The following is a 144179-nucleotide window of genomic DNA, read 5'->3' on the forward strand; positions in this document are numbered from 1 at the left end:
CGTATTACTGGAGCTTCTCGTGCTGCTCCACACTATATTTTTTGAAGCTCCCTTCGAGCATGTTTTTCTTTTTATGTCAGACAGTCACTATTGCCTCTCAAGCTTGCAGATAGATTCTCCGGGAACAGTCTGTAATGGCACAAAGGCTTTGGGGAAGACTGGACGCTCTGGAGACTCTGCGGTAGCTGCCTGCTATAATTCCTCTGCTATTTCTACATTGGAGAGGACAGCCAACTCTTCTCTTCCAAACTCATGGTCAGCTGGAGCAGAGGCCCTGATCCTGCCCATTATGCCACTTGAAAGGGGCTCCTAGGTAGTAACTGGAACTTCAGTCAGGATTGGAGATGCAGCTAACTTTGGCTCGTGACTCTTTCTTGGGACCGGTTGTTACTGCTCGGAGTGGAGAGGGCACCTCTTCTCCTAGGAACAAGATCTTGCACTTCAGCACCTGGGCCATGTTTGGGAAACATGGCTTGATCACAGGTGTGCATCAGGGTGGTTACTGGTTTGCAAGAAATTAGGGACTGATAAGCCACCATTGTGCTGTAGAAGTTTATAAAAGGGTAATCGGTTTAAAGAAACTTTCCTACAGTATGGTTCACAGGAGACCTCAGTTCTTTTTAAGGTAAACAGTCCATAGAGAAAAAATGATATCGGCAAAGCCTTCCTGAATAATTATTTGCCAGAGTGCCTGCGGAGTGACCCCATACCCCCCTTTCTCCTCTGGTGACATACAGATAACATGGACTATATGGCCGTATTCATCCTGTGTATCCTTCCTACCTCTGAGCTGCAGCCTGTTACTGCTTAAAGTGAATTGTACCTGCATTACCTGTTATACAAGTTTTTTGCAAGTAAAAGTCATACTGGGCCCTAACTGTTTCTAGGGACCCGAGGTACTACACACAAGTCTCTGTGTTTATTACTTCGTTTATTACATAGAATATCGGTGTGTGGGAACGGTGGCGTCACGAGTGATTTTTACTACTACTCCACCCCATTCCATTTATTGGCGTTCCCTGCCATAGGAGTGTCGAAGCTGGCCTGGGATCCTGCTCTGTCCTTGGCTACGTGTCATCCCTCCGGGACCAGAGACTGGGAAGTGCGGCTGTGACAAGCCAACACTTATCCCTCCCAGCTCTTCAGTTAAACAGGTGCCCAGGGTCACCCCTCTGGGGTGTTGCACTGGCAGCTGTCAGGAAAACACAAGTGTTAGCAGCAGCCGCTAGCGCTTGTTTAGTATTAGTCTTACGCTGGCTTCACATGGGCTTAAGCGTATTTACGCATGCATTGCGCTGCTTATTTGCGTTTCTGCACGTGTGTGCGTATTTTACTGTGTTTTTTGCACACACATGCCCTGGGTGCAAAAAAACATGCAAGCATGTCCCCATTGATTTCAATGGGCAATTAAATTGAACTAGTTTAGGGCACACAAACACATTTGCACTGTGTATTACGGGTGCAAAATTAGTGCGCGCCATATGCAGTGAATAGAACCCATTGTTTTCAAAGGGTTCGTTCACATGAGTGTATTTTGCACGTGATTTCGTTCCCACAAAAAAAAAGGTATTGAGCAGAAGAATAGCACTAATTTAACTACTTTAACTTACTTGCCCATGGAAATCAATGGACGTATGCTTGTGGGTTTGTTGCCCACGCATGCCCTGTGAATTTGCACGCACAAAAATTCTGTAAAATACACAAAAACACAACACCCATTACATGAATAAATACACTCACTAGTGTGAGAGAGGCTCTTTGTAGTTACTATCTGCTTTGGTTTATAGAGTGTGCCTAGCTGACCTCTGCCCCCTGTTATCAGCCATTTCAGGCTGGGCTGAGACTGTTATAAACTCCTAGAAGGCAATGCCCCATGAACCCAACTTTATCTCACATTTGCCTCCAAGAACCTTAATAAGCACGTACCCATGGGCATACATTTAGCTATCTGTTTCACCTGAGCCAGGTACATATTTGCCTAGAAGCTCTTCCTGCACTTCATCAGGATATACACTTACCACTTAGGATAGCGAAGTACGGCTACATTGTATCACGGTCATAGTGAGCGTCAATATTTGTTCTTCATCGGCCAGTGGAGTTAATGACAACCATGAGAGGCCGATCATCCGGCTCGTTGGCAGCTAATACAACAGTATAGCGGTGTGTACACAGCCTAAAGGTCTTGTCTGATCTCACTGCTGCCAACGTAACTCTCGTCAAAGTGAATGGGAGTTATGCAAACAGCCTGAGGCCTCCTTCACACGACCGTATGCATCTTTACATTCAACCGTACGCTCCGTATAATCGCATGAATGAAGATTTGACCTGATCAACTCCTGATCTTTATCTGACTCTTTCAAGCCATTCACGACGGGCGCTGCTACGTAAATGTTAAAAAATACGCAGAAGCCATGGCAAGCAACAATCAGCAGAAAATCCTCAGAATGATCAATGCTTAACTAGGGCATGCTGTCTTCTTTTCCAGCGTTGTACGCAGGATAACTCCCTCCACCTCCTTTTTTTTCCTGCAGCCATAGAAGTCTATGGGAGCTTGATGTGTATCACGGCAAAAGATAGGGCAAGATCTATCTTATCTTGCAATGTATAAAGCAGGCGACTGAATGCGGTTGCATTGGTACTATTTTTCCATGCATGATTATTTTACTGAATTGTCTGAATGAACCCATGGAAATCCAATAGTTCGCATGGTCGCATTTTAATGGGCGATTTTTAAAACGCGGCAAAATACTTGCGTAATTACGGTGGTCTGAATAAGCCCTCAGGCTGACGGCACTGTCGTATGCGCAAATACACAGGGCAGTACGGAGCGTAGCTGCGTCTGAACGATTTTCTCTCCCTCACCAATCTTCCCCGCACCATGTGCTCACTACGTGCGGGTAGGTTGGGCAGGTCCTATATTTTCTCAGCCGTGGTATGCATGGCTGAGAAATCCCCACAGTGAAAACGAAACCACTGAATTCGCATAGAGATCAGCTCAGTTTTATTTTTAAGATGCCGAAAAAAACAATTGTGCTTTCAGTTATTTTTTCTGCAGATGGGAAAAACTCATGGCATACAGAGAAAAAACTCATAAAGGGACCCAATATGGAGACCACACGGAACTGCACACATATGAAAAACGTTTGTTTGGCAGACCTAGCCTAAGGGGCTTCCCTTCATCTCCCCAGGGGTTCCCTTCATCATAGGAGTGAAGGGATGCCCCAGGGCTTTCCTTCATCTCCCCAAAGGTTCCCGCCATGGGGCTTCCCTTCATCCCCGCCAGGATGCAGAGCTTCTGGGTTTAGTGGTGCGGCAGAAGTCGCTTAAGTTCCCATAGTTGTGGTCACCGTAATCCGCAGTACCCAGAAAATACGCATGTAGCATACATATTTGCCACGTATATTAAATCTTTGCCATAAAATGCTAAGATGTGGGAGGCTGGGCTCACATGAGCGGGTCGGATTCCGCATCCAGGAAGTCCGCAGCCGATTCTGGCTGTGAGCCCACCTGGTGACTGCGTATGGCACTTTACTATATTGTGCATTACCACGGAGGCCCTCCGGCGGTCATGCGCAGTACAGTTGTTTTTTTCTTGTTTGTTTGTATTTCCTGCGATGACGCGGGTACCCGCAGCCCATACGCAATGTTAACTGCGTATGGGCTGCGAATCAGACGCCTCAATTGTTATGACTTGAGGCTGTCCGTGCCGAATTCGTATCTGTGAGTGTGAAGGAAGTTCAAAAATGCACGCCGATCACAAAATCCGCAGTTCAAATCCAGTCGCGTGAGACTGGCCCTAAAGTGTATTTTGAAAACAAACACACTGCAGTTTCGGGTATGCAGTTCCCATGCAGACCTATGTATCATACAGGCAGTGGGTTTAGTATATGTAATACTCTATTTCCCTCTCCACCTTTTTTTGTGCTAACCTACAAACTATGGCAGAGGAGAGCGATGGAGGGTAGTATGCCTGAAGGATCAGACAACACAGGGTTTGTTTGTAGTCTGTTACCATGGAGACACATGTAAATCTCCATAGTAGCTGTATACACAAAATGATATTAAATTATTTAAAAAATACTATTATTGGTAAGGTTGTTTTGTTTTTTTTATTTTAGATTCATTTGAGCAATACTGTAAAAAATGAGAATTGAAGCACACCTGTGGGTAGTTGGGCATGCTGGGTTCTCTCATACCTTCATTATATCCATCTACAATAGTACAAAATACACAAGGCTCAGTTTGTGTGTTTAAGGGCTCATTCATTCACACAATAAAAAAAATAAGTATGTCCTATTTTCGTACATATTAGGCACCAATATAGGCTACGGGGATTTAATATACGCGGCAAATACATATGCTACTTGCATATTTTCTGGGTACTGCGGATTACGGTCACCACAGCCATGTGAACTTGAGCTACTTCTGCTGTGCCGCTAAGCCCAGAAGCTCTCTGTTCTGGCGGGGATGAAGGGAAGCCCCGCCGCGGGGCTTCCCTTCATATCCCCGGGAGTTCCCTTCATCTCCTTGGGGCATCCCTTCATCCCCTCAATAAAGGGAACCTTCGGGGAGATGAAGGGAAGCCCCGGGAATTACCTTCATCTCTCTCCCCAGCAACGCATCTTTTCGGTTGCTCTTGGCCTTGTGAATGGGTGATAACACGCGTCTGGCATCCGGAACACACAAATCGCCTGTCCATACAATTTTCTACAGCACTAGCTGTGAAAAGCGAACTTCTGCATGCTTCTGACTCCCATGTGAATGAGCCCTAAGGAGGTAAGGGCTTCTCCACATGGGCATGATTTAGCCCTGTTATGCGGCTGTGATAATCACGGACAAAACAAAGCCATTGATTTCAGTGGTTTCGTTTTCATTAGCGGTATTCTTGCCCATTAATAGTACGGGTGACAAAAGATAGGACTTGCCCTATATATGGTATTAATCACGTGATGGATAGATAGGGCAGAACCTTTCTTCCCGCTAAGTTCTTTCAAACTCGTGCCCACTAGCGCAGTTTGAAAAATCCGAGAAAAAAAAAGACCCCGTTCAATTGTAGTTATGCATGTGGCCGTCGGTTTTTGCCCTGAGGGTCCTTTTAGGCGAGCCGATATAGTTTGATATCGATATCGCCTGTATCTTCAGCATAGGTCATCAATAGGAAATGGACTGGAGTCTCTCGCCCTAAACCCCTACTGATCAAATGTTGGCACAAATGCATCAGTCTGGCGAACATCTGATTGTGGGAAGCAGATCCCCACTGATCCTTCTATTAATGGCCAATCTCGTGGCTAAGAAATCTGCACTTTACCACTAGACAACCCCTTTAAAAGACAATGTTTAACAAATCTACAGTAATTCTTCTGGCAAGCCAATAATGGTGTCACTTATATAATAGTTTTGCCACTTTTATACAGGGGTATATAAGATCAGAGAGAATGAAGAAAAGAAAAAACAACGATATATTTTTCAGCTTTCTTATTACATGGCTTGACAATGAAGATTTCAGAAAACACTAAGCTACATTGTTTGTGTTTATTAAAGACACAAATTTACGGCACATAGCCCAATACATATTTACTCAGGTAATAAACTTTAAAAATCCCATTGTCAACAGAATGCAATGAAGAATGATTATATGCAGAGAGACAGCACAGAGCTGCATAGTCTCCAATCCTAACAAATAGCCATCATTAACCCCTTAAGGACACGGCCTATTTTGGGCTTAAGGACTCAAGGATTTTTGGCGGATTTTCTTCTCTATTTATCAAAAGTCATAATTTTTTTATTTTTCCGTCGACACGGCCGTATAAGGGCTTGTTTTTTGCGTGGCGAACTGTAGTTTTTATCGGCGTCATTTTTGGGTACATTAACTATATTGTAAAACTGTTGTTTTTTTTTATTATAGCAGGGAGAGAAAACGCATCAATTCTGCCATAGATTTTTTTTTTTTTTACAGCGTTAATCATGCAACATAAATAAGACAATCCATTTTTTCTGTGGGTCGGTACGGTTACAACGATACCAAAATTCTTATATTTTTTTTTTAGGATTTCCACTTTTCTGCAATAAAAACCCTTTTTTTTGGAAATCTTTTTTTTTTCTAAATCGCTGCATTCAAAGTCCTGTAACTTTTTTATTCTTTGATGTACGGAGCTCTATGAGGGCTTATTTTTTTGCGAGACGAGCTGTAGTTTTTATTGGTACCATTTTGGGGTACATACGGCATTTTTGATCACTTTTATTGCGTTTTTAGTGAGGCAAAATGCTAAAAATTAACGTTTTTAGCGGGTTTTTTTACGCTTTTTTCCGTGCACAGTCAAAAGCATGTGCAACTTATTGCATGCGTCGTTACGAACGCGACAATACCAAATATGTGGGGGTTTTAATTTTTATACCTTTTTTATGCTAATCTGAGAAAAAGCATTAAAAAAAGGTTTTTTTTAAACTTTTTAAAACTTTTTTTTAAATTCATTTTTCTAATCTTTTTTTTTACACTATTTGAGCCCCTCTGGGGGACTTTCACCACAGCACTGCTGATCGCTGTCATAAGGCATGGCAGAGCTACTGCCCTGCCATGCCTTATCGCTTATACAGCGATCTGAGGCACTGGTAACACAGGACGCCAGTGTCTGGCGTCCTGTTGCCATGGCGACAGGCTGGGCTCTCGCTCTGTGAACTCTTTCCCTGCCGCGATCTACTTAGATTGCGGCATGGAAGGGGTTAGCAGCGGGGGGCGCATCTCTGATGCCCCTCCGCTATTGCAGCGGGACACCGGCTGTGACTGACGCCGGCTCCCGCTGCGGGATAGCGCGGGATCCAATGTGATCCCACGCTATCCCCAGGATGTAAGTTTGCGCCCTGTTGCGGGTAGTATCCCGCTCCAAGGATGTAAACTTATGCCCTGGAGCGGGAAGGGGTTAAAAAAGTCCTGCAAACTATCTTGTGTGGTGTAGTATATAGAGGAATTGTCGGCTCTCCTGTGTGGGGTGTAGTATATGGAGGAGCTGTCGGATCTCCTGTGTGGTGTAGTATATAGAGGAGCTGTCGGCTCTCCCGTGTGGGGTGTAGTATATGGAGGAGCTGTCGGCTCTCCTGTGTGTGGTGTAGTATATGGAGGAGCTGTCGGCTCTCCTGTGTTGTGTAGTATATAGAGGAGCTGTCGGCTCTCCCATGCAGGGTTATATGTGAGGGATTAGCGTTTAGGATCGGTAGCAACCTGGGCATAAGCAGTCAGAGACAGTGACACTTGCGATAAAGTCTTTAGTCCAGGCTTTGCCTGGGTTTATTTCCAAGCAAACAAAGCAAAATACAGGCCTTAACATCAGGCAAACATAAAGGAAATCCTGCTCGTCTGAGCACTTACTAAACATGTAGCGTTCCTGTCTACACACTGGTAATCAAAATGGCTCCTGCACACAGCCAGCCAGGACTCTCAGACCTGCAGAGGTCTCAGCTCTCCCTCCTGGCCCTGTAGGCCCAGGCTTTATAAGGCCTGGTACCAGCCCCACCTGGTACGTGGGAGTGACCATCCCACCCTTCGCTTTGGTCACTCCAGGAAAAGCCGGCCCGGATTATGTGGCTTGGAGCCACTTACACACTACAACGTGTTAGCAGCTTAATGCTACTAACACTATACTGCCGGCTTCCTCCACCGAGCCCAGGCTGCTCGGTGGCACGTATCTGCCCAAGTGCTCCCCAAGGCAGCATAGGAGAGCATCCTAGGTGACACATACCTGCCCTCCAGCACCTTGCCGGTCACCGTCTCACATACCCTCCCCCTCTGTTCGAGCCTGTGGGGTCGGACACCTTTCGCCGTCATGCAATGCGTCCTTGATAAGGCATCGGCATTGCCCTGTAGCTTTCCGGCCCTGTGCTCTACCGAAAAACTAAAGTTTTGCAGGGTCAGGAACCATCTAGTGACTCTGGCATTTCTTTCTTTTGCCTGTGACATCCAGGTTAAGGGGGAGTGGTCTGTGATCAGCCTGAAGTGCCGACCTAGCAGGTAGTATTTTAGGGATTCCAGGGCCCACTTGATGGCTAGGCACTCCCGCTCAACGATACTGTAATTTTTTTCCGGTGGCGTGAGCTTCCTGCTCAGATATATCATGGGATGTTCCTCTCCCTCTACTTCCTGGGATAGAACTGCTCCCAGTCCCACATCGGACGCGTCTGTTTGGACAATAAATTCTCTTTTGAAATTGGGTGTGACTAACACTGGACGTTTACAGAGGGCCCGTTTTAACTCTTGGAACGCCTTTTCTGCGTCAGTGTTCCACTTGACCATGACTGACTTGCTGTTCTTGGTCAAGTCTGTTAGGGGTGCTGCTATGCTAGCAAAGTTCTGCATGAACCGCCTATAGTACCCTACAATGCCTAAAAAAGCTCTCACCTGCTTTTTAGTAGTGGGTTGTGGCCAGGCCTGAACGGCTTCAACTTTATTGATCTGGGGTTTTATAATACCCCTGCCTATTACATACCCCAGGTATCGTGCTTCTTCGAGGCCTATGGCGCACTTCTTTGGGTTTGCTGTGAGCCCTGCTTTTCTAAGGGAGTTCAGTACTGCCTGTACCTTGGGTAGATGGCTGTCCCAGTCTTGGCTAAAGATGATGATATCATCTAAATATGCTGACGCATATTGACGATGGGGTTTGAGTATGATATCCATCAATCTTTGGAAGGTTGCTGGGGCTCCATGCAAACCGAAGGGTAGGCAGATGTACTGAAACAACCCTTCTGGTGTGGCAAACGCAGTCTTTTCTTTCGCGCTCTCTGTAAGGGGAACCTGCCAGTAGCCTTTAGTAAGGTCGAGAGTGGAAAAGTACCTGGCATGACCCAGTCTCTCAATTAACGCGTCCACTCTCGGCATTGGGTATGCGTCAAATTTTGACACGTCATTTAGCTTCCGGAAGTCGTTACAGAAGCGCAGAGAGCCATCAGGTTTTGGTATCAGCACGATAGGGCTGGACCATTCGCTTTTCGACTCCTCAATTACTCCGAGGTCCAGCATTTTCTCGACCTCCTCTGAGATGGCTCGTCTGCGGGCTTCTGGAACCCTGTACGGTTTCAACTGAACCTTTACCCCTGGTTCAGTAATAATGTCGTGTTTTATGACACCAGTACGCCCTGGTATATCAGAGAACACATCTGAGTTACGTTGTATAAATTCCCTCGACTCTTGTTGTTGGGATTTGGACAGGGACCCTGATACACACACCTCTGGGACCTCACCATGGGGGGTGCTCACTGCAGTCAGGGCTTCTCTGTCCTTCCATGGCTTAATTAGGTTTACATGGTACAACTGTTCTGGTTTCTGCCTACCTGGCTGGTATACCTTATAATTTACCTCTCCGACTTTCTCAATTATTTCATAGGGCCCTTGCCATTTTGCTAGGAATTTACTTTCTAGGGTGGGCACCAACACTAGTACCTGATCCCCGGGGTTGAAGGTTCTCACCTTGGCGGACCGGTTATATACCCGGCTTTGGGCTTCTTGAGCCTGCTGTAAATGTTCTCTAACAATGGGCATGACCGCCGCAATTCGATCTTGCATGAGGGAGATGTGTTCAATAACACTCCTGTAGGGGGTGGACTCGTGCTCCCAGGTCTCCTTAGCTACATCAAGGAGCCCTCGGGGATGTCTACCATAAACTAATTCAAAGGGAGAGAACCCAGTGGAGGATTGTGGGACTTCACGGATTGAGAACATTAAATATGGCAGCAGACAGTCCCAGTCCTTCCCATCCTTATTGATTACCTTTTTTAGCATGCTTTTTAGGGTCTTATTAAATCTCTCAACCAGACCGTCCGTCTGTGGGTGGTGCACAGACGTCCGTAAGTGCTTAATATTCAGCAGCTTACACAATTCCTTCATGACCTTTGACATAAAGGGGGTTCCTTGGTCCGTCAGGATCTCTTTTGGTATGCCCGTGCGGGAGAACATGTGAAGTAGTTCCTTTGCAATACCCTTGGATGACGTATTGCGTAAAGGAACGGCTTCGGGGTAACGGGTGGCGTAGTCTACAACCACCAATATATGTTGGTAACCCCGGGCAGACTTTACCAAGGGCCCAACTAGGTCCATAGCGATCCGCTCGAACAGCACCTCTATGATGGGCAAGGGCACTAAGGGGTTCCGGTAATGGGGCATAGGAGCTGTTATTTGACACTCCGGGCACGACTCACAGTACCGTTTTACATCACCATGTACCCCAGGCCAGAAAAAACGCCATGTGCGCCAGGTCTAAGACCATCCTACGATAGGACTGAGGTACCACCAGCTGTTCCACAACCTCCCCCCGGACCTTGTCAACCTGATACAACTATTCTTGGTTGACTGCAAGGTGTGGAAACACAGTATCAGCCCCTGGGAATTGAGGCTCCCCATTTATTACTTTAACATTTTCCCTAGCTTTTACTAAGGTGGGGTCTCGGAGCTGCTCAGTTCCGAAATTGGCACGTGAGACCTCTAAGTCAGGCATAGCAACCACTTCGTCCTGTACCTCCGTCTCACCCGCTAGTACTGTTAAGGGAAAGTTATCCCCATTCTCTTGGGTCACCCCTACTGCTGGAACCGTACCCTCAGGGTCAAACGGTTCTGGACACACATCATGCACATTTGCATTATCATGAACCTTATTTGCAGACGACCCTCGGTGTCGCCACAAGTCCCAAAATAGGGGAAAGTCTCTCCCGAGGATCACGGTGTGCATTAAGGATTTTACGACGCCCACCTCATGGGTGGCAAGTCCACACGGAGTATCCAGTCGTACAAGGGCAATAGGATACTCCTTGGTGTCCCCATGCACACAAACAACCCTCATGCGGCGGCAGGTGAAGGTTGTGGGATCGACCAGGCTGGAGTGCACCAACGTAACCAAGCTCCCTGAGTCCAGTAGAGCTGTCACCGCAAAGTCATTCACCTTTAGGTGACATAATGGTCGATCAGTCTCTGACGCAGTCTCTGCAGAACACACTGGCCGTGCGAACATCGACCTCCGCCGGGCAGAGTCACAGTCCATTGGTTCCACGGTAAGTGGACAGTTGGCAGCAAGATGCCCGGGCTCATGACAGCGCCAACATCGTATGGAGGCCCGGTCTCCTTGGGGTTCTACCCGGGACCCGAATGTCCATTTGGGGCTCCTCCTCTGCCCCAAACGATCCCCCTCTGAGCCGCCTCCCCTTGGGACACTTTTGACACCCCTTACATATGGAACAGTCTTACCAGGGGCTCCAGCCGACTTGCTGTTCCCGGGGTTGGAATGTCCAGGAGGCACGGCTTGCAGTAAGTCCTCCGTGGCTTTCTACCTCTCGACGAGGCTCACGAGTTGGTCCACGTCCTGGGGACCTCCTTGTCCCACCCTGCGCTGGATTGCGGGGGGCAACGAGCGTATAAACTTATCCAGAACCACTTTCTGTACGATCTCTGCCGGGGACGACTCCTCCGGCTGCAGCCACTTTCTCACCAGGTGGAACAGGTCGTACATCTGGGAGCGAGCTGGTAGGTCGTCCGTGAAAGTCCAGGCGTGTACGCGTCGGGCCCGCACATGGGTGTCCACGCCCAAGCGTGCCAGGATCTCACCTTTGAGCCTATTATAGTCCTTGGCATCCTGCTCACCGAGGTCAAAGTAGGCCTTTTGGGGTTCTCCCGTCAGGAAAGGCGCTACTACCTCAGCCCACTGAGGCGCCGGTAACTTCTCCCTCTCGGCCACTCTCTCAAAGACCGCGAGACAGGCCTTGATGTCATCGGTGGCCGTCATCTTTTGTAAGGCCGTCTGTACCGCGGTACGGGTGGTGGGGAGCGAACCAGACGACCTCTGCACACCTTGCGCCAGGAGAGCATTAGTCTCGGCCTGAGCTCTCATGGCCTCCTCATGGATCTTTTGCTGGGTCGCCGTCACTTGTTGCTGCTGGGCCAACGCTTGCTGTTGCTGCACGTTCATTTGTACCAGCTGCTTTATCAGTTCCTCCATCGTGGCAGTGTCTGGTTGCTGCGCTATTGCAGCTTTCACCCAGGACATGGAGGTTACAGCACTCTCCAGTCAATCTCTCTTGGGCGGTTGCCCTTAGCAACGGTTCACCAGCTGCTGCAGCAAAATGTCCATTAATTGGCGTATGTCTCTTTAAGACCGCTGCCCGCATCCAAACACCATATGTGAGGGATTAGCGTTTAGGATCGGTAGCAACCTGGGCATAAGCAGTCAGAGACAGTGACACTTGCGATAAAGTCTTTAGTCCAGGCTTTGCCTGGGTTTATTTCCAAGCAAACAAAGCAAAATACAGGCCTTAACATCAGGCAAACATAAAGGAAATCCTGCTCGTCTGAGCACTTACTAAACATGTAGCGTTCCTGTCTACACACTGGTAATCAAAATGGCTCCTGCACACAGCCAGCCAGGACTCTCAGACCTGCAGAGGTCTCAGCTCTCCCTCCTGGCCCTGTAGGCCCAGGATTTATAAGGCCTGGTACCAGCCCCACCTGGTACGTGGGAGTGACCATCCCACCCTTCGCTTTGGTCACTCCAGGAAAAGCCGGCCCGGATTATGTGGCTTGGAGCCACTTACACACTACAACGTGTTAGCAGCTTAATGCTACTAACACTATACTGCCGGCTTCCTCCACCGAGCCCAGGCTGCTCGGGGGCACGTATCTGCCCAAGCGCTCCCAAGGCAGCATAGGAGAGCATCCTAGGCGACACATACCTGCCCTCCAGCACCTTGCCGGTCACCGTCTCACAATGTAGAGGAGCTGTCGGCTCTCCCGTGCGGTGTAGTATATAGAGAAGCTATCGGCTCTCCCGTGTGGGGTAGTATATAGGCAAGCTATCGGATCTCCAGTGGGGTGTAGTATATAGAGGAGCTGTCGGCTCTCCAGTGTGGTGTAGTATATAGAGGAGCTTTCGGCTCTCCCGTGGGGTGTAGTATATAGAGGAGCTGTCGGCTCTCCTGTATGGTGTAGTATATAGGGGAGTTATCGACTCTCCCGTGTGGCGTAGTATATAGAGGAGCTGTCAGCTCTCCCGTGTAGTGTAGTATATAGAGGAGCTGTCGGCTCTCTTGTGTGGTGTAGTATATAGAGGAGTAGTCGTCTGTCCAGTGTGGTGTAGTATATGGAGGAGCTGTCGGCTCTCCCGTGTGGTGTAGTATATAGAGGAGCTGTCGGCTCTCCCGTGTGGTGTAGTATATAGAGGAGCTGTCGGCTCTCCCGTGTGGGGTGTAGTATATGGAGGAGCTGTCAGCTCTCCTGTGGGGTGCGCAATATAAACATGCGTATAATACGCGGTTAATGAAATTACTAAAAAGTCCATTGATTTTCATTGATCCATGCACACTTCCATATATTCATTGCGTATAATATGCATGTAAAAATAATGCCTCGTGTTTTGTTTTATTGCGTTATAGAGCTCCATTGTTCTCTATGGGTGTGCAATTAACAATGTACACACACAATTACATTGCGCCTGTGCGCTGTTTATACGCAATAACTCCAAGAGACAGAGCGGGAAATTTTTAAAAATGAAACAAGGATAACTGCGCATGACAGCGTGCGTGATATACACCGTTATGAGCAGTCAAAAGTCACTGCCATATGCGACGATACGCCGGCTCACACAGCAGTAAAGCCCTGCGTTATACAGGCAGCGTTTTACCACACGCTCGTGTGAGCCCGGCCTTAGGAAGATTCAACAGCCCAAACTTATAGCATATCCGTGTCATCCGGAACAAGAAAAGATTTACAAGTCTATTGTATCCACAGGGTTCCCAAACCGGTTTGTGCTATATCAATAGGAAAACTTAATAATTAACTAGATGACCTAGAAAAGTCAATGTGTCATCTCTATTACCCCACTCCCTTGTATAGGAGGAATGGAGAATGCGCTAATTAATGCTAAAGGATTATAATGTAGCCAGGAATTAAATATTATAGGTTCCACCCAAATACATTTGGATGCAAATTTGTAGCAGAATTTATAAGTATGAGGCCGCCTGCAGACGGCCGGGTCAGATCCCGCTGCGAATTCTCACAGCGGGACCAGACCCGAGCCCCAGCAGGGACCAGCGTGGCACTCACCTTTCCCGCGGCTCCGGCTCTTTGATGTGCCGGCTGCCAGCCAACCGACACATGCGCAGAGCGGAGCCTGCGGCCGGTGAGTGACATTTCTGTGCGGGGCCCGCAGAAATAGAAGATACCGCGATTTGTTTTCTGAGCATGATTTCGCGCAGACAAATCGCGGCCGTCTGCCTAGGATTGCGTTTTCTAATGCAATCCTATGGCAGCTTCCACAGGCGGAAATTTCCGCCCGTGTGCAGGGGGCCGTACATGCAGATTTTTCTTCAGATTTCCTTTAAAAAAAGAAAGCAGTAACCCTTTAGAGGGGCTGTCCAACTTCTAAAGAAATTCCCACAGTAATCCAGGCCCTTGTATACAAGCAGCCAAAATGTGCTGCTGCAACCAATGAGTGTCTGCAGCAGTCGTATGCTTTACTACTGGCATTATGGCAAAGTGCTGATGCCAAAGTGCCAGCATGTGCTCGCTGCAGCCACTGATTACTTGCAACGAGCACATACTGGTGGCTTCTAAACAAAGAGCAAGAGGATGACCAGAGCATCAGAGCAGGGTCACCAGGGAAGAGGTATAAAAGAGCCTTGTGTGGTGCAGTGTTAAAGCAGCAGAATGCAGTCCTAAGCTCTTGCTCATGGCCTGAAGGTTGCTGGCTCAATCCCCACTTGGTTCAGGTAGACAGCTCAATCTCCACTTGGTTCAGGTAGACAGCTCAATCTCCACTTGGTTCAGGTAGCCAGCTCAAGGTTGACTCAGCCTTCTGGTAAAATGAGTACCCAGCTTGCTGGGTGGTAAAGATGATTGGAGAAGGCAATGGCAAACCACCCCACAAAGACAGTTTGCCAAGAAATGTCACAATGTGATGTCACCTTAGGAGTCGGTGCTTGCACCAGGGGACTTTACTGTTTCTTTCTTCAATTTCTCACATTTGCAGCTGGTTTGTTTATTTTTTTAGAAGTTGGGTGACTCTTTCCTGACTCAGGACATATATCTACATCGTGGGTGGGAAGGAGTTTTCGTAGACTGACGTACAGTTATGCCATGATTTCAACTAGAGATGAGTGAGCATACTCGGTGAGGCGATATACCCGAGAAAGCATCGCATTTTTTGAGTACCTGCTGTCTCGTCCCTGAAGATTCGTGGGGGCCGTGGGGGGTTGCAGAGGGGATCGGGAGGGAGAGAGAGGTATCTCTCTCACTCTCCTCCCCGCTCCCCCAGGCCTGGCTGTTCCTTGACTCTAAAAATTCTTTCAGAGTCTGAGTTACCAGGCCTCCTTGAATGTTTTGACACGGACGCCATAGCTGGCTGTATGATTTGGGATGTCAGGGCTGAGCGTATTTCCTCCCTGATCAGCTGTCTAATGTCCTCCATAAACCTACTTGATTCTTCTTTTATAACCTTGGCTATACATAATTTGCATAGCGGTTTGTCATATGCGGAGGGTAATCTTTTTGCGCACTGAGCACATTTTTTTGGTTTTGGTGGGCCGTCTATTTTCTTGTCCCCCTAACAAACAACATGGAGAGGCAAGTAAAATGCACCGATATTTCATTTAACATTACATTCAATCAAGCGTCCTTATACCCAACAGGCTACTTACGACCCCCATGGTAGCAGCCGATTTGGGAATGTCCAGTGCTGGAGTAATAATTTTTGCTAGTCCTGCAGTCACCTATGGACAGAAAATCTTGTCACTGAGAGCTTTACTTCAGCACTTTTGTCTTCTCTCTGATTCCTTCTTTTCAAATTTGGCGCCTCTGCCGCCTGGACACGCACCCTGCTCTGCACCCCAACGCCTCTGCATCTCAGCCACCCTTACTTCCTCAACCACTCCCTCCCTGTTGGTAAGAATTAGGTCCAAGATAGCAGATCCCCTTGTTTTCTCTTCGACCTTTTGGAAGATAACGTTGTCAGCAAGAGCGAATAAGAATCTGTTGGATCCGTTACTTTTACCTGAGATTCCCAACAAATGTCTGGATAGGTACAATCTCCCATAATCACTATGTCATGCTTCTTTAAGAGCTTGGCCATCTGATGTAGAAAGAGTTCATCCATATCTTCTGCTTGTCCAGGCGGCCTGTAGTAAATGCCTACAATGGTGCCCTTTCTGTTGTTCTCTCCTTGTATTCTTACCCAGTTTCTACAGAACTCCCAGCTCTGAAGCTGGAATCTCTGTGGACATGAATGTTCTCCTAACATACACCGCAATACCACCTCCTATTTTATTAAGCATACTTATTTGGAATCGCTATTTTTGTACAGATCCATAAAATAAAGTTAACTTGTGATTTTGACCCACATAATATGGAACAAATAAGAAAAATTGCAGAATTTTCCACCCCCCAAAAATACTAAAAGCTAATTAATAAATGATATGTTCCTCAGAATGGAGCCATTGAAATAATACAATTCATACCCCAAATAAAACAAGCTCTCATACAACCACTAATTATAAAAAAAATGTAAAAAAAATTAAGCCACTTGGAAAGTACCGATGAAAATAGAAATAAAAAATTGCTTGGTTCTTAAAGGGGTTGTCCAGGGATATAAAAACATGGCTGCTTTCTTCCAAATACAGCGCCACCCTTGTTCATGTTGTTTCTGGTATTACAGCTCAGCTCCTAATCACTTCAATGAAGCTGAGCTGTAATACCACACACAAACCCTATAGATAAGGGTGGCATTGTGTTTGGAAGACAGCAGCCTTGTTTTCTATCCATGGACAACCCCTTTAAGGGCTTGGGGCTCATGGGTTAATCCTTTCTTGATCACCTCAGCATAGACCGCTAAATAGTGTTTGAGCTGCATATAAAACAGATGAATAAGGGTTATCTTTAACCTGGGTGTAGTACAAGATCAAAGGCAAATTATTTATGATGACTTAAATCTCGTATGACACAGATGACATGGCATACCGGGCACTGTGACTCAAGCTGGTGCCAATCACAGGTAGACAAAAATACACGGTAACAGGCACAACGAATTAATACAGAGCATAACAATATCCCACAGCCTCCTCCTCCTTCTATGCCTCCATCTGCATTGATTGTAGCACTGAAAGATTCGATTTTGTAAAAAGAAAAAAAAAGCGCCTCCTTTGTCCACAGGCCGTGTCTGGTATTGCAGCTCGGTCCCATTTAGTTGGAAATACATTCTACCAGGGGGTCAAATACGTGTTTGCAATCTTTTTCCAGTTCCCCAGTATTGGTGATTGCAGTCAGTTACATCTTGCACTTTCTTGTTATCTTCTTTATACATGAGCGCACCGCTGCTGCCCTAATCTGCGCTAGGGGGCATTTTAGCTGCCAGGAAGTTTGGGCACCAGAGTGAGGGTACGCCAGCCTCCTGTGCATGCTCTGTATTGTAACTACGCCCAAAAGTTACATACAGACAACATTTTGTCCCGTGACCAAAGGGGAGAGAGTATATTATCTGCAGTTGTTCTCTTTCGATGCCCCTTGGATCTGAAAGTCCTGTTTCCAGCTGTCTAAGACGGCCACAGCAATTTTCCAGCTGTATAATGCACACTGTGCACTGCTCTCCGATTGGCCAGTGCTAATCATGTGAGCAGTGCTGACCAATCAGACAGCAGGTATAGTACAATTGTAATCTAACACCATCAATGCACTTTGGTGATTAGGTAGTCTGACTAGTAATTATTAGGAAATTATGGCACCAGTGTTTCTGGTGGCGCAACATGCCACATAGCTCTGCTACATGCACGTCACAGACACACACAGCTCTGCTACATGCGCGTCACAGACACACACAGCTCTGCTAAATGCACGTCACAGACATGCACACAGGTCCTGTAAGCACACAGCTGCTGTCCGGCTCTGCAGGTTTTTAGTAAAGTGAAGGACCTGTGATGACATCACTGTCATGTGATCAGGGGTGGTGCTCAGACCCCCTGGTGACTGATCCCATGACGGTGGCATCTTCACATGTAACTCACACAGTCACTTACTTACAGACAGGTGGTCATTAGTGCTCCATAGCAATTGAGGCTGCGGTGGTTTGAAGAGATGTAGTCCGCCTGTAATCTGCACAGGGATGAAGGACCTGTGATGATGTCACCATCATGAGATCAGGGGTGGAGCATGTAACTCACTCAAGGAGCCCAGGTGACTGATCGCATGATAGGGACATCATCACAGGTCCTGTAAGGACACGGCTGCTGTCAGGCTCTCCATGTTTTAGGATAGAGGACCTTTGATGATGTCATCATCGTGTGATCAGGGGCGGACCCTGCACACGACCGTATTTGCATTGCAGAATCCAGAGTGGATGTCCGCCTCCGGGTTCCACAGCAAATATCTTCCATAGCATGCTATGGAAAAGCTTTTTTCCTGCCCATGAGCGGAAATCAATTGTGATTTTCCACTCGTGGAGGGAAAGAAAGTGGCAGCATACTCTATTTTTAAGCGGATGCCGCATGGAAGGCTTCCATTAAAGTCAATGGAAGCCGTCCAATCCCCTGCCTTTCTGCAGTTCAAACTTTGGTAAGGTCATGGATTCCACGTCATCCTAGGTGATGACGCAGGAAAAGCAGGGGTTTAAAATAAAAATCTGCACTGCGCATGTCCATTGGCGAGCCGTGCGGTCCATCCGCAGTACAGAAGAAATGAGAGCTATGCATGGATGCGGCCGGCACAGGGTTGGATTCCGCTGCGGGCTCCCGTACGCAGAATCCGAATCGGTTTTGTACAGACGGCCTAAACAGCAAGATTTACATGGCAGCTGAAACAGCAGTACATCCACTAGAACTCGATACAAAGTATCAGAACTCTGCAACACAGTAACATCCACTCTAGCAGCGCTGACTCTGCTGACTGTTCCAGTTTGCTGGGCGATGCAGGAACAAGTCTCGAGCACAAATATAGGGCCATCACAAAATATCAAGTTTCCCATATATCCGCAGTCACGTAGATACGGTGTTTAGTTATATAGTCAGTGGATATTCACCGGCCTCTTTGGTGACTCACAGTCTCTTACGGCGGCTCTGTTGGCACTCAACAACCTCACAGTGTCCGCAGGACAAAACTGTCCAATCACAAAGAAGCAGCAGGTACAACGCCAAGGTGCCCAGACATAAGAGCTTCAGAGTGATATAGGTAAGCATAAATGGAGGACCGTATATAATCCGTAAGGAAGTATAGTAAATCTGTAATCACCCCGACCTGAAGCATGCAGATCATGTATTTATAGAAGTGGGCAGGGCGCCATAGAATAAAACCAAATGCCAAGTGCTGAACCATAGCGCCACACCGCCAACAAAACAACAAAAGGGACTCAACTAAAAGAAAAAAGGGAAGGTAGACACACAAGGAAATATGAAGAAAGGGAGGGGAGGAGTGGTGATTCCGGCTGTAGGGTAGGTGGCCATGTAGGTTATACCTAGAGGCAATGCTGTGTAAGGTGTCCCACAGATCCCAGATCGCTTGAAGTGGATCAAAGTGTTGCTATACTGTTAAAGAGGTATTCCGGAACTTTTACCATTGATGAACTATCCTTAGGACAAGTCAGTCGTTGACCAGTGGGGATCCGCTGCTCGGGATCCCTGCTGATCAGCTTTGTCATCGATGGCCAGGGCTGGAAGTGTAATAGAATGCATCATCACAACAAAATCAAAAGGGAGCAATGACTACTATTCCACTTCCCACAATGAGGATCGGTCATGAATAGTAGATGTCCTGGAATACGCCTTTAAATATTCAAGCGAACGAACCTTTTTCTGCCAGGGGTATAAATCCACACGGGATGGTGGAGCCGTTTGCTTCCAGGATTGCGCCATAAGCTATGCTCCACCTTGTGGTGGTGAGCTCTCTCGCGTCCAGCAGAATATGACCGCAGCTACCACACCATCTGCACTTGAACTGTCCAGACATTCGTTCCTCTGGACAGAAGGTGCCACGGGACTCCCTCACAACGCAGCTGATCCCAAACTCTTCACATGGGCTACCAGGGTTATCTCAAGAAACTGGGCCCAACTACGCTAACCATGCACTGACTGCTCATTTTTGCTTGTGCTCCTCACCACCATGACTTGTGTACCGCACCCCACATTCTATGCCTCACTCAGCAACACCTCGCAGGGCCCAATAAGTCCTGTCATTTGTCCACAAATGCCGAAGTCTTGCCTGGATTGGTGACCTGGTGCTGAACACCCTCCTCCAATGGTCACCATGTCTGGGTTGAAGACCACACAAACAGGTCCACACAGGCCAAGACAAGGACTGTTACACATTTAACTGCATAGTTCAATGGGTTGTACCAGAATTTAAAGTTATCCCCCTGTCCACAGGACAGGGAAAAACCTGCTGATCAATGGGGGTTTCACAGCTGATCCTGGGGATCATGTGTCCCCCATCACTGCGGGATTACTGCACCCACTGCAGTGAGGAGGAGACTGAATGAAGCGCTGGTTGCCCAAGTGCACCAGCGCTCCATTCATTTTCAATGGGACTGCCAAGAGCAGAACCCAGTCCGATATTTCCGTCAGCACCATTGAAATGAATGGAGCGCTGACCGCACATATGCGTCCAATACTCCATTCAAGAGTGATGCCACTGCGGTGGAAGAAGCGGCCTGACAGAGGAGCAGGACACGGGGGTCCCATTCTGCAGATCGGCTAACGGAGCCTGTAGGTCACTGCATGGACACCGTGTGCATGGCTGCTAACAGCTAGAGCACATGGATTGCACACCGACGTGGGGCTAAAGGTACCTAAAAACACAGAGCAACTATTATCAGATAGTCACTCAGTAAAGTCGTTGAAGTCTACGAACAGCACTTGTCACACCGAGCGATGATTGCTCATTGGCCGTTTGCCAAGTCCAAAGTCATCCGCAAGTCGTTCCAATACAAATAACTGTGACTTTACGCCAGATGACTTTTTATGAAGCAGCGACTATTGGGGTCATCTGAAACGAAGCGATTAGAGAGCAAATTAACGCTCAGCGCCCCGTCGGTCAGCAGCCATGTTCACACCGAATGACTGCTGTGTGAATGTGCTCTTTGGAGTGACTATTCAGCCATTAGTCGTCGCAGGTAGAGCTGCCTTAATCCGCAGCGGTGCAAAGTGCAGATCCGCGTCAGCGAGGCTAGAAGGGTCTTTAGTGAGAACACCCTATTAGACCCCCCTGTGAAGCTTCTGATTGGTGAGGAGGGGCTGACGGGAGCAGCAGTGTTTGCGCTCAGAAAACTTTTATTACTTTTTAGTGTAGGTGAAACGTGACGAAATCCTGCTGGCAGCAAGTGCGGAGCGGCAGCTGATGTCACCGCACACTCGGAGGGTCTCCGCCCGGGACCTGCAGGCACCAGGGGTTGCCTCACGATCTCCGCCCGTGACCTGCAGGGGTTGCCTCTCGGGCTTACAGGGTGATGACCCGACAACAGCCAAAAAGAGGCAAAAAATCCAAATCTGCAAGAGTGCAGGGAGATCTGCAGACACGGCTGCACCCCTGCACGGGGATCTGGGACAAGGAAGGCTTCCTGCTCCCGTCGCCCTGTGGGAGGGCACCTGACGCCACCTCTTGTGTTACCTGTCATTATTGTCCAGGTGTGCAGAACGTAAAGCCACCAGACAGAGTGTGCAGACTGCGGTGTGACTGGAGGAGCAGCACTGCTGGGAGATGAGCCGTGGGGGGGCAGGTAGGAACCTCTCGGAGTTACTGAGAAGACTGGTCACCTTCTGAGAGCATCAGCAGCAGCGGGGCAGCCGGGAACTGTGCAAGTCCCCGCTAGAAACCAACCAAGAAGATAAAGCCCCGAGCGCAGGGCCGATACCTGGCTGCTCGCTTCCTCATGCTATTCCAATAAAGAAGAGGATTTTTAATGAACGCTGGTTCTTCTCCTTTTCTGTATTGAGAAACCAACCAAGAGACAGTCATTGCTGGAGAGCAACTGAGAGACAGCCATTACTGGAGAGCAACTGAGAGACAGCCATTACTGGAGAGCAACTGAGAGACAGTCATTACTGGAGAGCAACCGAGAGACAGTCATTGCTGGAGAGCAACTGAGAGACAGCCATTACTGGAGAGCAACTGAGAGACAGCCATTACTGGAGAGCAACTGAGAGACAGTCATTACTGGAGAGCAACCAAGAGACAGTCATTGCTGGAGAGCAACTGAGAGACAGCCATTACTGGAGAGCAACTGAGAGACAGCCATTACTGGAGAGCAACTGAGAGACAGTCATTACTGGAGAGCAACCGAGAGACAGTCATTGCTGGAGAGCAACTGAGAGACAGCCATTACTGGAGAGCAACTGAGAGACAGCCATTACTGGAGAGCAACCGAGAGACAGTCATTGCTGGAGAGCAACCGAGAGACAGTCATTGCTGGAGAGCAACCGAGAGACAGCCATTATTGGGGAGCAACTGAGAGACAGTCATTACTGGAGAGCAACTGAGAGACGGTCATTACTGGAGAGCAACCGAGAGACGGTCATTACTGGAGAGCAACCGAGAGACAGCCATTATTGGGGAGCAACCGAGAGACAGTCATTACTGGAGAGCAACTGAGAGACAGTCATTACTGGAGAGCAACTGAGAGACAGTCATTGCTGGAGAGCAACCGAGAGACAGTCATTACTGGAGAGCAACTGAGAGACAGTCATCACTGGGGAGCAACTGAGAGACAGTCATCACTGGGGAGCAACTGAGAGACAGCCATTACTGGAGAGCAACTGAGAGACAGCCATTACTGGAGGGCAACTGAGAGACAGCCATTACTGGAGATCAACTGAGAGACAGTCATTGCTGGAGAGCAACTGAGAGACAGTCATTGCTGGAGAGCAACTGAGAGACAGTCATTACTGGAGAGCAACTGAGAGACAGCCATTACTGGAGAGCAACTGAGAGACAGTCATCACTGGGGAGCAACTGAGTGACAGTCATTACTGGAGAGCAACTGAGAGACAGTCATTGCTGGAGAGCAACTGAGAGACAGTCATTGCTGGAGAGCAACTGAGAGACAGTCATCACTGGGGAGCAACTGAGTGACAGTCATTACTGGAGAGCAACTGAGAGACAGTCATTGCTGGAGAGCAACTGAGAGACAGTCATTGCTGGAGAGCAACTGAGAGACAGTCATTACTGGAGAGCAACTGAGAGACAGCCATTACTGGAGAGCAACTGAGAGACAGCCATTGCTGGAGAGCAACTGAGAGACAGTCATCACTGGGGAGCAACTGAGAGACAGTCATTACTGGAGAGCAACCAAGAGACAGTCACCACTGGGGAGCAACTGAGAGACAGTCATCACTGGGGAGCAACTGAGTGACAGTCTCCGTTAGAAGGCACTAGAGACAGCCGTCTTTTGGAGTATAATTAAGAGACAGCCCCCTGCATGTCCCAGTGAGACGGTCTCTTACGCCAGACTACAGACTGTCTCTTAGACCTCCGCTCCTCCCGCCATGTCTCTGATGGACGGGACCTCCGAGCTCTCCCCGCCGGGTCGCCGCAGCCCTGACGAGACCGAAACCCCCCGGAAAAAGCGGAATAACATCACGGAGAGCCCGGAGCAGCAGCGGCCGTTACTGCCGACTGCGGGAGACCCCGCCCCCTCTCCAACAGACCCCGCCCCCACAGTGTCCATCACTACAAAGCCCGCCCCCTGCTCCATCCTGCTGCGCTGCTGCCCCCCAGCGGCCGTCTGCCCCATTGTACACTGCTGTCATGGAGGAGCCAAGATGGCTGCCCTGGCCTACAACCTGGGCAAGCGGGAAATCAACCAGCACTTCAGTGTGAGGAATGCAAAGCTGCTGGCACTGGGGGCCGCGCTGCTGCTCTCCGCCTGCCATGCCGCCTTCTGGAGCTACTCGGCCCACGGTAAGTCCTCCAGCACCCCCTGCTGTGTCGTGACAGCTCAACCTGCTGCTATCGTGACTGCTCCTCCCCTTATTCTGACAGCTCGGCTGTGCTCATATCGCGACTGCAGTCACTGACCCCCTGCTGTCACGATCAGCAGCCCCTACCTGTAGGGGGTGTGATGCCCGCCTGGCACACTATGGGCACCTGCCTGGGGATCAGTACCCAAACACACCTCAGTTGCGCAAAAGTCATATTCCTGACACCATTAGCGATCGCCATTCACGATCCCGTTGTCGCCGGCTTTCCCTGCAGCTGCCTGACCCCATTATTGTAGCGCTGCGGTAACACGTTACTTCTCCCATTCCCTGCGATGAAAAATAGTCGCACGTTACCGGCCAACGGCGCCGAAATTTGGAAGAAATGTTTTTTTCTGCCGTTTTCCTAATCTTATTTTGCAATGATAATCGGATCTGAAAGATGAGAAGAAAGCGTTCTGACAGCGCCGGGTCACATGGGAGCAAGGGATGCTGGCCGCCATATTGTTCGCCACCCAACTTTGCAGGGATCAGATAGGCCTCCGATTCGGGTCAGAAGAATTCTGTTTTTTTTTTTTTTTGCAGATGCCTACATAGCCTTCCATGCGTTGTCACCCGGCTTTCCCGAGCTCCTGAACGGGCGATCTGCTTCACCCTCCCCGCGGGGCGTTGTGGATGACCCCCGTGTAAGAGACGGAGCGGTCGCCCTGCTTTCTCAGATTCGGATGTTTTAAAAACGTTCACACGCCGCAAATTATCACAGCCGGCTCCGCCTCTAAAAACCGCGACTACGACTGTGGCATTCCGGTGCGGGAACCAGTATCAACGCCAAGATGGAACACGTCCGCTCATGGGGGGGGGGGGGGGGAAACGTGTTTCCGCCGCAGCATTCGGCAGGCGGATTTCTGTGTCTGGTTCCTCGCCAAAAACCCCAGCAGAAAGTTGCGGATTTAACCGCTACTTTTAGAGGCGGAGTCTGCCGCTGAACCTCCTGTGGCGGTTTCACTGTGAAGGCCCCCGAGGGCCGGCTGCACGCAGGCGTATCTGTGCGGCACGAACAATGCTTTTGTGTGTGCGCAGCAGCGAATTTTACTGCACTTTTTGCGACCGCAGAGCATGTTCGTTTGCGTGCGACAAAGACGCACCGACCGAAATGGCTAATTAGTCTTAATGACTTCCAGGTGCGTTCTGCCTCCTGTGCGATTACGTCACGCGGCTCCTTGCGTATTCACAGAAATGTGAGCGAACCCGTTGAAATCCATGCGTTCTATTCCCTGCATGTTGCACGCACAAATACACCCGCATGAAGCCGGCGGGGGGCGGAGCCTCCACGACATTTGCATTAGCAGCAGCGGGAATGAGAGTTTATCAACCTAGTTGTCGTACCGCAGAATTCACGCCCGCGGCCTGTCAATCGTAGCAGTGAATCTTCGATTCGTATTTCACGCCTTCAGAAGAGGGGTTGGTTTTTGCACCAAATTTGTCGCAGAACCCGCACGGAGTTATATTTTGCGCTGCGATACGTCCGCCGCGGATATCCCACATCATATTCCTTCCTGTGTGCTCATGCTGTGAAGTCTCGTTCACATGGGTGCGCAATTTCGGTTGTGGAAAAGCGTAAAGATTTCTCTGCGTCAGTAAGGGTTGGATGCGTTTTTGTTCCGGATGCGATTTCTAAATGTCCGTGCGCCAAATCTGCGGAGAGGTCCCGCCGTGTGAAGGGGGAGAAGTCCGCACTCCTACGTTGTTCCCCCGATGTAAAAGCTGAGTTGATTGGACCAATCCCGTCTGCGCGGCGCTGGAACGATCCGCGCCTTAAATTAAACATTGTAATTGCTTGCTGCGGCTTTTACCCTTTGTGTTAAAGGGATAACTTGGTCATCAGTGGGGGGCTCACCGCCGAGACCACCACCAATCCTGCAAAAAAATGCAGCAAAAATACTTTTGGCAGCTGAAGGACAAAAAAATGCGTAAAATCCGTAAAAAGTGCCTGGTCCTACAGGGGTTAAACGTAGATCGGTGACCGCAGGCTATTATATGTTTATTATATCCGGGAGAACTTTTTTTTCTTGCATGTAAAATAAAAATTCGGATGGAGACCTGCGGTAATTCTTCTTCTTGCTAGAATGACTGGAGCGATCCGCGCCAAACTTGGCAACCGCAGATGTATCCGCGCTCTAGTGTCACTCATTCGCACACTTGTCGTCTCACCTGAGAAGCGCCAGAACACGGCGGACTGCGACGACCGTATTTCATGTTTATTCACTGTTAGTCCGTATAAGAGAAGCTACACGTGTGAATAGCGCTAATGTAGCGGACACGCGATCCAAACACGGAGGAGGGTGATGACCAGAGACATGAGCCCTTAGACAGAGTGTGAGCTCCTGGGATTAGCCGGAGGGGATGATGGTGCCTTCTGCCCCGGCGTTGGCCACTCTGTCTGGTTTGGCAGGACTGGTGAGGGTGTACTCAGACAGGCGAGATCGCTGTGCGTCGCAAGATGCACGTGAAAAATATCCGTTATTCTCAATGCATTCACTTACTTGGATGATTCTTCCGGTCTTCTCTCGCAGCGATGCGGTCAGGCGATGCGGCGCGGTCAGGCGGTGCGGCGCGGTTTATGGGGGAAATTGTGCGCTCAAGAATTGTCCGTTATTCCCTATGGGAGCGAAGACCTTGCATCGCGCTCGCCTGTGAATGTGACTTTTGCGTGATGTGATCTTCATATTTACATCTGAAACATATGACTTTTCACATGCATGATTTTATTTTTTCGCAAGCCGCATCGCGCACGTTTTTAAAAAAAAAAAAAAAATCTTGGGTTTGCATGGATATGTATTCGAGAGACTTGGATATCGATCCACGCCTCCCGAATACACCGCAATGGCTTCTTCACACGGACATTTTTGCTTGCGCAATACTCAGAGAATAGACCCGTTGGTTTCATTCTGATTATTTGCGCGTGTGAAAAAAACACCACGCTCTGTTTTTTGTTTTTTTTTTCTGCACATTTGCACACCAAAAGCCCCCATAGAATTCTAATGGAAGTGCACAAATGCGCCACTCCATTCCGAGGGGAAGATATCGGGAGCTCATTAGGATCACAGTGACGGAGGGGAGTCCCACTGAGTTTTCAACCTGCGTAATAGAAAATGGAAAGCGGCAATTAACTTCACGATTATTGTGCAAGTTGACCGTTTTAGTCAGAGAGGTAAGCAACCATCTGGCCCCTCTGATGCCGCTTATCTCCTCATACCACAGCATTAGACCAGAGACCCCGCCTCCTGGACCCCCGGCGTCTGCAGTCTTCCCTGCACTACTACTTTGGGCTGTTTTTTGTAGCTTATAGCTCTTATTTTTGCCCATCTTGGTCGGATGAGGTATTATTTCACTTTTTTGAAATCACACGAAATTGGGACGGGGGGGGGGGGGGGGGGAGCACGGGAGTAGGGTGACTGCCAGCGGCACGCTCGGCGCTGACGGCTTTACGCGATTTGGGATGCTTTGGGGTGGATGAGATTGTTTTGGATGTCCTCTGTACATTAGTGACGACTGAACTCCGTTTTGCGGTGGACACATGTCGCGCTGCATTTTTGTTTTTGCACTTTGTGCACGCGAGGTTTGGCAAACCCCATTTACTAGTCGCAGAATCTGCACCAAAATCTGCTTCAGCGCAACCCTATTTAAATGTGGCTTAGCAAAGCGTAAGCATTCCCATAGCATCATACACATGAGCGTAAAATATGGCTGCATGTCGTGTGGTTTGTGTTTTTGCTTTTTTTCTTGTTTCGCGGCCCTCGGGACGTTTTCAGCGGGCCAATCTAACACTTGCATGCCGTACATTATGCGTGCCGAGTGCCATGCGATGTTTCCCATTGAAATCAATGGTCAACGCTTGCCGATCCTCCATCGTGCGTGAAACAGGCGGCGGCGGATCGGCAACATTACCAAAAGTGATGAGAGTTGTTTTTGCATGAAAAATGCGCTGCATCCGCGGGTAAAACGCTCGTTGACAAGCGCGGTATCGAGGCGCGTTTCTCAGCCCGATATCCCTCACCCGTGTGAATGTAGCCTAAGGGCATCGGACTCGGTGACAGACTCCAACGCACGTGAATATAATGCTAAGGATACGTCTTAAAAACGGCATTGAAATTTGCAGATTTTTGGCGCGAATGAGCAAAATCCGCATACAGAATTCTGACGTGGAAACGCACGCTGTTCCTACGAATGTTCTTGTCCGACCCTCGGACCGTGTTTAGTATAATCCCCTGTTTGTTCTCCGCAGGAGATGACACGTGCGGATACCTTATATCCAGCGGCCGGTTCCTGGGTGAAAACGTATGGCAGCCGTACAGCTGTATGATGCACAGATACAAGCCAAGGTATGGAAAAGCGCATGGTAGACCCCCACGTAGTTGAGGCTGGACTCCTCCTCTCCCCCCTCCATCCATCCCCCAGGAAGTCCTGGACATCACGCACACACGTAGTTCTGGAGGCTAGACCCTGATATCGCTGCGCACAAATATCTACTCAGTTCACGGCGTTGGGAAATCTTTGTACTACAAGTGTCTCCTGAAAACTGGTTGTCCGACCGCAGGGGTCTCCCAACATGGAATCTGGCCGTAGGTGCTTAGTTTTCCTGCAGCGCCACCACAGGTGATAGGAGGCATTACACTGTTCCGGACCCCAGCAGTGTACAGAGCTGTTTGTTTCCGGCAACGCTTTGGCTTCATGTGACCCAGCGATCAACTGATCAGCAAGGATCCTGAGTGGCGGACTCACGATAAGCAGATAGGCGGCTCATAGTAACTTTAGTGCTGAATTCAAATATATCCGTTTTTTTTTCCTGCCATTTAAGGTTTTCCAATTATGGGGAAATCCAATTTCTGTTAGACTTTATTTTTTTGAAATCCAGTCGGCTCGCCATGAACCGTGCTTAAAAAAAAAAACAAAGGGAGTGCGCAACTATTCCACAATGACTGACTGTTACACACCGCTCGCTGACTGAACACTATAAGGCCGCCTGCAGACGAGCGGGTCGGATCCTGCAGCGAGAATTCTCGCCGCGGGACCCGACCCGAGAGCCTGCAGGGACGAGCGCGTACTCACCCGCGCCTGGCGGCCCCGGCTCTTTCATGTGCTGACTGCCGCGCAGCCGGCGCATGCGCAGACCGGAGCCGGCGGCCGGGTGAGTGCGAGCCCCGCACAAAAATAGGACATGCCGCGGTTTGTTTGCCGCGCAAGATTTCGCGCGGCCAAACCGCGGCCGTCTGCATAGGAGTGCGTATTGTAATGCACTCCTATGCAAACTTTCAGTGGCGGAAAAACCGCTGTGGGATTTCCGCCCGTGTGCAGGCGGCCTAAGGGTAGGTTTATGTAACATATAGGGTATGTTTCCACGTGCAGAAACGTTGTGGATCATCCACTCATTGGTTAGACCAAATAAAAGAATCAAAATCCTAAAACAAAAGTACATATTTGGTATCGCTACGTCCGTAAAAGTCTGATCTATCAAAGTAACGCATTATTTACCCCACACGGTGAACGTTTTCAAAAAAGCACATTTTTTTTGGATCATTCTGTCTCCAGGAAAAAATGCAATAAGTCGTATGTTTTCAAAAATGGTACTAACGCGAACTACAGGACGTCCCGCAAGAAGTGAGCCCTCGCACAACTATGTGGATGGAAAAATAAACGCTATTTCAGACCTGGAATTCCCTTTGACATCACTGACTGTGTGGTGCGCCGAGATTCAGTGTCCTCCAGAGTGACAGGCGCTCTTTATTAAGGCCTCATGTCCACGGGCGAATCCGATTCCGCAGCGGGAGACCTGCAGAAACCATTTGCGAGAGATCACGGATGTAACAGGTTTTCCGCGAATGCCTTGTGGATCATCCACACCCCCACCTCCCAGGAGTTTCCCCGCCTCAAACCTTCAAATCTGCAGTGCATCCACAATTGTATCTGCGGATCATCCGCATCCATTGACTTCTATTGAGCCCGTCCGCACGGAATCCGCACTGACATGGAGCGTCCTGCGATTTGTTTTCCGCACCAAACAGTCCGCAAACCAAATCCGCATGCTTAAATTCAGTTGCGTATGCCACCGCTTCCCTACGGGCACTGTGAATTGCGGATCTTCTGTGCGGGTGACCCGTGTGGATTCCACAAATCAAATCCGCCCGTGAACATTGGGCCTTAACTCTGTTGGACCCCAGTAGGCTATTTAAAAATTGGATTTTCTAATCCAAACAACCCCGTTTAAGGAGGAAAACAAGATGGAAACGCCTCTGTGGATGCTCTCTTATAACTCCCCTTTGGCCACGAATCAAACTGAAATCTTTATCATCTCTTGAATGGATGACTGCGGTCATGTGTGAATTTTCTGGCATTTTATGCCCTTTAAGAGGGGTGTCTGTTATTGAAGCATTCATTTGCATGGGAATGAGCTGCAATACCAGATATGGCCATAGACCTGAATGGCGCTGTTTCTCAGAAAAAAAAGACCATTTTTTTCCTAGTACCAGACAGACTCAGGGATGTGCCACCATAGTGGGGCTAGTATAGAGGAGCTGCACTTTTTACAAACCTTTGACATGTCAGAGCAACAAGTAAAATGTTTTGATCTGCTGGGCACCCTGCTGATCGTTGAAGGGAGTGGCCTGCAATACTCACCGGAGTGCTGCACGCCTTTGGCTGTCTTTACTGCCAATCAGCTCCTCTCGGCCGCTGAAGACAGATGCAAAGATGTCTATCGACTGTCTGCAGACCTCTATGCGTTCGTCTTCATCTGCCAAGAAGCGCTGGCAAGCAGTGAAGACAGCCAGGTGAGTGTTGCTTCCCCTCAGTTCAGCGATCAGTGGGACCTCCACTGATCCAAACTGTGCCATCTCGCTCTTACATGTCCAAAGTTTGTGAAAAGTGCAGTTACTGTACTTTTTTAAAAGAACCATTTAATCAGAAAAGGACAGATTACTAAACTGAAGTTTTTGTTTTGAAAACATACACAAAGAATTTTCGGTGGTCTTTTTAAAACTTCCATGTTTCAGTTTGCACTTTGACTTGAGTCTCCTAATAGTCCTAAACTTCCTGTTCTGCAGAGAGAACTTCTCAGCAGTCCTCATTATCACAGGCAGGTTATATAGTTGCCATCGGCAGGAGCCCTAAGTGTCCGTTTTGTATTCTTTTGCAGTGAAGCTTCAGGCTGTCTGAGAAACCAACGTGTGGCGTTCGTGGGAGATTCCAGGATCCGGCAGCTGTTCTTCGCGTTTGTAAAGATTCTTAATCCACATGTCAAAGAGCAAGGAAACAAGGTGAGCAATTGTCCCAGTCCTATTTGTCTGCAGCCCCCGCGCTGCCACACTGACTGTCATGTGGCTGACAGCCGCCTTGATGAGGTGGGTGACGCTGCAGCCAGACCCATCCAGCACAATCGCCTACCGTAGTAAGGAATTAACCACACTGCTGGAATTTGCCTCCGTTTTACATACAGAATATGAAGTGCGTCCTGGTCTAACTGTGGGTCTGCTGACCCAAACTCCACGATGCTCGAAGTTCAGGTCCGGGACACTCTTTTGTATTCTGTATGTAAAACAGAGGCAAAATACAGCAGGGTGGTTAGTTCCTTGGCCAATAGGAATATAGCTTTCTAGGTCGTCTTTGATGTAGATCTCGGTGGTTAGTCCTGACCATTTCTGCCCTCTCCTCAGGGTCCTCGGCTGTCTCTGACAACAGAGCACCCAACTTGGTCCTGCAAGAGTTTTAAATTTATGACATATTGCTGTCGGCCGGGATTAAAGCCCAGGACCGTGCGCCGTATATATGTGTTGCTTGGTCCTAAACAGGTTAAGCCAGTGGTTCCCAAACTTTTTCAGCCATGGAGCCCTTTTTGAAGTAAGTTTCTTAAAGGCGTACATGCTGTTGGAGCCCCAAAGCGGGACAGAGGGTGTAATCAAGGGAGGGGTTAGGGGCGGGTCTTATCACAACATGATTTTTATCTCTGTCCCTATAAAAAGGACCCTCCATCAGAGCCCCTGACAATCGCTTGTGGAGCCCAGTTTGGGAAGCCGTGGAGTAAACCAATATTACACTTCATTATATATGTCAGATGCACGTGTCACATGTGGTCGGAACTAAACCTTAAAGGAGTACATCCTGTTGGGGCATATCAACTTTATAGAGGCGGATCTCATGCTTGGGACTACTTCTACAGCCCTCTAAGTGACAAACCACTAATACTCTGCCATGATTACCCATGCCCCCCCCCCCCCCCCCCCCTGCTCCTTCTCACTGTCCTGTCCCTGGCTGTTAGGCAACTGAGCTGCAATTCCAGGCATAGCCACTACATAAAGTATGGCGCTGTGCCAACAATCTTGTAGTCCCAGAAAACTCCTTTTTTAAATATTTCTTACAGCTGAACATTTGTTACAATTGTGTTTAATCCAGGAAATCATCGGTAATAGATGGATTTAAATATACATGCATACATATATAAAAATTGTTTCCTTTATGATGTGCTTTGTGAATCAGTTAGTTTTTGTTTTTTGTTTTTTTCCCACACAGCATGAGAACATACCGTTCGAGGACACCAGGGATAACATAAGGGTGGTAAGTGGGTTTTCTAGTAGCAAGAACTTGCAATAGTGGTAGTGAGACTCTCCTGTAGCTCCATGTATCCGTCTCTAGGGGGCGATATTCGTCTTTTTCTTTTGTTGAATGAAGTTGACTCTCGGCGGCTACTACTAGAAGACATAAATTTGCCCTGGGCGGTTGTCATTCCCCTTCCCCCACTGCTTTTATCAGCTCATTCAGAACTTTAATCAGGAGGCGACAATGAACACAGGACAAAGCTCCTCCCAGGGAGGGGCTTCTGAAATAATGCGGGGTAATGGTAGTCAGAGTGCAGAAGAGAATTGAAATCGGCCGCCCTGAACACAAAACTTACATTCTACCTTCATGTTCTTCAGTTGCAACAGTGTAGCATTTATTCAGGCCTCATTGAGAGAAGACCATCATGTGAAATACTCCATGCACCCCCTACGGCACTGTGTGGGGTCTTTCTGTACTGCAGCCACTTCCCTGCAGTGCAGCCTCCTGTCTGATGCTTATCGGGCACCACCTTGTGAGTTTGAGTTGCTGCTTTCAGTTTCACACCAATCCCATGATACATTGGCATGGCAATAGCTGAGACTATGACATTTTTTTGCCTGCTTGGGGAGTGGGTGCATTTTCATTCTCTACTCGCTGACTTCACGTTTAGGCTGTAGGACGGAGCGTGGAGAGGGAGTTGTCGGACCTTCAGTGATTGGGCCATATTTATTTAATGCCTATCTTAATTGCAGGGGGAAGCTGCTGCCATAAGCTGGCGGCTCCCTCTGCTTTAGTAAAGCTTCCTGAGCGGTGCTGGGGGGAAACCGGTAATGTCCGTTCCCTAGTGCCTGAGCACAGCTCGGGGTAATCAGTAGGGGGTTAAGCATTTCATGACTTCTGTAACAATGACACAACTTCTTCCAGGATTTCCTGTGGTATCCGGAGGTGAACGGCTCCATGAAGCAATGCTTCCAGTCTCTGATGGAGGTTAGTTTGGACAATTTTTGCTTATTTTTGGAACTGCTCTGAAGTTACGACAACTGCGGCCCAGCGGCCCTCTGGTCCTAGAGACCTAAATGCTTTAAGTTCATGGACCCCACATGTTTGACACTTTCAGGCTGCCTTCACAGTTGTGATAAAATCGCTCGATGTGAGTCCATGAAAACGCAGAATTAGGAAACCATTGTTTTTTTTTTTTTTTTTTTTGCGATGCTTTCATTCCCGTTTCTGATGTTTTCTCTCATTCGATGTGCGTTATCTTTTTTTTGACCAAGGTTCCCTATGGAACCTCCTTTTTATTGCATTGCGATTTTCGTGCAATGCATTTTTAACATTAGAAACTCCTATTGACTTTTGCACGATAAAGTGACAAGCGGCAGCAATGTGCAATTTTTCACAAGAGAAAGCATAGCTGGCGCTCAGAAAAACAATCGCATCTTTCCTGCGATTTTTCTCACAGCGATATCGCAATCGCAAGTTAAAAGGAGTCCTAGGGGGTCCTTCACACTTGCGATAAAATCGCACAATTCTTCGTGCGATGCGAGAATGAGTGAAAATGCTGAATTATGAAACAAATGATTTTCAGTTCTTTCATTCCCATTTACGATGTTTTCACTCATGCGATGTGGAGTGAAAAAAAAATCACAGCATGTCCCATCTTTCTGCGCTCTGCGGCTTTTTTTTTTTTCTCCCTATCCCATGCTTCCCTATGGAGCTTTTTTTTTTTTTTTTTTTTTTTTTTTTTATCGCATCACAACGCACAAACTTGCGATTTTCGTGCATCTTTAACATTAGAAACTTCTATTGACTTTCGCTCAAGAAAATCGCAGGCGGCAGCGATGCGATGCGAGATTATTCTCAGGAAAAAGCTCACAAATTGCGGGAACAAAAACGCAATTTTTTTGCTGCAAAATCACGCTCGCCAGTGTGAAGGAGTCCTAAAGGAGGAGAATTCATAACCTATCCTAAGATGTCCTTAGAATAGGTGATCGATAATAGATTAGTTGAGCAGCAGAACCCACCAATCTGATGATACGGACCGCAGGAGTCGCTCAGACCGCTGTCTGTAGCGCAGTGGCACGGTCTTTTTATTGCAGCTCTCCCCATTATAGTGGATGGGAAAGAGCTGTGATACTAAACCTGACCACTGTGCTACAGACGGCGCTCTGAGCATCCCAGCCTGCTTATCAGCTGATCGGTGAGGGATACCGAGCGGCGGACTCCAGCCGATCTGCTATTGTTGACCTATCCTAAGTATAGTTCACCAATACTACTTCGCCAGTAAATCCCTTTAAACACTGTGTGTTGTGGAGAGCCTGAACTTTGTACGAGTTGGCTTAACATCACCTGCAAATAGGCGGCCAAGTAAATACAGACGGTGTAATAACTACAATAGTAATCAGTCTTATTTAGTTACCCCATGACTGTGTCCTCAGGGTTGGTCCAGCGCCCTAATGCTGGCTGGATGCCAAGGCTCAGAGGACGTATGGGGTGGCATATAGCTGACGGAGTGGTTAGTTCTTGTATGCATTACACAGGACTGCTGAATAGGCTATATACCTTTCTATTGTGCTGGCCGAGGTCCCGAGGTAAAAATGAGTTTATTAGGAGGTTCTATAGTTTCCGATTCTATAAAAAAAAAAAAAAAAAAAAAAATCAAACTGCAGTACACCTTTACCTTCTGCCCCCAATGTGGGATTATGGGGGCTCACTAGTTACAGGTTGTACAGGTCCTACAATGTATCTGTATGTATTAAGCTCCCTGTAGAGGTGGCTGCAGGCAGCTGGAATTGCATCACATAAAAGGTGCACCATTAATGTCCTAGAAATGGTTGAGCATCTCACGTCTGGGACCCCCATCTGTTGGGACAACAGGGGGCGCTGACGCTCCTTTTCTACTAGGCAAGGTGTTCAGAAGGGGATGGAATTTAGAACTAGCTGCGCCGCTCTCCTGTTTAAATGGGTTACTGAAAGAGAGCATGCGGTGGCTGACAGCCACTTGATCTGAAATATCAGATATTTATGGCGTATATCTGATCACTGGGGCCCCCACCTGTCATGAGAATGGGGGGTCCGGAAGGTGCCGAAATACATAGTGCATTGGTCAAGCATGTGTGCTTCTACTCCATTCATTCCAGTGGGGCTGTCAGATTGCAGAACACTTGGACTCGGCCGTTTCCAGAAGTCTCCTTGAAATGAATGGAGCGGAGAGGGGGATAGCTTCTTCTGGTGGAATAACCCCTTTATAATGTTTTTATACTTTTACTTCTAGAGCGCATCAAAGCCTCAAATTGTTGTAGCGGGAGCTGCCACGGTAAGCCAGCTATTATCTTGTCATTATATGAATGGCTAACATAAGACCGGCCCTTTAAGACAGTGAATAACATATCTGTATGTTTTTGGTTTTCATCATGAAAAGGTGTTTTTGTTTGTTTTTTCTTTATTGACATAAAACATACAGACAAGGGCCAAAGTGCTCAGACAGCCTTAAAGGGATTGTTTAGATGTGTACTGTTGCTCCATTCCCAATCAGTGTTACCAAGACCTGTATAAAGAGTCGGACATTGATTTGCAGGAATGCTGCCAATCCAATAGGTGGCGCTGCAGAGGTAGTGTTCCTTATTCCTTATTTGCATATATTACCCAGAGGAGCATCATGGTCTTAGAAGTCTCTTCGCTCTCCTTAAAGGGGTTGTCTCGTGAAATCAAGTGGGGTATACACTTCTGTATGGCCATATTAATGCACTTTGTAATGTACATCGTGCATTAAATATGAGCCATACAGAAGTTATTCACTTACCTGTTCCGTTGCTGGCGTCCTCGTCTCCATGGATCCGTCTAAATTCGCTGTCTTCTGGCATTTTTAGACGCGCTTGCGCAGTCCGGTCTTCTCCCTGATGAATGGGGCCGCTCGTGCTGGAGAGCTGGTGCTCGTAGCTCCGCCCCGTCACGTGTGCCGATTCCAGCCAATCAGGAGGCTGGAATCGGCAATGGACCACACAGAGCCCACGGTGCACCATGGGAGAAGACCCGCGGTGCATCGTGGGTGAAGATCCCGGCCGCCATCTTGGTAAAGGAAGAAAGAAGTCGCTGCAACGCGGGGATTCAGGTAAGTAATAAACTTTTTTTTTTTTTTTTTTTTAAACCTATCCCTTGGGTTTGTCTCGCGCCGAACGGGGGGCCTATTGAATAAAAAAAAAAAAAAAAACGTTTCGGCGTGAGACAACCCCTTTAAGGAGTGATGATACCCCTGCCAGCATACAATTCATGGGCACACTACTGAACAGTTTAAAGAATATTTGTCAACCTGGAACACCACCATAGGCTAAGTTATTGTGCTCTTCGGGGAGGTAATGGGAAGTGGGAGTCGGGATGTATAAAGGTTGAATATAACATCCATATCTGACTGTTAGAAAACCTAAAAGATGATTTTATTTTCAGTGGTCAATAAAGATGAATAATGGAAGTGCGGAGTCTATGGCGCAATACAGAATGAACATGACGGACGTAGAGCCTGCCCTCTGGAAGCTGGCGGACACCAGTGACGTCTACTGGATCTTACAAGGTGCAATGTATTTCTATACTAATGTGAAGAATTGGGCGTATATGATCCGGTCTCATCTGAACCTTTAACCACTTCTGATTTGAGCAGAGGCTGCATCGAAAAACTTTTCTCAGGATGTGACAACTACTAAGCCTAGCATCCTGTGTTTCAGACTAAGTCACTCAAGATAGTACTGAAAGTGTAAAAAAAAACACTTTAAAGGGTTTGTACCAAGATTCCAAGTGATCCGCTATCTGCACAATAGGGGATAACTTGCTGATCGGTGGAGTCTCGCTGCCTATTTCGACAACAGTAGTCCCGAGTCCCCCCTTCTGGATAGAAGTGACCTGCACAGTGACATCAGAATGAATGGAGCGAGCTTGTGCTGTTGGCGCGACATTCATTTCATTGGGGCTGATGGAAATACCAGAGCGCTTGCCACTTGGGTATATCTCGGCAGCCCCATTGCAAGTGAATGGAGCATCGGTGTGCTTGCGTGACCAGTTCTCCATTCGGTCTCCTCTTCTCCTTTTAACCCTTTGCAATCCAATTTTGGATTCAGGGTTGCCTAGGGGGCTTACTTTCTGCCATTATACAATGGTGCCATCTGCTGGCTAGAGCCAGTACTGCGGTATGGGATATGCTGGAGAGGCCCCCGACAACAGATCGGCCAGTAATACACAGTAATACCCTGCCGGACATCTTCCGACATCGGAGCTGTACAACCTTCAATCAGAATTTCTTCAGACGTCAGTGAATTGAAAAGGGTTAGTCTATCATAACAGATCCTGCTTCTGCAAGCTACAACATAACCCCCAGCTTACAGATTAATGGGCTGTCTGTATAAGACACAACCTCTGTTCATACTGTGATTAGTCCTTTTAAAGAACCTTTAACATCCCTTTCCAGTTTATATATTTCGGCTGTGCCCCATCGGTGTCCTGTGGTATCTGACACCAAGACATTAACAACCGGTCCTTTAAGTCCATAACCAGCAGTAACTTTTTCAGCTATTTGTGTTACAGTAGTTCTTCTGTGGAATCGGGCAGGGTGAGCAATCCTTCACTCGCCCCGTGCCCTGACATTGTCGCTGGTTTACCTCTTGTCCGTCCTTGGTCCACTTTTGGTAGATACTCGTACTATACCGGAAACACCCCACAAGACCTGCCATATTGGGGATGCTCTGATGCAGTTGTCAACTATCACAATTTGGCCTTGTCACTCAGATCCTTATACTTGTCCATTTTTCCTGGCTCCAGTACTTCATCTTCAATGACTGACTGATCCCTTCCTGCCTGATATATCCCACCGCCTGAGACATACCAATGCCACCAGTTCAATGTTAATCACTTCATGCGTCAGCGGTTCTACTATGGCAGTGTGCGAGAAAAGTGATGCATTATAAAATCCCAGAGAAATCAAAATATTACTAATACTAGAGCTGCGGAAAAGAATGTGATATTTGGGGACATTCCATTAAAGGGGTTGTCCCGAGGCAGCAAGTGGGTCTGTACACTTCTGCATGGCCATAATAATGCACTTTGTAATGTACATTGTGCATTAATTATGAGCCATGCAGAAGTTATAAAAAGTTTTATACTTACCTGCTCCGTTGCTGGCGTCCTCGTCTCCATGGTGCCGACTAATTTTCGCCCTCCGATGGCCAAATTAGCCGCGCTTGCGCAGTCCGGGTCTTCTGCAGTCTTCTATGGGGCTCCGTGTAGCTCCGTGTAGCTCCGCCCCGTCACGTGCCGATTCCAGCCAATCAGGAGGCTGGAATCGGCAATGGACCGCACAGAAGAGCTGCGGTCCACGGAGGAAGAGGCCATCTTCAGCGGTGAGTAGAGAAGTCACCGGAGCGCGGGGATTCAGGTAAGCGCTCCGGTGAGCTTTCTTTACCTCCCTGCATCGGGGTTGTCTCGCGCCGAACGGGGGGGGGGGTTGAAAAAAAAAAAAACCCGTTTCGGCGCGGGACAACCCCTTTAATATACTGTATTTGATTATTCTGCATCAGAATAGGATTAGAGAGAAATCCTTATTTTATGACCTTTATGTCAACCAATCAAATTGTCTTTTGCAGATCCCGTTTACGAACAATTGTTAAGTGAAAGTCGCAAGATGATCACCAATACTAGAATTGACGCTTACAACGACATCGCCGCGGCGATCTTAAATGGCACCAATAGAAAGTCGAGGTCAAAAATTAAAATCTTCAGCGCTTCAAGGCTCATCTCTGAGGAAACTATAGAGCAATCCCTGGATGGTCTTCACATCCCAGAGACCAGCAGAGATATAGTGAGTACCCACGGGGACAGTGGGAGACATTGCTTTAGAGCAGGGGTCCCCAACTCCAGTCCTCAGGGACCACCAACAGGTCATGTTTTCAGGATTTCCTATGGTAAGCACACCTGTGGCAATGTCTGAGGCACTGACAATAATTACATCACCTGTGCAATTCTGAGGAAATCCTGAAAACATGACCTGCTGGCGGTCCCTGAGGACTGGAGTTGGGGAACACTGCTTTAGATCATTCAGGACCTCCTAGAATAACGACTAATGGTTTAATTCTTTTGCAGAGTGCCATGATCCTTATGAATTCCTATTGCAACAAAATCCTGAAGCCCATTGATGGCTCTTGCTGCCAGCCCAGCCCTCCTGTCACCCTCATACAGAAGTTAGGAGCCATGTTCTTTGCTTTATCTATGGGGGCCTATGTGGCCATCAGCATCGTTCAGCGAAACAAACACAGGAAAAACAAGATGTGCGCTGACATAGAGAGCGGGGAGGAGAAGAAGCCTGCCACGGTCACCCCCGCCGCTTCCACACTGGAGGTCGCCCTGTTCTCTTTTTCCAAGCTCGGTCTGATCATGGCCTACTTCTACTTTTGTGACCGGGCTAACCTATATATGAAGGAAAACAAGTTTTATACCCACTCTTCTTTCTTCATACCGATCATCTATATCCTGGTGCTGGGGGTGTTCTACAATGAGAATACAAAGGAGGTAACCCTTAAGCCAGGGTTTGTACATGTCTTTTGAAGCGTTGCGAATAAAGTTTAAAGGGGATTTGCAGGCATTTTTAATTGATGACCTCTCCTTTAGGATGGGTCATCAATAGCCGATCCATTGGAGTCCACTGCTTAAGACTCCAACCGATCAGCTGCTCCAGTGTCGGCCACAGCACAGGGGTCAGATTGATCTGCTTCCACTCATAAGGGAGATGGAACAATACCTCTGCAGTGCCATCTATTGGAAGGCAGCATTCCTGCAAGTCAAGGTTAGACTTTTTATACAAGCCTTGTAACAATGACTGGGAATTGAAAGCCAAGCCAGAATCCATACACGGACAGCTGTTTCAGGGTGTTTGCCTCTCATCAGTGTGCAGTAGGTTTCTGGTTTGGCTAGTGAGAGGCCTGTAACGTGGATCGGGGATGCTATCTTTTCTCCTTAGGGAGAGCACCTAGAAGGTGAGTGAGGAGACTTATAAGGCCATTCATGCTTCTCTGGGTAACTTGCAAATGAGGGAGATGGAACAATACCTCTGCAGCACCACCTATTGGAAGGCAGCATTCCTGCAAGTCAATGTTAGACTCTTTATACAAGCCTTGTAACAATAACTGGGAATTGCATATTACTCAGAGGAGCATGAATGGCCTTATAAGACTCCTCACTCACCTTTTAGGTGCTCTTGCTAAGGTGAAAAGATGGCGTTTCTGACCTGTTTCCACTCTGAATAGCATATGGTTTGCCAGTGACAGTTTGTGCCTTAACAGCTGATTCGTTGGGGTCTCAAGCAGCGGACCCCTGCCGTTCAGCTATTGATAACCTATCCTGAGTAAAGGTCATCGATTTTAAAATGCCTGAAAAAACCCTTTAATTGCTGTATAATCTAAAAAAGTACCAACATGTGAAATATAGTTTGTGTTTATAACTTTGTACCGTTTTCAAGATCTCTGCTTGCAGTCAGTGAATTGTAACATTCTGGTTTACATTTAGATGCAGTATGCTTTTTTTTTTTTTTTCCTCTTCAGGATCCCTCTATGTATGGGATAGCACAGCAGAATGTGCTATTCTATACGGCTTAGGCCGCCTGCACACGAGCGTTCCGGATTCCACTAGCGGATTTTCACGCGCGTATGGTACCTAAATGTGCTTGCGGATAGGTGCGGATGCGTGAAAAATCACGCGCGGATATACGCGGATGTGTTGCGGAAAAAAACGCGCAGAAAAATCCGGAAGACACCCTTATTGTAAACCCAACCCCTAGAGAACTGCCCATTCCCTGGAAAACAGCTTAAAAACCAACACCCAGACTCCGTTTTGTCCCTCTTGCTTGTGCGAGCACTGTTAAATTATTCTGGCAACATGCTTTCACCCGGTGAGCAGATGTCTTTGTGGGCATGGTTGATCCATGTAACTTTTTTCGGACGTACTATAAAAATACTATATAAGTGTGGTAACGTAGTAATCGTACTGACCCATAGAATAAAAATATCGGGTCGTTTTTGTTGTACTTTGCGCGCTGCAGAAACAGGACGCACCGAAAGATGGTGGAAAGTCTTTTTTTTTTTCTCTCCGATTACAATTTTTAAAGGTTTTTCAGTAAATTATATGGTACAATAAATAGTGCCATTGCAAAATACAACTCGTCCCGCAAAAAAATAACAAGCCCTTATACAGCGACGTCGATGGATAAATAAAGGAACTACGATTTTTTAGGGAGTAGGGGGAAAAAAAGGAAAAAAGCAAAAAAGCTCCGTCACTAAGGGGTTAAAAGTGGGGATGGAAAAAAGCACAATAAAAACAAAAGTAAAACTGCTTGGCCACTAAGGGGTAAAAATGAAAAAAAAAGTACATTTGACGCAATAGCGAATAATACTCGCGCAAGTTCTTCTGTTCTGCTTCTACTGCGTTCGTCCACGCATCCCCATAAACCTGCGCGGACAGTAGACGCCAGGATTGTTCCTTTCTGTTCTTGTCGAGGTATTCTGGGGAGTTACTGTCCCATAGGCTGGGGAAGTCCTGCATGATTGCCACAAGTTTCCCCATGTCGATCATTATGGCTTGTGGCAGGCTGGTGTCTGCTGGCTGCTCTCTGGTAGATGAGGGGACTGAAAGGACAGATCTGCAGTTGAAATGTGCCTGTGAAGCTCTGTGCTGTGTGTTGGGACGCCTCCTACCATGCCTACTTCCTGTAGTCATAGTAACCAGTGACTTCATCCGCAGCTGCACTGCGGATGTACTGCGTGAAAAAACGCACCCATTCACTTGTATTGGAGGCTTCACGCGCATGATCCGACCAAAATTAGAACAGGTCGCAGATTTTTTCACGCGCGTGAAAAAACGCGATACAAATCCGTCCGTCTGGGGACAACTGCGGATCCTCATAGGAGTATATTGGCTGCGGTCTGGGGCGGATTATGTGCCTAAAATCACGCGCTTGAAATTCTGCTCGTGTGCAGGCACCCTTAGGAAGGTATATTGATATATGCCAGCTGAATGGAGGCTAAAGGAACACTCTTTTTGGCCTCTGTTAGGAGAATGAGGGCCTATTGATACATTTGGGGAGTTCTCAGCACATATGCTAAACAAACTGTGAAAACGCAGTGTGATTTCAGCCTCTGGCTCCGTCCACATCTGCATACTCATCACGTATATACGCAGTATATAAGGGTAACCTAGTATATAGTAGTTGGGGCTACTAACTTTCTCCTTCATATTTGATTGCAGACTAAATTGTTGAACCGCGATCAAACCGATGAGTGGAAAGGATGGATGCAGCTCGTCATATTAATCTATCACATATCCGGGGCCAGCTCTGTAAGTATTGTCCCATCCGGGATCACTAGAAGGAATTCCCCTGTAAGCCAGCACTGACTTTTAGGGACACATGCTAACTTCTGAGCTTTAGTAATAGATGTTGCTTTTATATGAAAAATGGAACGATCTTCCCTCAATCCTCACCCCTGTGTTGGAGGTGTGGCGAGAGAAGGGGCACAATGATACATATCTGGTGGGACTGCCGACCAGTGGCCTCCCTCTGGAACGAGGTGGCAACCCTCTTTAACCACATCAACCACACAGGGCTGTCGATAACCCCAACACTAGCCCTACTCTCGCTATTCCCAGGGTCGGTGAAAGGCGCCAAAACAGGCCTACTAAGGTACTTCATAATAGCAGCGAGAAGACTAATCCCGAGGTTCTGGCACTCTCCAACCACCCCCACTAGAGGCATGTGGGTGGAGGAACTCCACACCCTCATGAGATATGATGAAATAGGGGCGAACGACCCCAAAACCTGGGAAACCACCTACAAGACTTGGCAGCCATGGGTGGCGTTCAGGGACTCAGACAATCTTAAAAAATGGGTAGCCCAAGGCTCAATGGACTAGGCAATAGGTCAAGGGACAAGCAGATGAGATCACTTCTCTACCCCAGGTTCCCCCCCCCCCCCCCCCCTTGCAGTTGATGCCACTGTCCCCAGCAACGCTCTTGGGACTTGTTAGCCTTCAGAGGAACTTTTGTTGGTAACAGAGATTCTAAATCCCCGCCTCCAGCTTGACTGCTCTGATTGGTTGAGTGACAGCTGCCTGAGCCAATCAGAGCCAGCACTGGATGCGTCCAATCACAGCCATTCATTCATTGACGTGCTGTGATTGGACGCATCCAGTGCTGGCTCTCATTGGCTGAGTGACAGCTGCCTGAGCCAATCACAGCAATCTGCCGGGTTCACAAGGTCCCGACAGCGGCTTCACCTGCCAGGTGAGTATAGATAGATAGATCTTTTCAGGTGTGCTCAAGATGCTGGCACAACGCATGCCAGCGCTGCTGAAACCAGGCGGAATCTGCAGTGAACGCAGTGTTCAAAAACTCTGTTTTTGCAAACGCCTGTGTGAGGGAGGCCTTAGTTACACGAGTTACTTCATCAACTCAAACATGGCTGGGCTTCAGTCGCTGTGTAGTCATAGAGCGAGGATGAATGCGCCTCTGCTGTGTATACCTTAATGTCAAATAAAAGGTGAATCCTTTATAATACACGGAAAAGGAACCTTTTCATTGACATGTCTGTAAGCAATATGTGTAAAAACAGCACATTGCGATGATCATGATCAGAGCGATCACATATAGATACTACTTATCACTCCTGATGAGCCGTCTGTCAGTGATCACCTTTGCACACACACATGTATTACTCGCTATACCGCTGATGACTAATTTGCGTATTTTCCCTCTTCCCCCAGTTTTTACCGGTGTATATGCACGTTCGGGTTCTGGTTGCTGCGTATTTATTTCAGACGGGGTACGGACACTTTTCCTATTTCTGGCTAAAGGGTGATTTTGGACTCTATCGCATTTCCCAGGTAGGAATATTGTAGCAGACTTGTAAAGTATTGTAACTGTATGAACATTACTTGGGTACCGCAGATATCCTAGCTTTCCCTTCAAGCATGCTTTTGGTAGGAGTCACGCCTATGAGACATTTTTGGCCTATCTAAATATCTGATATACCCCTTAACACAGACAGGAGGTTGCTAGCATAGTCACCTATTTTGGAGGCTGTGGAATAGTAGTCTTCTGTTATACGCTATGCAGGAATTTACAGACCCCCTCCTGCAATCTCCATCGTTTCCTTCTGCTCCTGTATCCACCGGGGTTCAGCTATTGGTCCTCTGCACCTGTCACTGTTTAGTCATCCACAACTAGGAAGTCGGTCCAAATATTCTATTTAAAGGTAACTTGTCACCACCCATGAACACCATAAACTACGTTATTGACTCATAGACCAGGATGTCATTTTTATACTTTCATGTTCGCCATGAGCGCAAGACACAACACGCCCAGGATGAATGCAAATACAAGGCTGGTCATTATATTACGTCCATGCAGGCTTTTGAAACAACGACCTACATGGGTGCAACCCACTAGGACTGGCTGGAAAGGATTGGCTTTGGAGAACGTGCATATGCACTGAATACCATAAACTGAACTGCAAACGGGACTTGCGAGCAGACATCCAACAACGACTGGCAACCACCAAAACACCTACCTAGAATACCAACACACCTAAGCAGATGGAATGGCTAAAGTACGTACGAGGCATTGGTTCGTATTTTGGGCAAGATGCTTAAGCCCACAACAAGGGTCCTCGTCTGGTGGGTCCCTACTCTAACAAAACAACTTACCCCAGGAGTCCTGCCTGCAAGCTGGGCGATCGTCCCAATAGGGATGGCCCCATGCTGAACCTAGAGGCCTTTCTCCCTCTTGATGGTATACAACATATACGCTGAACACACAGACAAGGGACATACACCCTGAATAGGGAGCTGATCACACAAGTGTCTGGTCACCTACATACACTGAACATGTCACTGTTTACACCAAGACACAGTGAATCTCACCCACTACGTCATGTATGCAAGCAGCACCAGAGCAGGACATGCATGACTCCTAAACCCAGGTTCTGAGAGAGAAAATGGCAAAAGGAATAAATGACCAGCACCCTCTAGAAGGAGCGGCTGGTATTTATATGCAGCAGACTGGTGATTGGCTGGCTGGAGAACACCACACCCAGCCAGCTCAATCATCCCACACCTGTGGGACTGTGCTCCTGGAAACCCAGAGAACTACAGGTCCCAGGAGCACAATGTGACACTCTTTGATCCCCGTTCCTGCGCTGTTGACACAGAGAACAGTGTGTAAACGAAGATTTGTCTGCTGTGCATGAAAACACCCCGGCCTTTATGGGAGTGCATGCACAGCTGCAGAGATGGGTCCGCTGGCACCTACTTCTGAGGGTGACAGTGCAGGAACAAGGAGCCAGGTGAGTATAAAAACTACATTCCGGGACTCATTGGAACTTGTTCTATGAGCACAATAACTTATGATACTCGTAGGTGGTGACAGGTTCACTTTAATGATGGTTTCCTTCTTGGTTTACAAGGCTGTATAATTACATTGGCTTGTTCATTTTTTCAATCTCTCCTCATATCTCGGGGAGCGTCCGACTTTTGATTCCCAACAGTTACAGTAAAACCTATGCAGAGTCCAAAATAAGCAGGGACCGCACTGTTCAAGAACCTCTGTGCCCTCTTAGTGCTGGAATATACACTAAGATCCAGTGGGGATCACACTGAGGGGGGCCAGAAAGGGCTTAGATCATTCTGGATATTAATTAAAAACTATTAAAACCCTATGTCCAACTCCTGTGGACACTACTGGAGCCTGATATGACTTGGGAGGTTGTATTCTATATCCTCTGACGGGGGACTTCTTCCTTTTCTTCAGACTGACCAGATTCCTGCTGGACATAATGACCTTTGTTCATCTGTATTGTCCCCAGGTCTTGTTCCGCCTCAACTTCTTGGTGGTGGTCCTATGTATAGTGATGGATCGACCATACCAATTCTACTACTTCGTTCCACTGGTTACCTTCTGGTTCATGGTGATTTATGGATCATTGGCATTATGGCCACAGATTACCCAGAAGAAAGCAAATGGTAACGATGACCTCCGATTAAGGCTCTGTTCACATCTGCGTTGGAGACTGTTATGGGCCTCCGTCATAGATTCTGTCAAATAAATGGCACAGCTTGTTAACAGACAGAAGCCATGATGGAAACTCAATAGAGCAATTTTTTTTTTTTTGTAATTTTGGAAAGGATTGTCCTCATTTGGTTTAACCCTTTCCAATCCACTGTCTGACGACATTATGATTTAAGGCTATACAGCTCCGATGTTGGACGACGTCCGTCAGGGTTCTCTTACTGTGTATTGCCAGCCTCTCTGCTGTCAGAGCCTATCCAACGTGTCACCTCATGCAGTACTGGCTTTAGCCAGCAGATAGCGCCGTTGTATAATGGCAGAAAGAGTAGCCCCCTAGGAAAACCAGGATACAAATTAGATTGGAAAGGGTTAAAGGTGTTGGCTTTAACATTTACAATAGGTCATAGTAACAAAGGTCAATCTTCAGGATAGGTCATCAAAAGGTTGATCAGTGAGACCCTTGCCTGCAGTACCAGAGCCGGCTGCTGTAATGTTGACCAGGCTATGTGCTTCCGGTGCTGTCTACACTGACCGCTGATCGACGGACCCCCGCTGATCAACTATTGATGACCTATCCTGAGGATAAGTTATCAATGATAAAACTCCTGGACAACCAAATTTAACTCTTCAATACCCTTTGTAAAATGCCAAAAAATATGCTTTTAAAATGCAGGGTGTCTGAAAAGTTTGGAAACGCCCATATAGAATGAAAACTTTTTGGCAGACGATGTAACAATGCATACAAGTTGCGGCGGTAGGGGAAAATCTGTTAGGCCGTGTCGCCTCCATGACTGTCATTTTGAATGCTGCCATCTTGGATTCAACTCTAGGTTGAAGGTAGGTATGTGATCTATCACACTGGCAGAGAATTGCACTGGAAAAACAGTAGCGTACTTCATTTTAACAGAAGTTTTTGTTCTCATGTTAACCCCATGATTACTGACTAATACGGCCAGAACAGCTGTTGCTGATGCTTTATCAGTAAATGTTTTTGGCTTATCAGCAACAGAAGCTGTTTCTTGGAATTTGGAAAGAAGTTTGACAAAAGCACTGTGGGTAATGGGAGGTCTGGCTGGGTGGCGTTGAAATGTGCATCGATAATGAGGGTCCTTCGTTTACCTGACATAAGGACGATCTCCATGCATTCTTGAGATAACTCCATCATTCACACTGCATGTAAAGAAGCAAAATCACGGTTAACCCTTTCCAATCCAATGTCGGGCCTGCCCCGACATCAGTTTCCCTCCACAGCTCCGATGTCGGGGCAGGCCCGACACTGCAGTGCAGGAGTGCATCTGCACCCGATCGTCAGACACATCGGGTGCAGATACACTCCTGCACTGGTCCTCATTGAGGACCCCCGAGGAGAAGGCAGAAAGGGTTTTTAACCCTTTCTGCCTTCTCCTTTACACATTACATAGCGCTCAATTAGCACTATGTAATGCACGGAGATTCCGCCCGGTGATCATGTGACCGCCGGTGTTACCTGACCCCCAGCGGTCATATGAACGCTGAGCCGGGAGCCTGCACTGTGGGGGGCTGCTTACCTGTCTGGCGTTTTCCTGACCTGACCCCAGCGGTCACATGATCACCGAGCCGGGAGGCAGAAGGGAGAAGGAGGAAGATGCCGGACAGGTAAGCGGGCCCCCCACGGTGCAGTGAGCACCTGCACCCTCCTGAACTGTCAGTTCAGGAGGGTGCCGGGAAATGTATTTTTTTTCTCATCCATTCTTACCAGCTCCAATTTATTTGGAGCTGGGGAGAATGGCTGAGAAAAAATAATTGGATTGGAAAGGGTTAACATGAAAATGAATAAAGTTTGTTACAAAGAAGCACGCCATTGTTTTTCTGGTGACATTCTCTGCCGGTTTGATATGTCACACACCTATCTTCCCATTGATATTCAAGTAAAGGTAATGATCTCCCCTATGGAGAAGGTTATGTCAGCTCCCGTCTTATATTTCTTGCTGTGTCCTCTTTTCAGCATGAAGAAAGCAGTCTCTCATCCGTACCGCTCGATCCTGGGCGGTTTCTTGACACGTGCATTTAAATGATAGGAGCTTGGCTGCATAGAGATAAAAGCTTTCTTCTATTTATTCAGTATGTGCCCATCATAAGTAAAAATACAAACGTCCTTGATCACCTCATCAAGACCTGAGAAGGTTGGTATGCGTCCTCAGGACGTTTGTATTTTTACTTCTGATGGGCACATACTGAATAAATAGAAGAAAGCTTTTATCTCTATGCATCCAAGCTCCTATCTTCCCATTGGAAAAGCGAGAATTGAATCCAAGATGGCAGAATTCAAAATGGCTGTCATATCTGTGACATGGCCTTACAGGTTTCTCCCTTACCCTAAGGCCTCATGCCCACGGGGAAAATCAGGCCCGCTACGGATTCTCCATGGAGAATCTGCAGCGGGTCCCTCCTGCCCCGCGGAGATGAGCGCTGAAAATAAGAATAAATCAGAATAAACTTACCTCTCGCACGCTCCGGATCCTTCCTTCGCTGCCGCGTCATCTTCTCTGCGTCGCGGCCGGATCTTCTTTCTTCGGCCCGGCGGATGCGCAGGATGACGTCGGTGACGTGCCCCGCGCATGCGCCGGGCCGAAGCAAAATGATCCGGCCGCGACTAAGAGAAGATGGCGCCGCGGCGAAGAGAAGAAACTGAGCAGGTGAGTAAAATCTGATTTTTTTTTTTTTTTTTTTTTTTTTTTTGTCTCCCGCGGATCCGGACGGCTTCCATAGGCTTCAATAGAAGCCTGCGGGAGCCGTCCCCGCGGGAGACCCGCACGAAAATGGAGCATGGTCCAGATTTTTTCATGCTCCATTTTTAAATAAATCACTTTTATGGACCATCCGCGGGTATTTATCTACCCCGCGGGTGGTCAATGCATCCCTCTGGGACGCGGATCCGCGGGCAGGAGAAGAGTTAAAATCCGCTGCGGATTTTAATTCTTCTTTTGCCCGTGGACATGAGGCCTAAAGCTTCATTGCCATCTGCCATTCTATATGAATGTTTACATTGCCTCTCAAAAAAAAACAAAAACTGGAAACTACACCCAGGATCTATAGGGACAACCGGTGACAGATTTTCAAACCTTACAGATTATCAGAAAGAACTACTTCTAAAACACATCTCTGTTAAATGGTGTTAAGATAGTGTGCATAAACATAAAACCATGCTACCAGTTCAATTACATTAAAAGTACATGACCTCTACTGATCCTAAGCCCATTCTCCAGAGCTGGAGTCACGGTGTATATACGTTACTTATCCTGTACTGATCCTGAGTTACATCCTGTATTATACTCCAGAGCTGCACTCACTATTCTGCTGGTGGAGTCACTGTGTACATACATTAGTTATCCTGTACTGATCCTGAGTTACATCCTGTATTATACTCCAGAGCTGCACTCACTATTCTGCTAGTGGAGTCATTGTGTACATACATTACTTATCCTGTACTGATCCTGAGTTACATCCTGTATTATACTCCAGAGCTGCACTCACTATCCTGCTGGTGGAGTCACTGTGTACATACATTACATTACTTATCCTGTACTGATCCTGAGTTACATCCTGTATTATACTCCAGAGCTGCACTCACTATTCTGCTGGTGGAGTCACTGTGTACATACATTACATTAGTTATCCTGTACTAATCCTGAGTTACATCCTGTATTATACTCCAGAGCTGCACTCACTATTCTGCTGGTGGAGTCACTGTGTACATACATTACATTAGTTATCCTGTACTAATCCTGAGTTACATCCTGTATTATACTCCAGAGCTGCACTCACTATTCTGCTGGTGGAGTCACTGTGTACATACATTACATTAGTTATCCTGTACTAATCCTGAGTTACATCCTGTATTATACTCCAGAGCTGCACTCACTATTCTGCTGGTGGAGTCACTGTGTACATACATTACTTATCCTGTACTGATCCTGAGTTACATCCTGTATTATACTCCAGAGCTGCACTCACTATTCTGCTGGTGGAGTCACTGTGTACATACATTACATTAGTTATCCTGTACTAATCCTGAGTTACATCCTGTATTATACTCCAGAGCTGCACTCACTATCCTGCTGGTGGAGTCACTGTGTACATACATTACTTATCCTGTACTCCTCCTAAATTGCATCCTGTATTATACTCCAGAGCTGTGCTCACTATTCTGGTGGTTGATTTTTGACAATAACTTTTCTCTCGGTTGAACAAGAGGCCCAGTCCAATCTTTGAGCCCCCCCCCCCCCCCTCCCCTTAACCCTTCATCCCTATAAATAATGGTTTTGTAAGAATTTGAATATATTGATCTAATATTGGGATTTCTTTTTACAGCCAATAACATCTGGTATTTTGGCCTGGTGCTGAAGCTCTCCTTCCTGCTGCTGTGTATCTATGTCCTGTCCCGCGCTCAGGTATGGTTAACTCTATGTAGTTTGGTTTTCCCCTGTGATGGAGGGGTCAGACATACAAAGGATGGCATACTTCTCTTGTTACTCTCTGCCTCTGCATGGTTGAAGTGTTCTTACTATCGTGACTGATCTCCTACATCGGGGTAACGCGCCTTCTCTTCCCATCCAGGATTCCTTCGAGAAGATCTTTTCTCTTTGGCCGGTATCCAATCTCTTTAAGCTAAATGGCCAAGTCTATGAATGGTGGTTCAGATGGAGCTTAGACCGATATGTAAGTATCTTCTCTTTTGGAAAGGTTTCTTTACTGGGTAAATCTTTTCCTCAACAATTGCAAGTCTTCCTTATCGAAAGGCATGATGGGAGGAAAAGTCTGAATCTCTCTAAGATTAAAGGGGTTGTGTCACTACGAAAAAACCAGTTAATGGCTGGGCATGGGGAAAAAACATAAAGGGCATACTCTCCTATCTTCAGCCCCCTGAGACACAGCTGCGCGGCTCCAACAGCTTTGTCCCCAGCACTTTGCATGTATGCCTGCCTGATGTCACGTGACCACTGCAGCCAATCAGAGGCTGCAGCTTCACTGTCCTGAACTCCTACTATCATGGCGCCCAGGATGTGAGCACTGATGCCAGGAGTGCAGACAGTGAATCTGTGGCGGTCACCTGACTCCTGGTGGACATACATGCTGGGAAATGAGCCGCCACTCTGCTGTGTCCCAGGCGGCTGAAGACAGGTGAGTATGCTTTTTGTGTGTTTTTATCCTGTATTCAACCGTCTAAGCTTTTATTTTAATTTTTTTTGTTTTGTGACACAACCCCTCTAACGTTTCCTCTATGCTGTTGCTTCCCTGTTATTTCTTCATCACCTGTATGATTCAAGGGAACCTATCGCCACCTATGAGCACCCTAATCTGAGTTATTGTGCTGATGGGGCAAGTCCCAAGGAGTCAGAATGTACTTTTTATATTTGCCCGGGCTGTAGAGATGAGTCTGTTGCCCTGTCCACACCTCAACTTTCATGAGTGACAGCTCAGGAACAGGACAACGGGCAAGTATAAAGTACATGCCCAGACTACTTGGGACCTGCTCTCTGAGCATCATAACTTAGTTTATGGGGCTCATGGGTGATGACAGGTTCCCTTTAAATTGTTATCTGAGGTTTACAAGTTATTCTCCAACTGACACCCTGGTAGTAGGGGGATCGGTGGGATTGGAGGGAAGTTCAGTCCCAGCCCTTTCACCTTTTTGAGATGCCGCAGTCAATAGTGATCACCGCATCTAAGTGGTTAGATGGATGGGGCTCCATCTGTCATCCCATCATACATACATCAAATGGTGCCATGAAAAATCAAGCCTTCATACAGCGATGTGGATGGGAAAAAATGTAAAAACTATGGAATATGAAGAGGAAAAATACTCATATGCTGTTTTTGGGAAGACTGTGATAACCAATATGGCTACTGTTACCGCTCCCAGGGGGGTCAGCATGGAGATTTCCAAGAATCGGGACGGTTAGACCTTGCTAATTGCATGTTGATAGAAGCATGAGAGATGTATCCATACTTATATAGGGATGGTATTCAGGACTTCAGCCAGTTCTCAATGCTCCTATTAACCTGAGTGTTTTGGCTTGCAGGCTGTGTTCCACGGTATGCTGTTTGCATTCATCTACCTGCTGTTACAAAAACATCAGGTGCTTTTTGAAGGAAAAGGCGAACCTCTGTTTTCCACCAAAGTCTCCAATGTTTTACTCTTCTTTTCTGTCGTCTCTTTTCTGGTAAGTCCTTGCAATGTGTGAAGCTGAATCGGCTCTCTGCCGGGTCGTATCATCGGAGACTGAGGTGTTACCTGTGTTATTAACATAATGTCAAATATTCTGTCACTTAAAGAGAATTAAAGGGGTTTCATAGCCAATCACTATTGATGACCTATCCGCAGTTGATTGACTGGGGTTCGCCACTTGGGACCCAACCGATGAGCTGATCGGACGCCCTTTGTCTGCGTGCTAAAATACAGAGGTATGGAGCGGAAATTGTAGCTCCGAGCCTGGTGTAGTGGCTGGCGCTTGTAATTGCAGGTGCAGCTCTCACTATAATCCAGTGGGAACTGTGCCTACAGTTACAAGCGCCGGCCACTATACTAGGCTCGGCGCAGCAGCTTCAGCTCCAACCTGAGTATTGCAGTGTATTGCTGTGCTGACAGCTTGCATCCAACCAACTGATCAGATGGAGTCCCGAGCGTCTGATCCCAGCCGATCAACTATGAATGACCTATCCTGAGGATGGGTCATGTATAGTAATTTCCTGGAAAAACCCTTTTAATTAGTCTAGCAAATGATCCTGCAAGCTGACAGCCTTATAGAATTCTTGCAGCAAACACAGGGTTTATCTGCAGCTGAGTTTTCCACTTGTTGCTGGTGGAGAGGGAGGGGTTGCTGGACCCCTACCGAACATATACTCATCCACTATTCTGTAGATATAGAATATTTTAATTTTGTTGGACAACCCCCCTTAAATTCATTTACATTGACACTACTAAGAGCTCTCCTGCTACCTCCTTCATTGGGCCCAGAAAGCGTTTAAAGCTGCAGTATTAAACTTTCCTTTTGTCCCCTTTTTGCAAACATGCATTCGGTAGATTAGCTGGAAGTAGAAGACATCTGGAAGTTTGACTGCAGAGGTTGTTGTCTGTTACCATGGAGACACATAGATCTGCATTGGAGCTGTAGAAAGAAATCTATTTTTTTTTTTAAGACTATTGTAAGCTTGCTTCATTTTAGACTTATTAGGGTAATGTGTCTTTGAAGGTGGATATAGTCATGAAAGGGTTATTCTCACACTATGTGCAATCAAGGCATGATGGGTGAATATAATGTAATAAGCCACTCCTGTGCAGAGCACAGCCTGTGGTCTGTTTTCTCACAGGGGCGACAGAGGGAATACAATGTTATCTCCTGCTCCCATGGAGAACACTGCGTGTGGTCAGAACGATGGATTTTAAACTTTCCTAAAAATCATCGTTCAGACAAAGTAGCATTTACACACAACGATTATCTGTCATATGCCATCGTTTTCATGGATTTTGAGCAATAATCGTTGCATGTGTTATAGTAATAATGTTTCTTACATCAGCTTAGTCAAACACGTGTAAATGGACCTTAACTCTGTAACATCACTTTGAATAGTCGTGATGTGTTTTTATTTGCAGTAAGGATATACGCTGTTTAGATAATTCGGGGCGTCCTCTTCTTTCCGCAGACCTACTCTATATGGGCCAGCAGTTGCAAAAACAAGACCGAATGCAATGAGATGCACCCATCAATTTCTGTTGTACAGGTACAGACTACCCTAATGTCTATGGATAGATTTGGTTGTATCCATTAGCTAAGTACACGCGCAACAACCTGCCTGCCTGCGGCCACTACACAAGTCTCACCTTCATGGTGACGTAACAGGTTTTTTGTTTTTTTTCTCAAATTGATCTAGTTGCAGTAAGATAGTCTTCAGTGACGCATTGTACAACGCTGCTGTATGTTTGGTCACTCGGTTCTGTTATGGCACAGCTATGATCACTGATTTCAACATCTAATGGGGTTCCAAGGTAGTTAGAAATTTACATCCTGTCTAAATTGAGGCTGCTCTGTTTTCTTCATGGGTTTTAATGCCCATTTAGACACAACAATTATCGCTCCAGACAAGGCAATCTTTTGAGCGATAATGGTTGTGTGCATTTACGCTCTCCAAGAGCTGCAGTGTTGTCGGAGTATACAGCTGAGCGCTCCATGAGGGGTATGCAGAAGACAGCTGGAGCGCTGTCTTCTGCATACTCCTGCTTCTCTGAGCGAGATATGAGCTGAAACAATAGTATCAGCTGTATGCCGCTGAGACCTCAGCGCGCGGTCCCGATAAGACTCATCGTTGTCTTTCAGGTAGCTGTTCGTGCACAATGAACGCCCTTTTAGACACAATGATTATCGCTCAAAGACTGCTTTTGAGCTAATTTTGAGCGATAATCGCTGTCTTAATGGGGTATTGCATTACAGCTCTGCTTACACAGCGGGAAGTCTGTGTGTAGAGAGCGGAGTTGGACTGCAAGTCTTATAGTTTAATATATAGGTTGGCGCAAACTCACCTGTTTCTCTTGTGTTGTCTCTGTGCAGATTTTAGCTTTCGTCCTCATAAGGAACATTCCCGGGTACGCCCGCTCTGTGTACAGCTCCTTCTTTGCCTGGTTTGGCAGAATTTCTTTAGAAGTAAGTCCGATATATTGACTGTGATTCTTTGTTATAGCAAATTATATTTTGCGTGCAGCACTCCAGATCTGGTCACGTTGCTTAAATGTATGAGGTCTCCACTGACAGCAAGCAGAGATCTTGGCATTTTTATGAATTTTCAGGATCTTTACTAGCTGTTATTAAATACAGAAACAGTCTTGTAATATAAAATCGTAGGCTGCTTCCCATGATTCCTAGGAGGAGGATGAAGGCACTGTGATCACGGCACCTCGTGGTATCCACACACCCAACACTGATTACGTACAAGGAAAGAAGCCGCTCTCTTAAGGGCCCTTGTCCACGGGCATAGCTATATCTGGGAGCGGCTGACAGGAGCAGGTGAGAGCTGACAGATAAGCTCATAGCAGAGAACCGTGGCAATTCACAGCATGCTGCGATTTGAATCCCGCGAGCGGAGAATTGCTATGATTCTCAGCTTGTGGAAAGCGGGGCTGCGCTTTCCATAGCCACGCTATAGAAATCATTCACTTCGTTCTCCGCTGCCGGATTATTGCCATGGAGAACACAGTGAAAATTCGTCCGTGGACAGAAGGCCTATGGCCTCATGTCCACGGGGAAAATCAGGCCTGCTACGGATTCTCCATGGAGAATCCACAGCGGGTCCCTCCTGCCCTGCAGACATGATGCTAAAAAATCTGAATGAACTTACCCGCAGCGGTCCATGTGCGTCTTCCTTCCGTCGTGGCCAGATCTTCCTCCTTTGGCTCGGCGGATGCGCTCGGCATATCGGCTGCGTGCCACGCGCATGCGCCGGGCACATCCGCTGTGCCGAAGAAAGGAAGACCTGCATCGCTCGGAGCAGGTGAGTTTAATTCAGGCGCGGGTCTCCCGCGGATCCGGACTGCTTCCATAGGCTTCAATAGAAGCCCTGCGGGAGCCGTCCCCGCGGGAGACCCGCGCCTGAATGGAGCATGTCTGGATTTTTTCCAGCACGTGGGACCCGCGCCTGCAGGAAAAAATGAAATCCGCAGGTATTTAACTACCTGCGGGTGTCTAATGCATCCCTATGGGCGCACGGATCCGCTTGCAGGAAAAACACTGCGGATTTAAAATCCGAATTTGCCGGTAGACATGAGGCCTAAGTGTCCTGATAAATTTGTATTTTTATTAAAAAAAAAAATAAAATGATTAAAATATTATGATAATTCCATTAAATACAAACCTCCTAAAACCCAGTAGTGAAGCTGCCGTAGGGCACTGGTGGCACGTAAATGCGTTATCACACTAAAGTAACCTAAATTATAATTGTGTAATATAGCTGAGGTATTTAGGAGCAGCTATGTGGTCCTGTCCGTATCAGGATATAGCTTATACTTCTGTTTAGCCTACGGATTATAGGAATTTTTTGACTGTCCTTATCTATGTGTTTAGTCTGCTAGAGTGCAGCGGTCTATAGGATATCTCAGTGGAATGAAATCCATATATAATAGTTTTTTGCAGAACTTTGGTATTCACCACCTCCTCTGCGTATCATGGCACCCTATACCCAGCAATGTGTCTGCATTCACACACTAAGGCCCAATGTCCACGGGCAAATTTGATTTGTGGAATTCGCTCTGCAGATCCGCAAATCAGGCCGCCCATAGAGAAGCACGGGCTCCCACAAATGGATTAAAGCACGCGGATTTGTTTCACGGACCTTTTGGTCTGGAAAACAAATTGCAACATGCTCCGTTTTTGTGCGCTTCCTGAACGGGCGGCTGCCATTGAAGCCAATGGAAGTCGTCCGATCTGCGGCACACCAAGCTAATACTGCGGACGTGTCACGGGATACCAAGAGAGCCGTGAGGACCGTGCAGCGAACCCAGGAGTGGAAAAGTCTGCGCGGACGCCGCCACCGGAATAATACAGGTACGCAGGGCTCACCAGCTGTGGGCAGGGCTGGATTCTGCGCGGGATTCCCTGCACGGAATCCAACCCGCCCGTGGACTTTGGGCCTTAGCAGATTGCACATGTGGGTAAGGATGGCTTCACATCGGCACTTCTTGCTACAGTCATTTGAACAACAGATACCAGACAGCTGATCTGGACTCTAAGGCCAGCTTCACACAGGCAAAAAAGTTGCACGAGATTTTTACGTAGCAAGACTCCCAAATATGCACCCCATGGGCGATGTTTTCCCGCATAGAAACAAATTGCGGCATTTTCTATCTGGCTGTGCGATCTTGCATCGCAGCCCCATTGTTTTCAATGCTATATAGACCAATGTCTACCAACACTCGCCTGTGCGCTGTAGGACCATATTGTCGGCTGCCAGAGGGTGAAGGTGTCTGATTCAGCCGATACCGCAAACTGAAGACAGAGTATGACAAAGGGATAGTCAAGGACAGCAAGTGTCATGTGCTCCTCTCAAGCCCTGCACTAGGCTTAACTTAGTTTTACTTTATTTTATATATGGATGTAGTAACTTTTTGGGTATAGTATACTTTGCCTGCTGCGGTCCATCATTGTAAGTCCTGTCCCTGGTGTGCATGTATCTAAAATCTATAATGCATTTAATAACTTGCTTTTTCTTCCAGTTATTCATCTGTCAATATCACATCTGGTTGGCGGCCGACACAAAGGGGATATTGGTCCTCATTCCCGGGAACCCCATGCTCAACATCATTATCAGCACTTTCATCTTTGTGTGCGTAGCACACGAAATCTCCCACATAACCAATGACCTGGCCCAGATCTTGGTTCCCAAGGACATGTCGGCGTTGACCAAGAGGTTACTGTGCATCACCAGCTTCTTTTTTATACTCCTGTTTTTATCCGCTGTTCAGCAGTAGCCGGCCATCAGGCATAGACTGTTACAGAGACTCCAGGAGCGATGTCTACCTAACATCATGGAGTGTCAGCGGACACGCCAGTCATGTCACCTGGGACGCCGTCTAGGACTCCAGGAACGATCTACCTACCACCCGTGACCTCAGAGGACACGTGGATCCGGTCTTCTTTGTAAATAGTTTATCATAGGAGCGGTCTGCAGTCTGTCTCTCCCGCTCTTGCAGAACTACTACTATAGTGGTTTCACAAGGGCTGGAGAGCCACACATCGGAGACCATGGAAGCTGTATCAATGGCGCGGAGAAGAGAAACAAAAAACTGTACAGACAACTTTTTTTTTTTTTTAAATTCAATAAGAATAACTTCCGTTTACATGTTTCTGTAGAGGAGCGGCCGTCGAGGTGCGCGGACCGGTCCTTCAGCCCTTTGTGTTTTTCTATAGCTGTTGGAGCAAAGGCTTGAAAAGCATAACTGACCACTGAAGCTGTGAAGAGGTGGAGCTGAGCGGTGGGAAGAGCGCTGTACCCGTTCAGTGGCATCGTCTGCCATCTATGGGGTTACAGCGTGCGGATGAGGCGCGCAGAATGTGCAATCCTTCTAGGAAAACATACATAGAATGCTGAATCACTTTTTCAAATACATGTAGTTATTTATTGGTTAAACGATCTTTTATACTCCAGAGCTGTAGTCAGAATTCTGCAGACTTCAGAGCTGAAACCCCTCAGCATCCCTTGCTGGCTCAGTGTCTCCACAGGGGTTCCTACAGTGATCAGGCACGGTATAGAAATCTGAAGTAAGAAAACAAACTGTCCCCTGTATTATAAGAGATCAACTATGAAACTTTGTCATTGGAAATAGTTGACAATCAACAGAAGAGAGAGTGCAGCTCTGGAGTATAATACATGCTGCAACTTAGAATCAATACAAGATATGTAATGTAGAGAGTGACTTCACCAGCAGAATACTGAGTGCAGCACTGGAGTATAATGAAGACTATACATGCATTACATTACTTATGTACTGTTCCTGATGTGAACGGTGACTCCACCAGCAGAATAGTGAGTGCAGCTCTGAAGTATAATACAGGATGTAGCTCAGGATCAGTACAGGATAAGTAATGTAATATATGTACACAGTGACTCCACCAGCAGAATAGTGAGTGCAGCTCTGGAGTATAATACATGATGTAACTCAGGATCAGTACAAGTAATGTATTTACAAAGTTACTCAGCATCTTATGTAGATTATATTAGTGGATGCTTTAAAGTGTGCTCAAAGAGGACCGTTTAGTTTATATTCAGTCCGCATAGGCAACCAGCCACATCTTGGAGACGTGAGATTTTTTTTTTGCCTCAAATGTATCGCGGCAATTATCTAATCACAGGAACGCGGGGCACAAAGAATACATAAAGGATAGGAAATGGCAGTAAACGCTGCTTTCTCCTAACTCGATGGGGCTATATTGTAAGGGTGGCTTTAGAAAGGACGACTATTGGCCAACAGATCCCTCAAGCGACGGTTGTCTGGTGTAAACACGGGCCTGACGGTACAAAGCGGGGAATCGCACTGTAATTGCGGGTCGCTTCATTTCGGCTCACTGATACAAAGCGACTAACGAGCGAGTTCTCGTTCAGTGGGAACAGGCAGTCACTCCTCTTTGAAGATCTGCCTGTTCACAGTGAATGGAGGCGGGCAGCCCGTGTAAAGCCACCCTTACATCCAATAATTCGGCACACGTGCCGGATTATTGATTATTTTAGGGCATTGGAAGTACATTGCAGAAAGGACACGGGTAAGTGCTTACATGACAAGTCTACCCGCCCTACATGTGTTAGATTTCAGGTCCTTCGTGTTAGTGCTGATGCTACCCAGAAGCGCCACATTGCTGGCCGTGCGGTTTTACTACAAATTGGCGCAGCTTTCAGATTGACTAATGGCCGCACATTTTGAGTGTAAATCCGCTCTGTAGCGGTAACATCAGGCAGACCTTGTTAATTTGACAACAGCTCTGCTCTGAAGGAGGCCATCTCTCAGCCGCCCTCCGCGTCCCCACGTGGCCCTAACCCTGCTGCATCGGGCCTCCCAAGCGTCACGCCCGTCTCCGCACCTGGACCACCAAACGAAAGCCTGTAGATCCATCACTGGGACTACGGTCATCCATTCTTGAGTCCCAGGTTACTGGAACTTTCCCATATGTTTGTGCCGCACTCGTATGTCCGTGTGGGCCTCATTTACTTTTCGCTTGTACTTAGATCTTTTGGCGAGGACTAGCATACGGATATAATCTTCAGTCCTCTCATTCTATGGGCATTGATTTGACGTTTGACTGCGTTTTCTGTGTTGACCCGGGTGACTGTGTACGGATGTATATTACTAGGAGCGTAAATGTTGTCGTCTTGTATATATTTTAAAGTCCTTATTTATTTAAATGTTTTATTCCTTTTTTCTCCCTTCCCCTTTTAGTCTTTGTCCACAGATCTCATTATTGTCACACTTATGTGCATAAGACACTCCAACCCTTCCATGTGTTTTGGGGGCAGGTTATTGACATCCTTTGTTTTACTGCAGGAGTGATTACATAATACAGTGAAATCCCTTTAATCCGCCATTAAAGGGGTTGTCCCATTGTAAAAGGAAAAAAAAAAACGAAAAATAAGACCATATGAACCTTTTTTCAGCCCCTCCGGGAAACAGCTGAGTGGTGCTCCCATTCATTCCAATGGGAGTGAAGCCAGCGCTTTCGCTTCCTTCCCTGTCCACTGATGATGATGTCCGGCCTGTGGCACTGCCAGCGGGCCAGATGATTCGCTGATAGACAGGGATGCCAAGCAGCGGAAAGCCGTCAATCAACTACTGCAGACCTATCCAGAAGATGGGTCATCGGGTGAAAAAAGGACCGGAATACCTCTTTATTGTCCGGCTTTGCAGGTTATGGATACAGAAACTAGTGATTTGAGGATAAAATGTCATAGGAAATTAATGGACATGAAAAGTGGCCTTCAGGGGTTAAAAAAAAATGGGAGGCTTGTGTTTTTTTTTTTTTCTTTTCCAAAAACATCTGGTTGGACCACTCATTTACATGTAAAGGACTGATACTACACTGCAATACCAGACCCAGCCCATGAAGGAGAGTAGCAGTTCTGTTTTAAGACTATGTTCTAATCTCAGTTGCTTTAGGAATACCCTCTGGGCCTGTGAATATTGTAGCAGTTGGGCCATTGGGGGAGGTTCACTAAGCTAAATGTGCCAGAATTCTGGATTCTGTGCCAAAAAAAGTCAGCATGTGCCGTGCACCAAATTTATCATGTTTTAGACCCTCTCTACACTCCACTCAACAAGAGACCGTGCACAAAAAATGGCACCAAAATTTTGGTGTAAACTAAGCCAACCAACAGGTGGTGTACAGTCTTATAAACATGTCTAAAAATTCACCAAACTTGCCCAGCATGAGCCACTGTGATAATTTGGTGCATTTTCAGATGTAGTTCTAACGGTGTTGTCCACTTGTAAACTTCTGATGGCCTATATTCAAGATAGGTCAGCAGCAGTAGATCAGCTGGGAATCCATCATGTGGACCCTTGCTGGTCACTAAGCCGGTGCACTGAGCTCATTTGTGCAGGAAGTAGAGAGCTCTGTTCCCACTGCAGTGGCCAGGCTTGGTATTGCAGGCCAAATTTGAGCCTCCGCCAATCTACAATTGTTGACCGATACTGAGGACAGACCATCGGTAGTTTACAACTGAACAACCCCTTTAATTTTACACTGTCTAAATGTTAGACAGGATGAGTTAATCTTCCTCTAGGTGGCTGCAAAATGTCTTGTTCCTACCACTTAGAGAGGCTCTTTCTTATGATTACTTTATCATTAGTCTACAGGGAATCATCAAAGCTTTCTTCCATTATCACAAGCTCATACTGAAATCATTGGAGCGTTGAAAATTCCCGGCTGTTGCCTGAAGATGATTTTAGGAATTTGGGTTTTCCTTTTGCAATACTGTTCGGGGTTTCGGCCCGCTGTGAATGACCTTTGTGAAGCTAAAGTCTAGGATGTCCTCCTATTTTCTGTTATTTATGATGGTGTGCATGTGTTTACATCCCGGTTGGCGTTATTCTTTATTTAATTTATCGTATGAAGTGTATATTGAGTATCTGGGAAATGAGGAAATAAAATCCAATTTAACTTTATCTGGTGGTTTTTCTTTTGGCGCAAATCTAGAAATATGGAGGGCCGGCACACAATTGGAACTCCTCGACTTGGGAAGTGGGACCAATACATAATAGAAAAGAGTAGGAGGTGAAAAAGTAGATATTATGGAACTAAACAAGGGGTTACTGGAGGGGGAAGGAAACAACATGGGGGGGGAATAAAGAAGAAAATACATAAAAGGAGGGGGGGGGACTTTTTTAAAGGCGTTTTCCAGAAAAATACTATTGATATATCTTCAGGATAGGTCATGAAATGTTGATTTTGGCTGGGGTCTGCTACTTGGGGTCCCAGCTGATCAGATGATGGGGCACCTGCTGTCAGCAAAGCTATACACAGGGTACAGAGACTGCATCCCTGACCTCTGTGTAGTTGCCAGCACTTGTAATTGCTGATGTGGCTTCCGTTGGTTTAATGAGACCCCAGCCTGCAATTACAAGTATTGGCCACTACACAGATCTAGAGCAGCAGCTTCTGCTCTGTACCCGAGTGTATTGCGGTGCTGATAGTGGGTGTCCAATCAGCAGGTTGACTTGGGTTCTTAGTGGCGAACCTCTGCCAATCGACTATTCCTGTATGGAAGAAGGGTTTAAGACAGCGCTCCGAGAATGTGTATACACATACATGTAGGTATAGTATAATGTGGAGAATGCAAAAGGTTAGAACTTGCCTAGTGTGAACCGCCCATCAGAAAAGACAGGCAGCCACACCGCTAATTCGGGGTTCGCCTTCACCGTAGTGAGGGGTTCACAAAGCAATCCTCCCAGATATCCATGTTCCCTTTGATTATCACACAATGGTCCAAGTGGTTAGTAGGGAGCAAGAGCAACTCCAGTGTATTCCATGACACACAATAGGAGGTAGAGGAAAGTGAAACGCGTTTCGAAGGACTTCTAAGGTCGTTGGCCTCCTTTTTGAAGCACAATTCATGAGATATTACAAATAAGCAAGGGTATTTAAAATGTAAGAGCCGGAAGCGCACGTGGCCCGAAGGACGTGGCCCTGGAGTGTTTGCATGCGCATTACACATCAGAAGTAACAGTTTGCTACAATATAACTGAGTTTGTACGGTCCTTCCACCAACCCCCAAAATTTCTGCTTTTACAATTGAGCAAACACAGATTTGAGCTCGCATAACGACCTTTTACTTCCGATACGTGTGCGAAACCTCCCAGTGGCCGTGTCCTTTGGGCCACCTGTGTTTCATGCGTGCTGGTGAGCAGATGCACACGCTTGCGACTCTCATTTTAAATACCATTGACTATTGGTAATTCATCTTATGAATTGTGACAGCCATAAGTAATTTTTATTTATTTTTTTTTTCCCCCCCGTTGAGTTGTACGAGGGATTTTTTTTTTGCAGGACGCCCTATAGTTTGACTTTTAGATTGCTTCTTATAAAAAATAAAAAAAAAATTTCTTTGAGGCTTATGCATTCGTGCACTGAGCTGATTTCTGCAGGAACCAAACAGCTCCATTCCTGTTGCAATGGTCAGGTTTGGTACTGCCAACAAAATTCCCATTTACTTCAATAGGAACTTTGCCTGTAATTCCAGGCCTGGCCACTGCAAAAAGAACTGAGTCATCTGCTTCCTGCAGAAATTAACCCGGTGTATTGGCCTGATCAGAAGGGGTCCCAGGGGGTTGTTCTCCAACCATCTGCTATTGATGGATTATCCTGACAGTAGGTCATCAATAGTTTACAATTGGACAACCCCTTTATACAATATGTCAGTATCCTCTTCTCCTATCAGGTCCTCCTTTAGTTTGGTCAAGCCTCATACTTCCCTAGACTGTAACCGGCTGGAGAATATGTTGACCCCTTATAAATGAAGGATTTCTGTATTCTCATATACTGCGGCTGCAGGCTATTTGTAGATAAATAAAAGGTAATGAGTCGAATGGAAATTAACTCTTTATTTGCTACAAATTAGTTATTCAAGCATTGTTTGATCCTATATAAGCGACTCCTCCTCTCGTTAAAACATGTCCTTTTCATGCTTGTATCCCTACCCTACTTCTAGTATTCGTACTGTAGACTAGTTTACATACTTCTTCAGCCACTCAAGCATGTCCTTCCTTGCTTCTAGAATATATGGCTTGTCATCAGGGTTGATATCTTCTTTCTTCCTGTGGGCAAACCCATGAGTTTGCTTTGGAAATACTTTAACTTTATAGTCAGCCGTGCAATGCTTCTTCAGATTTTGATCCAGGGATGTAACCTGCAAAAGAGGAAAAATCTAGAACAATGTTTCCAAACTCCAGTCCCCATGACCCCTCAACAGGTCAGGATTTCTATAGCACAGGTGATGTACGTGCCTCATACATTGCTCTGTGTTTTGTCTATAGGGCATCCTCAAATCATGACCTTTTGTTGGTCTTAAGGTTTGGAGTTTAGGAAACCCTGATCTAGAACATGGCCAACCTCCTGTTCCAATGAAGTCTCTTAAGGCTGAGCACTGGCGTCTTACCCAAGGATAAAAAGCATAAAATTGATGACATTGCTTTAAAACAAGTGGCACCCGTGCTGTGTTCCTTGGCACAGTTTTTGGACCTAGGTGACCCTTTGCGTGCCTTCTCTTGTTTTCAGTGACACCTTTGTGTTACGATTGATCCCCCCTACACCACTGTACACTATATTGACCAATGTTTGGGGAGGAACACAGTGTGCCCCAGATGTGTAACTGCATTCCCAGACTGTATTAACCGTCCTGGGAGCGGGGTACTTCCCACAACAGGACGTACCGGTACGTCATCGGGATAGCGCGAGGTCAGTCATGATCTCGCGCTATCCTGCAGCCGGAGCCGGCTGTCAGTCACAGCCGGCGTCCCGCTGCAACAGCCGGGGGCATCGGAGATGCGCACCCCGCTGTTAACCCCTTCCCTGCCGCGATCTAAGTAGATCGCGGCAGGGAAAGAGTTCACAGAGGGACGGCTCTCGCAATGTCATCGCGAGAGCCTGGCCTGTCACCATGGCAACAGGACGCCAGACACTGGCGTCCTGTATTGCCTATGATCGCTGTATAAGCGATAAGGCATGGCAGAGCAGTAGCTCTGCCATGCCTTATGACAGCGATCATAGGCACAGTGCTGCAAGTCCCTCAGAGGGACTCAAATAGTGTAAAAGAAAATAAAAATGTAAAAAAAACACCTTTTTTATACTTTTTCTAATATTAGCATAAAAAAAGGTAAAAAAAAAATTAAAACCCCACATATTGGGTATTGATGCGTCCGTAACGACGTGTACAAAAAGTTGAACATGCTTTTTATTTTGTACAACAAAAAGCGTAAAAAAAACGCTAAAAAACAGAGGCAAAATGCTAATTTAAAAAAAAAAAAAAAAAAAAAATCTTTGTCAGAATTGATGCGTTTTCTCTCCCTATTATCATGAAAAAAAATAATGAAAGTTTTACGATATAGTCTATGTACCCAAAAGTTGCAATGATAAAAACTACAGCTTGCCACGCAAAAAACAAGCCCTTATACGGCCGCATCGATGGAAAAATAAAAAAGTTATGGCTTTTGAAAAATGGAGATGGAAAAATACCAAAAATTGCTTGGTCCTCAACGCCAAAATAGGCCGTGTCATTAAGGGGTTAATGGTAATAAAAACTGGTTCCACTAATCGCTCATCACTAGTCTACAATGGTTTCCCTCTTATATAACAACGGTTCTTACCTGTTCAAGCGGTATGACAAAATCATTTTCAGCAAAAATGAACAACGTTGGGCCAAGCAACTGATACTTCTCACGGTCTTCACGGACTAAACCTGGGAAGAAAAAGACTGAAATCAAAGAAGCATTCTAACCTCCGAGCTATGGTGCTTCTATCTGTAATCGAGAAAGGTACTGTGCCAAGCAACACCACGCACGCGGTATGTGATGTCGGCCGTCACATGTGCTCATCGTATGGGACCTTGGATAGCTTATTTTTAAAATCCTCTGTTTCCTCCAGCTGGGAAGAGTTAATAACGCTGCTATTAATACAAGTTATGGCAGGGCAGCCTCCATAGACCACTAATGGGTCCACTTGGGAAACTTTGATGTAGTTATCCGCAGCTGTGGTACTCAGGCAGAATCAAAAGGAAGTTGCAAAATTGTCTCCCCAAACTCTGTAGAAACATGCACATACCTGAATAGTGTGAACATGGCCTAAAGGTCCAACACAAATTTTTTTTTCATCTGAACCTGCCAACTATGGCCGGGCCCGATGACTTACTAATGTGTACGGTGACGGCTCAACTCGTCCCGGATAGATGATGTCGAGAGAAAAAAAGGATCAGAGATGTTGAATTTCAACAACTGAGCCATTTGTTCCCCAGGAGAGTTCCCCGACACCAGAGCTGTCAAGCTGTAGCTTACCTCCCTAAACACACAAACGTTCACCTAACGGTGCTTTTACATGGAACGATTATCGTTCGGATTACCCCGATCCAGCGAGAATGGTTTAGTGTAAATGCATGCACAGACTGAACAACAAGCAAGAAGATTTCACTTCTGGTTCTTTGTTCAGTTTCTGCATCGTTCCGTGTAAACAAGCAGTCGGTCACTTATGAGCAACTGCCTGCTTACTGTGAATGGAGGTGAGCAGGCCATAATAATCCGCACCTCCGTTGTGTCGGCAATGCTGATTCCAGTGTAAAAGCACAGGAACAATTATCGTTGGGACAACCTGTCGGGTATCTGTTGCCCGACAGATAGTCCCGTGTAAAAAAAAAACCCCTAAGCTGAACACTGGTGTGAAGGAAGCCGGAGGGAACAGCTCTCGCAAATCTGTCCAACAGTTGTTGAAGCTGTATGGGCACTTTAAATCCACTGTGATGATACATGGCACAAAGTTCAAGGAGGGCATTAGATACCTTTTATTTGGTTGTATGTTTTATCTGAAACATTCAACACTATTATGATGTTAAGTATATATATATATATATATATATATATATATATACATTTCTAAACATGTGCGCAATGCGGTAGATACATTTATATGAGATAAGTCACCATAGAATGCCACTCCAGCCTTTAGTTCCGGATACTTTAGCATGAGATAATGGGTTACAGAACCACCCCAGCAAAATCCAATCGCTCCAATACTAGTTGCGTGGTACTGCTCCTTTAAATATTTCAGCAGAACGTCAACCTCTCTGAAAAATAAAAAAATGTAAAAAGTTAAATATGGAAGGCAGAAAACCTAACTTTTTAAAAATCTTTAAAGGAGTTGTGCCATGATTGACTTTTATCACCCATCCATAGGATAGCTGATGAAAGATTGATTGTGGGGACCACCTACCAATCCTGAGAATGGGGGTCTCGTGTCCCCTTCTTCTCATCACTGTGGGATTGCTGAACCAACCCACAGTGATGTATGTAACATTGCCCTCCCCCACCCCATTCATTTCAATAGGGCTGGTGGAAATAGTCGACCGTCGGCCTCATTGAAATGAAAGACATGGAGAAGTGCTTCATTCCATCTGACATCACTGCGGGCTGGGTCAACGATCCTGCAGTGACAAGAGTAGGGGAACACGAGCCCCCATCCTTGGGATCAGTGAGGGTCCCAGCGGTGAGACCCCAGCGATCAGTCTTCTATCCCCGATCCTGTGCCTAGGTGATAAGCTTCAGTCGTTAGACGACCCCCTTTAATTCCCTACTTACTACGGTAAAGCTCGCTGCTGCTTGCGATTTTCTCGTGTGTTTCTCTTGCGATAGACTATAGGAATTTCCAATCTTAAAACCGCATCGCATGAAGATCGCAAGTTTGCGCTTTGCGATGCGATAAAAAGGAGGTTCCATAGGGAAACATTGGAGGAAAAAACAAAACTAAATGCAGATAGGACATCCCGCGATTTTTTTTCATTAAAAACTGCAAATGTGAATAAAACCATTGAAAATCATTAGTTTTATAATTCTGCATTTTCACTCATTCTTGCATCGCGTGAAAATCGCACGATTTTAAACACAAATATGAAGGTACCCATAAAGGGACACTCCGACGCAAACATATTTTTCTGCCTCCCGCCCTTCCCCCCTCACCTGATTGTCCATCACACTCTAGACTTCTCCTATGTATATTGCAGTCACTTCTATGCAGTGCAGACTCTTGTCTAATGCTTCTCAGGCACCATATTTTTTTAATGGTTGTTTTTGGGTTGTGCCTAGTATTGCAGCTTAACCCCTTAGTGACCGCCCTATAGTGTTTTTATGTCCTGCCGTTGCAGGACATATATGAAGGGAGATTGCGCGTTGATCTCCCTCCATACATCGCGGGTGTCGGCTGTTTATTACAGCTGACACCCGCGGGTAACAGCTCCAATGAGCTGCGCGGCTCATCGGGGCTGTTAACCATTTAAATGCCACTATGAATTCTGACAGCGGCATTTAAATCCTGCGACCAATGTTCAGGGGTTCCGTACGACCTCCTGGGATGAGATCGTAAGGAGCCATGTGAGTGTCATGGCAGCCAGTGGCTTTCTGAAAGGCCCCAGGGCTGTCATGGCAGAATGCCTATCAAGCTATCCCCGTGGGTGACTTGATAGACTGCCTGTCAGATATCTTAGATGTGTAATATTTATCTATCTATCCATCCATCCATCCATCGCAGCCTCTTTATACATCCCCACTTACTTGTATGTGTTACTGGCTTGTCTGCTTTCAATCCATTTTGGAAAATTAGCAAAATCATCGTTTGGGTTCCATGGTTCCTGGCCCACAAAAAAGTCACCCACGACAGCGCTATAAACATTATAGAAAGGAAACATTAAAGTGTTTTGGGTAATATTTGAGTACAAAAACCTGATTTTAAGTAAATAAAGTGATTTGTACTTTTGCTAGTTATCACATGGGCCATTGTATTAAAACAAGCTAAAACAAAGTGCATTGATCACTTAAAGGGGTTTTCCAGGCTCATCAGGACAGGTCAATAACAGTTGATCGTCTGGGGTCCGCTACTTGGGACCTTAGCCGATCAGCGCCAAAACACAGCATACAACAGGCGCAAGTCTCACTGATAATTAGCAGCACTGGCCATTACTTGGGGATCACAGATATCTGTTTCCACTGTGAAACCCGTTGTTTTGGTGCTTACAGCAGGCACACAAACAACGGATTGGCCAGTATCCTGCGCAGCAGACCCCGGACGATCAACTGTTGACGACCGGTCCTGAAAACCCCCTTTCAAGTTTTAGGGGGAACACCGTGACAGTTCATTTTAGCCTTTTATAATGTTATGTTTTTAAGTTTCACCAGTAAATAGGAGAAAAAAAATCACATCTCTGGTTCCTAAGTGAGCAGATTATTCGTGTTAGCCGTTGAGTCGTTCACTGCCCTTGGTGACCCTATGGCCCCCTGTCCACGGGCGATGCGAAGTTCCGCGGCAGATCTCTGCCACGGGAGCCGCTGCCCGGGAGCAGGAGCCACCGCTGATTCTCCACCGGTCAGCCCTATCTGATAGATAGGCTGGCCACAGAGAATCGGGGCAATTCACAGCATGCTGCGAATTGCCTGCGGCGAGCGGGAATCGCAATGATTCTTCGCTCATGGACAGGTGCCGGCGCTTTCCATAGCAATGCTATGGGAAGCGTCAGCCGGCGTGATTCTCTGGTGGTTTACCGCCGGCGAAATCACGCCCGTGGACAGGCACCCTAAAGACTCCTTCTATGTTTTTGGTTTTGCACTACTTCGTTCAGTTGTGTGATATCGATGCCAGTATCAGCTCTGACCGTATCAGCCATCATGTCCTTTGGTGGCCGGGTCTTCTTCTGCCACTGATCTATCCAAGCATTATAGATTTTTCTAGCGACTCTGCTCGCACTACATGGCCAAAATATGTCGGTCTGGTCATCTTGCCCTCAAGTAATATATCGGGTCTTACACATTTCAGGACTTCCTTGTTTGTTACTCTCGCCGTCCAGGACATACGCAGCAGCTTTCGCCAGCACCACAGCTCTAACGCATCAAGCCTTAACGCTTTCCAATCTAATTTGTATCCTGGTTTTCCTAGGGGCCATAGTCTTTTTCTGCCATTATACAACAGCGCTATCTGCTGGCTAAAGCCAGTACTGCATGAGGTGACACGTTGGATAGGCTCCGACAGCAGAGAGGCTGGCAATATACAGTAAGAGAACGCCGGCGGACGTCTTCCAACATCGGAGCTGTACAGCCTTAAATCATAATATCTTCAGACGTCAGACAGTGGATTGGAAAGAGTTAATTACACTTGTACAATCTTTACTGTTGTAGTAATTTGTAATGAGAACATCACTTACATGTATCCGTGCGAAGCAAGAAGATCTGCGATACTTCTTGTGTTTGAAAGCGTCCATCCAAAAATATCTTGAACCACAATGATGGCTTTATTAGTGCTAGTTTTTGGTACGGAGATGTAAGCTTTCATATGTTCGATCTGAATCTCCTTCCCAAGTCCTTCATAGTCCAATTGATCCCCCAGCTCACAGGGACACGGCTGTGCCTCATTTGCCATTGGAAAACCTGAAAGAAAGATGCATTTTTGATATTACCATACTTGTAAAACTGTATTAGAGGGTCTGTATACAGCTATACACTATTACAGCCTACAGAGAAACTTTATTCTAGGTCCAATTCACACTTCCATCGCTTGATTCGTTTATCTACAGAGATAGTATAAAAGATAGTGATGTGTATTCCATAAAAAACAGCTAAAATGCCTCTTCTTCAGTGGCAAAGGGAATAAAAATAAAAGGAATGATAAACAAAACCATCGCCGGCATTTAAAAATCATTGCCGCACTGACTCGCAAGTCTTCCGTCCCGGAAATCCACATGTGTATGAGACCTAAATAGTTGACTGGCTTGATCCAAGCCAACTCCGTTGCTGGCGGTTGTCAGCTGTCAAAACTTTTGATAGTTTCCGGGTATGAAGTGGACTCGGCTTACAAGCCTGCTCCATACACTCCTTCTGACTGCATGACATATATTTAGATGATGGGGAGGTCTTTGATATTTACTTGATTGGCCAGTGAGAGTCATTGATATAATTGGTTGTGTGCACATGAGGACTGACACTGTCTCTGGCCATTATAGGACTATTAGCCTGCATTTTCAAGAGTTTTCCTTTTTTCAGACTCTATCTCTAATTTTCAGTTAGCTGCTGCAACATCTATGTGAAAATCTCTCCCTCCTCCTCCATAGACTTCTCTGGGCAGCATGAGTCATCACTGTCCTTCACTTCTTGTTCTCAGTCTTGTTATCTGTTACTACAGACTGAATTCACTTGAGAATAGGCAGCAGATAGCAAATAAGAAGGAAGGGAGACCCCTTCCCCAGTGGCCAGGAACTTTAGGCCGGCTGTCCACGGGCAGTGCGATATACCACCGTGGATTTCCACTGTGGGAGCCACCAAAGGGGAGCATTATGCCACCGCAATTAACCTATCATTATGATGGGTTCATCGCGACACGCTACGATTTTTAGACGCGAGCGGAAAATGGCTCATCTACATCGGGCGGCTTTTTCCATAGTTATACTATGGAAAGCGTCTATTGCGCTACCTGCGGATTATTGCCGCGGGTAACACAGTGAAATATCGCTCGTGGACAGGAGGCCTTAAAGGGATTTTTCAGCACAAAAACCTCATTTGCAGTAAATAAAGCAATTAGCATTTTTGCTAGTTATCACCATTGACTAGCATATTCACACAAGTTGTCTCCAAGTGCCGTGACCACCGTGTTTCTCCGAAAATAAGACAGAGTCTTATATTAATTTTTGTTCAAAAAGGTTTAACTTTTTTACATGTATAGCTGCCTGGACACTATTTAAATTGACTTTTTCAATTAACTGTTAGCAGGGCTTAATTTTGGAGTAGGGCTTATATTTCAAGCATCCTCAAAAAACCTGAAAAATCATTTTGCATCCTCAAAAATTCTGGAAAATCATGCTATGTCTTATTCTCAGGGTATGTCTTATTTTCAGGGAAACAGGGTAGTGTCATATAGTATTTAAATAATGACAGCTACGATATTTAGTGTCCTCGGTGCGCAGGGCAGCATAAACTCCAAGTACGGTTCTGCTTACATGTCTGATGCCATCATTATCTTGCCAGCTTCAGCAAGATTGGATGCTATATTCTAAATACAAACAGTGTCTATATGATACCAGGGAAACCTCTTGAAAAGACCGCCTCTTTATCCAGACTAGATTTCCTGTTCAGTTCCACCATACATTATGCCTACTGGCCATTCACTTTGAGAACTGCACTAGACGACCACTTTTCTGCCCAATACAGTTTTGGTTGGTCTTCTCAAAGAGGGTATAGTATACTGCTAGGTCTATAGATTGAGGCAGTTTACTTCTGGCCATGGTAGCAGATTAGTACAGGTCAGCAGGACGGATCTGATTGAGTTGTACAGTAGATTCACGGATTGCACAATTAGTCTGCACACGCACAGTAATGTGATAAGCCAGACTTTAATGAAGGGAATACATGAATAAAACCTATAAAATGCGGGAAAATGCCTAAATGGCAAAAACACAAGACAGTACCTTAAAGAGACAATCACTTAGCTTCGGGGATCCAGGAAAGCTTCTGATCTGTGCACCAACGCTGGGATACAATCAATGAGAGTTGTACAGTTTCTAGACGACTGTTAATGTTTTACAGCAGCCGTGACTTTCAGGGAGATTGCTGGTTATACCTAGGTTGTTTTTAAGAGAATTAACCAATCACGTGTAAAACGTACCCAAACCCCACCCCATTTATTGTTTCATAATCAGCCTCAATCGGTTTGCACAAGTACACTTTTATATGTTTTGTATAATGATAACCTTTCATAGCACATTCCACAAAGGTCTGACCCACTGATATTAATACATGTTAGACTCATAGAATGGTAGAATGGAAGGGACCTCCAGGGTCATCGGGTCCAACCCCCTGCTCAGTGCAGGATTTACTAAGTCATCTCAGACAGACATTTGTCCAGCCTTTGTTTGAACACTTCCATTGAAGGAGAACTCACCACCTCCCATGGTAACCTGTTCCACTCATTGATCACCCTTACTGTCAGAAAGTTTTTTCTTATATCTAATTTCCGTCTCTTCCCTTTCAGTTTCATCCCATTCCTTCTAGTCTTTCCTTGTGCAAATGAGAATAGGGCTGATCCCTCTGCACTGTGACAGCCCTTCAGATATTTGTAGACAGCTATTAAGTCTCCTCACGGCCTTCTTTTTTGTAAGCTAAATGTTCCCAGATCATTTAAGAGTTCTTATAGGACATGATTTGCAGACTGCTCACCATCTTGGTAACTGTTTTCTGAACTTACTCCATTTTGTCTATGTCTTTTTTAAATTGAGGTGCCCAGAACTGGACACAGTATTCCAGATGAGGTCTGACTGAGGAAGAGTAGAGGGAGATAATTACCTCACGTGATCTAGACTCTCCGCTTCTCTTAATACTTCCCAGAATTGTGTTTGCCTTTTTTGCTGCTGCATCACACTGTTGACTCACGTTCAGTCTGTGATCTATTGGTATATCCAAGTCTTTTTCACATGTGCTGCTGCTTAGCTCAATTTCTCCCATTCTGTATGTGCTTTTTTTCATTTTTCAATTCTGCATTAAAAGCCACGTTTACCCATGCAAATTCCAGCAGTGTGAAGGAGCTCTCATACATCTGAAACATGTTTGGGCTTGGGATGGAGGTCTGCTTTTTAAAGTTCTCCAACAAGGGTGCTTTCATATGGGCGCAATGCTTCCTCCAGGTGCAGCAGAATTTGCAGTAGCAGAAATGCATACGGTTAACTGTGGAATTCAGGCATTCAACCGCAACCAAAGAGGGATCACGTGGACCAGGCTTAGGGGGAATGCACATTGGTGGATTTGAATTGCCGAATTTGGAGTAGGCAACCATCTCCGGATTCTGCAGCAAATACCGCCCATAACATGCAATGCAAAAATAATTCTTCGTGCACATGAGCGGAAACCAAGGGTGATTTCACATCTGCGCTCAGGGGTTCCAGTTTTGTGATCTGTTCATGGAATTTCCTGGCCAAACAGCTCCGTCAAGCTGCCCCCATTGACTAGAACGCTGTCCGTTCATTTTCTACTCAGCCGCCTGGCTTTTTGCCAGAAGAAGAAGCACTACATGCAGCGCTTTTTGTTCTGGTAGTTTATGCTGGATCTGCAACCGGTGGTTCCAACGCAGATGTGAAAACATCCAAATTTTGCCAGAAAAAGTGCGCCAACTATTCAGAATTGAAAATAGCTTAAATCTACCTTCAATTCTGCAGAAACCCGTACAGTTAACTGTGGATTTTAGGCATTCAACCGCGACCAAAGATGGATCACGTGGACCAGGCTTAGGGTGAATGTACACGGGCAGATTTGAATTACGGAAATCCAGAGCGGGCGACCGCCTTCGGATTCTGCAGCAAATACCGCCCATGCAAAAATAATTCTTTGTGTACTAGAGTGGAAACCCATTGCGGTTTCATCTCGTAAATGAAAAATCACAGCATGCTCCATTTTCTTGCGGATTCCACATGGATGGCTTCTATTGAAGTCAATGGAGGCTTCCAACCCGCGGCCCATCCGCAGTTGACATTGCGGATGGGTCGCAGATTTTGCGGGAAAAGGAGTTTAAAAAAAACAAAAAAAACTTTATTGTGAGTGTCGGCTGGCGAGCCAGGCGGAACATCCGCAGTACAGAAAGAAGAAAAGGAAAGCAAGTATGCGCAGACGTCGCTGCTGGGGCCAGATTCCAGGGCAGCTTGACACAGAGACATCACCCACTACCTGACTGCGGCTGGCACACCACAACAGAGTGTCCCTGTTTCGGGTAAAAAAAACAAAAAGGAGCATCCATTCTATTTGCCTAGCACTGTAACCTCTACCAGTAATGATGACAGCAAAGTTTTGGTACGGTGTTAGCCAGTAGAGCAAAATGTGATTGTTCCCAGCAAGAAAAAACAAGTAACCTTGTAGATATGATACCTTTTAATGGCTAACAAAAATACATGATGTTACAGTGTGCTTGCGAACCACTTAGGGTTCTTCTTCAGGCTTCAATGAAATAGATCCGAAGAGGCAAGCATCTTTATACACACTTATGACACACATACCTATGGCACAGATATGGATGTGATTGGTTTGAACTTCAAGGAATACTGCAACAGAAACATAGACATTTTTAACTAGGCACTGATAAGGAAGTGAAAGTTTATGGTTCCTGAATTAGTGTTAGGAGGTCACCAGGCCAGCAGTGTTATCTGTGCTATAGAGTTCTCTTACCTCCCATTCACCCATAAATCCTTGTGAAGAATTTAGCCCTGTATTGAATGTGTCAAAAGTTGTTATAAATTTATATTCCCAAATTCTTCTATGGCTTTGTGACTTGAAACCGCCCTTCATATCTACAAGATTAGGTGGTTTCTCTTGCTGGGAACAATCATATTTTGCTTACCAGTAAAGCATTGATAGCCTGTACCACCAACATACCACTAATATCTCTAGTGGGAAATCTGTAACAGAAGCTCCTAATGGAACCTCTGATGTGGACAAGGTCTAAGGAAGTTCAGAACTGACGCCTGTGATGAGTCCATTCATTTACATAATGTGCGCCTTATAATGCATTTTTATGTGTTTTTTTATATTTAATTAGTTTATGAGGTTTGATGGTTTTACAGTTTTCTCCTAGGTGTCTTATACTTTGGAGAATGATTACCCTCAGTCTGGAATTATACTGATAATTAACTCTACCAAAAAATCATTATCTTTGCTATGTAAACAGACATTTTAGATGCAAGTCAGAATGACATGACAATTTTTCAGCACATGCAGTCCCCCTAATTACCCTTTATTACTACCCCTGTGTTATTTCCTGAGTAGTACGTAGATCTACAATGCATTACAGTTCCCATAATTAAGGGATTCTCCAACTAGGGTTCTATTTTAAAGTTTAGATCCACTGCTAATAGGCATGTACTCACAAAACTGATTAGGCCAATGAGGTGTAAGGGGCAGCCCTAAAGGGTTAACGAGGCTGCTGTGTTAATGGGCAGTAAAATGTACCAAACGTTCCTCTAAAATTATTCTGTGTGCCAAAATTTGCACTAAGTTTAAAGAACTGAGCACGCCTAATAGACACTTGCTGATTGGATGAAGCTCCTAGATAAAGGGGACAATTTCTTGCTGTGCAACAAGAGAGGGTGTTATGCACTCAGGTGGAGGTGCTGCTAGAGAGCTGCTGAAGAGGGGCACAGTATTCTGCAGAGGGGCTGCTGAGAGAGGACAGCAGTTGCAGGATTGAGGACTAAGAGACTGGCACTACCGGAAGCTACAAGAGAGACTTTGACATGTCCCCAACCTGATGGGGCATCTGGACTATAACAGAGATCTAAGGGAGCTGTGGTAAAGTCACGCTCCTGACCTTGGACCAGCCTGGGTCATTAGTAGCAGTGATTCCCACTCCACAAACTGTAAGTGAGGCCGGCCTCCACCCAGATCTTAAACGCGAACACTGTAGGGACGTAGTTAGCAACCAACAGGCTTGTTGCATAGGAGAGAATTACTCCAAAGGAATTGAACTGTTTAGCAAAGTTCCATTGCTTGCGGTTATGGGCTGGGATAGTGATGCAGGAGCACAAGCCTACATAATAGAGACCCAGTAAATGGAGTTTGAATAGATTGCATTGATACTAATAGTGTGTCAACCCTTTAAAGATAGGCTTTGTGTTAAGTTATGAGATTTGTATTTTTGTTCAATGGTACTGATTTTTATACAGCGGAATTGTATAAAGGATGAGCAATCCTAGGATTTAGTTAATTAGCGTCAAGTTATCTCAGGACGAAAAAAAAGTTTAATTGCTCACTTGTTGCTATACCATTATTCGCTTACATTTCTTTATTCTTGAATAAATAGTGTATATTTTTAGTACTTTGTCTGCTGCATTGCATCCTGAATCTCCATCGTAACACTATCACCTGCGACAGAGAGAAGGGAGTAGGCCTAATCCTTGACAGTGCAGCATGCTGTATGGATCAAATTGGCTAGGGGCCTTTATGACGGGAAACCAACATGTCACATGTAGAGATGAGCGAACCTGCTCGTTTCGAGTAATTACTCGATCGAGCACCGCGATTTTCGAGTACTTCAGTACTCGGGTGAAAAGATTCGGGGGGCGCCGGGTGGCGGGGGGAGGCGTGGTGGCGCGGGGGGTAGCAGCGGGGAACATGGGGGAGCCCTCTCTCCCTCTCCCCCCCACTCCCCGCTGCAACCCCCCACTCACCCACGGCGCCCCCCGAATTTTTTCGCCCGAGTACGGAAGTACTCGAAAATCGCGGTATTCGGGTGAAAAAGGGGTGTGGCCAAGTACGTTCGCTCATCTCTAGTCACGTGTGATAACGGGACATGTGATCACTGTAGCTAATCACTGGCCGAAGTGAGTCGACGATTGGCTGCAGTGATCACATGTCTCTGGCGTTGATGATGTCATCGCTGGAGCCAGAAGTGAATATCAAGGAAGGACTAAGACACTAGCAGAATGGGAGTGAAGGGGGATCGGATGAGGTGAGGGTTTTTTTAGCAGCAGACTAGGCAGCTTTCATAAACTTCTTTGTCCCCTGATAACACCTTTAAATCCTTATATCACCTAGATATATGTGCGGAGAATAAAACAGAACAGGAAAAGAAGAAAGAAGGAAGACAGTAAAGGACTATGAGAAAAGGAGAAATGTCGTAGATTGATAGCCGCAACATGGAAGTCAGTCTGGGCTGACGTCACAATGTCAGCCAAGTCCATTTGACCGCGAAGTCAGCGCATGCCAGCACAAGTCATTTAGTGCTGGGCGCCGGCGTGTTAACATCAATCTGCCTGTTTGGTGTTTGGCGGGGAGGTGGTTTCACCAACCGGCCAATCAGCCATCATCAAAGTGTGTGTATATATATTATATTTATTATATTCTGTCTCTTTCTTTCAGAGGGCACTGGTTATTGCTCTGCATGGAATTCTGGTCTGGTCCGTGACGTCATGGTGTAACCATCTGTCAGATAAGTCCCGGGTCTGGATACAGTTTGATTGGTAGCATATCTGCTTCCTACTGTTGCTGTGACTACTGGTGTTAACATCTGTCTACTGTCTTCACCCTCTTAGCATCTAGGGACAGTCCCCAGGTAATATCGGTAGAGCCACCCTTGTTAGGGCAATCACCCTGCTTTTAGACAACCTTTCACACATTAGTGTGTTAGGGTGAGATTTTGTATTTTAGTTACATTATATACAGTTTTGTTATCCTAGTTTTCAACTTATGTGACTGTGTGTATATCCGTACTGTTGCACAACTACTGTGACTGATCTGGACTAGTTTTTTTGGCATCCAGCTCAGACGTAACAAGAACTTTGTCCCTACAGAGAGGTTGCAGCTCCATATACGAGGAGGGGTGGGGGGTTAGTTGGCTCGCCTCAAGTAGGCGTCTCCACTTTGTACAAATTGCTGGTGCAGCAATGAGAGCCAGCAGTGTTTAGGCTAAGAACTCTAATTTAATTCCCAAGTTGAAAACAAAATGACTCTATAACCGGTGTGAAAAGTTCATTTAAAAATAATACGGAAAACACACACAAGCAACGTGTTGCAAATCAAGCTGGACTTTAAGCACAGCCTCATGTTCCCAACTACTACGACGCACCTAGAATAGACCACCGTATACGTCTGTGCATACACTCAACAAAAAGCAATAACATCAATCGTAACATGAAACGGTGTATGGCACTTTTTACAAACGTTTGACATGTCAGAGGAACAAGCCAAAAGTTTAGATCAGTAGGTTCCGGCTGCAGAGAGATGAAGTGGCTGCAGCTCCCACCTGAGTGCTGTGCCCCTTCGGCTGGCTTTGTTACTTGCCAGCTCTTCTCAGCAGCTGAAGACGGACATATAACTTATATTGAAGATAGGATAAGAATAGAGATGAGCGAACGTACTCGTCTGAGCTTGATACTCGTTCGAGTATTAGCGTGTTCGAGATGCTCATTCCTCGTAACGAGCACCACGCGATGTTCAAGTTACTTTCACTTTCATCTCTGAGACGTTAGCGCGCTTTTTTGGCCAATAGAAAGACAGGGAAGGCATTACAACTTCCCCCTGCGACGTTCAAGCCCTATACCACCCCCCTGCAGTGAGTGGCTGGCGAGATCAGGTGTCACCCGAGTATATAAATCGGCCCCTCCTGCGGCTCGCCACAGATGCATTCTGACAGAGATCAGGGACAGTGCTGCTGGTGGCGGAGCTGCTATAGGGAGAGCGTTAGGAGTTATTTTAGGCTTCAAGAACCCCAACGGTCCTTCTTAGGGCCACATCTGACCGTGTGCAGTACTATTGAGGCTGCTTTTAGCAGTGTTGCACAATTTTTTTTTTGTATATCGGCCGTGCAGAGCATTGCGTCCGCAGTCTGCAGTCATTGTACAGAGTATAGGGCCAGTACTGGTGAGGCAGGGAAAGAGATATTCAGGCTATATAGGCAGTGGGCTTTTTCCAAAAAATTGATCGCCGTCATCCCGCCAGAGGGAAACAGTATACATTATATTATACGCTGCCTACAGTATCTATCTGCTGGGGGTAGTAGTCGTAATTAATACGCAGCTAAGCGTTACAGCAGGCTTGCGCAAAATTGTTTCCTGGATCTGCTGTCTCTGTTACATCAGCACCGTCATCCTGCCAGAGGGAAACAGTATACATTATATTATACGCTGCCTACAGTATCTATCTGCTGGGGGTAGTAGTCGTAATTAATACGCAGCTAAGCGTTACAGCAGGCTTGCGCAAAAGTGTTTCCTGGATCTGCTGTCTCTGTTACATGATCGCCGTCATCCCGCCAGAGGGAAACAGTATACATAATATTATACGCTGCCTACAGTATCTATCTGCTGGGGGTAGTAGTCCTAATTAATACGCAGCTAAGCGTTACAGCAGGCTTGCGCAAAATTGTTTCCTGGATCTGCTGTCTCTGTTACATGATCGCCGTCATCCCGCCAGAGGGAAACAGTATACATAATATTATACGCTGCCTACAGTATCTATCTGCTGTATCAGCTCAGCATTTAAAAAAAATAGAAGCAAAATACTTAAGGCCTACTACTGGCCTTTGGCCACTTGACTGCTTCTGCGCTGTGAATTCCACTAGCTCAGTCATACGCACCTACGTCTGACTACAGGCGTGCGCAAAATTGTTTCCTGGCTCTGCTGTGCGTTCCGTAAGGGAAGTCAGCCTCCAACCACAGGCCAATAAGCGGCACATTTAATTACAGCGTTCTGTTTCTGCGCTACTGGTAATACAGCATGCTGAGGGGTAGGGGTAGGCCTAGAGGACATGGACGCGGGCGAGGACGCAGAGGCCCAAGTCAGGGTGTGGGCACAGGCCGAGCTCCTGATCCAGGTGTATCGCAGCCGACTGCTGCGGGATTAGGAGAGAGGCACGTTTCTGGCGTCCCCACATTCATCTCACAATTAATGGGTCCACGCGGTAGACCTTTATTAGAAAATGAGCAGTGTGAGCAGGTTCTGTCGTGGATGGCAGAAAGTGCATCCAGCAATCTATCGACCACCCAGAGTTCTGCGCCGTCCACTGCTGCAACTCTGAATCCTCTGGCTGCTGCTCCTCCTTCCTCCCAGCCTCCTCACTCCATTACAATGACACATTTTGAGGAGCAGGCAGACTCCCAGGAACTGTTCCCGGGCCCCTGCCCAGAATGGCCAGCAATGGTTCCTCTCCCACCGGAGGAGTTTGTCATGACCGATGCCCAACCTTTGGAAAGTTCCCGGGGCACGGGGGATGAGACTGGGAACTTCCGGCAACTGTCTCAAGAGCTTTCAGTGGGTGAGGAGGACGATGACGATGAGACACAGTTGTCTATCACTCAGGTAGTAGTAATTGGAGTAAGTCCGAGGGAGGAGCGCACAGAGGATTCGGAGGAAGAGCAGCAGGACGATGAGGTGACTGACCCCACCTGGTTTGCTACGCCTACTGAGGACAGGTCTTCAGAGGGGTAGGCAAGTGCAGCAGCAGGGCAGGTTGGAAGAGGCAGTGCGGTGGCCAGGGGTAGAGGCAGGGCCAGACCGAATAATCCACCAACTGTTTCCCAAAGCGCCCCCTCGCGCCATGCCACCCTGCAGAGGCCGAGGTGCTCAAAGGTCTGGCAGTTTTTCACTGAGAGTGCAGATGACCAACGAACAGTGGTGTGCAACCTTTGTCGCGCCAAGATTAGCCGGGGAGCCACCACCACCAGCCTCACCACCACCAGCATGCGCAGACATATGATGGCCAAGCACCCCACAAGGTGGGACGAAGGCCGTTCACCGCCTCCGGTTTGCACTGCTGCCTCTCCCCCTGTGCCCCAACCTGCTACTGAGATCCAACCCCCCTCTCAGGACACAGGCACTACCGTCTCCTGGCCTGCACCCACACCCTTACCTCCGCTGTCCTCGGCCCCATCTACCAATGTCTCTCAGCGCACCGTCCAGCCGTCGCTAGCGCAAGTGTTGGAGCGCAAGCGCAAGTATGCCGCCACGCACCCGCACGCTTAAGCGTTTAACGTGCACATAGCCAAATTTATCAGCCTGGAGATGCTGCCGTATAGGGTTGCGGAAACGGAGGCTTTCAAAGGTATGATGGCGGCGGCGGCCCCGCGCTACTCAGTTCCCAGTCGCCACTACTTTTCCCGATGTGCCGTCCCAGCCCTGCACGACCACGTCTCCTGCAACTTTGTACGCGCCCTCACCAACGCGGTTACTGCCAAGGTCCACTTAACAACGGACACGTGGACAAGCACAGGCGGGCAGGGCCACTATATCTCCCTGACGGCACATTGGGTGAATTTAGTGGAGGCTGGGACAGAGTCAGAGCCTGGGACCGCTCACGTCCTACCCACCCCCAGAATTGCGGGCCCCAGCTCGGTGGTGGTATCTGCGGCGGTGTATGCTTCCTCCACTAAACCACCCTCCTCCTCCTCCTCCTACGCAACCTCTGTCTCGCAATCAAGATGTGTCAGCAGCAGCACGTCGCCAGCAGTCGGTGTCGCGCGGCGTGGCAGCACAGCGGTGGGCAAGCGTCAGCAGGCCGTGCTGAAACTACTCAGCTTAGGAGAGAAGAGGCACACGGCCCACGAACTGCTGCAGGGTCTGACAGAGCAGACCGACCGCTGGCTTGCGCCGCTGAGCCTCCAACCGGGCATGGTCGTGTGTGACAACGGCCGTAAGCTGGTGGCGGCTCTGCAGCTCGGCAGCCTCACGCACGTGCCATGCCTGGCCCACGTCTTTAATTTGGTGGTTCAGCGCTTTCTGAAAAGCTATCCACGCTTGTCAGACCTGCTCGGAAAGGTGCGCCGGCTCTGCGCACATTTCCGCAAGTCCCACACGGACGCTGCCACCCTGCGCACCCTGCAACATCGGTTTCATCTGCCAGTGCACCGACTGCTGTGCGACGTGCCCACACGGTGGAACTCTACGCTCCACATGTTGGCCAGGCTCTATGAGCAGCGTAGAGCTATAGTGGAATACTAACTCCAACATGGGCCTGGTTGGCAGACATCTGCCAGGTCCTTGGAAACTTTGAGGAGTCTACCCAGATGGTGAGCGGCGATGCTGCAATCATTAGCGTCACCTTTCCTCTGCTATGCCTCTTGAGAAGTTCCCTGCAAAGCATAAAGGCAGACGATGATGCATGAAGCCACTTCAATGTTACTTTTGTTCTTGAGAGCGTCAAAGATGGCTTTAAATGTGTTCTCCCAAATTCTTCTATGGCATTGAGATTGGAAGTTGCCTTTTACTATGTTAAGAGGCAACTTCAAATCTCAACACCAGAATTAACATTGCAAGTAGCTTCATGGGGCAGTATAATAGTAGTTCTATACTTGTACATAGGTGGCAGTATTATAATATTTCTATTCTTGTACATAGGGGGCGGTTTTACAGTAGTTACATTCTTATACACAGAAGGCAGTATTATAGTAGTTATATTCCTGTACATAGGGAGCAGTATTATAGTAGTTATATTCTTGTACATAGTGGGCAGTATTATAGTAGTTATATTCTTGTACATAGGGGGCAGTATTATAGTAGTTATATTCTTGTACATAGGGGCCAGGATTATAGTAGGTATATTCTTATACACAGAAGGCAGTATTATAGTAGTTATATTCTTGTACATAGGGAGCAGTATTATAGTAGGTATATTCTTGGACATAGGAGGCAGTATTATAGTAGTTATATTCTTGTACATAGGAGGCTGTATTATAGTAGTTATATTCTTGTACATAGGAGGCAGTATTATAGTAGTTATAGTCTTGTACATAGGAGGCTATATTATAGTAGTTATATTCTCGTACATAGGAGCAGTATTATAGTAGTTATATTCTTGTACATAGGGGGCAGTATTATAGTAGTTATATTCTTGTACATAGGGGGTAGTATTATAGTAGTTATATTCTTGTACATAAGAGGCAGTATTATAGTAGTTATATTCTTGTACATAGGAGGCAGTATTATAGTAGTTGTATTCTTGTACATGGGGGCAGTATTATAGTAGTTATATTCTCGTACATAGGAGGCAGTATTATAGTAGTTATAGTCTTGTACATAGGGGTAGTATTATAGTAGTTATATTCTTGTACATAGGGGCCAGTATTATAGTAGTTATATTCTTGTACATGGGGGGCAGTATTATAGTAGTTATATTCTTGTACATAGGAGGCAGTATTATAGTAGTTATATTTTTGTACATAGGGGGCAGTATTATAGTAGTTATATTCTCGTACATAGGAGGCAGTATTATAGTAGTTATAGTCTTGTACATAGGGGTTGTATTATAGTAGTTATATTCTTGTACATAGGGGCCAGTATTATAGTAGTTATATTCTTGTACATGGGGGGCAGTATTATAGTAGTTATATTCCTGTACATAGGAGGCAGTATTATAGTAGTTATATTTTTGTACATAGGGGGCAGTATTATAGTAGTTATATTCTTGTACATAGGGGGCAGTATTATAGTAGTTATATTCTTGTACATAGGGGGCAGTATTATAGTAGTTATATTCTTGTACATAGGAGGCAGTATTATAGTAGTTATATTCTCGTACATAGGAGCAGTATTATAGTAGTTATATATCTGCACATAGGGGGCAGTATTATAGTAGTTATATTCTTGCACATAGGGGGCAGTATTATAGTAGTTATATTCTTGTACATAGGAGGCAGTATTATAGTAGTTATAGTCTTGTACATAGGAGGCAGTATTATAGTAGTTATAGTCTTGTACATAGGGGCAGTATTATAGTAGTTATAGTCTTGTACATAGGAGGCAGTATTATAGTAGTTATAGTCTTGTGCATAGGAGGCAGTATTATAGTAGTTATATTCTTGTACATAGGGGGCTGTATTATAGTAATTATATTCTCGTACATAGGAGCAGTATTATAGTAGTTATAGTCTTGTACATAGGGGTAGTATTATAGTAGTTATATTCTCATACACAGGTGCAGTATAAGGATATGTTCACTCATAGTTGATTTACTGCAGATTTTGTCTGGGATATTGTGCAGATTTGCAGCAGATTTCACTCTTACCATTGGAATTCAATTGCAGGAGTGAAACCTGTTGCATATCTGCACCAAAATTGCCCTGGCCATGGTATATAAACACAAGGCAATGTCAACAAACTGAATGGTAGACCCTTACTGGCAAACATGCTCGTTTAACTATTTACATATCTTCCATTGACTTTAATGAGTTGTAACCTGCATCCCATTCACAATCCTCATTTAACAGTTAGATGAGAGCAGCTAAAAAGAATGAAAAGGCCTGAACAGCAAAGTTTATAAGGGACACATTTGTTTTGCTTATCTTTTCCTCCTTCTGCCCTCCCTTTTGCCGGCACTAATGATTTTCTCCTCAGTACCTGTGCAGGTGAGCTGCGGTCTGCAGCAGGACGAAGTTTGGATTTTGATTGGCGGGCTTAAAGCTCGGGATGAACAGGAGGCTTTAAAAAGGGCTGGAAATCACGCGTGGGTGCTTGTCTGAAGAAGAAACCAGCTGAGCAGCTTCACATAACCATGGATCAACTCAGGAGAGAGATGTGAGTCAAGGCTTTGTCCTGTGGAGAAGAGCAATGTCTGCAGATAGAGCCTGGATGCCTGTGAGCAGGAAGGAGTATGAGCCCAATCATGGGGAATCTCAGCTGGAGTCAGGAGTGACGAAAACTGCGTAGCAGAGGCAAGCTAAAGAGAAGGTGGAGCAGAGAGGGTGAGGAGGGAGAGCAGGAAAAAGCACATTCTCCTCAGTGTGCCAAGAGTCAATAGCTGCCAGTGCGAAGACTGGTAGAGGACAGGACACCAGCAGCGCGAGGAACAGGGGAAAGAAGAAACAGCCAAGTACAAGTGAAATGCAGTACTGTGCAAAAGTTTTAGGCAGGTGTGGAAAAAGTGCTGCAAAGTGAGAATACTTTCAAAAATTGAGCTGTTAACAGTTTATGGTCAATTGACAAAATACTAGGACTAAGCACAGATCTTCTGTGGATGTCGGCTTGCTCAAATCCTTCTGTCACTTGATGTAATCCCAAACAGACTTGATGATGCTGAGATCAGGACTCTGTGGGGCCATATCATCACTTCCAGGACTTCTTATTTACACTGAAGACACTTCTTAAAAGGGTCTTCCGAGTTATTTCTTTAACATAATTTTGGTCCTCCATGCCCAAAACTATATAAAAGAATTATATTCATCGTGGAGCTATACCGCCGATTCAGCGTCATGACATTGAGCAGGTGACATCCTGTTAACGTGTAACGGGGTCTTCTAACGTAGAAGCTCTGGGATCAATGATGACGTCTTCTATTGACTGCTGCAGAATAAATTTGCTGCCAATCAGACGCCTCCATGATGGGATTGTACGATTGATAAGTATTTGCCCATATTTTTCAGTATTGAGGACACCGTTAATCCTGACCAAATCCCCAACTCCATTTGCTGAAATGCAGTCCTAAACTACAAGGAGTCTCCACCATGCTTCACTGCTGCCTGCAGACACTCATTATTGTACCACTCTCCATCATGCTTCACTGCTGCTTGCAGACACTCATTATTGTACCACTCTCCACCATGCTTCATTGCTGCATGCAGACACTCATTATTGTACCACTCTCCACCATGCTTCACTGCAGCCTGCAGACACTCATTATTGTACCGCTCTCCATAATGCTTCACTGCTGTCTGCAGACACTCATTATTGTACCACTCTCCACCATGCTTCACTGCTGTCTGCAGACACTCGTTATTAAGCCACTCTCCACCAAGCTTCACTGCTGCCTGCAGACACTCATTATTGTACCACTCTCCACCATGCTTCACTGCTGCCTGCAGACACTCATTATTGTACCACTCTCCACCATGCTTCACTGCTGCCTGCAGACACTCATTATTGTACCGCTCTCCACCATGCTTCACTGCTGCCTGCAGACACTCATTTTTGTACCGCTCTTCAGCCCTTCAGTGAACAAACTGCCTTCTTTTACAGCCATATATTTCACATTTTTACTCATCAGGCCAGAGCGCCGGCTGCCATTTTTCTGCACCCCAGTTCTTATGTTTCCTTGCACAGTTGAGTCGCTTGGTCTTGTTTCTAAATTGAAGCTATGGATTTTGGGCCGTAATTCTACCTTGAAGGCCACTTCTGCCTAGGCTTTTCTGAACAGTACTCTCACGTTGTGCTCCTGGTGTAGGTCTATGGGCTTCCAGTAGCACCCTGCTGCAAGTTGGTTGATTTGGTTGGCTGATGGTGTGGATTTCTCCAGCCACCCAATCACTATGCGTCTGTGTATATAAATACCAGCCCCTCTTGCTAACACCTGATTTCCCTATTTATATGTTCTGTGGGCCCCTGCTCCATAACTCCATAATCATATATCCTTTATGCTGTCAGATTGGTGATGTCTGACACCTTGTCCCTTCTCTGACAGATGGGTGACGTCTGACGCTCTGCCCCTTATGTATGTGAGTGTGGATGTTCAAACAGCTGGATGCAGAAGACAAGCGGCCCTACTCGTCTTCTGTATCCCTTGCTCAGAGCACTAGGTGATTGCTCAACGTTTAAGTGATCACCTTGTGCTGTAAAAAAGCACACAATGATTATCGCTCAAAACAATTTTTGAGCGATAATTGTTGTGTCTAAACCAGGCTCTAGGCTGATCACATGCTCACCTCGCCCCCTCAGCATCAGTATTTCACATTGAAGAATAGTGAGGTTATTTTGTATAATAATAAGCATTTCCTAAAGATTTTTTTTACCAGTTATGTATCAATTTAAATTTACTAATGTAGCTTTGAGAAAATATTTGAGCTCATATCTGATATCAGTGTCTGGGAATAATGCCAGTATACCAGTCTGGGAATAATGCCTGGTATGTATGCCTTGTGAACCAGATAAGAAGGCACAATGCAAAGACATCTAAGGCAAGGAATACTATTAGAAATTATATTTAACTATTGCTGACCCACTCCTTTATTAAAAAAGACAAAATAGCTGACGAAATTATGTGGTTTTAAACCATAAAATGAGTACTTTCACATTGGTATACAGATGTCTGGTGTCTATTATGTCCTATGTTGGTGCTCCCCTGTATATATAGGTGTGCAGATGCCTGTTATGTGTTATGTCCTCGTCTGGTGTTCCTGTCAATTTCCTATTCTAGGTTGAGACACATGTCCTAAGTTCCAGCATGGGGCCCCCCTTATTGGGACGATCACCCCGCTTGTAGGCAGGATCCTCTTTCCAGGGTTTAATTATCTTGTTGGAGTAGGGACTCACAAGATAACTAGGAACCTTGACATGAAATTGGGCTCCAAAATTTAAATCAATACCTTGTACTTATTTATATTTCCAACTACCTTGTTGCTTTAGGCTGCCTGTGCATGGGCAATTTTTCACTGCGTTTCCCGCAGCGATAATCCGGTCCAGGGAATCCTGTGAATGCTTTCCATAGACTACTATGGAAAGTGCTGCCCCCCTGTTCACGAGCGGAGAATCATAGCGATTCTCAGCTCGCGGGATTTAAATCGCAGGGATTTGCCGCGATTCTCCGCGGTGAGCCTATCTGTCAGATAGGCTCAGCGTGGATAGCCAACAGCTCTCCCCTGATCCCCGGCAGCGGCTCCCACGGCGGAGATCTCCGGCGGGATATCGCTACGCCCGTGGACAGGAGCCCTTAGTACTTTGGTAAGTATTTGGCTGCCTGGTGTTGGTGTATGGTCTTTGTTCCTGTTCTCTTTTTGTTGCTTGCACATTCAGTTTAGGTTTGGTGTAAATGGTGTCCGATTGTGTGTATCTAATTTCCTTCCTTCCGGCCTTAAAAATCTTACTTACATGCAGGCAAGGTGAATAAGACCTGCACGTGAAAGTAACAACTAGATTGGTGTACCTGGGTCCCACTGGTTTCTGCCAGTTCTAAGCCGATGGCACATCTTCCAATTTTTAAAGGGAAGTAATCATGATGTGTCTTTCATCTGCTGCACTAAGTTACCTTGGCCAACTATGGCATCTATGGTCCTCAATGTTGCCGATTCTTTGTGGTTCTTCAAAAGAATTTGCACAGCCCATCTTGAACCCCTAGTCTGCTTTGAAATCTTTGTCTGGGAGAGACCTTGCTGATGCAGGATAACTACCTTGTATCTTGTTGCTCTGCTCAGTCTTGCCATGGTGTATGACCAGTTACATCAAACTGTCTTCCACAACCTCACTTTTGTAGCACAGTCTGGCTATTTCTCACCCAGTTTTAAGGCACCTACACTGTTTCAGTTTCAGTTAATGACTGTGCTTCAATGTACATATGAAAATGATGATCATTATCATCTGTTTGATATAATTGGTTAATCACAGACCTGACTATAATACTTCAAAAATGTGTGCAAGTGTAACTAAAACTTTTGAACACTACACCTGAGGAAGAATCTGGATTTGAAATGCATAACAGGATTTGTATAGTTAATAAAGGCTATCTATCCCGAGAGCCATTCCCAGCAATACCTATTGAGACCCACGCCTAACTATGCTCCATACTACTGGCAGAGGTACAAGTCTTTAATCTTCTGAGTGTCAGTGTTAATTCTAATGTACTTAATAATGCAAAGTTATTTGATTTGTTCAATAATCATTTTTATTTGTATAGTGTCAACATATTCCGCAGTGCTTTGATGCGTGGGGGAGCTCAAGCAGGGCGGGGTGGTACAGGAGATGTGGGTCAGGGAGTGTACAGGAGGGTGTCATTTGAGGTCGGGGACTAAATTAGGAGAGTTGGTATGCTTCTTTGAGGAGGTAGGTCTTTAGGGCACGTCTGAAATTCTGTGCATCAGGGATTGTCCGGATGCTTTGGGGTAGAGCGTTCCATAGGGTTGGTGCTGCTCTGGTGAAGTCCTGTAGGCAAGCATGTAAGGTTCGTAATAGGGGGACATCTAGTCTGACTGTGTTGGCAGAGCGTAATGTGCAGGCTGGGTGATGTCTGGATAGGAGGGAGGCGATGTACGGTGGCGCAGCGCCATGGACAGCTCTGTGAGTGAGTGTGATGAGTTTAAATTGAGTTCTGTACTAAATCGGCAGCCAGTGCAGCGACTGGCATAGTATGGAGGCATCTGAGAAGCAGCTGGATAGATAGACGAGTCTAACTGCCATATTTAGTATAGATTGGAGTGAGGAGAGTCTGGTGCAGTTTAAAGCTTTAAACCTTATGACTTCTGCGCACTGATGAGAGTAATATCTGACCGTGATTCACGGCCCGATATCGCTCTCGCACATCTTCTAAAACTCCTGGGATGCGAAGCATTTTCATGTGAAAACAGCCTTGCATCCCCTGCTGCAGCTGTGACAGCAGCAGCATATTCTTTGGGTGTGAAACCCCTGGATGCTGTCACATCCCAGGGTTTAATCTTGTTCTCAATGGGGTCGGCAACAGCAGCATCGCTGGCCCTATTGAAAACAAAGTGAGAACATTGCAATCTCCTGCCGCTGCTGTGACAGCAGCTGCAGGGGATTCCTTCATCCCCCACGGGGAGCCCCCTCATCAATAAACACTGTTAGAGCAGTGGCAGGGTGTTCAGTGATGAGGGGACTCCCCACAGGGACAAATGCGGGCCATCTTGGACAGCCAAAAATGTGACCTGGAACTGAAGGATCAGAGGGATGACAGAAAATAACCACCAGAGGCAAAATATCCTTCTCTCCATCCAGTTCCAGGACAGAATTTTGTATCAAAACCAGAAGGTCACTTCATGGTAGACTTACACATAAGAAAGAAGTAGGTTGATGGTAAAAAAAGGTTGAACAAACAATCATTTCGTGGACGTTCATTTCACAGGTGCTGCCATACACATTTTAGTCCATATTGGTCATTATGGATGTCGAAACAGGCCATTTATGTTCGATGTCTCTGGGTGACGTACCAAAGTTCTTTCATGCAGGTAAAGATCTTTTCTTTTGACTGACCGTTGAACAAAAGTTCCAGATGATGACAATCTGCCATTGCTTTGTTATATTTCACCCATTTTGGTTGCAATCATTCATTTTCAACAACTTTAACCTAGTATGTATGGGCAACTTTACTCCAATCAGAAGACCCACCACGCTAGGAGATATTTGAATGGACAATGCATCATGGTACTGGATTTCAGGACCAAGAAAAAGGTCTAAAGAGACCATTGCTTTAAGCTATCGCCGATACCATGTTTATACACTGATATCAACACATCCACATCTAAATGTAAGAGTGGCGGAACAGTGCTTTAAAATTCAGTAACTTCATCATTCAATATCTTTTATAGTGCTGGTTTATAATGTAATTACTGTAGGTTTCATAACCGTCCTCACCACATCCTGTAAAAACCATACCCCTCCTCACCACTATGCCACTGTCTGATTTGGGTTTCTAGTGAAGGCTAAATTAGGAGATCCTTGGTCTTTATCCTTTAACCCCTGTTTTAGAGGCATCTGGCCTTCACTGTGTGGAACTTTCCCCAAGAGTAGTCTCAGTATAGTAGCAGCAGGCCATGATGGGTCAAAGGCATTGGTGGGTCCGAAGAGACAAGGCAAGGACGTAGTCAGTATAACAGGCCAAGTTCCAGACAGGCGGAGTTCATACAGTGCGGTTAATTATGCAAAAGGTCAGGGCAGGCAGAAAATTGTAATGAAGAATAAGACCAAGGTCAGGACAGAGTTTGGGAAAACTGGGTACACAAGCAAGGCTCCCAACTGAGAATCAAGAATACAAGTACACCTTCACAGAGTCACTAGTATCCTGTTGCTCAGACACCTTCAGTTGGGGAGAGTGCCTTAAATAACCTGGGAAGTATTTGAATTAGCTGAGGATGGGAAAGTTGGGTGTGTACACTGAGCATGCATGTGTGCCATATGGGATTGGGCAGTGGTAAGAGGGATGAAGTGGCGCTGGTGGCACAAAAGGTGGGTATGGCTGTGACAGTGGTCAGGAGCAGAGGAGAGTGGTGGCAATGGCATATCCCTTACTCACTTCCATCCACCTATTTCCAAAGCAAAATGTTATTGCCTATGAGCGAAAACTTTACCCACCAACATTACTTGGTCACGAACTTTGGACATGCTTTATTTTTCACACTTTATAAAACATCTCACATATACAAAACAAGAACAACAGACAATGGTGTCTTCAGAAGCCCAATGGAGATGAAAATAAAAATCAGCGACCACCTGATTTAATGATTTGGGCAGACCTTCTACACTCTTTCCTGGAGACTTATCCCCCCCAAAAAACACAATACAACTCAGTACAGGAAACTGGATGGTATTCTTTATTAGCACCGTTTCATTGGTTCAAGTACCATAATTAGCACCTCTGTAAGACTGCATTCTTTTCTTAGCACCACTTTTTTGGATACTTGCCATGAACATAGGGCATGAAGTAGCTAAAACCCATGGAAGTTGTGCTTTTAAACTTCCTCCTTGGCAGATATTCAAAGGCCACAAAGATGCAAGCTTTGACGTTTTTTATTTAGATTTTTGAATTTTTTCGTATTACAAAAGCTGACATTTTTTTCCACAACTTGATGTTACGATCGTGAAAGACTTCCGTATCCTCTTTTCTCATGTATTAGATTGCATTGCACGATGCTCCTTCTTTTTTAAAAAAAGATAAAATATTTCTTCTCTTGCCCAGAATTTAAGCTGGTGGTAGATGTTTGCAAACAACAAAAAATTGGAAGTTGTCAGCTTTTGGTATTAAAAAAGAGGGGCGAAGAGAGAACGTGTCTTTAGTTTGTTTATTTTAAATTGTTCAATTATTTGAAACAGACGGGTCCAAGGTCTACTCCAAACTCTTGGTCTACACCACCAATGTCCAAAGGTGCAATGTCCAGGATGGGTAAGCGTGATGGTTTGTTAGTTCTATATTCGATGACTGTCGTGCCCCATTCTCCTGTGTGTCTCTGTAATAAAAGTATATTATTAATGACTAGCTGCTCTCATACATATCAATATTGTGCTCTCGTAGAGTTTCTAAAGAAAGAGCTTCTCCCACTGTAATCAGTTGTAGAGAACCTTACGTTTTCATATATGGCTTATTCACATCATCTCTGATGATCATGTTTCAATGCATGCAACTGCACAAAAATTTCACAATAGTTGGGAATGTCCAAAACCTGTAGCATCTCTTGAAGCTGTAGTGGTCAGCAAACAACTTTTTGGGTTCTCAGATGTGTGCACATTGTGTTCAATGCCATATGTCCCCAGTCCCACAGAGCAGTGGCCGCACATGCATGGTCACTTTCCATTAAGACTTATTCCCATGTCAGTCATGTTGCAGTTTTTGCCATAAATTTTTGAAACTGCAGGAAAACTGCAATGGGTCCATAAAATCTTAGTGTATGGGACTATAATATACAAATGGAAGAAGGAAGCTAGGGGCCATAGAATAAGCTGTGAAAGGGTACATAATGCCCCAGGTCTACCAATTGCCTAGATTGCCTTAAAGAATGAGCATTTTGAATTGGTACAGGTTAATGAAGTGGTACCATCTTGAAAGTATGTAGCGCAACATTATAGGTCATCGAGAATTGGGTTGGCTCTATAGTGTCTTACCGTGCATCCGTCTTCAAGAACACTGAAAGTGAATCTGCTGTTGCCTTCTGCTCTGAGTTCGACATCATTGGATCCTTGCAGCATGATGGCCTTCTTCAGGTTGCCAGTCTCTCCGTCCATGTAGGCAATGCTGTTCTTGCAGTGGTAAGTGATGTTCTGAGAGGCATGGTTAGCCAGCAGACGCATGAAGGCGAATTGAGTGGCCATATCCTTGGAGGTAACACCTTCCTCGTTGTATTCAAACTAGTAAGGTTAAAAGATAAAACAATAAATATCACCCTATAACGGCGTTATTTGGACTGAAAACATGATGAAAACTGGCAAGATGGGGGGCTACTTTGCTTGTAGCCCAGAGTCCCATTTTCTAGTAAACTGTCCCTGTTTAAAGGGATTTTCCATCTTAAAACGTAATATATTGACTTATTTATAATAATATAAAGTTTCAAAAATGTTATACAGTGGTCCCTCAAATTACAATGGTCTCTGGAGACAATATAGTTCAACATCCAATGGTCTTTCCTGGCCATTGCAACTTGAAACCAGACTGAACACACAATGTCACAGACGGTTCGGATCTGCAGCATGTGCACTTTGCTGGAAAATCCAGCTAATCAGAGTTATGGTTTCAATATACAAAATTTTCAACACACAATGGTCGTCCCAGAACCAATTAATATTGTACTCTGAGAGACCACTCTATTTAATGTTTTTATAAAGCTCATGGGAATAAGAGTCACCTGTGTGCCGCCATTGAGAGTTTCACCGAACCACATGTGCTTCTTGTCCTTGATGGATTTGTTGATATACCAGTTCTTCTTTGGAATGCTGTCTGGGCTGGCATGGATGCAGGTCTCACCAGTAGAGAAGTCGCAGAATACTCTGATGGCATCGGAAGAGGAGCCTTGGTTGGGGTCAACCCAGTAGAATCCTGTAAGGTAGGAAAACATCAAAGAGGTCATTAATTTTTGAACAACACCCTCATATTGTTTTTCTTCGTCTACTAAGATGAAGGCCCACTGAATCAATAAGATGGTGCACAATAAACTTTAGAAGAGCCAAGTCACACCAACTACACATAGGCGGACATTTCATTTGAGTATTGGCTGTCCAAGCAGATACTAAAGCAGCTATGAAACAAACTATGAAGATTTGTCAACCACTTTCCTATCCTTGTACATACCGCTAGTCCAGTCAGGGTGGCTGAGTCTTAAGTCACGGCAGGTACGGGATGGGTTCTTTCTTGAGCCATCAGGGGTCAGGATGACCTCGAGCTGGTTGTTCAGAGATCTCAGAGTAGCATCAACTTCATAATCCTTGGGTCTGCGAGCAGGTTGGTCAGCTCTATAGAATTCAGCGTCCACTTCATATCCACCACCAGATGGACCAGCGTGGCCAGGGGGACCAGGGGGGCCAGGAGGACCCTATGTAACATTAAAGGTAATCATTAGCCTAGATTTACAATAGCTTCATGGTAGCTGATCAGGTGTCTAAAGACCTGAAGTTCCACGCTTGTCTGCACAATAGATTTAGCAATGAATCTAAGTTTTCTTCACATTTATTTTTGTCCTTTCAGAACGCTATAAAAGTATCTTTCTTCAGAAAGAAGAAGAGGTATATTTTAGTTAGGGTGTTACTTACAGCAGGGCCTGTGAAACCATTTGGACCACGGGGACCAACTGGACCAATGGAGCCAGCATGTCCGGTACGACCCTCTTTGCCTGGAGGACCTGATGGACCAGAAGGACCCTGGAATACAAAATGAGTTTTGATATTAGGAATGCAAATAAAAAATAAATCAATTTTGGTTAATTGCTCATTATGTTGATTTAAATTTACATACCCGGGGACCAACTGGACCAAGACTACCGGCGGGACCAGACTCTCCTGGAGTACCCTGAATGGTAAAGGTAAAAAGAAATGTTAGTGCAAGCACCTTCAGGAACTGTGCTCAGATGTGAATATATTGAAATATAATGTATATATCGATCTAACAGTGGTTTAAAATTACATTATTCATAATGCAATTATTAGTCCTTGATATTTTATTTGCATGCAGGCTTATTTACTTACAGCAGGACCGGGAAGACCTTGTAGACCATTGTGTCCTTTGCGACCATCAAGACCTCTGGCACCTCTCTCACCAGCTTCACCCTTGTCACCACGAATACCTTGGGGACCCTATTAAATGCACAATTATGTTAGGCAAGCTAAATATGACAACTGTGCAAATATCCACAGTGTTTGTCCCCCAATATTTAGAATTATAATCCACAGTATAAAGGGGCTAGGGAGCTAGATGTAAAACTAAGAGCAATTCCCCATACCAGGACAACATAGTACTATAATATTTAAGGGGAAGTCCACTGTGGACAATCCAATTTTTGTTAGAAGGGTCTCCTGCAGATACAGTGATGGAGAGCATTCTGCTGTTGAGACCCTCAGCAATATGGAACCTGGTAGCAAATATTGAATATTTCTGCAGCACCACCACGGGGAAAATGGATTATTACATGGTGCACAATGAGTTGTTCATGTCATGCATGGATATGGTAGATCCTCCAAAGAGAAAGGCACCCTTTGTAGCCACTCTCTGCTCTAGCTAATAATCTGTTAACTCTGAATTCTCTAATAACGTTTTTGAAAATGGGTTTTCTGAATCACTATACATTGGATTCCTGGTGTAGGCATCAAGTTGTTGAAGCCAATAGGGCAGCAAACTATATGAACTACACTGAGCTTGTAAGTTCTGCAGAATTATAGGTAATTGTGAAATCCTATGACATCTTGATATAGCAAAACGTAATACTTACAGATGGGCCTCTTGCACCAGCAGCACCAACAGAACCAGAAGGACCAGAGGGACCCTATAATAAATATTAGTAAAGAATATGTCATATGTAGCAATTCAGTGGATAATGTAGACAAATCACAACTTCTTTAATCAATTAAGTGTATTGCAATGTATGCCATGTAATGATATCAGATAGATAGAAGGATTAGGTCTATAATCACGAAGAATTAATAATAAAACATAAATGATAGAAACCCAGGAGTCCGAGGGGTATGTTAGTAATAACTGAAAGGAGTTTCTGGGACTGAAACATTGATGAGCTATCCTCAGAATCAGTCCAGGGGGATACGCAACTCAGAACAGTCAGTTGTTTGAAGGCTAGTGACCAGGGGCGTAACTATAGAGGATGCAGGGGATGCGGTTTCACCCGGGCCCAGGAGCCTTAGGGGGCCCATAAGGCCTCTCTTCTCCATATAGGGAACCCAGTACTATGAGTAAAGCATTATAGTTGGGGACCCTGTTACAAGTTTTGCATCGGGGCCCGGAAGCTTCAAGTTACGCCTCTGCTAGTGACATCACGTTCATTCATCACACAGCCGGAAAGCAGCTCAGTGCCATTCAAATGAATAGGTTTGAGTTGCTATACAAGGCACTGTCTGCTACCAAATGTGCGGAGCTGTGCGTGGTATGCAGTTAAGAGGCTGCGATGTTTGCGCAAGCGCCGTGGCTTCATCAAACAGCTGATCAGTGAGGGTTATGAGTGGTAGATGACCAATGGAAATGGATTATCTATTTTATAGATAGGTCATCAATACTGAAGTCTCCCTGTAAGGGTCAGTTGGAAGAGAGTATGATTACAGGATCAGACTACACAGAGTGTATTTGTAGTCTGTTACCATGGACACACATAAGTCTGAATAAGAGCTGTAGACCATAAAATGGTAAAAGATTTTTAATTAAGACTATTTCCAAAGTTTCTTATATTTTTATATTAGCAGTTGAATTAAAAAAATAGAATACTTATTTTAACCAATATTTTGATGAAGAATATCAAAACTTCCATCATTTCTTCTAGGGTTTATGAAAGCCACATCTATCACTATTTCCTATGGGTCTCATGCATATGACTATATTACAGATCTGGCTTGTAATAATGGCCCCCACAGAAATCTATAGGCTCATCTGTGTTCTTCCAATTTCATACACAAGTACATGTTTTTTTTTCTCACCAGTGAATTCAGAACAACTGAGGCAAACAATTGTGGCATGCTAAATGTTGCTATATTGGAGGTATTATCTCAATTATTGAAGGAGAGGCACATAAAGGAATTAAAACTCCATGATACTGAAGCATAGGGAAGTTACAAAAATTAAAATAGACTGCAAATAGCATTAGATTTAAAGGAATATCTCATATCACAATATGTTGACCTAAATTTGGCATTTGGTTGGCCCATTATAGTTCGACATAAGTATATATGCTATCAGCTGTGATGCCTGAATGTAAAAGTGTAAGTTCACCAAATTTCAACTTACAGTCTCACCACGGCTTCCAGATTTACCAGCAGAGCCGGCAGAACCAACGGGACCAGGAGCTCCAGCAAGACCAGCAGGACCGGTGTTTCCAGGGTATCCACGCTCTCCCTACAAAAAGACCAAAGACAGCAATGCTTTTTAATCTACAGGTTTGTTCAATAGAGAAATAAGCATTCTCCATGAAATAAGGGAAAAGATGCCACACTTACCTTGACACCAGGAAGACCGTCACGACCAGAAGGTCCATCGTTACCAGGGTTGCCCTAAAATAAAACAGATGCATTTGGTTTGTGCCAATACTACAGGAATGACTATAATAAATATAAAAAGTCAGCAGAGTTTTAATAGGTCTGGGAAAAGGTTGGCATAAATGATGAAATCCGGTCTTTAAGATATGTTTATGAAGAGCTACTGAAAGTGGTGTATAGGAATCGGTCATGGGTGAAAACTATTTCGGAATCTATTATAATTATTGAAGAAGTAATTATACATCTAAGATTAGAATTAGCATTGATATAAGAAATCTTTGTGAACAAATATGATTTTGGGTGGCAGAGGAACATGGGTTGGCCATTACGGGTGGCAGAGGAACATGGGTTGGCCATTACGGGTGGCAGAGGAACATGGGTTGACCATATGTGGTTATTCTAGATATCAAGTGGTCATCTGATATAATAATACACAGAATACTGTATCTTTCTGACATGACAAGACACGAAATGGAATAAAATTAATTTTACATACATCACGACCGGCTTCACCAGCATGGCCAACAGGACCAGCAGATCCAACGGCACCAGGAGGACCACGAGGACCGGCGGAACCAGCGAGACCAGAGGGACCAGACTCACCCTATACAGGAAAAACAAGAAAAGTGAATTATTTAGGATTTTTTTTTAATACCTTACCATGTAGATGGTCATGTTAGGTTTGAAAGATTTATCTATACATATATCTCTATAGATTAACCCACACATTTCCTTAAGGCAAATGTCCCGCTGCAGTCTTAAAAGTAGCTATTATTCTATTTATTGACTGCTTTTGAGTTCTGCTCCATACGACCAAGGCTATGATCTTTAGCTTAGTAACTTTGTCTTCTAGAACCTAAGTCAGACTGCCATTTACTTCATGTCTCATCCGAATCTCTGGCTGATGTTCTGATCATCCTCTATATTTTATATTAAAGCTCTGCAAAACTAATTTTGGCTGCTGTGTGACTGCACAAGCCCACCTGAAAGCCATTGTATGGACTGGTAATTTCTATTACATCAATTTTCTTTCAGCTTTCTTTTACTATGTTTCAAAGACCCAGTCCAGCTATTCTCTAAATGTTTAAGAGTGGCCATCTAGTAAATTAGACTATCGAGTATTTATTAAAAATACACCCTTATATGAAGAGTATCATATTAAACAACTATTTCTTTTAGTAGGTATTTAATTCTAGGTCTTTACTAGATGTAATATGGATTCATACTGTGCTATCATCTATATGCCATCTGTAGGCCATAAACTGCAATGCCCAACCACATCCCAAATAGCTTGAGTAGCAGAGTTGTCCCTTTTTGATGCTGATCATATGGCACAGAGTTGTCTGCATCAATACATACAACTTTGTTTTGCTATAATGGTTACTTATTATTTAATATTAGCATACTTACGTTGAAACCAGGTCCACCAGGAAGACCGCGCTCTCCTCTTCCACCAGGAAGACCAACAATACCACGAGCACCAAGAACACCAGAGGGACCTGAGGTACCAGGTGGACCCTATAGTCCAGGAAAAAAAGTGAAAAACTTGTGAGTGTATTCATAGTAGATATCATTGTCCATAAATGACCTACAAGGTATAATTTTCGAGTTGTAGACATTGTAAATGCACTGAACAATCACTGCATTAGGAACAGCAGGCACACAACGTGATCAGAAACTTGATACCAAATGATGGCAAGAGTGTACCAAGGCTGGTTGAACTATGGACAGACATCCGACAGAAGATCACACAGCAGCAGACCACGTATGGTAGACACATCTGGTAACTCAGCAATGATGTGCCACAGTGGACCAAATGACCCAGCAGTACAACAATGAGGAGGTTAGACAAATTGCTACAATGACCATGTGACACACTTTGCATAGCCAAAGACCAACAAGGGTGCTCCCGATGACCTTGCATCATTGCCAACAATGACTCCATGAAAGACATTCATGAATCTTGGATACATGGCAGAAGGTCATTTGGAGTGACGAGTCTTGTTTCTTGCTGAACCATATGAATGGCCGCGTCCACATCTGGCACAAACAGCATGAACCCATATCCAATAGGTGCAGTGTTGGGGTTCTATAAGCCGGTGGTGGAGGTGTCATAGTGTGGAGAGCATTTTTCTGGTATAACCTAGGATCATTGGTCATTATACTAGAATCCTTGAATGGTGAACACTACAGGGACCTGATAGCAGACTGTCTGCACCCATATCTTCAGGGAATCTTACCCAACCAGACTACCATCTTTCAGCAAGACAATGCTCCGTGTCACTGAGCTGAGTGGGTGGTTGAAGGAATAGGGCAATGAATTCTCCATACTGCCTTGGCCCCTAAACTCACATGCTTGTAACCTCATTAAAAATGTTTGGATTATGCTGGAAAAGGCTGTGTGATCTTTCATGCTCATTTGCAAAATGTGCACCAACTGAAGATGCTGCTACAGCAGGCATGGCTCAAGTTGAGTATGGAGGATGTTTGCCACCTTGTGGAATCTGCTACTTGATGACAGAAAGCTGTGATTGCCCAAAAAGGTGGACTAACCCATTATAGAGTAGTTATTCCTAATGCAGTGATCGTTCAGTAAGACTATAAGTACTAAAAGTTAAAAAAGAACCCAAACTGCATTCTATAAAAAAAATTATGAAAAGTAAATCTTTTAAAAATATAAGATCTATGATCATCATCAACACCACAATTCTTGTTAGTCTATGACCCCTTGAGTCTAGAGTCATCTTGGTTGCAAGTTGACCATGGGGGATTTTGAAACTTTACCTATTAATTTCTTTTTAAATTCTAACATTTTAAAGTTTTTATTTAAGATCTCTAGAATCTTTTATTTATGCTGTTACTTACAGAGGGACCACTTTCTCCAGAAGCACCTTTATCTCCAGCTACACCTTGTGGGCCACCTTGACCTTGCTCACCAGGACGACCAACTGGGCCACTGTCACCACGTGGACCTCTTGCACCATCTTTGCCAGCGAAACCAACTGCACCAGAAGGACCGACGACACCCTATAGAAAAACAAGCAATGGAATACAGTTAAACTATATGGTATATTATATATATACTGTGAAATGAAGCAGTCAAGCATTGGAAGAAAATCCCTAGCCTATTCTTCTAGCCTATATATTGTATCATTGATCCATAGCTTTGTTTGCATTAGTCCATGGCATAGTGAAGAGTGGAGTGAAGAGTACTGTATTAGAACTTTTTGGAAAAAGTTATTTTTCTATTTTTTACTTTTTATTACCAATGAGATATCATGTTGTTCTGTTTTTAAGAGCAAGTCATGTAGCTAATACTTATGGAGATGGTCAACAAACTATGTGTCTTGTCTGGGACTCACTAAGGCTAATGCTTATCCCTAAGAACCAACCGGTAGTGGCATCTTCTACAATGAAGCTGCAGTTTTTGAAAAGGGCATTATTAGGACTAGTCTAGTTTATAAGCAGTACAACGTGTATCTACTGCTGTGGTAGTGAGAACTTACAGCTGATCCGGGAGCACCAACTCTTCCAGCAGGGCCAGGGAATCCAGTTGCACCCTATAGTTAAGAAGAAAACATATGTAATAGTGTTTACATATAAAGTTAATACTTTATGGTAAGGTTCATGGTAATCGTGATATATAATATTGACTTACAGTAGGACCAGCATCACCACGAGCACCAGGGGATCCAGCAGCTCCATTGGGACCCTATGCAGAAAACAAAAAGATTTTACTCATTTCAATGGTATCCTATCTAGAACTAAAAATTTTGGTTAGCAACTTGAGCTCTTTGGTATTGAAGCCTCAACATTTTGGACCATCAAGCCACTAAGGATAGGAAATGCTGTCTGGTAACAGCAACCAAATGGTTATCAGGTCTTTAACTCATTGCTTTTAACTATACTATTTACAAAATGACTTGAGACTCTGTTACTTACGGCAGGTCCAACAGCTCCAGAAGGACCGGCGGGACCGTTGGAACCAAGTTCTCCTTTGACTCCCTTTGGACCTCTCTCTCCCTTAACTCCAGCATGACCAGCAGCACCCTAGGCAGTAATACATAGCATTTTATTAGTCTATTGTAGTTACAGTGAGTACAGGTAAAACCATTGGACAGTATCTGAAAAGAGCAAACACTTACAGGAGGTCCAGCAAAACCAGTAGTACCAGCGGGACCAGCTTCACCACGTTCACCCTGTAAAGTGTGAAAAAGGGAAAATCTTCAGAGTTTGCTCGTTTCTTAACGTAGGTGTATTAATCAATTTTTCATGATGGATTTCACTTACAGGAGCACCACGAGGACCGGCGTTACCAGAAGCACCAGCGGGTCCGGATTCACCCTAAAAGAAGTAACTAAATATCAAATCCAGAAGAGCTATGGATTGTAGTGTAATACCACAGAATGCTGGATTAGATTCCAGTATTGTATTCAGATCACTTCCTTACCCTATCACCAGGAGCACCAGCTGGACCTGGGGCACCACCAGCACCAGCAGGACCCTGTATAAAGCAAAATATGAATACAGAGTCAGAGCTATGAGTTCAGAAATGCAGTATGTGACAGACATTAACAGAAAGTAGGAAAAAGCAATATCTGCATTTTCTATGTTCACAGATTTTACACTTTTAATGGGTGTTCATGGAATCGATCATAAAAAAAATAAATCTTGTTATTTGTATGCCGCCAACTTCTTCCACAGCACTTTCATGTAATTTATGTATTACTCCCCCCCCCCCCCCTCCCATCCAGCAAGCTGGCTACTCACTTTACCGACCTCGAAAGGATGGAAGGCTGAGTCAACCTTGAGCCGGCTACCTAAACCAAGCGGAGATTGAACTTGCAACCTTCAGGTCGTGAGCAAGAGCTTAGGACTGCACTTTTGCTGTCTTAACACTCTGCGCCACATGTATGTATGTGCAAAGGGACTTTCCTATAACATGGACAACTCTGAACATAGAAGAAGTCTAGGTTATACTCTCTTGCCCCAGTAATGCCCCCTAAACCCATGATTAGTGGAGGGTAGCAGAACTGGGGAGGGAAGGGATACATATTAGACAGTCATGATGGGATGCAAATAAGATGGCAAATAATTTGGGAAGGGGTACCTATCAGATATTCTAGATTTGGGAAAGGGAATGTATTAGATAGTATATACTAAGGAAGAGGCACATATCAGATAGTGTCAAGTCATGATAGGGTGCAAATAAAGTGTAGAGTTAGAAAGGGGTACATATAGAATCAGATATTCTAGGTTGAAAAGGGAAAGCATATTAGATAGTGTTGAGTAAGGAAGGCATACATAAACGGTAATGTAGTCATAATGATGTGTGTATAAGATAAAGAAGGTAAAAGGGGGCAAAAGGTGGCATATGCAGATAAAAGGGATAGAAGGTGGCATATACAGGGATAATGGGGCAGAAGGTGACATATACAGGAAAGGTGACATATACAGGCAAAGGGGGGAAGAAGGTAGCATCTACATGTAAAATGGAGCAAAAGGTGGCATATCTAAAAAGAGGCAAGAGGTAGCAATATATCCAAAGGGGGTAGAAGAAGACATTGTTTCTAAAAGGCTGCAAGAGAAGGTATTATTACCGACTGGGGCAAAAGGGGATATTATTACAAATTGGAGGCATAAAGGGTATTATTAGGGACTGGAAGTAAAAGGGAGCATTATAACTGAGTGGAGGCGTAAAAAAGGCATTATTATTATGTCGGGGCATTTTTACTGTGTGGGAGTCACTATAAGCAGCACTTACTATGTGACTTCTACAGGGAGCACAAAAAGAGGAATACTAACAATGTGTGGGGCATCACAGGTGGCATTATTACTATCTTACTATTATTATTACTATCTGAGGCACTGCAGATGGGGAGATTATGTAGAAGTGTGAAAAAAGTAGGGAAGATGTTGGAAAAGAGAGGAGCCAAAAATATCTGTGTGTCATTCTGTAGAGACAAATTGTGACTGAGAGAAGTCACGATGGTGGTTTGGGCAGGATGGAGAAGAAAGGGGAAATTCAATGACTCCAATCAGACAGGATGTCACCTGTGATCACTGGAGGTATATACATATATATCAGCACTCTGTGTTTTCACAGTGAAAAGACATGAAGGGTGAATATGATACTTTAGAGCAAAGGTCGCCAACTTTTTATACCTTGTGAGCCACATTGAACTTTGAGTAATAGTCGGGAGCGATATTTAGGTCAAAAAGTGGAGAGAAATATTTAGGCTAAGGCTACATGCCATCTTTGGCTGCCACACGTGTCATGCAGCCAAACACTGTAATGTAAGTGAATGTGATCATGTCAGGACTAGCAAGTTGCAGCAGTCCAACAATCACAAGAAATCCAAACCTGATGATCACATTCACTTACATTCAGATGCAATGCAGCAGGGCTACAGTGCAATCTTGGACCATGCGGCATATGTCACGCTGAAAGCCATCACGTAAACCTAGCGAATATGTGTAGAAAGTATTACGTCTAGTATTATGCCATCTGAATTGGCACTGTTTGGTGGTTAGGATATGTCTACAATAATGTCAATTGTAGGTGCATTTGGTTAGAATTCAGGGCTCCCATGACGAGCCACAGCACGGCGTCGTGAACCACATGTAGATCCTGAGCCACTAGTTGCGGACCCCTGGTGTAGAATAAAGTCAGTGTAGAGCTAGCAAATGGTCCATATTACATAGCGTAGAGTCAGGCAGGAGTATCTACTTTATAATATATTCTAGATTTGGGAAGGGGTACATGTTAGAAAGCAGTCAGAAGAACTGAATAAACAATATACTCACGCGAGCACCATCTCTTCCAGGGTTGCCATAATCTCCAGCATTGCCAGCGTCACCCTGGGGATCAAAAAGACCTACTGAGTATATTCACCAGTTACAGTCATAATTGTGTGCAGCAGTACTAAAAAGGGCCAAGGGCAATATACTTTTACCCTACAAAGTGGGTCACTAAGTATGTCCATAATTTACCTTGTCACCCTTGGGTCCTGGGATTCCAGCGGTACCTCTTTCTCCTGGGATTCCACCAGGGCCTGCGGGTCCAAGAGCTCCATTCAGACCAGCAGCACCAGGCTCTCCCTAGAGACAAGAATTCACATTACGTTACTTTACCAATGGAGAATACATGGTATTATCAGTAAATAGGGAGAACAGACAGATACAATGTCTTATGTGTAGCCCTGGATCTGAAGAGATGATGTCAGAGATAGGATCCTCTATTTGGTGTTATTTCAATCCCTGCGTCATGCACTGCCTGATTTAAGCCCTGCACTCTGCATATCACAGCACACATCTGTGGATCTGTGGTTGATTAATAACTATTTTTCTGAAACTCGCTACCAACACTAATATGGTAATCAATGTATATCATTGCAGTTAAGGGGTTATCCAGTTGTACACTATTGGTTCCTTAACCTTAGTATAGACCATCAATAGTAGATCAGCGAGGCTCCCGATGATCAGCTGTTCGCTTGACCAGTGTGCTTGTGCACTAAGCTGATTTCTACATGAAACGGACAGCATCTTTCTCACTGTTCGAATTGTATTACAGGTAAAGTTTCCATTCGTTTAAATTGGTACTTTGCCTGCAATACCAAGACTGGCCACTGCAGTGGGAACAGCGCTGTCTGCTTCCTGCAAAAATCTGCTCCAGGAAATAGTTGATTGGTAGGGGTCCTGAACGGCAGAACCGCCACTGATCTGTTATTGGTGCCTATCCTGTGGATACGCTATCAATAGTTTTAAAACTTGACAGCCACTTTAATTTGGTTTCCCTATTAAGGAATGATGTATGACTGCATGGTTATCAATGAGCATTACATTCATAATCTATGATAAATCTTACATCGTTATCAATGCATATCTCAAAATAAATATTACTGATCTTCCAACTACTAATTACATGATCATAATTAGATTCCATTACTTGAGTACTAATGCTAACTATAGTGCTATTGATAGTTGTTATTGAGTCATATTACATCCCAAGACAATCCTTGTGATTGTGAATTCCTTCTTTTATGACTTTGAATGGGTTAGATTGTATTACTACTTATCCCCCATTTGTTAAAAAAGTTACAATTAAGCAATCTAAATGAAAGAAAAAAAAAACTGTAAAATTACTTTGTTTCCATCGGTTCCGGGGGCACCAGTTGGTCCACGGGGTCCAAGAGGTCCAAGAGGACCAGCTGCTCCACTCTCACCAGGACCACCGCGCTCACCCTAAAAAGCAATAACCGAATTAACATTTAACATATGGAATTGTTTTACAGAATATCAACACAGGCAACAAATAGAAGGATAGATAGATAGATAGATAGATAGATAGATAGCTAGATAGATAGATAGATAGATAGATAGATAGATAGATAGATAGATAGATAGATAGATAGATAGATAGATATGAGAGAGATAGATAGATAGATATGAGAGAGATAGATAGATATTATATGATATGATATGATATAGATAGATAGATAGATAGATAGATATGAGATAGATAGATATGAGATAGATATGAGATAGGTAGATAGATAGATAGATAGATAGATAGATATGAGATAGATAGATAGATAGATAGATAGATAGATAGATAGATAGATATGAGATAGATAGATAGATAGATAGATAGATAGATAGATAGATAGATAGATAGATATGAGATAGATATGAGATAGGTAGATAGATAGATATGAGGCAGATAGATAGATAGATAGATAGATAGATAGATAGATATGAGACAGATAGATAGATAGATAGATAGATAGATAGATAGATAGATAATAGATAGATAGATTATAGATAGATAGATATGAGATAGATAGATATTAAATAGATAGATAGATAGATAGATAGATATGAGATAGGTAGATAGATAGATATGAGACAGATAGATAGATAGATAGATAGATATGAGATAGATAGAGAGATATGAGATAGATAGATGATAGATAGATATGAGATAGATAGATAGATAGATAGATATGAGATAGATAGACAGATTTGAGATAGATAGATAGATATGAGACAGATAGATAGATAGATAGATAGATAGATAGATATGAGATAGATAGATAGATAGATAGATAGATAGATAGATAGATAGATATGAGACAGATAGATAGATAGATAATAGATAGATAGATGATAGATAGATAGATATGAGATAGATAGATAGATATGAGACAGATAGATAGATAATAGGTAGATAGATGATAGATAGATAGATATGAGATAGATAGATAGATGAATATGAGAGAGATAGATATGAGATAGATAGATAGATAGATAGATAGATAGATAGATAGATAGATAGATAGATAGATAGATAGATAGACGTAGGCTAGATCAATTTAATGTAATACTTACTCTTGCACCAGCAGCACCAGCAGGGCCAAAGTCACCAGGGGCACCCTAGAGAAATACATGAAGAGATATTACTCAATATGGCAGAGGTATTGAAGTCAAGTCTTTTTTAGATGGATCCTGTAGAGTCCATCCCTAAAAGAGGGGATTTCTTGCAGAATTCATTGCAAGAAAATAATAAGGGTCTACAATCTACACTATCCATACAGTATTATTGGCTATACAGAAAACTACAGGATACATTGGACAAATGTCCAAATAAAGAGAATTCCGTTAGAGTATTGGCACCAATGGATATGCACCACCTATCAACCAATGCAGGGTCTTTATCCTTTGATACTTGGTTAATATCACTTGGCTTCCTATAAAATTGGCCCTAATGTGTCTGTCTAAAGAAGTTAGGGTACTTTTAAACAGGCCAATAATTGCCTGAGTAATCACTCAAATTACTGATTAGGAGTGACTGTTGTCCCATTCAAACACAGAACCCGACAGGGCAAGAGTGAGAGTCGCTCACTTGTTAGAGTCACTTGGTTTTTGCCCGGCTCATTTAAATAGGAAGCTGTTAATCGATGAACGACTGCCTGTTTATTAATATAGAGGCAGGCAGCCGGAAGAGATCTCCGGCGCGCTCCACCTCCATTCAGTGAGCAATCATCACTCTTGTGCGAAAGAAAGCACATGGGGGAATAATTGTTGGGATGACTGTTGGGTGCCGAAACACTGGACAGTCATCCCATGCAAAAGTACCCTTTAATTGTGAGGCTCATTGGGCACAGGGACTGATGAGAATGATGATAAGCTCTGTACAGCGCTGTGTTATATGTTGCCGCTATATAAGCAGTGGGTCATAATAATAAATATCTGAATTAAACAACAGATGGGCAGGATTTTATCAAACCCATAACTCGTGTCTTCAAGGTGATTGCAAATTTACATGATTTGGTTACTTACTCTCTCACCGGGTTTGCCAACTTCTCCTGGAGGACCACCGGGACCTGGAAGACCCTATTGAAACAGAATGAACAATGGTTAATTGTGTTCATTGATTTACATTTATTTTGGTTTTTAGACAATAGTCAAAGATTCTTACTTGGAAGCCTGGGGCACCAGCTGGACCTTGTTCTCCCTTCTCTCCTTGACCACCCTGTAGATCAAATACACAAAATATGTGTTATGTTAGACCTCTACGTGTAGACGTTTTGTATTATAATGCAATGCAGAAAAAGTACACTAAAAGTATTAGAAGATTCAACTCACAGAAAGACCAGCAGGACCTTGGGCACCATTGTTTCCATCAGGACCTGGGGCTCCCTAAAAACAAACATAAAAAATTTAGAATAGTATACACTATCTGTAAGTATATGCATCTATAGTTTAATGTAGGTCTTCGGCCAATTTACTACTCTATTAATTTGCAATCACTTTACAAGTTGTACTTACTCTGTTTCCAGAAGGACCTTGGCTTCCTTTCTCTCCATTCTTACCGGGCTCACCCTAGGTGGAGAAGACCACATTAATGTCACGTATGGTTATACTTTTTAGTTACTCTTTTTTTCAACATATTGAAGGTTATATTTTCATAAAGTACTTACATTTGGTCCTTTGGGTCCGGGGAATCCAATGCTACCAGGCTCACCTCTTGGACCAGTTGGACCAGCAGGACCGGATCGGCCCTCAATACCTTGGGGACCCTTGAACATAAGATAATCAGGTAAGCTCAAAATAAAATATACACAAAGTTAAATCAAACCAATGCTAATTGCTTTCTAATGAGGATATGTACTACAGGATGCAACCATGACCTTATTTATGGTTACCTAACTATACTCAACCAAGGATAAGAATAAACATTGCAAAGATGTCTGGTTAGCAAGACTTGGGCTGTAGATGTGACAGAAACATCTGATTCTTACCCTTCTAAATTATCTGATACATACTGGCACAAATTTAATGCTGGTGTTGGGGTGGAATTTAAGTGGCACCTTTTTTGGGTGCAAATCAATGTGGACAAATTTACTTTTGATTTACACAAAAAGAACAGATGGTACACTTCTCACTCCACTTTTCAAAAATTTCTAAAAAAGGGGGCAAGGCTTTCTGCTTGACCAGAATCTAGAAACATTTATGTTTTTTTGTTAAGTCACACAATTTGTCACAATCTCATTCCGGTAGCTTGGAGGCGTACATCTACACATATTCAAAGATGCCATAAATGTATCAAAATTGTGTGACATTTGATTAAATTGTCAAATTTTGAACAGGAGAAGGAAACAAAAGTATGATATACTAGAAAAGTTGCATTAAAACTTGCCCTGATGATAAATTCACTCCGTTGTGGACTATGGGCCAAAAGTAGCTCTGGGTTCCTTCTCTTTCACCCTACATATTACCTAAGATTCAGGATTGGTAGATCTCTGGATAGCTTTTATCTAAGTTGCTAAACACAGTAGAGGGTTTCTAATCTATCCAGGGGGTGACCAATATTTGGTGTCACATTATAAAACTTGAGTATAATTTATTAAACTTACAGCAAGACCTTCTTTGCCGGCAGGTCCAGGACTTCCAGAGAAACCAGGAAGACCCTACAACAGCAATATTTGTGATGAGTAAATTTATAACACTTAACATTAACCTATGAACATTTTAGGAAAGACTTCCCATGCCACAAATAAGACAGGTTGAAGGATTACTGATTTATAGAGAAATTACGGCAACTTACTCTTGCTCCAAGAAGACCAGGCTCTCCAGGGCGTCCGGCATCTCCATTGGGACCTCTTGCGCCAGGAGCACCAGAAGCACCACGGTTACCAGCTTGGCCCTAAGTAAAATAACAGTCATGAATTAAACTGGTTTGGAGTGGCTAAAAATATTAGGTAATAGTATCAAATATTGAAGTAAAATTAACTTACAAGGCCGCCAGCTCTACCATCAGGGCCAGGCAGACCACGGGTTCCAGGAACACCCTAAAATAACCAAGATGCGAGTTAGAAATTGAATGGCGCTTTGATGTAAATGCAGTAATAGAGTAAACAGCAAAACCTGCTCATAATGAAGGTGCTTGTAGACTCTCCCATAAGAAAAACGGATTGAACATGTTGAAATGCAACTTGCCCAATCCTATTTTTTCTCCAACATTTCCTATCAGGGACTATCCAAAACACCTTCTCATACTTATACATGATATGGATGGGAGCGACCAACATTCATCTAGTGTGTATGGGCACTTTTAGTGGCTCATCAAAGATTAGGAAGTCATCAAGAAGCCATTTTTATAGCACTGACTAGTCTTAATCATTCTCAATTTCAATTGGCTGGATGACCCATACTGCTTTGTTTGGAACATGTTTCTGTATCTTATTCTTTACATGCATATCCAATGCAACCTGGATGAGTGTGATGAAACATATTTACCACAGAACAAAAAAAAATGTTGTCAATATAGCCTTCTTAAATCATGAAAAATCTAGAAATTTCGAGTCAATTGAGTCAATTTATTAATTTTCTAAATCAGTAATCAAATAATACGGCTGCCATCCATTTAAAGTAGTGTTTTTGAGATCATGATGCAGGCCTCACTGATGAGGCACTCCCCAATTATTGGGGAGGTCTAGCTGGGAAGCTAATTTTGACATAAGTGATAATATACTGCTGATGCTAGCGCTAGTTTAGTAACCTGACTATTTACATCCTTACTTTAATTTGGGTTTAGGGGACAAATGAAATACAAAACGAGATTTGAAATGTTTAATCTTGACATGGACTTCGACCAATAGTGAAGCCCCAGTAGAAAAAGGTTGAGAATCCCTGATTTAAAGTTTACTTACTCTGATTCCAGCACTTCCAGAGGGACCAGAAGAGCCAGCCTCTCCATTAGGTCCTCTCTTTCCTTCCTCACCAGAAGGACCAGCAGGACCAGCTGCGCCAGCAATACCCTGTATTAAAAGACAATCTATGATAAGTATGAAGAACAAGGTACGTAACGCTCTATTTTTGAGATGTTACTTTGTGAATGTAACTACTATAATATCTAATGGGATTGGTGATACTTACAGGCTCACCCTTTGGTCCGGTATCTCCCTTGCCGCCAGCAACACCAGGATCACCCTATGATAAAATAATGGTCATACCTGATATAAGAATTGATAGATTCTTAATATTCAGCTATACAGTGGTATGTACATAATGGGGTAACTTACAGCAAGACCTCTTTGTCCAGCAGCTCCAGCAGGTCCGGCAGGTCCAGGAATACCACGACCTCCAGGCAGACCAGGAGCACCAGCTACACCAGGAAGACCCTGAAAGTGAAAAAAAAAGCTAATTAATTTGAAGTATAATACTGCATAGCATCATATAACAATCATGGAAGTCAATGATGGCTCCATGATTTTATAAGCCACATGGGGCTGAGCCACAATACCAGACACTACCCATGAACAGCTTTACCCAATATAATCCAAATATATGCTTACAGATGCACCCTTTGCTCCGTTGACACCATTGTTACCAGCGTTGCCCTAAAAAAATAGGAAAAATTTGTTAATCAGGTTATACTTATTAATATATGAGATATTTGATTTTTAAAGTTCAGCTAATACTTACAGCAGGTCCAGCAGGGCCAACAGCACCAGGGGGTCCGGGCTCACCTCTTCCTCCAGCAGCACCAGTTGGGCCAGTGCTACCTCCGGGTCCTACATCACCCTATTAAAAAGTTATAAACCATTATGAAGCAGCACCAAAATGCAATAAAAAATATTTCCAGCCATATAATACTGTATATGACTAAGTTCACTACACTGACCAACTTACCTTGGGACCAGGAGCACCAGAGAGACCAGGGGCACCAGCTCCACCAATTGGGCCCTAGAAAAAAGTTCACAGTCAGTAAAGAAAAATCCCATATCAAAGAAGAACATAGTCTTTCTGGAAAGGAAGGATATTATAGGCTATAAATCTTAGGTTAATTGTTAATCCGGGTTTACAGGCAGGTAGGAACTATTAGGGGTTGATCCAGGGATTAGTCTGATTGCCATTAGGGAGTCGGGAAGGAATTTTTTCCCCAAAAAGGGCTAATTGGCTTCTGCTCTTGGGGTTTTTTGCCTTCCTCTGGATCAACAACACAAGAGGATAACAGGCTGGACTAGATGGACATTGTCTTCATTCGGCCTTACGAACTATGTTACTATGTTACTATAGTGAGAACTAATATAATAAGAAGTAGAACTACAGACTATTCACCATTTTCATTGTCTTGTCAACAACTGTAACTTTAACTTTAACCATAGTTGGTTTTCGGGAGAGAAGAGGCCATTGCATCCAGTTTTTTACCATACTGTTGTATGTGGTTGTATGTTAGTTATTGCTCCATCACTACTATAGCTTATGATATGTATAGATATAAATAAGGATATTATTATAGTACCGTATGGTATATAAACCTGTCACGGATAATATGACAAACCCGCATTTCTACTAATAAGCCTCAAGTGAGAGTTTAAATCCATGTCATACTCACAGCAGGTCCAACTGGGCCAGAGCTACCGTCACTTCCGCGGGCACCCTGTTAAAAAGAGACATAAGTTAGACTTTCAGGAGGGAAATGTATAGTACTGTGTATATTAAACTGCACGGTGTAAAAGTCTCCTTACCAAGTATTTAAGTTTTTATGTAGTTGTAGAAAATGTATACAGAATATATGTATAGAACTGACAATTCCGTATACCGGGAGCCAATTTGTCGACTGGCGTCAGTTATTGATATGCGCAGTGCTCTAGTAAGCAAAGGCATACCCACTATTGAAGGCCATGCTACCTCTATCAAGAGTAGGCCAAGCTCAGAGAAGGAAATAGGCACAGGATGATGCTGTCCTCTTCTTGTAAAGGGAAGAGGTAATAAACCCTCCTGTACCTGTATACTAGGGGTAAAATAGTCTGAATCCCCCATTTTGGAATTGGCTTTTGCTGATAACCAATGCTGCCTTATATTGAATGGTGGCAGCTGATCACTGGCAAGCAGCATATTTTAATAGTGGCCATTGATGCCCAACTGTTTACAGTTTTTGGCCCATGCTACATATATATGTAGATGTGACTTGAAGTTCCTGGACTTTGATACAAAACATGTACGAGGACCACCCAACCATCATGTGTCATTTATAATACTGGTGTGTTCCTCTGCGGTGGGGACGCCTTTGTACCTCATTACACACAACGTTTGCCTCCGCTATGAATATACTACATATGTGTACAGTCTGCAAACAGCTTGCCTACTCTATAATGGAGAATGTGTGGTCCTATCTCTGCTGCACACATAGGAAAACCAGGCCTTGGCTTGTGAGATCAGTATGGGCTCAGGAGTAGGGATAACAATAACCATGTCTATAACATATGTAATTAGTATAGTAGCAGGTATGGCAGGGGTCGGAGGATGAACACTCCCTCAAGGTGCCCACCACTAACAGTTATAACGGTCCTATAGAAGATTATTAATTTTAGTGCTATTAAAGTGGCTGTACCAGAATCGCAAGTTATTCCCTATACATAAAATAGGGGATAATTTGCTGATCGGTGGGGGTCTCACTGCTGGGAATCCCACTAATTACGGGAACGGGCTCTGTTTCCCCATCTTCCTCAATGTGGGCTTATTGCAAGTGTGCCGGCCTTGGCGCTCCTTTCATTTTCAATGTGACTGCCGGAGATAGCTAAGCGACAAGCGCTCAGGTATTTCCATCAGCCCCATTGAAATGAATGGAGCGCTGACAACACATGCTCGGCCAGCACTCCATTCAATGTGACGTTGGGAGAAGCATCACCACAGTGATGAGAAGAGGAGGATGTAGGACTGCCGTTTTTGGCATCGGTGTGGGTCTCAGCGGTGTGACCCCCACCAATCAGCAAGTTAACTTGCGATTGTGGTACAACCCCTTTAATAAAAATAATTTAAAATATTTCTGTGTGATATTAAGGGAGTATCCTCATGACATAAGGTGAGGGTATATAGCTAAGATATGCCATCACTTTATGATCGGTGGAGGTCCAACCTCTAGGATCGCCACCGATCCTGAGAATGAAGTGCTGATTCAACATGGCATCCCTTTCACAGTCTTTTCCCATACAGCGGCACCCTGGCCATCCGTTGTGCAAGGGAAATGCAGAACAGCCTCTACCCATATGTCATCACTTTACAATAAGGGAATGTGCCTTTAATTAGTGTTGCATGAGATTGTGATTTCAGTGATTGGCAGGATCAACTTACAGCGGGGCCGGGGGCTCCAATGCGACCTCTCTCACCAGAAAGACCACGGGCACCCTTTAAAATAACAGAACGGAAATAGATTAGGTTCATTATATATTATTTAAATCTAATATAACATGCAATCACAATAATGTATATCAATGATTGTAATTCATGTAATGCAACTAATAATAACCAGAATTGTTATTTAATAGCAAAAACAATAATAACATAAAAAGCAGAAACTATATTTAAATGAAGAACTGAATACTTACAGCTTGACCAGGAGATCCGTTTTCACCATGAGCGCCATTCTCACCCTATAGGGAAAATAAAATATAAATATAAAATTACTATGGGACTTTAGTGCAATCGTGATCAAGCATAAAAACACCCCCTAATATCTGTCATTGTAACATCACTTCCAGCCATCCTGGATGTGCATAGTCAATGGCACGAAGTGACAGCTGACCTATAAAGCAATATATGTCTACAAGTGATGGTAAAACTCAGAAAAATATGTCTATATTTATCCAGAAACAGCGCCACACCTATGTATAGGTTGTATCTGGTACTACAGTTCAGCTTCATTGAAGTAAATGGAGCTGAGCTTCAATACCACACACAGCCTGCTGACAGGTGGGGCGCTGTTTATGGAAGACATCATTAATGTTTTTCTAATACTGTAGAAGCCATTTAAGAATAACTGAGGTATAGAGAACCTCATACATTGGCATGTAAGGCTGCTATTCCATGGGCGCTCGTGGCTTTTCTTTTCCTGGCAACTGCAGACTGCCAATTGGCATGATTACACGAGTATTAAAGGGGTATTCTGGAGACTAAAAGTTTTTTCTAGTTTTTACCCTTTCGCTGGATGGATGAAAACTGATAGATCAGTGGGAGTCCGACCACTGGGCACCCAACCGATCCCAAGAGCTGAGGACCCGTGTCCCCTCTATTTCTCAATTACTTGTCCCTATCACTATAACGTTTCAGTGAATGGACCGTTGGCTGCACATGCGCACCGTGGCTCCATTCATTATAATGGGGCTGACAGAGATAGTCGAGTACAAAGAGCTTGGAAATATTTTTAGTCTCTGCAATACCTCTGCAAAGGGACTTGTGTAAAACTTCAGCCGAATTGGAATAACTCGAGTATGATCATTGTGACTTCCAACTGAATAACCAAGTCACTATAATGATTTCTCTATCAGAAATTACTTGTTTTAAAGGGATTTATTCCAAGATTCAAAATTGCTTCACAACCACTTTTTTCTTCCTGGTTGCTGCTGACCAGGTCAGGTGACTGCTGCAGCCAATCACTGGTCATTGCTGTAACCAGTGATTGGCTGCAGCAGTCACCTGATCTTTTGGTAATAACCAGGAAGGACATAGTGGTTGTGAGGCAATTTTAAGTCATGGCAACACCCTTTTAATGTGGACATGTCATTTAAATGATATCACTACCCTTAGTGAATACTAACCCTACTATGCACTTTTTTAAACCTTTTTTTAATACAGAGGTTGTCAAAGTTCCTCCCCTTTTTCTATTTTAACATTTTTTGTTTTGCAGCTCCACATGTGGATACCTCTCAATGAGGGAAACTGTGTAATAATTTATTATACTCCAACTCCTCGTAAAACCTAGGGTTTGGTTGGAGATAACACATTACATGGAAACCCAAGTTTGCAATCTTGACCATGGGAATAGATACCTTAACACCAGAGACACCAGGAGCTCCCTTCTGTCCATCTGCACCATTGTGTCCCTGAAAGAAAACAAAATGGTCAATTAATTTGTCTGTCAAGCTAAAAACATTTTACCCACCAAGTGATTGGCAGGTGGGGAACTTGTGGGTCAAGCAGGGCCGGATTATAAGGAAGGCATAGGGCCATGACTAAAAGGCCTCTACCAGTTGGAGGGCCTCATGCAGCAAAATGGTCCACTAATCAATGATATCATATACTGTTATGTATAGCATGAGAAATAAAATGTAAAAATACACCACCATCATCATGACAGGACGTATTGGGGATATAGTTATACATATATTCTGTTTTCTCTCCTCCAAAAAAATGGAAGGGCCCCCATCGAATGTTCTGTCCATTGGCCTCCATCATCCCAAGCATAGCATTATACAAGTCTACCATAGGCTATGACACAATGAAAGTGGGATACATCATATAGGCCCATGTTGGCCCTATATAATTAATTTATAGAATGTATGTAGAATCATACTTACTCTAATGCCTTTGAATCCAGGGAGACCAGGAGTTCCAGGGAAGCCACGAGCACCCTAAAAGATAGATAATAATGGGCATGTTAATGGGTTACTGACTGCTACATTGCCATATATACTCACAAATATAGTTTTAAAGGCCTAGAAACTTTACTCCAAAATACTTTGGGGAGAGGGAAGGGGAGCATGGGCTGGGAATGGAACTAAGGGCAATGACATATCCATAGCTCAGGGCAGCCAGCCGCCATAACTTTTCATTACCTAGGGTTAAAAACGTGTGGACCAATCCATGAGTTAGAATATGAACCAACTCAGGGTTCAGATCACATATTATGGATGGATATGTGATGGGTTCCACCAATCCAATACTAAAACATAAGGTAGTTATGGACGATTAAGTCCATCTGAAATGTAAATTTCCGTTGCGGTTTTGTCATAAGACTTAATAAGAACAACGTATGCAGAGGACAAATTACAGCATATCATAAATATATGGACATGATATTTCCATAGGTGAACTCATACCTGTGGACCAACTACGCCTCTCTCACCAGATCTTCCAGATTTTCCGGGGTGACCCTTAAAGTATCAAGAGAATATGGTTTTAGTCAACCCATCATATAAGGAATAGTATTAATATGATGACTCGGCATCTCATAACTTTGTCCTCAGTACTTACATCGTCACCTGGTTTTCCTGGGAGTCCAGAAGGACCTCGGGAGCCTACGGGACCCTAAAAGTACAAATAAAGGTGACTTTAAGAGGAATATTCTTTTTTCAACTTTATGATGTGAAAAATATTATTATTATTTGGAGGAACTTACAGTCTGACCGGGTTCACCATTCTCTCCTGGAGGTCCTTGGAAACCTTGAGAACCCTACAAAGAAACAAACAGATGATGTATGACATGGATGATAGGTAAGAACATGTCTTCCTTTCTCCTAACCTACATTAATTGAATCCACTCTACAGAAGGTATATATTGTTCCTTTCGTCTCTTATTCAAATCCTGTGTCATCCCTTATCTCACCCCATATTTGTATCTTATCCTAGAGGTCCCTTTCTCTTATATAAAAACTTCTTGACCCTTACCCGGAGCTATAAGACCTTTATCCAAGAGCTTTAACACTTTTCTCCAAGAGATTCCAGGCCAACATGATTTTTCATAGCCTGAAGTCAGAGCTCCATCACCCTAATCCCCCTGTTACATGATCCTCATACAAGATCTTCATCTCCTCTATCCAAGAAATACATGAACCCTATCCACAAGCCTCATCTATTGTCTTCTCAAATTGCAGCCCTTAATCCAAGAGACCCATTTATTTCTGTAAGGGTCCTTTTACACGGGGTGATCGTTGGTGCCAGAGATTGCTTTGCTCGGCCATTTCCATTCATAGTAAACAGGCAGTCGTTCAAAAATGAATGACTGCCTGTTTACACAGGCCGATCGCCGTTTCATTTTTATGCCTGCAGAAATTGAACGACGAATGAAAAGTGAACTATTGTTCGTCATTCAGTCCCTAGCAGCATCTACATGGAAGTGTTCAGATTTCTGCAATCCAGTGAGAATCTAAATGATAATCATTCCATGTAAAAAAGCCCTAAGAGCTTTATTACTTATTGTGCTTTGAAGAATTGTTCACCCTTGACTTTATCCGAACGTTACATCACCCTTACCCCAGGGCTTTATTACCCTCATCCAAAATCTTGATTGCCTTGACCCCAGGACCTTATTACCCTTAAATGAAAATTGCATCACCCTTACCCTAGAGTGTTATTACCCTTATCCAAAATCTACATTATCATTACCCTGGAGCTTTACTAACCTCGTCTAAAAGTTACATCGCCTCACCCCAGAGCATTACTACCCTTTTCAAAATCTACCGTACATCAACCTTACCGTAGAGCTTTACTATGCTTATCCAAGAATGACATCTCCCTTATTTCACAGTTGTACCTTCCCTTATTTCTACCCCTTTGCAGATTCAAAACAGACAATATTCTAGAGCTTCTGAAGCTCCATCATGGCTATGTGAGTAGGCTATGACTAGTCATTCTTTGTATTTGTTAGTAATTATGGTTCATTAGATGTTGATATACTTACAGGAGATCCAGAGGGTCCTGGGGGGCCTCTTGGTCCCATGATACCCTAAAAAAAAAGGAAAATACATTTCATTATTACCAACCCGTTAGTAATACCAGATTAGATTACTAATCTCTACAATATCAGCCCAATATAGTAGATGTCAGAATCTTTGTAGACTGAACTTGATATATGTAATATGTAATTCAGTCCTCAACATAAAGACACCTAGAGGGCCCAGAAGGTTAGTAAGACCTAAGCTGGTAGTAGTGATGGTTCCTCACCTGTGGTCCGGGTTCACCACCTGCTTTGGATGAGTCATATTGAGCTGCAAAATTCTAGGAGAAAAAAAAACATCGTATTAAAAAACAAAAAAACACACATTTTTTTGTACTTGGGCTTATAATATAGTTGAATGTCTTACTCCGCCAAGTCCGGGAGGGCCTGGGGGTCCGGGTAAGCCTGGGAGTCCATCTTCGCCATCTCTGCCTGGAATTCCTGGGGGGCCCTATAAATTGCAGATGAATAAGATTGATTTAGAATATAATGAAGATGAAGGTGGGCACCTTACTAGTACATTGTGCTCATCTGTAACATTGTTCATCAACCATTTACTATATTCAGCTTCACTATTTATACTTGAAACAGTTGGAAATGGAAGTTAAGGGATTACCCTACAGGGCTGCACTGAAAGCAGATGCTATTTGAGACCTCAAGTAAGGGACTACCTTGGGGAGAAACAGAGATCTGACATTCAGGGCTCAGTCACACGGGCGCATCCGGGCACCGATGCGTCCGTGTTCCTGCAGGATAAGATGGCCGCACTGCAGGTGCGGACGACTCTCCGCACTGCCGATAGAAAGAACACATGACTGGCTCCATTGCCGGTCATGTGTTCTTTCTTCCGGCGGGGTGGAGAGTCATCTGCACCTGCAGTGCGGCCATCTTCTTCGTGCAGTAACACGTGCGCATTGACGCCTGGATGCACCCCTGTGACAGAGCCCTATCCTGCAGTACCACGGGCGCATCGGCGCTCGGATGCGCCCGTGTGACTGAACCCTCAGCAAAAGGCCAGGAAGGTTGCTGTTGATAACTGTGGACCAGCAGTTGTCCTAAGTCTACAGCCACATTAACGCTGCACAATGGGTCAACCATTACTTTTAGGTTTGTAATCCATTGCGTAGGACAAACAAATAAGAAGAATTGGGCTAATAATCCCCAGCAAGGAGAATGTATAAGATTTGCAAAGCATTTGCCATATCAACTTGGTCCCCAAGCATGGATCTGGGGGAACGTCCTTTCTGAAAGTCTGGTGTCTACAAACATGTCAATACAAGTCAAAGCAATGTATGTAGACTTCTGTGTAGGCCATGGAGTCTGTACAGAGTGGTCTTTGCCCAGGCAGTGGGGTATAAAATGTACATGCAGTCTCCATGCTGGGGTCAATTATCCCTACAATCCATTAAAGTCAATTCAGCTGGCAACATAACATATAGAGATCATCATTAACATACCGATCATTGTTAGATAGGTTATATGTAAGGTTTATCTTAGTAGTCTATAACCACTGACACTCTAGCTGTTCGGAAACTACAACTCCCAGCATGCAGAGCATGATAGAAATGGGAGGTGGAGCACTGGTTTCTTTCATGTTACCTCTACATGAGGCTGTATTTACAGGGACGATTTTCACCCGCGAGTTCTGTCTGATTGCGAGAAGCACAGGACTCCCACGTGAAAAGGCCACATTCATTGAAATGGGTTAATACAAACGAGTGATTTTTCTCACGGACTGATAGTTTAAGATGGAAACATTGCGGCATGCCTATTTTCCGTCCATTATTTGCTATGGCAGTAAAAAAATATACCAAAACACAGCGCACTCGCATGCCATGCCATTTGGGCGTATTTGCATGCGTATTAGTGTACGTAAAATTTGCGTGTGCAATATGCAGAGAATAGAGCACACTCATTTCAATGGGTTCGGTCACATTTCGTTTTTTTGTTGCGCGTGTAAAAAATATAGAAGATGCCCTATCTTTCTGCGCATTCGCGCACCAAAGGTCCCCGTAGAAATCAATGAGGTGTGTGCAATACTCAATGGGTTGCCCAATACACTGCACAATTCCGTGAAAACAAGCACACATCTGCCTCAAAATAGCAAAAAAGACACGCCTTGCATGCGCAAAAATATAGTAAAATACGCTAATACGCACGCAAAAAAGACTCATTTGTAACGCAAATACATTGCGCTGAGTAATGTGCAATTGCGCATACGCCTGTGTGAAGCCGTCCTAACTATAGGACCCATATGATGTTTTTTCATGCGCATGAATATTGCATGCATGTATATGCGAATCACGCACTTTTAACGCCAAAATGCATGGTACACCCCTGCAAACCGCATTAATTCGCAGGTAAACGAATGTGACGTAGATCACTGACCTATGTTGCACTCGCCTATGTAAATACAGCCTAACACTAAAGAGTTTTGTCAAAAAATTTCACAAAAGTAAAAAAAAAACAATTTTTTATTTAAAATAAATAAATAAATAAAAAACGTTGTTTTAATCAAATAATAAAAGTGTTACATTCAGAATAATATTGTGCTGCAGGGTGAAAAGAACCCATATTTAAATATTTAACTCCCTGATGCAGTAGCTTTACATCGCATCATAATATTGTAACTCCACTGAATATATATAAAAACAATTGTTCCATCATGTATATACAGGAGGTTACATTGTATCCATAATGTCAGAGCAGAGTTACATTGTCTCCATAGCTGCAGAGTTAGGAAGCCTCCAGTTCTCTTTGCTCCTTACCTGCTCTCCTCTTATGCCTCTAGGTCCTCTTGGGCCCTGCAGATAAGAACAGGCGTGAGCACATCATGGCGTTGAGTAATCCCATCTGTCTGCAGCAGTAACATGCACAACAAGCCTAGAAGGCGAACGCTATACGGTCCGATAGAAATAGCCTCGAAATAGACATTAAATGGTTAAACATTCCTGGAATAAGATCAGTTAATGTCTATAATCAAAGGCACTGCCATAGCAGCCTATATATAAATATATACATGTCGTTTTGTAACCCAGCCATGGGTACAGATGTAGCAGAGCTGAACTTGTCAGCCATAGTGGAGCCGAGTTAGCAATCTATGCAGCTCATTGACATAGGATTGCAGAAAGCAGGTTTAAACAGGCTGAAGTAGATGGACACTGTCTCCCTTCAGCCTAACATACTATGTTACTATGTTACATAGGACTGCAGAAAAGCAACTTAGTCGATACAATGTGCAAACGAAGCAGGCACAAAGACTTTAACGACAAGCCTAGCTCTTCTATAGAAGTCGTTTAAGTCACTGATGCTGTTGTTCTCCATCACATCATAATACTTCATCTCTGTAATGTTAAACTCAGCTCCACTGCATATACAAAAGCAACTCTTTACATCATGTATATCATTTATACTGTATCCATCATGTCAATCAAAGCAAAGCATTTACATTTCTTGTAGTCCCGAAAAAGCCTTAGGCCCCATTATATTGCCAAGAGCTGCCCTGACCTGCCCACACTGGCCCCCTCAGGCACCGACATTCCACAAGGTTCATACTATGCATTGTTGCTGTGTGCAAGATGAACCTTAATCATATAGATTCATGTAGCAGAGCTGTGTTTGTCATTTAAGTCTTTATCGTTTGTGCGTGGCACTAAAATAATGTAAATAGGTTTAACCTGAAGTCCCATGTAAGTGTAACAGGTTTAACTGCAGACCCAATGCATTGGGATAAGATAATGCAATAGGTTTACTTGCAGTCCCATGTAAAATCTACTGTTACACAAAGTTTTAGCAAATGACAAACTCAGCTTTGTTACATCTGTATCTATTGATACTACGGTGCAAGTATCATAAGTGAAAAAAATCCTTACCGTCTGAACCTAGAAAGAAGAAACAAATAACGAAAAATGAGTAAAAAAAATGGAAAAAAAATTGTGAAAAATTGAAAAAAAAAATTTAATTTTTGCAACCCCCACCAATGTATTCCAGTATAAACCAGTCCCACAGATGTTTATTTTTTAAATATAAGACTATTATAGTTATAGGACTATTCCTTAAGATGGCCACCTGTTTCCATGGCAACAAAGAAAAAGCAACAAATCAGTAAAATTCAAATGAAGGGAAAATCCAAAAAGCTGAAAAAGCAATCCAAATATTTGTATCGGCACACGAGCTAATCCATAGTAAAAGTGCAGAGTCCAATGGAATAAAGTAAATCCACTGGAGATGTTTTAGCTCAATTCCCAAATTCTCCATCGGAGTTATAGGGACCGTGCCATTTTGCCCCCTATATGAGTAAAGCCCCCAGGTAAAGCCAACCCACAGAGTAGATCTGGGTGGGTTCATTCAAGCCAACCTGTTGGTCATCCATGAAGTCCCCAGCATTGGGCCTTCAGATGGACCTCCCATTGATCTCATTGAATAAACAAGCAAGTGCATGAGAAATGAAAAGAGACAAGTAAAATCTACTGACCTGATCTGTGCGGGAGAAATGAAGGGAAAGTGAAAAAAAGGGAAAAAATACATTAAAATGTAGTTAAAATTGTTTTTATTCATAAATGTCTTTAAAAGGTTGATAATAATAATAATAATAATAACTATACTAATAATACTAAACTTATGCTATAACAACACAAAATAAGGGAATTCATAATAAAAAAGATATAACAAACGTTTAATGAGATAATCATACAAACAGCAATAATGTAATGTACTAACATAATAATGAAATAAAATCCCACTACTGATTACAATAATGTACTTATAATAATGTAGTGATGTAATAACATGCAATGATAGTAATAATGCTATTAACACCCATCACTATAAACTAATTCTATCTATTAGACGTATTAAACAGTATCTAGGACATAACAACAGCCTATATATGCGCAATCCAAGAGACAGACCACCCAGCTGTTTAAGAACTACGTGGACCAGCATGCTGTGCCACGTTAAACCCCTGGCATGCTCTGCTAGCACATTTTGGATCTTGGCAAGATTAGTTCCAACACAGCAGCAACGTTTCAGGTCTTATCAGAGCAGGACCTGGTGGGGTATAGTACTTGAGAATTGGGGGAAGGGAGTTGTATCAATATGCCCCTCTGCCTTAGCCAGGATATTTAGATGGAGGACAAGGGCAGCAAATTGAGTCCTGTATGAAGGGAAGCTGAGCTACAACAGAGCCTTATCACCTGCTGGAGGCCTTCAAGCAGTTTTTATGGTCTCAAGGCAAATTATAAGGAAAAACCTAATTCTGCAAATGTAACTATATACCAAAATATACTGTATAAACTGTATGTGGGCTGCAGGTAACTCCAACCCAGGGTGACTTCACATACTGCATATCCATAAACCCTATTCATGTCTGATCTAAATGAGCTTGGAATAGGGGTGCTAGAAACACATTAAACCCCTACAACGGATGTAGCAGAGCAGAGATGGAGTTTTTTTTATGTGTTGCTTTGTGTATCTTTATAGGTTTCTGAGCAAATATCTGTAAAGCACATCATGTGACAACGATAAATTGGGCCAAGTGACAAGCAAAGTTTTACTGTATTGTGCACAGGCCAAATACCGGTACTGTATAAATTAACATGTATTCTTTATGGAGAAGGAATTGTAATATTGTAAAGTGATCACTAGAGGGCACAAGTATTCCCACATCTATCCCCAGTGCATTCCTAAGGGAACCAGTCTGTACTTGGGGATGCCTAGAGGCATCTGTGGGAAAAGTCAGAGATCATGTGCATTAACTCTTCATCTACCTAGTGGAATACCGGGCAATAGCCTATAGATATGTGGAACTACAGGTTTCACCAAAGCTGCCCACTGCACAGAGAATGATGTTATACCCAAGGAACTCTTGAAAAACTGATTGCTTCTTTGTGTTGTAGTGATATGATATATAACAATACACCTTTCCTGCAGTTGCCTATAGGATATATTGGCACATGATAGAATGGTATTTGGGTGAATATACAGAGTAATGTGCAAGGTCTGCAGTCAGGTGTTAGGGTGCGATCACACTCCGCTGATTGGCTGCAGCGTTTGGTTCCAATCTCCATAAAAACTCCCCAATGCAATTTGAAGAATTAGGGAATCTACATTAGTTATGTAATGTCTATTTACTGACTATATAACGTTACTTTTAATATTAAGTCTATATAAGAATGGCAAGGATGTAATACAGTAAATCAGCTCCCTGCATTAAACGTCTTGGCCACTAGATGGCGCAGACATACAGTTTTGGCTGCAGACAATACAGTCCAACGCCCTTGACTTTCAGATGCGCCAAGTACCAAAAACTTTTGTTTTATCCATCCCTAACTCCTACACAAATAACAAGAAGCCAGGCTGAAACTTGGAATTCTTTATTTAACTATTCAAACTGTATAGATATGGGACAAGGCATGAAAGTTCCTTTAAGTACTATCTTGGCTCCTTGACTTGCTATTTGAAGACATAAAACATCTGCTGCAGCGCACAGTGCAAGTTACTGTACAAACTACACTTAACAAAGTATCCAAAAAATGAGAGAGAAAGCAACAAACTTGCAAGTATCCAACCCAAATGCCATGCACCAGTGCTGACTTGAGAAGTAGAAAAGTTGAAGGCACTTACTTTGACATGTTACTAGGTATGTGGTCACTGCAAGCAGCAACAAAGTCCGTATATCCACAAAGCTGAGCATGGCTAGTGGTGGCTAGGCATGCAGACTCCTTGTGAGAAGGTGGTACTGCTTAGATTCTGTGGGTTTCTGGCATGCAGTGTGGTTGCGTAACTCCAAACTTAGCAGAAACCTGCTGCCTTGATGCTAAGATGATAATGCCTGGTCCTTCCCATATATACAGCAGGAGGTTCCTTCAGCTCTGTGTCATCAGGACCCTACAGACCAATGAGGAGGGAGCTGAACTGCTGCATCTCCAGCCTTCCCCACCACTTTTGGCAACAAAGGAGAGGTGGTGACGAAGGCAATGCTGTTGTTAAATTAGTTCCATTCTTTTTGAGGACGTGGACAGTCTAAAAAGAGTTCAACTTTTTTTTTTTAATTTACAATTGCAGGTTGTGTCTTCTTCACTGAGAAGATAAGGCATTTCCTGGTGGCATCAGGTGGAAAGTCCTCATCTACTGATCACTACATAGGATCTTATGTTTTACTTAGGAACTCTGCAGGTTGTATCTTCTCTGGGGATGGATTGCTGGTGGGGTTAGAGATCAGGTCTTTATCTAGTCGTTTACTGATCGCTACAAGGAATTATTAAAAGAGCACAGGCTGTGTCTTCTCCGCTCAAGATATGGTAGAAGGTCTTTATCTGATCACCCACTGATCACTATAATGCTCTTTAAGAGATCTCTAGAATGGCATAACTTGTGTCTTCTGTACTGAGGAAATGTGTTCCTGGTGGCATTAGATCACTATAATGGTTCAGGCTGTGTCTTCTCTGCCACTAACTAGATGGCATAAGGAAGAAGGGCTTTATCTGGCACACTTACTGATCACTCCAAGGATAAAGGGTGTTGTTTTTCTTCATCACTGAGAAGATGGCATCAGCTAGAAGGACCTTCTGGCCACCTCCTCATCACTAAAAGTGTCTTGAAGTGAACACTAGAAGGGTACAGCTTTTATCCTCTCCTTCTCTTAGGGTATGGATCCTTAGTGGCATAAGGTAGAAGGTCAGGGGTTACTACAAAGGTACAGGTGCTGTCTTCCACACACTGAAAAGATGGGTCCATGGATGCATTATGTAGAACATCACTGATCACTACAAGGTTAGAAGTTGTGTGTTCCCCACCACTGAGGAGGTGGGTTCCTAATGGCATCAGGTAGAAGATCAGGGGTCTCTGCAAGGTACAGGTGGCCTTCCCACTACTGAGGAATTGGGTCCTTGGTAGCATTAGGTAGAAGATCAGGGGTTACTATAATGGTACAGGTGGCGTCTTAACCACTACTAAAGAGTTGGGTTCATGGTGGCATCAAGTAGAAGATCGGGGGTCACTACAAGGGTACAGACGATGTTTTCTCAACCACTGAAGAGGTGAATGCCTGGTGGCATCAGAAAGATGATCACGAATCACTACAAGGGTATAGGTGGTATTTTCCCTACCAATGAAAATGTGGGTCTATGGTGGCATCAGGTAAAAGATCAGGGGTCACTACAAGAGTATTCATGGCATCTTCCTCCCAACTAAGGGTATGGATCATTGGTGGCATCGGGATGAAGATCACTACAAGGGTAAATGTAGCCTTCCCACCATCGAGGAGATGAGTCCCTGCTGGCATTAGGTAGAAAATCGGGGATCACTACAAGGGTACAGGTGGTGTATTCCCAACCACTGGCGAGATGCGTCCCTGGTGGCATCAGGTAGAACATCAGGTGTCACTACATGGGTACAGATGATGTCTTCCATACCACTAAGGAGGTGGTTTCCCAATGGTATCAGCTAGAAGGTCCTCATCTGAAATGACCCATATAATCTGTAGGAAACATATGTATCCATCTTTGGTAGGACTGTGGACATGTTAGGTGTTGTAGTCCTACATCAAATGAAGAACCACAAATGCTACAAGGATATCTTACATAAAGCAGGCAGGTTTCTTTAAGAAATGTAAAAAGAAGTAGGGTTAAATTCTTAAGGGTTGGCTAAGCTTTACTTTATTACTCCATAATACTTCAGTACCAACCACAATGTTGGGGAGGGATAAGCGGAGCCTCAACTTGGCTGCTGAGACAGTTTTCCAGTTTGATGATGTGTTAGATTGTTTAACTGTTTATTGTCCAGTGGGATGCAGGAGGGGAGGGGAGTGAGAATGTTCTGCATTGTGTTAGAACTTCTCTGCTCTGCATCGCCTTCCTTCACAATTGATAGGAAACATGTGTCTTGCTGAGTGTGTGTCTTCATATGCAGGTTCTGGATTCCACCCCAGCTCCATCCCCCAACTCTGTCAGATTTTCCAGGAGGCTAAAACCAGTATTAGATAAGACTTCCTGAGGGTATATTGAGACTCAGAAGACATATACACAAAATATATTTCCCTTTCATGCAGCAGGAGGTCAGCAGTTATTGCAGAACTACACGTACCAGGATATATTCCAGGGTATTTTACCATATATGGACCTCTGTGAGATGACAAGTCCCAGCAAAACATAGCTTAGTTGTAGCATACGTGATAGATAACATATAGCTCTGCCAGCAACTGTGGGACTACAGATCCCAGCATACTTTTTTAGACAATGGATACACGCCCTCCCTATCATTTCAGTGCTCTGTAGAGAGTGTGACTCTCCAACTTTTGTGAAACTACAAATCCCAGCAAAACGTAGAGTTGTAGCATAAGTGGTAGATTATATGTAGCTCTGCCAGCAACTGTGGGACTACAGATCCCAGCATATTTTTTCAGTCCATGGATACATGCCCTTCCTATCATTTCAATGCTATGTAAAGTAGAGAATATGACTCTCCAACTCTTGTGAAACTACAAATCCCAGCAGATCCTTCCAGACAAATATTGCAGGTATGCCCTGTTAGCCCAGTTCCTCCCAGCATTGTTCCAATATAAGATACAACTATACATCCCCCATACCCCCATGCTACATCGGAGATTTCTGTGTGCCGTCCGCCAATAATAAGTCATGCAACTTTCCCTTGAGTCTACTCATGTGTGGAACTACAAGTCTCAGTATTAGCATTATGCCAGGTTGTCCATGCCCGATGTAGTGACTGGTTACGATTGCGCCAGTAGTTCAGCAGCAGCTGATCACCTCTGATGTGGAGTCACACTTTACACTTGCTGCATCAGAAGAATGTATTTAAGAAGCTCATCATTCCTTTATATGACAGGGAGGGTAGAACTAAGGAGGGGAGGAGGGTGAAGGCGGGAGATGAAGACTCTCCCTCTAACTTCTCCACATTCCTATCTAGACAGTCAGGCCTGCAGGAACATGTCCCCTGCCTCCCCCTGTAGCATCCTTGCTCATGGGACGTGGCTACTGCCTGGATTCAGCACCTTCTTTTGGCCGGGTTTACATCTGCGCTGGTTCCGTTGCAAATCCGGCACAAATACAGGAAGAAATAGCGTTGCATGCAGCTGAGCAAACACCGAATGGATCCCATTGTAGTCAAAGGAGTCCATTCGGCGCTGCTTGGTTCCGTCATAAGACGGATCCGTTCGGCAAGGGGATTCCCCTTTCATGCTCCCCCCAAATGGAGCAGGAAAACGGAATTCCCCATGCAGGTGTGAAAACAGCCTAATTTGCTTTTGCAGAAATATCTTCTGATCACAATGAAGAAAGACAATACTTTTGGCCAGGTTTGAGATTTTCAGCAAAATGTGGCTGTGTGCCAGGATAAAGAAGACATGCAGCACAACACGTTCCAGCAGTCCCAGAAATATTGAGGTTTACTTCACACGAAGTGATTGAAGATGATGGGTTTCATAATTTTGCGTTTTCTCGCACTCTCGTATTGCTCAAAAATCGATTTTCTCGCCAGTGTCAAGCCTGCCTGAGGGCTTATTCAGCCGTCCGTATATCGGCCAAGTTTTCTCTGCAGGAGGAGGAGGCGGTCTGGGCTGGAAGCAGTGTACTGAGCTCCCGCCCCTCGCCACTATTTAAAGCTCTTCCCTGAAAAACAATTAATGGGTGCCGGCAGACCATTGCCTTCAAAAGGAGCCGCCGGCAGCAGTCACGGCTCCATTGAAGGCAATGCACGCACCTGCATACACTCGTGTTTTTGCGCGTACAGGGGTGCCCACATATGTACGCACCTATGTACGCACAAACACATGCTTGTGTGAAGCCACCCTAAGGAAGAGTAGAGGGGATAATTACCTCATGTGACCTAGACCAGTGTTCCCCAACTCCAGTCCTCAGGGACCACTAACAGGTCATATTTTCAGGATTTCCTCAGTATTGCTCAGGTGATGTAATTATTGTCTGTGCCTCAGACATTGCCACAGCTGTTCTTACTATGAGAGATCCTGAAAACATGACCTATTGGTGGTCCTTGAGGACTGGAGTTGGGGACCCCTGATCTGGACTCTATGCTTCTCTTAATACATCCCAGAATTGTGATTTGCCTTCTTTGCTGCTACATCACACTGTTGACTCATGTTCATACTGTGATCTATGCTGCTTAGCACAATTCCTCCCATTCTGTATGTGCTATTTTATTTTTTTCTTCCCAGATGCAGGACTTTGCATTTCTCTCTGTTAAATAATATTTTTTTAGTTGCCACCCACTGTTCAAGCTTGTCTAGATTTTTTGGAATCCTCTATCTCTAATGTTAGTTATCCCACCTAGCTTTCTCTTGATCGGTTTCCACTCAATTCCCTCCTCCAGATCATTTATAAAAAAGTTGAACACCACTGGGCCTAGGACAGAGCCTTGTGGTACCCCACTTGACACAGTCTTCCACTTGGATGTGCAGCCATTTATGACCACTATTTGAATACGATCACTCAGCCAGTTGTGAATCCACCTAACAGTTGTCTTGTCAATCCCATATTTGGTCATTTTTTTCTATAAGAATGATATAAGATACTTTGTCAAATGCTTTACTAAAGTCAAGATATACTATATCCACCGCATTTTCCTGATAACCCAGTCAGTGATTTTGTCATAGAAGGGAATTACATTTGTCTGGCCTGAATTGTTTGTTACAAACCCATGCTGGCTCTGGTTAATTACTCCATTTTCATCCAAGTACTTGCATACATGCCGTTTAATAAGTTGTTCAAAAATCTTTCCCAGTATAGAAGTCAGGCTCACAGGCCTGTAGTTTCTTGGGTCTACCTTCTTCCCTTTTTATGAAGATAGGGACATTTGCCCTTCTCCAATCTTCTGGGACTTTCTTATTCTCCAGGAACTTCCAAAGATTACGGTAAGTGGTTCAGCAATGACCTCTGCTGTTTCTTTTAGTATCCTGGGATGTAATTCATCTGAACCTGGAGACTGGAATTCACTTCAAGTTAGCGAAGTGTTCCCTCACCATCTCTCTGCTTATAGATAGCTTGCATTCTTTTATTCATTCACAGGGAAGATCAGCTGATATTACATTTACTTTCTGAGAAAAAACAGATACAAAATAGGAATTTAAAAGTTCGGCCTTCTCAACATTATTCCTAACTTATTCACCATTTCTTCTTTGGTTTTTCTTGTTTCGTCCTCTTTGATCTTTGTTTGTGTGTCAGTGTAAACCCATGTTCTTTTAACAAGTATTTAATAAACGTCATTAATTTTTATCTATATCTGTGAAGTGGTCTCACTTGCAAGCCTCATTTCATCATTAATTTTAGCTTAACTAACACTTGCCCTGCAGTTTCTGCAGACTGCATTATATTCTTCTTTAGATATCCCCCCCTCTTTCCACTTGATAAATATATTTTTCTTCCTTTTTAACATGTGTGCAAGTTCTGTATTCATCCATCCTGGTCTCTTTAAATGCTTCCCATTCTTCCTTCGTTTAGGGATTGTTAACGATTGTGGTTTGAGAATCTCATTTCACAATATTTCCCAACTTTTTGGGACTTTTCTGTCCTTAAGAACATCCAGCCATTGGATTCTTATTACCCTCTTTTCCGAGTTTATAAAATCTGCCTTTCTGAAATCCAACTTTGACCCTTGAGTCTTCTCAGGTCTTTCGCCCTTTCTTATCCAGAATTTAATGATAGAATGATCACTGACTTTTAAGTTCCCAACCACCCTTACTTCCTCAACCACTCCCTCCCTGTTGGCAAGAATTAGGTCCAAGATAGCAGATCCCCTTGTTTTCTCTTCGACCTTTTGGAAGCAAGAGCGGATAAGAATTTGTTGGATCCATCACTTTTACCTGAGAGAGATTCCCAACAAATGTCTGGATAGGTAAAATCTCCCATGATCACTATGTCATGCTTTATTGAGAGCCAGGGCAGCTGATGTAGAAAGAGTTCATCCATATCTTCTGCTTGTCCAGGCGGCCTACAGTAAATGCCTACAATGGTGCCCTTTCTGTTGTTTTCTCCTTGTATTCTTACCCAAACAGTTTCTACAGAACTCCCATGCTCTGAAGCTTGAATCTCGGTAGAGATGTATACTTTCCTAACATACAACGCAATACCTCCTCCCCTTTTATTAGGTCTGTTCCTTATAAATAAGTTGTATCCTTCAAGCCTTGTATTCCAATCATGTGTATCATCCCACCAAGTTTCCGTGATGCCTTTGACATCATATTTCTCTTCCTGTGTTAGGAGCTCCAATTCTCCTTGTTTTAAACTTTTATTACCTTTTATTTTTTTCTAATAATTACTAAAAAAATATAAAACTAATTTTTGCATTTTGTTTTAATCCCTATATGGGACTTGAACTTATCGTATAATCGCTCATAGGAGTATAATGTAATACCATAGTATTGCATTATACTGTGTTCTGACAGGCAGTCTAGAAAGCCACTCCACAGGCATGGCTTGATAGGCAATCAGCCATAGAAGCAGTGGGGGCATTCAGAAGGTGCCAGGCTGCCATAGCAACCAAAAAACACCTTGCAATTTCACTGTGTGGGGGTAAGGTGGGAGGGGGGTTGTTCAGGACCACAGAATACCAATCGTGGCATTTAAATGCCGCTGTCAGAACAATTTTGCTCCATGCAAACCCTTAAGCCCAGGGCCCAACTATACGTCCTGTGGTGTTAAGGGGTTAAAGACATTTGTCAATATTTTTACCATGTCTGCATGGGAAATCCAATTAACAGGCATTTTAAAACCTCCCTTCAATAGGTGTAAAAGTCAACAACCAATCGGAATGACAATAAAACCAGGACCAATAGAGATGGCCCCCCAAAGCATGATGCTGCCAATCAACTCCGGCCACATGATAGCCTTACTGGATAGTCCAGCCAATGTATCTCTGACGACTAGACATGTGCTGTACGGTAGGAGTCCTCAATCTGTCACTGAGCCCGCACCAGAATGACATCGGTGTCTACATATAGTAAACCTACAAGGGGCACATCAATGCTAGATGCTTTGCAGTGCATGAATACTAATATATAGAACTACATCAGTAAATGGTTTAGATATACCAGGAGATTTAAGCCCGATTGGTGAACTACCATTATCATAATAAAATCCTACTATCTAACAATAGGAAAGACACATATGAGACAAGTAGAAAACGTCTGAATGCATGTCTGTTAGAGATGAGCAAGCATACTCGCTAAGGCAAACTACTCGAGCTACTAATGCCTTATGCGAGTACCTGCCCGCTCGTCTCTAAAGATTCGGGTGCTGTCGGGGAGCGGTGGGGGAGATCTCTCTCTCTAACTCTCTCCCCCCCGCTCCACCCTGCTCACTCCCGCAACTCACCGCTCACCCCCGCCGGCACCCGAATCTTTAGAGACGAGCGGGCAGGTACTCACATAAGGCACTACTCGCTTGAGTAATTTGCCTTAGCGAGTATGCTCGCTCATCTCTAATGTCTGTGCTTATTCAATTCCAGTTAAAGAATGGATTAGAGTCATTTAGATATATAATACTCGTAACAGGTAATAAACTAATAAGACGGAAAACAAATCAATTCTCAAGGAACTATATTTTATTATAGAGATATCCAATCCTTCCTTGTGGCATCTTTATACATCTCATTTTGTACTGCATTATAGCCATCAAGGAATGTAATAAGAGATAATAACCATAAACCTCAATGTCTCCTGTGTGCGTTAAAGAAATAAAATGTAAAGAACCTGTTTGTATGTGATGATCTTTAGAGTAAATAATACATGAAACCAAATAATAGCACCGTCGCCTTCTAGTCTTAGTATGAAAATGAAAATGCTGTAAAAAAAGAATCCTTGATTTAGGGCCCTTTTACATGAGACGACCGGATGCCCAACAGATAGTCCCAGCGATGATCGTCCCAGCGATGATTGTCCCTGCACATTTACACTGTAAGGGCTTATTTAGACGACCGTATATCGGCTGGGTTTTCACGCCGAGCCGATATACGGTGTCCTTGTCTGCAGGGGGGTTGGAAGAGCCAGGAGCAGGAACTGAGCTCCCGCCCCTTGCCACTATTGCAATGTGAGGGGCGGGACGGCGGCGGAGCTAAGCTCCAGGACTTGGCTCCGCCCCGTCTCACCCCCTCCTATTGCAAATAGTGGCAAGGGGCAGAAAGGGGATGGGAGCTCAGTTCCTGCTCCTGGCTCTTCCATCCCCCCCCCCTGCAGACAAGGACACCGACTATATCGGCTCGGCGTGAAAACCCAGCCGATATACGGTTGTCTAAATAATCTCTGACAATGATCGCTCAGTGAATGGAGGTGGAACGGTCTGGGAATTGTTCTGGCCCGCTCGCCCGCCTCCAATCTCAATAAACAGGCAGTCGTTCATAGCTGAATGACTGCCTGTTTACACGGCCGATTGACGTTCAATTATTATGTATACATAAACCGAATAACAAATGATAAGAGAACGTATGCACTTAAATCACAGAGGTGGAGAAAAAATACAAAAAACAAAGACATTCACTGAAAAAGCCCCAAAAATGCAATACTTGATAGGTTGCAGAGCAGGCACAGTCGCTACAGGCACAATCGCCATAGGACAGGCACAATCGCCATAAGGTAGGCACAGTCGCCACAGACACACTCGCCATAGGGCAGGACAATCGCCGTAAATCCTAATAGAATGCAGTCAGCCAGACTATGATATGGAGGAGCAAATCGTTCAATGCTGACAGATTTTGAGGATGCCCAAGATGTCAGCCAGTGTGGCCCTCTTTTGGAGATTGTTTGCAGTCGCTTCTCCCCAATCTGGGCTGGGTTGAGTGCGTGAGTGCACAATAGTCAGCAAGGAACAATTTGCTCCTCCATATCAAAGTCTAGCTGACTGCATTCTATCAGGGTTTACGGCGATTGTGATTACCCTATGGCGAGTGTGCCTGTGGCGTTTGGGCCTACCTTATGGCGTTTGTGCCTGCCCTACGGCGATTGTGCCTGCTCTGCAGCCTATCAGGTATTGCATTTTTTTTGGCTTTTTCAGAGAACGTATGCATTTAGACTTAATGATAATCATTCAGATCCTCGTTGGATCGCTGGAACCTGAACGATTTAACTGCCTTTGTAAAAGGACCCTGAGGCTCAATAGGCTCACACTATTGAAAAGATGCATCCACCTTGCATCCTCTTGACAAAGCTTCCAAGCGACGTTAACTTTTGGTGATCCAAGTTTACGATGAGATAATCAATCAATTTTTCCTCCATATTTCTCATTCATGTGTCTCACCAGGGGGGATATTTACTTTCCTTTTAATGCAACCCTGATGAAATGAGTTTTCTAAACTCTTGGATAGTTTTGGCAACATAAATCTTTTGACGGACACACTCAACTCAGTTGATGTCAATCTTTTGACATCAACTGTAGGAGTGCATAAACTATTCCTCCGCTCTTACAATTGATAAACTGTCTAATACTATATTTCTTCCTATTAATGGGGTTAACTAAGCTTTGTAACCTCACTACCGCAGGGCAAGAAGAACTATTGTCACACTGATAGCAGCCTGTAATACCCTTATTAAGCCAGTTCTTCTCAGTGTGAACAGGTTCCAGATAGTGACTTTGCACCTATAAATCCTTCAAGTCCCCCCCCCCCCCCCCTGTAGATTGTACTGGAATATTTGGCCAGTACCTTCTCCAAATCAGGATCTGCACTTAAAATAAACAAATATCTATTAAGAATCCTCATAACCTGTTCAGCATATCCATCATAAGTAATCCATACATCTTATAGGTCCGTTCTCCTCCTTACCAGTTGTATGAACAAGTAAGGATTCCCTAGACTTAAATCTAGTTCTACCAGGGGCCTTTCGGAGAAACCTAGAGGAATAACCTTACTTTTTCTACTTTCTATATAGGCTCACACATTCAGATGGAATGACCACTCGTTAGAACAATTCCTGTTACGTCTGTCTCCTGAGATCTGTGGTACTACAGGTTTTCTGGCGCTTTCCTGCTCAGGTGTGGGGAATTGTGCTGGCTGGGTGTGTGTGTGTCTCCAGTCAGCCAATTACTCCAGGTCAGTACACATAAGAGCTGTCTTCGTAGGTGTGGGTGTGTTCAGCTTTCTTTGTTCTCATTCCCCTCTGTGTGGTGTGAGCAGGTTCTATGTGTGGTGGCTGCAAGAAAGGTTTGTGTCTTGTGGTTTTGTTTGGTTATGTCACTGGACTCCTGGTTAGTGTAGGGACTAGCGGTACTGCCAGGTACTGACGTGGCCCGCTAGCTTCCATATTTTGGCCAAAATGTCAACAAATACCTGGCATTTATAGCATTAACATCTAGGGGCAGCAAGGATCCAGAGCAGAAGAACGCTATTGAGGGGATGTCCCTGCTTAGGTAGGTCCTTTGTGATCATCCATTGTAGAAGATAGGAAGTGGTGTTAACCAGTTGTTGTTTCACCTGGTGTTCCCTGTCTAGGTAACGTTTGTGTGCGCCTGGTGCTCACTAGCCCACATGAACGTAACCCAGCCCTATTGCCCCTTTTCAATTCTGCAGGGTGCCAGATGTCCCACAACAAGAAGCTGTTTGTGGCAGTAGGTTTCCTATAAATGCTAGTCTGTATCCTTCTATCTATATCATTCATCAGATCTAAGAAGTTAAATGATTTTTTCTGTACATCAAAAGTAAACCTCATACCTATATTGTTGTGATTCAAAGAATCCATAAATTTAATAAAGTGTTCAGAATCCCCATCTCACAAATTCAAAACATCATCTATAACCCCCCCCTCCGTGAAATGTTGAAAGGGTATCAGAAAAACAATGGTGGATTCCCACCATTGGGCTGCATTGGAACATACCCCTATGTCTAGGTGAATGGTAATACCCAGTAGTCAAAGCAGTCATTAATGTTTAGTAGGAATAACAAAGAAACAGTACAACACAGAGTTATGGGAGATGATGCTCTAGAATTGTTACTCCATGGGGAATACAAGTTTCATTAAAATAGACATGTCAGGAGTGCTTATTAGTCATCTTTAAAGACAGACATCCCCTTTAGGTTAATGTAGCAGACCTGTGGAAAACTTAAAGGCTATTGGGGGAAGCAACATTTTCTCTCATTTAAATGCATATATTTTGGGCTGACAATCATAGGCTGTAATTAAAAATTTTACACTGTTTGTCTTCTGTGGCTTCTATATATCACTGTATATAGACATTGCAGTTTGTGTCTCAGTAGGAGATCCATCAGTGTGCTGAATTTTTAGGCTGCCTTCACCTCTTCTGAACTTTTTATCACTAACTTATGACCACAATAAGGATAAAGTTTATTGTGTTCATAAAATAGCCGCTAAGAATGTAGTGGCCCAGAGTTGGGGCCCCTACAGCACTCCGCTAGCTGCCTCACGTGGTGTGTCTATGTTTGTCTATGTATCCATGAATGTCTATGTGTATTAACCGTTTTGGTGTGGTGACCATAACAAGTCATTAAACAGTTAATGTTTGTGTTCGTTTTGTCTGTCTCAGCATGATTTTGCAGAATCCACCCTTCTGTCTGTCAATCATCCCTAGCCTGGGTAGGTATTGGTTAAAGAGATTTCCCCATCCCAGGATTGGTTATGGGATTGAAGATATAAAAGACAGCTCAGGGGTGGGAGTGTGGAGTGTATAGAGAAAAAACAAAGGAAGAGGAACAAGAAGGAAGGACGGGGTTGGCGGGGGTGTGAGGAGTCGGGGGAGCAACCAGCCCTGACAGCCCCTAAGGAGAGTAGAGTCTATTTCAATCGTGCCTGAAGTAACCAGAGACAGGGCAGACCTCGCGGAAGCTGGACGGAGAGTACTCAATCTAATCATGAGTCTAATCAGTCCAAGCATATTAAACAGTCAGTGTGTCCATCGTCAAGCCCACGCTAGCTCCTCCATTCCTCCACCACCAATCGCCCGCCCCAGATAACCTAGTCTGGCTGTCTAACCTCCCCCAAGAGAAAGAGAGAGAGTTCTTAAAGTGTTGTTTCAAGCCTGTGTGAAGAATTGTTGAAGTGCTATACTGTCTGATAAAACTATCCAGTGAATGTTAATTTGTCAAGTTTCAAGAGTCAGAAAAACTGTGTGCCTCCAATTTTACAAAAACTCTTTTGGTCTCGACTCTTTATTTCATCGTTACATTATATTCCGAGGCACTGGCGTCACGTTGAACTGTTACCACTGTTATTACAAGTCATCTGTTACGATCATGTGGGCAAACTAAGCACAGAGCCTACATGATCGTGACCAAAGACAAGACAAGACAGATTTCTGACAACTGGCCCTGAACTACAGGGAGGATGACATGGCACTACCTGAGCGGGGACATCGCCCCGATAAGAGGGCACCCCAACGGTCTTCGGATCTGGGCCCTAGCTGCTCCTAGGAACCACGCCACCAGAACAGGACACATACACATGCCACATGACAGAGACAGAAACAGGACACAGGGAGCCAGAAAAAAAAGCATACAGCAGCCAAAATGCAAACCCTAATAGCAGATGGTAAGCTGAATATAAATACCAGGTATTAGTTGACATTTTGATCAAAACGTGGAAGCTAGCGGGCCACTTCACGGCTCCTGGCTATACTGCTAACCCCTACACTAACCAGGAGTCCAGTGGCACAGATCACACAGCAAGCTGCAACAGGACAGGACAGAACACAGACCACACAGCAAGCTGCAACAGGACAGGACAGAACACAGACCACACAGCAAGCTGCAACAGGACAGGACAGAACACAGATCACACAGCAAGCTGCAACAGAACAGGACAGAACACAGAACACACAGCAAGCTGCCACAGGGCAGGACAGAACACAGATCACACAGCAAGCTGCAACAGAACAGGACAGAACAAAGATCACACAGCAAGCTGCAATAGAACAGGTCAGAACTACTCTCACGAACTCTACTGGCAACTACAACATATAGTGCAAACTACACGGACTCCACCCAGAGCTCACATGCACACAGATGAAACTCACAGCAAGTCTATTTATCCCCCTTCCCGGGGGGGGGGGGGGGGGGTGACCATCAGCCACTGAGCTGACATAAGGAACTGTATCAGAGATCCTCCAACTGACACACAGAGTGAGGCATAAGACGTTTGGAGGTCACACCTGTAAGGTAAAGGGAAAAGGGGAGCTGCATGTGCTGCAGACAAGGATTACAGGTGTCCAAACCGTCTTTAGGGAAGCAGAGAGACACAACAGACCTATATGCAAACACAGATCTGAGTGGGAACAAAACAGATACATCCAAACAGTACAAAGACCAGCATCAACTACTGACAAGAGCTGGGTTTATATATGCTGCAGACTAAAGGGGATTGGCCGCTGGAGAACACCACACCCAGCAGCTCAATTAACCCCAACCTGTGGAGCTGTGCTGCTAGGAACCTTAGTACTACAGATCCCAGCAGCATACGTAACATCATCCTTGTGTAATACGTCTACCACACAGGCTAATGTTTTATGCAGAATAGCCCCTACCGTGACTAGGTGTGAGTTAGAAAACCCACTAGAGTCACTTCTGCCCACTTCAGCTTGCTGCAAAAATGTGCAGGAGAGGTGAGAGTAGAGGAAAACTAAGCCATCTGCCCAGATGCACACTGATGGATCTCCTATTGAGACTATGACTGCAGTGTCTATATATGGTGATATATAGAAGATGCAGAAGGCAACATTTTTAATGAAACCCTCATGCATAAATGAGTGTCAGCCCAGAATACATGCATTTAAGTGAGAAAATTGCCCCCTCTAGAAATGTCTATAGCCTTTAACCACCTAGCCCATTATGAGCCTTCATGATCAAAATAATATTTGTGGTTTTTTCTCATGTGCTGAATAAAATAAAATAAAAGCAGCTAAATAGCCAAAGCATTTAAATTTGATTTCTATGTTTTTACTTTTTTTTTTAACACAAGAGCAGATGCTTTTTTTCAAAAAAATTTAGGACACGTGAAAAAGTATGTATTTAAAAAGAATATTGTAAAAAAAAATGATAAATGATAGTTTCTTTGTCTGATAGTTATTTTAATGGTTATTTTGTACTTTACTTTCTCTTATTTTATGACACATTCTCAAAAAGTGAAAAAAAGTCCTTTGGATGGGCTTCATTTTTTTTTTCCATATAAAACTACATATTATTTTGCCTTTAAGGCCGGCTTCACACGTAAGTGTATTTACGCGCCTATTTGCGTGATGGTCATTGTGTTTTTTGTGCGTATTTTACTGTAATTTTTGCACGATCATGTCCTGCACGTGCAAAGAAACACGCAAGCATTTGATTTCAATGGGCAAATTAGAGTAAAATGTGCTATTTTTGTGCGCAATATGTACGATAACAGGACATGCTGCATTTTTTTTTCAGCACATGTGACCGAACCCATCCAAATCAATGGGTTCTATTCACTGCATAAGGCGCGTGCAAATTTTTTACGCATAAGGCCGGTCTCACACAGATTGGTTGAATTCTCCATGCGGAAGCCCATAGCAGAATCTGGCCCTGTCTCCGGCTGGCGTCTGCGTGTACCTGAATTATCTATACAGCTCGGACATGCGCAGTACTGATTTTTTTTAAAATCCGTCCTTTTCCCGCGACATCGCTAGGCGATAATGCAGAGTTTGCCATCTTTCCGCAATGTCAATTGTGAAAGGGCCGCGGGTTGGACGACTTCCATGGAAGCCGTCCGCGCAGAATCTGCACAAAAATAGAGAGCGCTGTGATTTTTTTGGGAAATCGCAGTCGCTATCCGCTCATCTAAGCGTACATGCAGATGCTCTATTTGTTTGAATATGTGCGGAATGCCGTGGATCGTCCGTGCGGGTGATGATCGTGGATTCCGCAATTCGAACTCGCTTGTGTGAGACCGGCCGAATACACAGCACAAATATGTTTATGTGAATAAGCCTTTAGTGTGGCTGATTGCAGGGGAAAGTTGCCCTAACAAGTAACACCTAGTTAGACCCAGAAGCAGCGATCATATGATGGCAGGGACCAGTGAGGGCCACGGCCTCTACTTATGTATATGCACCGGCCAGGAAGGTAAAGTACATTTTCTGCTTTCTATCATAGCCTCAAAATGATCCCTATAAACAGTTATACTGGGAGCCCACCCCGAGCTAAAGCAGCACCTCATGCTATCAGATTATCCAAACAGCTCAGTTACATCTAACAAACTCAGCTCTGCTACATCTGTGCATTAATTTTATGGTTCAATGCAGGTATAAAATAATATGCAAAATGGTGATAGAGACAAAAATAGTGGCGTAGGGTTCTGCATCCTGGATGGAGAATAGCTCCGGCTCCGTGATTCGTGCCTTTATCCTCCCACCACATCTAGTTCTCAAGTTGTATTCTCTGCAGCCAGCCACAAAAGCTCCAGCCCTCAGCAGCTGGAATACAGTTTAAGTGACTCATTCCCCAACTCCCCCTGCCATGCTGTACATTCCTCCAAATCTAGAGCCAGGGGGGGCTAAACCAGAAGCTTTTTAACTGCATCCTCCCTGAATGGAGTCTTGGATGTGTAGCACAGATCATGAAAGTAATTTTTAATGTACATTTTTCATTTCCAATTAACATAGCAGAAAATAAAGTAAACCATTAGTACTGGATAATTAGCAAAATGAGCAGCTATTATGGTTCAGTGGATAGGACTGGAGGTGCTATTTGTAAATCTGTATAATATATATATATATATATATATATATATATATATATATATATATATATATATATATATATATATATATATATATATACGATTTTTTGTTGCTATGTTATTTGTGCATTACTTAAATGTTCCAAGGTGGTATATAAAGGAGGTTATAAAGGAGGTTTCAGCAGCTATCATTAGGAAAACAAAGAAAATACATCTATAATTAGTATCAAATAATATACAGTAGATACTAATGTGCAGGCATAAAAATCATAAAGATGACTTGTGTCAATGGCAAAATCACCTTTTGTAAAGTACATCTGCAGAAAGTTCCGCAACCTTAAGATTTTTATGATTTTCTAATTAATGTAACTTAAGTTTCAATTATAGACCTAAAAGTGAAAATAACACTCTGGTACTGTCCCAGTTGCTCCTATGTACTAGAACATAACTAATATAATTCTGCACCCCCCACATAAAGAATATAATTGCTATAATGCTGCCCCCTATGTACAAGAATATAACTACTATAATACTGCCCCCTATGTACAAAAATATAACAACTATAATACTGCTCCTATGCACAAGAATATAACTACTATAATACTGCTCCCTATGTACAAGAATATAACTACTATAATACTGTCCCGTGTGCACAAGAATATAACTACTATAATACTGCCCGCTATGTACAAGAATATAACTGCTACAATCCTGCCCCTATGTACAAGAATATAACTACTATAATACTGCTCCCTATGTACAAGAATATAACTACTATAATACTGTCCCGTGTGCACAAGAATATAACTACTATAATACTGCCCCCTATGTACAAGAATATAACTACTATAATACTGCCCCCTATATACAAGAATATAACTACTATAATACTGCTCCTTATGTACAAGAATATAACTATTATAATACTGCCCCGTATGTACAAGAATATAACTACTATAATACTGCCCCTATGTACAAGAATATAACTACTATAATACTGCCCCCTATGTACAAGAATATAACTACTATAATACCGCCCCTATGTACAAGAATATAACTACTATAATACTACTCATATGTACAAGAATATAATTACTGTATTACTGCCATCTATGTACAAGAATAAAACTAATATAATACTGTCTCCTATGTACAAGAATATAACTACTATAATACTGCCCCCTATGTACAAGACTATAGCTACTATAATACTGCCCCTATGTACAAGAATATAACTACTATAATACTATCCCCTATGTACAAGAATATAACTACTATAATACTACTCCTATGTACAAGAATATAACTACTATAATACTGCCCCACTATGTACAAGAATATAACTACTATAATACCGCCCCTATGTACAAGAATATAACTACTATAATACTACTCCTATGTACAAGAATATAACTACTATAATACTGCCCCCTATGTACAAGAGTATAACTACTATAATACTGCTTCCTATGTACAAGAATATAACTACTATAATACTGCCCTCTATGTACAAGAATATAACTACTAAAATACTGCCTCCCATGTACAAGACTATAACTACTATAATACTGCCACCTTTGTACAAGAATATAACTACTATAATACTGCCCCCTATGTACACGAATATAACTACAATAATACTGCCCCCTATGTACAAGAATATAACTACTATAATACTACTCCTATGTACAAGAATATAACTACTATAATACTGCCCCCTATGTACAAGAGTATAACTACTATAATACTGCTTCCTATGTACAAGAATATAACTACTATAATACTGCCCTCTATGTACAAGAATATAACTACTATAATACTGCCTCCTATGTACAAGGATGTAACTACTATAATACTGCCCCTATGTACAAGAGTATAACTACTATAATACTGCCCTCTATGTACAAGAATATTACTATTATATTACTGTCCCCTATGTACAAGATTATACCTACTATAATACCATCCCCTATGTACAAGAATATAACTACTATAATACTGCCTCCTATGTACAAGAGTATAACTACTATAATACTGCTTGTATGTACAAGAATATAACTACTATAATACTGCCGCCTATGAACAAGAATATAACTACTATAATTCTGCCCCTTATGTGCAAGAATATAACTACTATAATACTGCCCCTGTATGTACAAGAATATAACTACTAAAATACTGCCTCCCATGTACAAGACTATAACTACTATAATACTGCCACCTTTGTACAAGAATATAACTACTATAATACTGCCCCCTATGTACACGAATATAACTACAATAATACTGCCCCCTATGTACAAGAATATACCTACTATAATACTGCTCCTATGTACAAGAATATAACTACTAAAATACTGCCTCCCATGTACAAGACTATAACTACTATAATACTGCCACCTTTGTACAAGAATATAACTACTATAATACTGCCCCCTATGTACACGAATATAACTACAATAATACTGCCCCCTATGTACAAGAATATAACTACTATAATACTGCCCCTATGTACAAGAATATAACTACTATAATACTGCCCCCTATGTACAAGAATATAA

General features: G+C 44.4%; 3 protein-coding genes across 4 annotated transcripts; 1 reads left to right on the forward strand and 2 right to left on the reverse strand.

Annotated features, from left to right (window-relative positions):
* The first annotated feature begins 21631 nt into the window (after nt 1-21631).
* On the forward strand, nt 21632-62260 carry CASD1 (CAS1 domain containing 1). The gene is made up of 18 exons (XM_066585232.1): nt 21632-23893; nt 28196-28292; nt 31103-31223; nt 32473-32517; nt 33424-33486; nt 35771-35812; nt 36940-37063; nt 39123-39337; nt 39619-40044; nt 42772-42861; nt 44283-44402; nt 46382-46538; nt 50935-51014; nt 51181-51282; nt 52647-52787; nt 54268-54345; nt 55170-55262; nt 57824-62260. The coding sequence occupies exons 1-18, from the start codon at nt 23479-23481 to the stop codon at nt 58076-58078; spliced, it is 2664 nt and encodes an 887-aa protein (XP_066441329.1). The 5' UTR covers nt 21632-23478; the 3' UTR covers nt 58079-62260.
* A 1920-nt stretch (nt 62261-64180) lies between these two features.
* Nucleotides 64181-85482, reverse strand: CMBL (carboxymethylenebutenolidase homolog). Of its 2 annotated transcripts, none has more exons than XM_066584984.1 (6): nt 85190-85482; nt 70543-70765; nt 68903-69010; nt 67280-67422; nt 65957-66048; nt 64181-64500 (listed from the first exon to the last, which is right to left on the reverse strand). In XM_066584984.1, exons 2-6 carry the CDS (start codon nt 70755-70757, stop codon nt 64318-64320), a joined length of 741 nt encoding a protein of 246 aa, XP_066441081.1. In that variant the 5' UTR covers nt 70758-70765; nt 85190-85482; the 3' UTR covers nt 64181-64317. The 2 variants fall into 2 exon arrangements, with proteins under 2 accessions (XP_066441081.1, XP_066441082.1); XM_066584985.1 differs by lacking the exon at nt 85190-85482 and adding an exon at nt 72796-72914.
* Nucleotides 85483-92074: 6592 nt separating this feature from the next.
* On the reverse strand, nt 92075-125787 carry COL1A2 (collagen type I alpha 2 chain). The gene is made up of 51 exons (XM_066585642.1): nt 125583-125787; nt 122296-122300; nt 121727-121762; nt 119326-119409; nt 119186-119239; nt 118923-118967; nt 117642-117695; nt 117497-117550; nt 117343-117396; nt 116821-116874; nt 116293-116346; nt 114853-114897; nt 114599-114652; nt 112860-112904; nt 112154-112207; nt 111947-112045; nt 111817-111861; nt 111544-111642; nt 111398-111451; nt 111172-111279; nt 110257-110310; nt 110067-110165; nt 109876-109929; nt 108940-109038; nt 108788-108841; nt 108605-108658; nt 108438-108491; nt 108299-108352; nt 107348-107392; nt 106103-106201; nt 104951-105058; nt 104765-104818; nt 102408-102461; nt 102248-102301; nt 102103-102156; nt 101900-102007; nt 101616-101669; nt 101464-101517; nt 100823-100984; nt 99368-99475; nt 98454-98561; nt 97919-97972; nt 97710-97817; nt 96193-96246; nt 95453-95560; nt 95223-95276; nt 95021-95128; nt 94563-94803; nt 94120-94310; nt 93383-93625; nt 92075-92730 (listed from the first exon to the last, which is right to left on the reverse strand). The coding sequence occupies exons 1-51, from the start codon at nt 125650-125652 to the stop codon at nt 92584-92586; spliced, it is 4059 nt and encodes a 1352-aa protein (XP_066441739.1). The 5' UTR covers nt 125653-125787; the 3' UTR covers nt 92075-92583.
* Nucleotides 125788-144179: the final 18392 nt, after the last annotated feature.

The sequence above is a fragment of the Eleutherodactylus coqui genome, chromosome 12 (assembly GCF_035609145.1).
Source record: "Eleutherodactylus coqui strain aEleCoq1 chromosome 12, aEleCoq1.hap1, whole genome shotgun sequence".
Classification (NCBI taxonomy): Eukaryota; Metazoa; Chordata; class Amphibia; order Anura; family Eleutherodactylidae; genus Eleutherodactylus; species Eleutherodactylus coqui.

Coding starts and splice junctions, on each gene's coding strand:
- CASD1 (XM_066585232.1), top strand. CDS start 23,479: ATGTCTCTGATGGACGGGACCTCCGAGCTCTCCCCGCCGGGTCGCCGC. Junction 39,338..39,618: donor CAGAGACCAGCAGAGATATA/GTGAGTACCCAC, acceptor ATTCTTTTGCAG/AGTGCCATGATCCTTATGAA. Junction 55,263..57,823: donor TTGGCAGAATTTCTTTAGAA/GTAAGTCCGATA, acceptor TTTTTCTTCCAG/TTATTCATCTGTCAATATCA.
- CMBL (XM_066584984.1), bottom strand. CDS start 70,757: ATGGCAAATGAGGCACAGCCGTGTCCCTGTGAGCTGGGGGATCAATTG. Junction 69,011..70,542: donor CTTGCTTCGCACGGATACAT/GTAAGTGATGTT, acceptor TAATGTTTATAG/CGCTGTCGTGGGTGACTTTT. Junction 66,049..67,279: donor GGCTGGAGTGGCATTCTATG/GTGACTTATCTC, acceptor TTTTCTTCCCAG/GTTTAGTCCGTGAAGACCGT.
- COL1A2 (XM_066585642.1), bottom strand. CDS start 125,652: ATGCTCAGCTTTGTGGATATACGGACTTTGTTGCTGCTTGCAGTGACC. Junction 107,393..108,298: donor TTGGCAAACCCGGTGAGAGA/GTAAGTAACCAA, acceptor GTATTTCTCTAG/GGTGCCCCTGGTGACTTTGG. Junction 95,277..95,452: donor AAGGTCTTCCCGGTCCTGCT/GTAAGTAAATAA, acceptor TTTACCATTCAG/GGTACTCCAGGAGAGTCTGG.